At 41.9% G+C, this 106,355-nt stretch overlaps 2 protein-coding genes across 4 annotated transcripts; one reads left to right on the plus strand and one right to left on the minus strand.

Annotated features, from left to right (window-relative positions):
• Window positions 1-13,825: 13,825 nt before the first annotated feature.
• LOC107377423 (zeta-sarcoglycan) lies at window positions 13,826-91,703 on the minus strand. Its single transcript, XM_054747819.2, has 8 exons — window positions 91,384-91,703; window positions 69,806-70,000; window positions 64,280-64,381; window positions 50,593-50,680; window positions 50,015-50,137; window positions 46,323-46,395; window positions 17,616-17,739; window positions 13,826-17,006 (listed from the first exon to the last, which is right to left on the minus strand). Exons 1-8 carry the CDS (start codon window positions 91,420-91,422, stop codon window positions 16,815-16,817), a joined length of 936 nt encoding a protein of 311 aa, XP_054603794.2. The 5' UTR covers window positions 91,423-91,703; the 3' UTR covers window positions 13,826-16,814.
• A 1,248-nt stretch (window positions 91,704-92,951) lies between these two features.
• Window positions 92,952-97,086, plus strand: LOC107377422 (dynactin subunit 6). Of its 3 annotated transcripts, none has more exons than XM_070547615.1 (7): window positions 92,952-93,030; window positions 93,256-93,320; window positions 93,384-93,498; window positions 93,570-93,655; window positions 93,992-94,039; window positions 95,441-95,583; window positions 95,664-97,084. In XM_070547615.1, the coding sequence occupies exons 1-7, from the start codon at window positions 92,996-92,998 to the stop codon at window positions 95,760-95,762; spliced, it is 591 nt and encodes a 196-aa protein (XP_070403716.1). In that variant the 5' UTR covers window positions 92,952-92,995; the 3' UTR covers window positions 95,763-97,084. The 3 variants fall into 3 exon arrangements, with proteins under 3 accessions (XP_070403716.1, XP_015802470.3, XP_070403722.1); XM_015946984.3 differs by having other exon boundaries at window positions 93,393-93,498; window positions 95,664-97,081; XM_070547621.1 differs by lacking the exon at window positions 93,992-94,039 and having other exon boundaries at window positions 95,664-97,086.
• Window positions 97,087-106,355: the final 9,269 nt, after the last annotated feature.

Below are 106,355 nucleotides of genomic sequence, written 5' to 3' on the forward strand. Positions count from 1 at the left end.
TATTTCAGTAATTCCATTCAAAACGTGAAACTTGTACATTATATTCATGCAATGCACACAGACCAATGTATTTCCGATGTTTATTACGTTTAATTTTGATATTTATAGGTGAGAACCAATGAAAACATCAAATCTGGTATCTCATAAAATTAGAATATTCTAAAGGCCAATGAAAAAATGTTTGTTTCTCTAATGTTGGCCAACTGAAAAGAATGAACATGAAAAGAATGTGCATGTATAGCACTCAATACTTAGTCGGGGCTCCTTTTGCCTCAATAACTGCAGTAATGCGGCGTGGCATGGACTCGATCAGTCTGTGGCACTGCTCAGGTGTTATGAGAGCCCAGGTTGCTCTGATAGTCGTCTTCAGCTCCTCTGCATTGTTGGGTCTAGCGTATTGCATCCTCCGCTTCACAATACCCCATAGATTTTCTATGGGGTTAAGGTCAGGCGAGTTTGCTGGCCAATCAAGGACAGGGATACCATGGTCCTTGAACCAGGTGCTGGTGGTTTTGGCACTGTGTGCAGGTGCCAAGTCCTGTTGAAAGGTGAAGTCTGCATCCCCATAAAGTTGGTCAGCAGCAGGAAGCATGAAGTGCTCTAAAACTTCCTGGTAGACGGCTGCATTGACCCTGGACCTCAGGAAACAGAGTGGGCCAACACCGGCAGATGACATGGCACCCCACACCATCACTGACGGTGGAAACTTTACACTGGACCTCATGCAACGTGGATTCTGTGCTTCTCCGCTCTTCCTCCAGACTCTGGGTCCTTGATTTCCAAAGGAAATGCAGAACTTGCTTTCATCAGAAAACATAACTTTGGACCACTCAGCATCAGTCCAGTCCTTTTTGTCCTTGGCCCAGGCGAGACGCTTCTTGCGCTGTTTCTTGTTCAAGAGTGGCTTGACACACGGAATGCGACACCTGAATCCCATGTCTTTCATGAGTCTCCTCGTGGTGGTTCTTGAAGCGCTGACTCCAGCTGCAGTCCACTCTTTGTGGATCTCCCCCACATTTTTGAATGGGTTTGTCGTCACAATTCTCTGCAGGGTGCGGTTATCCCTAGAGCTTGTACACTTTTTTCTACCACATTTTTTCCGTCCCTTCGCCTGTCTGTTAATGTGCTTGGACACAGAGCTCTGCGAACAGCCAGCTTCTTTAGCAATCACCTTTTGTGTCTTGCCCTCCTTGTGCAAGGTGTCAATGATTGTCTTTTGGACATCTGTTAAGTCAGAAGTCTTCCCCATGATTGTGGTGCCTTCAAAACAAGACTGAGGGACCTTTTAAAGGCCTTTGCAGGTGTTTTGAGTAAATCAGCTGATTAGAGTGGCAGCAGGTGTCTTCTATATTCAGCCTTTTCAGAATATTCAAATTTTTTGAGATACCAAATTTGGAGTTTTCATTAGTTGTCACTTATGAATATCAAATTTAAATGTAATGAACATTGGAAATACATTGGTCTGTGTGCATTGCATGAATATAATGTACAAGTTTCACGTTTTGAATGGAATTACTGAAATATTTTCAACCTTTTGATGATATTCTAATTTACTGGCCAGCACCTGTAGTTTTGACAGGATTTTTAAAACAGTTGGCCAGTGGGTGGTGGTATATGTTAACGAATGACGGGTTAGTTGGAATCCAGAAGGTATGAAATTCTAGACAAAACGGTGTTAAATAAATTAAGGTTTAAACAAATCCTCAATTGGTTCTATTCATTATATTCCTGTAATCACTTTTGGGTAATTCTCTGAATTTGGTACAATTTGCATCCTATAGATTTACCACAAGGCTTTTCATATAAAGTAAATCAATACAATACATTTAAAATGAGAAATGAAAAGGGTGTGTTCCTCTGCATTATGAAAAAACATTAAAAAAATTCATTTTGGAACTTCTGACATGTCAGGTCAGCCAGATGAGCTTGTCTCCATACAATGACGAAAAATAGCTTTTTGAGTGAACACAACACAAATGTAATTAGACAGTGATTGTAAGTATTTTGCCAATATAATTATTTTTTACTTTCATTTAATCCAACAAAACTCATTGTTATGGGTTGAAGATTGACTGTTGTTATCTAGCTTTTTTTATATATTTTTTACTTTTTTGCATTGTATTTATTTCCATCAACAAAAAAGCCTTCTTGCATATCTTTGTACTCTTATCAGTCGCCGTGAATAAATTGACTCATTTTCATACTTTTTCCGCGATGCGATCTTCAATCTGTTCCATGACTGCCGCTCATCACGTCAGATCGGTACAACGCCCGCATTACTGCAGACGCAGCACCAATCTGCCTATCGATCTCGCGCTCCATTTTTCCCTCACTGGTGAACAAGACCCCGAGATACTTAAACTCCGCCACTTGAGGCAGGACCTCATCCCCTGGAGAAGGCATTCTACCCTTTCCTGAATCAAGATCATAGTCCTAGAGAAGCTGATTCTCATTCCAGCTGCTTCACACTCGGCTGCGAACCGCTCCAGTGAAGCTGAAGATCACGGTTCTGATGAAGCCAACAGGACCACATCATCTGCAAAAAGCAGAGACCTGATCCTCAGGGGACCAAAACAGATGCCCTCAACACCTTGGCTGTGCCTCGAAATCCTGTCCATGAAGGCTATGAACAGAATTGGTGACAAAGGGCAGCCTTTGCAGAGTCCAACTCTCACTGGGAACGAGCCCGACTTACTGCCGGTGTCGGTACAGGATCGGCTCGGGGTCCTTCGACTGCCGATGACGTCAAAGTAGTTGATTGGCTGAACATGAAGCTTACGGAAGTTACGTTATCACGTTATGATTTTAATTGGTCAGAACAAATTTGCGTTCGTAGTCTTAGCGGTTGTAGTCCAGTAGTCCAAAAATCAACACTTTTTGGAGAACTCCAGGCAGATCTCATCCACCCCTGGGGCCTTGCCACCGAGGAATTTTTTGACCACCTCAGTGACCTCGGCCCCTGCTAATCATCTGAAATATTAAATACATCTATAGTAGATTTCTAGAGAAAATGTCCAGTCTGCCTAATACATGTTTAAATAGCCACCTATTAGGTCTTTAAGTGTCAATCAAATGTAATTCCTACTAATGCAGCAGTTCTTATTATGCCGTTAAAAAATATTAGTAACAAAACAGCTGTTGATATCTTTCATTTCATTCATGTCTAGTAAGAATAATATTTAGACTAGGATCAAATGTATGGAGCTCCGGGAGTTGACGTCACTTCTCCCGGCATGCAACAGTTCAAATCGAAACGGCGCCATATTGGCATGCAGAAGCCCGCTGCTGGACTATCTGTTATTTTCAGAAAACTCCATCAAACGGGAAATATGGTAGATTCCTGTTGTGCCCCAGGATGCAGAACAGACGGAATAAGGAATGAGCCATCTACAGGATTCCCCAAGATCCGGAGCGCCGCAAACGTTGGATCATTGTAATAAAACGCACTAGTGACCAGGCTGAAATGAAACTGTGGGATCCCGAGAGTAAAGGTTTTCACTTATGCAGCGACCGCTTCATATCAGTTACTTAAACCAACGTTTCCTCAACTGTGTATCGTATTTATTTTTAAATGCCTTTATTACGATTCTTAGTGGGCTTCCTAAACTTATTTAGGCGTGGCTTTTTCTGTCTTATTACTCATAGCAACAAGTAAACATCACGTAAATCGTTGCCTCGTGATTTCTGCAAGCTGCCGTTTACGTGTTTTATGATCACAGCAATTAACTGGCTAAGCTGTATTTAATTTTTAAGCAATGGTTGATCAATTGTCAGATCACACATGAAAAGCACTTTGGATTGCTATTATCTGTCTAACCGAGACAGATCTCAGACAGATCCTGAGACGCTCCTGCCTGACATATTTATTTTATTCACGCGGAAAAAAAATCTGAATAGTGATTTCTCTTGGCGTTCAGTTTATACATTCAAACAGCACAGCACTCTATTTAAACTACTTACATGTAAATCTGTTATTTGTCCATCCATCCATTTTCATCCGCTTATCCGGAGTCTGGTTGCGGGAGCAGTAGCGTCGAGAGGCCCAGACTTCCCTCTCCCCAGCCACTTGGGCCAGCTCCTCCGGGGAAATCCCAAGGCGTTCCCTGGCCAGGTCCGGTAAGAGGTCCGCTCCGACAGCTTCTGGCGTTTTTAATAAGTATCCCAGAGGCACGGTAATGGTCGGAGATGTTTAGTCAATTTAATTTCTGACTATATAAAACGATTTCTTCGGTTTTAAAGTGTGAAGTAAACTCCGACGAAGTAAAATCCAAGCCGATCCCGTTCATGTTTACGATCCGTGTTTGTTTACCTTTTTTTCCTGCCAATATGGCGTCTACTAACTGAGAGTCACGTGGGGTCCGGAGCTCTATTGTTGCTATACGAAACAGAAATTAGGCTACAAAAATGTGTGATCATTGATTACACGTTAAAGTGGCCTGTCACAGAGGTAGGCAAAGACGGGTCATGTTTTGGCTCACATGCCATAATCAACAACTTGCTTTATTAATTTGCTGGTAATTTCACATTTTGTGTCACAACTTAGCTCTGTTTCCTTTTACTTTAACAAAATGCAGCAACAGCTTTTATTTTTTTAAATTTCTCTCTGCATTTTCTTAGTCTGCCAATTTGGAGAAGCTTTTAACAAACTGTGAGACTCCAGTAGGATGACGAGCTGCAGCGACAGTACCAGCTAAGGTGGGGGGTTTATATCACAGTTTCAAAGGTGTTTTTGATCAGCTTCCACCTGTGTGTTGCTCAAACTACCCGCTGCTACAGCAGCAAAAGGCAGCAGCAGCTCCTTATTCTCTAATCTGACGACTATGGCTTAATTAGAGACAGAAGATGTGTTAATGTGCATCCAGCCATCCATGTGTGGATAAAACCTGACCTCAGTAATTTAACGCTCTCCTCAGGTAATTTCTGTTATTTTTCTATTAGGTTTATAACATCAAACAAGTTAGAAAACGAAACCAACAAACGCACAAATCAGCATTTCAAAGGAACCCTAAATGAACTTGAATTCATCTGGGGTACCATTTCTTCTTCCATTCAATACTCTTAAATGTTTTAACTAAAATTGTTGCTTTTTTGGTTTCACTTTAGGAAATGAGAGTGCTGTTTGGTGTGTGATGTAAACGGTATTGATCCACATTACTTACACTGAGTAATGAAAACTCATGCCACCTGGCTTCTACAATCGCTTTCAGTCACTTCATTGGAACAATTTTTCAGTTTTCCAATAAAAGCGAGCTCTTCTTCTACTGGTCCCGTGTGATTCGGGCCAACAGTGCTTCAGTTTAAATGTTTCTTAGTCAGCTGACCGGAGGTTAACAGGAAGCAGTGCTGGTAATTACTTTAACAATGGCTGAATCTCTGATATACCTTTGTAGGTCTTCCAGTGATGAAATCAATGTAGATGCTCCAATATTAAACACCAGCTGGATGGAGTTTGGCAATTATTTCAATTTAACATTTGTACACTGTACACGAGTGAACGAGACTCCATATTAAACTGTGAAATGACCAATAACAGTAATAGAAAGAATAAAACTTCTTAGACAACAGGGAGTCCACAGAGTCTGAGGCAACATTGAAGTTCTGGAGTAAGGAGAAAAACGTTTGAAGCTGATAAAAATTGGAAAACTGTCAAGAGTTTTATGATCTACAATCTTTCTTGGCAGATTTTTTAAGTTCTGTGAAGCCAAATATTGCACTGCGTCCCAGAAGCACCACGCCGCGCCTAGGCGCTGAAGATAGGCGCCGGTTTTATCTCAAACTGAATGACATTGTGTAGTACTTTACAACAGACATTACGGCACGGAACGGCTTTAAAGCACAAACCCAGCTGCAGTTTTGATAACTTTAACCGTTACAATGCAACTTGGTTAATTTTGAAGTATAAAGGTTCCATGTTGAGTGTGTTCAGAAGGAACTGCCATTATAATTTAAAAGGTTTGTGAAATCTACACTCAGAAATATTTACCTCCGGCTAACAGAAATGTATGAAGCTATTCTACTATAAGACACGTTTTTTCAGTATTATCAGTGAAGAAAATTTTATCCAGAATTAAACTTTATCCAAATACAGAGTTGATGTAAAATTATCGGCTGCTGAAACAGGTGTATTCTTTCTTTTCTTTAATTTTTTTTTATACCTTCACTGTGTAGCGTGGTTAACTACATACTAGGATTTAACACTGTTTGCTATCAGTTTGGTTAGATCCTGAGAAAAGATCAAACAAGTTAACAAATGGAGCTTCTATCATATATATTTATAATTTATAATATCTAGGATATTATAAATTCGATAGAAGTTCATATGCCAACGAGCTTGGTCTATTTTTAATCAAAAGATTAATTTTAATTTTAAGATAATTAAATGTAATAGCAAAAGTCTATTTATTGAATCAGAAGTTTAAAGGAATCTTTGCTTATTCAATAACCAAAAATATATACACCATTTCTGTTTCATTTCAAAGAAGAGTCAGAGTTTTTAAAAAGTTAAGAATTTATTACTAACACTTTTAAAAATGACTATTTGAAATGACAATTTTTAACAGCTTTGATATTAAAACTTGTAATTAAAAAGCAAACCTGTGACTGAATGGAAACTAAAATGAAATGCGAGGTTTTGCATGCGTGAATGAATCTCAGAAGGTTTCTTTCAGCGAGAGAAGCGTTCTGGGTGGAAAGTTGTTTTGCAGCTAACTGATGTTACTTAGAGAAAACAGCATCAGAAACCATCTGCGTGCTACCTCACCCAGCAAGACGACTCTCTGTGTGGATCCGGAGGTCAAGGAGGACGTTGTCAGCCTCAGAGGTACTCGGTCCGGTAGAGAAGACCCGAGTAGAACCGACTCTCTGGTCCAGAGATGTCGGAGCGTACATGGTGTCGAGCGTCTAGCTTAACTCTGAAGGAGTTTTGCGTCAGCTGGTTACAGTTGTGTTTATTCGAAGCATGGACGTCACTAGGATTGAGATATAGGGGGGGGCTTAGCCCCAGGAGCTTGACCTTGAACGTTTTTTGTCACACCCTGCAAAAACTTTGTCAATTAATTCATTATATGAAGAACATTTAACAAAACCTATTATTTTATCACTTTCTTTTCCTTTCCTACCTTCGTGCATTTTCTTTCTTCTTTTTATCCAAAAATAACACTTAATCAGTTCATTAGTGGGGTCTATGTTGAAGAAAGATTTTATGTAAGTCCATTAAAAATTAGATATGTTATATTTCCAAATAAAGCTATTCATTTCAGTCTACTGCACTTAACAGGGGGAAATGTTGCAGTCATTTATTTAATTTGTTTTATTACAACTTGCTTAGTTGTAAATGCTACTGAAATATAACAATAAAGAACAAATTAATAAATGTCAAACTATTATTCTGCCAAATGAGTGTGCAGTTGACAGTTTTAATATATGAATAACACTGCTATGATATGGAATAAAGGAGTATGTAATTAACAATTACAAGACAAAATAACAGTTGATATAAAAATATCCAGCAAGTAGTAGAACTTATAATACAGAAAGTCAACTATACAGATACAACTTGACATAAGGTTGCAGGTCACATGATAATTATAGTTATTTTTTTTCTCAAGGTCTCTTACCTGTTCACTCCGAAATAGAAAACTGCTCAATTTTGCTTGGGAACTTTGTGCTCAGGTAAATGCTCATAACTGTGCACTCGACCCTGTTTTCTCTGTAGATCACTGACCTTGACCATGCAGATCTCCTCAGCATCAACCACCTGGTCTCTCTCCTGTTCCTCACTCACTCTCTTAAAAACATCTTCATATATCCATCTAGCCAACACATTGAAAATCATTTTCAATTTCTAATGCCAAAACAAAAGCTACTATCCCATTTAGTTTTCACTCACAATAACTGAAACAGCCATTGGTGGATAAATGGGACAGAATATAGACAACTGTTAGCCTAATATAGCCTATGTTTGGTTGCTCATGATGTTGGCATTTTCCATAACGTCACATTAAGCTGCCAAAATGTATGTTAAAGTTAGATGAGTACAATATCTCCTTTCTTTACCATAGGTAAACATAGGAAATATTAAACAACTGACAACCCACATGGAAAGAATTCATATAAACATAAAGGTTTTAATATATGTTTTGATGTAGCTTTTGAATATATGTGACATATATAAAACTGGCTGTTTACTATATTACAGATACATATATGCACCTATAATATAATATGTGTATATATATATATATATATATATATATATATATATATATATATATATATATATATATATATATATATATGTATGTATATATATATATTATAGAAAAAAAAATATATATGTATATATATATATATATATATATATATATATATATATATATATATATATATTATAGAAAAAATATATACTATAGAAAAACTGTCAATAATATAGTCATTTGGCCATGTTCTGATTCAGGTTTTTAGTGTGGAGTGATTTTTGTGCCACCAACTGGAGCGTGCAGTGATCAATCTGCAAGAGCAACACCTGCTCTGCAGTCGTATGCAGCCCTCTCTCTGCATGCTCAACTCCGTCTCTGCCTGCACAGATCTCTCCCTGTTGTTGCTCAATTTGCAATTTAAAAAGCAATGTAGTCTCTCCGTCAGCCAATCAGACAGCTCTCCATTATGCAGTCAAAGCATGTCCAGGAAATACTGCCAGGAAAATTGCACTTTGTTCAGATAAAGAGGACTTTATATAATTATATTTAATTAGGTTGATTAACCCTCCTCTTTTCCTGGGACATTTCCACTGTTCACTTCCTTTTACACATCAAGGGATCATTTATGTCTAACCAAACAGAGAAGAAACACTTTATATGTTGAAATTAAAAGTCCTCTTTAACTGAAAAGTGTGCAATTTAACAGTTTCAGGAATGGGCAATGTGTCTTTTCTGGAAGTCAAATATGGTCACCCTAATCATGACACATGAATTACAACAAAGTATTTTGCAGGCAGTGGATGCTGACTGGTAGCTAACCAGCTGCAGAAAGCAGTTCAATAAGCTGTTAAATGGGTGTTTTTCTGTAAAGCAGTATTTCCTGGACATGCTTTGACTGGATAAAACAGAGCTGTCTGTGACTGACTGTTGGAGAGGCTACTTGTTGAAAGAAGGGAGAGGTTTGCATGCGCAGAGACAGAGTTGAGCCCACAGAACGGGCTGCAGCTGCTGCACACAAGCGCAGAGCAGGTTCTGTTTGTGCAGACTCATTACTGTACGCTCAAGTTGGTGGCACTAAGTCACTCAATGAACTGGCTGGCTCGTTAATCATGTCACTTCAGGGGAGTTTTCCGACCATTTTACTTGACATCAAAGCTTTTCATTATGGTTTGCGGCATGTAAACATGCTAGCGGAGTTAGCATTAGCATGTCGGTGCGGTAGCATTTTCCTCTCGCTGAAGTCTGAACTATACCCTTGAAATGTTAACGGTGTCCTGCTGTTGCTGTCTTACCCTAATGCGATGTTGAGTGACTTACATGAGCGCTGAGCAGGGTTTGCTCATCGGCATATAGGTTTTGCTGTATCGCCCCTGCCCCTGAATTGTCAACAAAGCTGTCGGGGGTTAAGGAAGGGGAGGAAGTCCTTTCTTGATACTTCCTGTGTGCGACGGTGTAGTTCTATATTCATTAATTATTATTTCTGTTTCAGACTAAAAAAACTCCTGTACCAACTACATGTGTCGTGATTGTGTTGAGCATGTAGATGTGAACAAATAAAAAAAAGTTAACTGAAAACAATGAAATAAAAAAACCAAAATGATAGGGGGGCTTGTGATTATTTTAGGGGGGCTGAAGCCCCCCTAAAACAGACCTAACGACGTCAGCGATTCGAAGCAAGACTATCGACATGACAGAATGCTTAGTAGAGACTTGGGCGGCCGTCCCTCGTCTCCTGGTATGGTTCAAGAACTGAACTTACAGCTGCGGAGATTTGGTTTTAACAAAACCTCAGAACACGCCCTCTCAGCGTCAGAAGGCTTGATGTTATGAGTAAAGACATGTGAGGTGTTTTAACTTTACCCTGGATACCCTCTGCGTGAGGTGGTTAAATGTGCAAGATGACCTTCTGGTTAACTGAACACACATTACTTGATTATTATTATTACCCAAAGCATAATAAGTCATTTCAGTAATTAAAATACATTTATACTGAACCAAGATTTATGATGATTGTAATAAACAGTAATAAAGTCAAAGAGTTTATTAAAATAATTATTTAAAATTATTATTGTAAAATCTTGAAGTGTCCTTCATCTTGGGACGGAACAGCAGCAGATAAAGATGTTGTTTCAGCAGACATCACGGCTCCTGTCGGGTTAATCTGTGGGGCAAAGTTACAGTTCGACCCAGCTTAACCCAGCTGGGAAAACGTGACCTTTGTCACAAATTAGAGGCCATTCATGACGCTACAACTGGTTTTAAGTGTTTATCCTCTCATTTTTAACCGTACACCTTGTATTAGTGTATTACACAATGTTCTTCTTAACCCGACAAATAAAGACGGTTTTAGACTTAAGTTTCTGGTTTTGTCGGTTTAAACTTTCCTTGTGCCGGACCACTTACAAAACTGATTTAGCTTTTTGTTTAAATCTATTTAAATTAATCTTAAAATACTCTGAAAAGTGCCTGACGATTTGCCTCTGAAGTAGCTCTTTTCATAATAATAATAATAAAAAAAAGGAATTAAATTAAAACAAAGGAAGGACATTGGAAGGCCCTTGACTCCTCAGAGATTGTTAATCTCTGGTTTGAGAATGCTTCAGGATCTCCAAAGAAAGCAGAAGTGTGTTGCAAGGGAGAAAAGGGGATGTCTGATCCTGGAGGTGACGTGATGAAGAGCTCTCAGAATGCCTGAAGCTTGGTTTTTGGATTTTTTTTTTCTCTAGTTTTGGCAGGATTTTTAAAACAGTTGGCCAGTGGGTGGCGGTATATGTTAATGAATGGCTGGTGAGTTGGAATCCAGAAGGTATGAAATTCTAGACGAAACTGTCTTTAGTAAATTAAGGTTTAAACAAATCCTCAAATGTTTCTATTCATTAAATTCCTGTAATCACTTTTGGGTAATTCTCTGAATTTGGTACACTTTGCATCCCATACATTTACCACAAGTATTTTCATATAAAGTAAATCATACAATAGATTTAAAACAAGCAATGAAAAGGGTGTGTTCCTCTGCATTATGAAAAAAACATAATTAAAAAATTATATTTTGGAACTTTTGGAAAGTACTATTGATCTTAAAATATTCAAATAAATAACGTACTCACCCATTTTTTATGAATTTGAGTCTCACAAAAAATGACGGAAAGTCTGACCACGTATACACAATAGAGTCACTTCCCGCTTTCTGTTCTCAAGTCCCGCGAGACTATCGTGTGACTTTCCAAGAAGCGCTCAGCAGTGCAGCGCGTCCTGTGTGACCAATGGTGAAAATGGTAAATGGCCTGTATTTGATATAGCGCCTTCTAGAGTCTTGGAACCCCCTAAGGTGCTTTACAACACAATCAGTCATTCACCCATTCACACACACATTCACACCCTGGTGGGAATGAGCTACACTGTAGCCACAGCTGCCCTGGAGCGCAATGACAGAGGCAAGGCTGCCGAGCACAAGCGTCACCGGTCCCTCCTACCCAAACGTCCATAATTCGGGTCTGAAATTGAAGCCAATACGGAAGTAACAAAAATTGCAGTTCCACCCTCATCCGCAGGGGGCTGGTGTCAGAAGCGAGCAAATCCTCATTGACTCCCATGTTAAAAATAACAATTTCACAGCAGAAAGAAACATGTTTACAGCCTGGTTCCAAAACATGTTTTTGGTTTAAATTATCTAGTTTACACTCATGACAACTCTGAGGGGGGGATTTTTTTCTTCTGTTTAAGTGTATTAAATGCCTAAAATTCTGAATAATTAATGAGCATCAGACCCATGTGGCCACAGAGCTTGCTCCGTGGAAAGGCCTCAGCCTGAGCCTCCGCCTCGCCTGAAAACTGTTCCGCGATTTTCAGTCTCTCAACTTAGACCATTAGTTGTGCCATTTTTGCATTCTTTTTGGATATTATTTGTGCAATTGTTGGACAAAATGACTTGTTGTGGATTAATTGCACTAATAGAGCGTCCAAGGAGTCTCCACTTCATTTTTTTCGGTAAGTAAAGTTATATTTATGTATTTTAGGTGTAACGTCCAGCAATGGTCAGTTTTTAGGTACTGTGTGACCATTCAACATCTGGTCAAAAGGGAGACACGAGACTGCATGTGTCCCCTTTAAATCAGCCTGCCTTCATCCCATTAGCTGGAGCTCAGAGCCTGCAGCTCTGAACACAGATAACGAAATGTCAACAATAATTTTCGCTCCTCAAGGTCCAATCTTTCAGGATTCTTCATGCTCCCATATAAGGAACACTCGCAGCCCGGAATAGTTGCTAAATCAAAGAATGATTTCCTAAATCAGATATGAACTTCTACAATTTATAAGCTGGATAATCATTAAACATTTGTTTATTGCTACCTATAATAATTATAATATAATGAAATGTTTCATTAATCTGTGCTCAATGATTGAAGTTTGAAATGAATGTTATGTTTGAATTACAGTGATTGAAATATGTTTCAGCATGTTCATATGACTAGGTCATCACCACTTGCACTCACACAAAAACAAAGTAAGGTTAAGTTAAACTCATGACACATAAATAGTCCTCTACCCCAAATCAGAGCATCCAGTATCAAGGAAGGCGAGTTTCTGAGATTCTTGGTAATATTCCTCAAACTTGTCAACCTCTGGTTGGCTACACAATCATAACATGAGAGCATTAAAACCAGATTACTCTGGTTTTTTCCTCAGTTCTAGAGAAAGCTTCAGACGGGCCATCTGAAGCAAAACCCTCTTTAACCATCAAAGCTTTTGACACGTCGTCAAAACCTTTTTTCGCCTGCAAAGCTGACACATCAAACAGTTCCCGCAGAACAAGCTGATCTTGTTCTGACTCCTTAAAGAGTCCCAGACGCGCGGTTCCATCCACCTGTTGTGACCCGAGACATCTCTGGACTGAAGAGTCGGTGCCACGGTATTCTACAGCCCTTCGGTGCCAGAGGTCAGCCGACCTCTCTGACCTTTGGATCCACCAAGAGGGTCTCCGAAAATGGGTGAAGTAGACACACAGATAGCGTCTGATGTGCTTTTGATAACAACCAACTTCATAGCTTAATGCAAACCAAATTCTTTTGCATACAGAACTCAGCTCTCCTAGATAAGGAAGTTCGTACTAACATCGCATTCACACAAAGGTTCATTCATCACATTTAGTTCCATCCATCACAGTAAATGCTTAGTTAACTTGTCACATTTTAATTGTTGGTAAAATAAATTCTTACTTTTATAAACCTGACTCTTCTGAATCAAAACGAAGTATGTACAATCCCTTAATAAATAAAGAATCCTAGAATCTTCTGATAAACACACAAAGACCAAGCAGGGTTGATATTCTATGTTTAGATAGAGTATCACAGTTTATTGGTAATGAGTAGCGGTACAAAAGCTCTTAAAGCACTCAATTTACCAAACCCTGCAAGGTCACTGCCGCTCTTGCACTAGCTGAGCTGAGATTTTAACATGTACTGTTTAACCATGTAATTTAAATGTAATAGGGTAAAACCCAGTGCATTTAACATAACGCAGCATTTTTGAAAATGGGTTGAAATATGACATGTTGGTGGAGCTGGGTTCCGACTATCGGTATGGACTTATTGCGGCAGTTCAACACATCTCTGATCGCAGCGGCACCTGTCTGCTGCCGGCTTGTGGAGCTCTTGGATGGAAACCGATGTTTTCCACCCAGTTCTCCCCAGCGACAGTTCAACGCATCTCGGATCGGAGCGGCGCTCGTCTGCTGCGCGGCTGCCAGCTTGTGGAGGTCTCGGGAGACCCCTGTGTTCTACCCGGTTTTACCCAGCGGTCAGCCCGACGTATCTGTGACTCAGAAGGTCCGGTGTTGTGCACAGTTAACTCCGGTTGTAGCTAGGTAGTTACCTCCGTTAGCTTAGCTCCCACCTCCGCTTTAGCTTTGGGTTAGCTTGTAGCTACGTCGCTTCAGTTCGATGGGTGTTGTCATTTGATCCCAGCCTTACAGCCCCACCCTCAGCTCCACCTCTTTTCCCTTTTGTGGAATTGTCTGGGCTTGACAGAACCTATGACACAGTCAAAATGGCGGTGGTGGCCACCTCCCATTTTGGCTTAAAACCTATTATTGGAGCCTATGGAAACGCATTATCCAGTATATATGTCGATGGTCACACACCATAACGCTGAGTTTGTCGAACATGGTGTTGAGGGTCTGCCCTCATGAAAAAATTACTATGCAGTAATTTCTCCAAAAAACTGTCATCTGCACTCATTGAAAGGCAGATAAAAAGAGAATAAAAGAAAGCGCCAAAAGAGACTCCATGTCCCATGATTCTTTGCACCCGTAAGCAGCGTGATGACATCACAAAGCAAAACCGGACCCTCGGAACTCCCAGGGTCCACCCGCATGAGTGTGCTTAAGGGCTGAAGCGCAAAGAGAAATGATCTCTTTGTGTCCAGCTTCAGCTGGTGTTTGAAGAGACGCTCGTTCTGTTACAGCTCCGGACACGACAAGTGGCCGAGCCGCGGAAAAGCAGCGGAAAACTATCACATCTGCTCAGCGCGATTGCCGAGGGACGCCTTGAATTCGCTCAGAGAAGAGTTTTTTTTCTCCTTTATCTATCTTCCTCTCCCATTTCTCATAGCCAAACAAGCGGTCAACCGCGTGATCTGCTTCAAAATAGGAGAGGGTTTTTTCTCTTTCGTACCAAAAACCGCCATCAGAACTCAGGTCTGTTTGTTTTATTATTGTGATATCTGTGTTTGTTTAAGCTGGGCCCGGCTGGACAGGCTTTTTAGATATTCAATTTGATTGATTTGTTGTTTTCCTTGAACTGAGAAACAATTCAAAGTGTTTTGGTTAAGTTTCACTGTGATTTTAAAGTGTTTGGTAAAATGTTACTGTGAAAGCTGCACACACACCCTGGTTTTCAGGGTGGTGGTGAAAAGTTACCTCCCACACACATACACACACACACACACACACACACACACACACACACACACACACACACTTGTTTTTAGTGTTGTTGGGGACAAGACTAAAACACACACTTATTGGGTCAGATTGTTTTACATTATCATTTCATTGTTTCATTGTTTTTGTTTGTTTGATAAAATCAGTTGGTTAATATTGATTGGCTAAACGCTTCAGAAATGAAGTGATTATATTAGTTAATAAATGTATTGCCAATCCAGTTTTGTCAAGTGAATTTGCTTGTGTGATATGAATTCATGACTGCTGCTCGTAAACGAATTTTACTAACCTTAAGACAGAATGATGAGAGGTTTCGGATTCATTTTCCCTTGTTAAAAAGGGTGGTGCCCAAAGGATATCTCCGGATATCCTAATTACGTAATAAAATCGGTAAATATTTCCATATTTACAAATTTTATTGAAGAATCCAAAAAGTAAGTAAAAGCTTACAAATTATTCGTTGACTAATATTCACAACAATGGCAACTGAAGCGGAGTTCGCTGTGGCTCTTTCCTTTGTTCTAAATGATTGGACATGTCTTTAAAACCACAAGAAGAAGTGCTAAAAGCCTTTCTTCTAAAGAAAGATGTTTGCGCTGTCGCCAAGTGTTAATTTTGACTACAGTTCCAAAACTACTGCGTCGCGGACACCACACACAGCAACGCTCAATTCTCATAAACAACAAAGACAGCGGCGGAGTTCGCTGTGGCTCTTTCCTCTGTTCTAAATGACTTGAGTGTCTTTAAAACCACAACAAGTAGAAGCGCTAAAAGCCTTTCTTCTAAAAAAAAAAGATGTTTGCACCGTTGCCAGACGCCACATTTTTACTACAGCTAAAAAAACAACAGTGTCTGGTGGTACAGTCGGCATTTCCGTCTTTTTTCTGATTGGTTATGTTTGAGCTGCCTAGTCCCGCCCCTCATGTGCCTCTCTGCCTGTGAGTTACCAGACTCTTTCTCTGTGCAGAATTAAACAGAGGACGAGTCTGGCAGGCCAGGTTAGACTTTTGAAGGACCCAAAGTATTTCACCGAGTCTGCAGTTGATGGCAAACTGTATCATAGCTGCGACTAACGTGGGACAGTCTGACCACCAACATAGGCAAAATTAGTGACATGTCTTGCTCAAGAACACAATGGGATTCAACCAGGAACCTCTCATTTACTGTACAGCCCGCTCTACCACCCAAGCCACAGCTGCCTTCCATTTATTTTATAATAAATAAATAAATTCATGACCTTGATGTTTTGGCTCACCTTAGGAAAACTTGAAACAAATAAAAGTCCAGAAGATATTTAATTTCAAATTAAAAGCCTCTAATATTGCTGGAACATTACCACTGAGATTTGATACAAAATATAATTTTTTTTTGTTTTGTGCTTCCTTATTTATTTATTTTTACAACAGTAGCTTTTTAATAATCACAACAAAATCCACAATTTAAAGCTGAAGGCACACATTTTATCCACATGTTCATTCTTGATGTTGTAAAAAGTTTGCAAAGCTGTTTGGAATAAAACCTCAAAGTAGAAAAATAAAAGTTGTGTCCTCTGACTTTTAATAATCTAGTGGTCCTGGTCCTGGCTGCAGGCAGACAGACACCTGACCACTGACAGCTCAGACCTATCTCAGATTCCAGAGCAGATTAATCCTACGAGTCCTTGCTCTGCTCCCAGGTCAGCTCCACAGGCAAATGCTGCTCATGGCCTGGCAGGAGGAGATGCTCTCAGCAGGAGACAGGTACATCTTGCCGCTGGGGCAGACACACACCTCATATACAACCCGCTGCTGGAAGTCCTGACTGGTAGACGAAGCATAGACGCCAAGCGGGAGGCTTCCCAGCTGAATGCTGTTTGCATCCAGAAGTATCTGGAAGGGGAAAACATCAGAGAAACACTGAAACTGTCCTGAGGGGGAGATGTCCTCAGGAAATACAGATGGGCAGCATGGAGAGAGGGGGAAATCTTAGGATGGCCGCTGAAACATCAAAACTAGTAAATGATTAAAATCCCACTTAGATGTTTGTCTGCTCCTGCAACACAGACACCTACAGAGAAACATACACACTCACACAAAACATTAGACACAAATAAACCAATGAAATTTGTTCTCTTTGGGTTATTATACTCATTTGGGGCAGTGAGGGTTATAATGTAAGTTAAAAATAACATTAAACTAGAAGTTCCTGAACAAACCTCTGTGGAGCCTACCACTTGGAGTGAGCGTCAGTGTGTTATGGTCCAATGTTCATACAGTTAAGAGACTTTTATTTTGTGGAATCAAAAGCTGTAAAGTTTGAGAACCACTGAGGTGCTCCAGGAAGCACAAGTTGAAATCTCCTCAGATTAACTTTCAGTATTAACAGAGTCGATTTAAATGTTGAAAACAACTCAAATGCATGGAAAATTATATATATATATATATATATATATATATATATATATAAACATGGCAGTTTCGGTGAACAAGAAAGCTCACCTCGCCCTCTGTGGACCTCAGCTGCAGGTCCTTCCTGCTGCTGATTTTCAGCGGTCCCTCTGCAGCGCTCACTTCCACACCTCTAGGGGCCTCCATGGTCAACGTACGGGTTGGAGACTCCAACCTGACAGGTGAATAACATCCAGACAGTCAGACAGTGAACTCTGAATAGACTACAGCCATCTCAGGTTATAATGATGTCATCATTTTCATATTTCATATTGTTCTAAGAATTCAGTCATAGAGCTGTTGCCTTGCAGCAAGAAGGTCCTGGGTTCGCTTCCCAGCCTGGGATGTTTCTGCATGGAGTTTGCATGTTCTCCCTGTGCATGCATGGGTTTTCTCCGGGTACTCCGGCTTCCTCCCACAGTCCAAAAACATGACTGTTAGGTTGATTGGTCTGTCTAAATTGTCCTTAGGTGAGAGAGAGAGAGAGCGAGAGAGAGAGAGAGAGAGAGAGAGAGAGAGAGAGAGAGAGAGAGAGAGAGAGAGTATGGTGTGTGTGTGTGTGTGTGTGTGTGTGTGTGTGTGTGTGTGAGTGTGAGTGTGTGTGTGTGTGTGTGTGTGTGATTGTTAGTCCTGTGTGTCTCTGTGTTGCCATGTGATGGACTGGCTCTCTGTCCAGGGTGTACCCTGCCTGATTGCCCATTGACCGCTGGAGATAGGCACCAACACCCCCCCCCCCCCCCCCCCCCCCCCCCCGTCGGCATACCCAAGATCAAATAACTCGGATCAGGTGACGTTCCTTGTGATCTGAACATTCCTGCTATTGTTGTTACGTTGTTAAAAAAATTGCATAATAATTTTACATTTTTTATCTTTCATTAACACCTGACAATAAATAGTTCAGTTTATAAAAAACAAGTTTTTAACATTATTGTTTAATATTAAAGATAATTAAAAAACCTAATAATTGATAAAATTTTGATGATTTTCTAATTAATTTGAGATAAAAAGTAAATCGTTACTGATGTTTCCTGAATATGTATATTTGTGTTCTTTGCCATCAACACTTGTGGAAAATTGCATGAGAATTATTTTTTTAAACAAGCTAATTTTATCATTCCAAGCCGCAGTGAGGCCGTTTCAAGTACACAGTTAAAATAATTAGCATTTTTCCCTGTAAATGATTTATTGACACACAGACAGATGAGTCGATCCGGGATCTCATTCTATAACTCAAAACTGTTTCAATTTGACTTTTTCTTTGCATCTTCTTCATATCTGTTTTCAATATACTTTAAATGGAAGACTTTAATGAGCTCTCTTGAAATAGATAATATCTCCACAGCCTCTGAAAGTGACACATTTCAGATTGTGTGTAAATGGAATAAAGATGAGAAGGAAAAAACAAGCAAATGAGATCCATCTGTGTTTGAAATCCATCAGCGAAGTGCATGTTTGACTTTTTTGTGCTGCAAACGTGGAAGAATGAAGACCGATTTCAGCTGCAGTGTCTTCTTTTGTTATCCATCACTTATTTTAAACAGCTGAACATGTAAACTTCATCCTAAACAAATTTGGTCTTCTACAGGTTTTAAAATGTATTACGAGCTACAACACAACACATCATCCATCTCCCGTAGCAACACTACATCCTTCCCGCCTCTCTTTCTCCATCTGGATCTACTGAATTTCATTAGGTCACAAGACTGTCGAAGTGAGTCACGTTTTTATAATTTCTCAAGATTCCACTGATGATCCCCGGCCTGGACAGACGAGTCATTAAAAGAGTCATTTGCAATGCTCCGCTCTGCAAGAAAAGAAGTATGTGATGTAAATGTGTGTGATATTTTCACTCCATTCAAAGCAGTTCAATCATCTGCTTACGCACACACACACTCACACACACACACACGCACGCACACGCACGCACACACACACACACACACCAAGCAACTATGCCAGAAGACAAACTGCTCAATTTCCAAGAGTGCTTGTTTCAGACACAGTCCAGCAAAAAAACATTAAATGAATTAAAAGAAAAAGCCTCTGGTTTTATAACCACCTTGTGCTCCTTTTATTATCCCATGTGCCTTTTAGTGTTTGCAGGACTTTAACAGCAGACCGAAGTCACATTTTACTTTAACACTGACTGATAAAACCAGTTTCTATTAATAAGAAATCATTTGAAATACACCAATAACCTATCAGCCATTAATGTCAGCACTATTGGTAATAATATGCTTTACATGTTACACATTTCAGATGCTTTGGTGGCTTTTTATATATTCATAAGATTTAAAAGCACAAAATGTAAGAATTTTATAGAATTTTACTTCTCAGCTGGCTGGGGGGGTTGGGGGTTATCAGTTTTTCTTCTTTCAATAGGGAGCCTAAGGGTTGTTCCTCAATGTCAAGGCGCCTGGCCTTGCGAGGACACTGTCCTTCATTGGTCAAAGAAAACGGTTAAATGGAACAGACTTGCATTACATGACCGTGGCTTCCACGGTGGTCACGTATCGTCATGTGACACGAGAGACAACGTTATATTTTATACGCATTAGTTTCAGTATAAATATATACTTTTAAGCCTTTTACTTTTTCAATTGTGTATATGTTTATTAAATTAAAAATATAAGTGAGCTACTACCCGCTAGCCACCGAAGCTGCAACAACTAAGCAACTAACCAACCATAGATAACTTCTTTGGATCTAAAAAAAGCCATTTTAAATTAGTTGTCTTACTTTTAAACTTAAAGTTTGCCCACGGAGTAGCTGCCGGCTTCTGATCCGCCGTCCTTTTGAAAATACCGCGGTGTATTCTGGGTAATTTTTGACCAAGGCGAGGCTACAAGACACCTCCCATGTATTCTTGCTCAGCTAGCTAAACGGCTAACAAACGGAGAACACACGCCTCAGTAGAACATGAACATTGGAACACATCTTGGCGGCTCCCGATGACTTATCTCCTAGGTAACCGGGGCGGGGCCAAGACATCAAGGCAAGGTTCCTTGGCATTGAGAAACACCCTGTTTTATCGACTTCAGGTCATGGGTCAAGGGAAGAAAGAAAAAAGCAATGTAAGTGACCGAGACTATGAATGCTATTTCCTGGTCTGCTTTACCGAATCACAAATACGTTGTACTGTGTTTTATATGTATGTGGGACAGCAGTAGCTCAGGAGGTAGAGTAGGTTTCCAGTAATCGAAAGGTTGCAGGTTCGATCCTGGCTCCAACCAGAGAATGCTGCTGTTGTGTCCTTGGGCAAGACACTTAACCCACCTCGCCTGCTGGTGTTGGTCAGAGGGACCGGTAGCGCCTGCGTTCGGCAGCTTCACCTCTGCCAGTGCGCCCCTGGGCAGCTGTGGCTACATCGTAGCTCATATCCACCAGCATGTGAATGGGTGGATGGCTGATTGTATTGTGAGATACCTTGGGGGTTGTAGAACCCTAAGAAGGTGCTATAGAAATACAGGCCATTTGCCATTCAATTCAAATGAAAAATAATTATGAGTGTCAACTATGTCTTTCACATACTTTTTTTTAGCTTGTAAAAATTCTTCATTAAAAGGACTACAAATCAGATGTAACATACTGTATATGAAGTCACCACAGAATCCCTTCTCCATCGTAGCTGCTCCTTACCACATGGCCAGAGTTATAGTGGTTTTCTCCATGTTTAATGCTCCTTCTGTCATCCTGGAAGAAGGACTCTAAGCTCGCTAACCTCAGACATTGTTCTTCTCCTCTTCTCCGTGTCTGGTTCAGTGACATCAATTTGGTGGGACGAACATTTGTAGTCCGTTACATCTTTTAAAATAAAACCTAAAATAACTTTTGCCGCCTGTAGAATCTAAGTGCTTTCTTGGCATCAAAATGTGTCTTTAAAACTCACGGACATCATATGTGAAATCCGTGGCTCATATCAAACGGGATCAGAAAATAAGTTTTATCCACTCATGGGCTGCCATAAATTTTGTCAATAGCGGACCAGAAGCAGATGCCGATGCTGTGAGTTAGGCTCCCTATATGGTCAAAGTGGGATGTAGTCATAGTTTACAATCTGTGAGCCCACAAAGTTGCATCAACTGATAGGATTATTAATATTACAAGTAACAAGTATTACACGGTTTCTCAGCGAACAAGACTTTTAATGGATCTAATGTCATCTGTGGTCACAGATACATTCTACATTAAATGTGAAGAAAATTTTTTTTATTTTCATCTCTTATTCACAATTTTAACTCAAAATCAGCTAAATTCATCAAAACAAACCAGAAGATTAAACATATTTTGGCAAAAATATCCCTTTAAGGACTTGGGCAAGTTCTACACACAACTACAGTGTTTTACTTCATTATGTGTTAATTGAGTGAAATTCCACATCAGTATTTGTACATAATACTCAGTTTAAATGTGTATCTTTTGAGAAATCTTCGTTTCAAAGACCTGTTAATCCTTTTACCCACACCCAGAATGAAAATAGACACACATTACTCCTGGAGGGATGTTGCTAAGTGGTTGGGCCAAGAGGTGAAAAGAGATTAGGTCAATCTTTTATAGAAAACCCTATGAATATGAATCTGTATTAAGCTGTGTACTGCCAAGAAGTAGCTTCCAACCCACGGTGAGGTTTTTACATGATAAGATAATAAATAAAAGCAGTGCTTAATGCTGTAACATTTATAAGGGAGGGGGCTTGGTAGCCCTATTTTGGACCTTGTGCTCCACTGGGTATATGAATGAGGAGATTTTATTTATCAGTTTACATGACTGAATGATCAAAACCTGCCATTATTATTTCTCTCTAAAACATATAAAACAAATCCTGATTTGTATCATTGGTTGAAATACTCACTTAAAATATTCTTCTTATTTATTACTTCACAAACAATGTTAGGAAAACATGAATCTTATATGACTGTGTTCATCAGGAAAGATAATTAATTGGAAATGGATGTTATGGTGACGCAGCTGCAATGATAACTGAGCCTTTAGTTTTTTTGTATTTATGGTTCTTCTTTTTCTAATGATGGTTTTATATTTAATTATATCTATTCACTTAACTTTTATAGTTTTAAATGTGGTAAATAAATAAAATTTGAGTTGAGAAGACCAGTAATAAGAAAAACCAAACAAGGACAAAAGTCTAAATATTATGTTTAAAGTATAATTTTAAAAAAGAGCTACTTCCTCCTTAATCCTTTAGAACCCAAATTCTTTTGAAATAGAAAACAGATTAGAATAAATACATCAAAATGTAGAAAACATTTAAATTAAATAAAGAAAATAGAATAATTTTCAATATACTGTATTTATAAATGGAATGTTATTTGGGGTTTTCAAACTTGAATATCTAACTCAAGAAGCAATTTTTGGCAGATGTTTGAAATAGAAACTGTTATGTGCATGTTTTAGACTCTTATTGTGAAAACCTTTAAGAAGTGCTTTGAGTTCCAGTATGTACGCTGCTACAGCAGCTGCCTAAAGCCCGCACATTGTTATTCATCTTTTGTTTATTTCTGCAATAAAGGTTCACCAATAACCTTTGATCAAAATAATATTAAACACTGGACAAACAGACGCAAGTTGCTTTTGCATCTCAGTGGCCCTACAACACCATTGCAGATTTTTATTTTAGGAAATATTACATTATGAATACATCTTTTGTGCGTTCCTTCTATGTGTTTCCTCTAACTGCATTTTTAACACAGAGAAGGGTTGTTTTACCTTTTTTTTGCTGATGTTTCAACCACTCCTGTGGTCTTCTTCAGAGCCTGCCACTGTTGGCAGTGTTCCTTCCTCCTTTTTAGGCTATAATGGTTTGTGATGCAATGCATTATGGGATAGTTTGCTGCATCCTCAGTACAATGGGCGAATCCAGAACACATCCGGGAACTTTCAGTGTACTTGCCAAGATACATACTTTGGAACAATATGGGCCATCGTTGATTTACAGCTAAGTACGCAAGTTCAGACCAGTATGCATTTTGAGGAAAGGCCATTGTAAAATATCTGGCAACTTTCAAAACGACATGAACATTTCCAGTTTTTTATCTAGTAAAAATAAAGTTACGCCTCTGTGGCTGAGGTAAAAAAAACAACAACAGAAAACCTTTTAGACACATGCTACCATCTTTCACCGTGTGATCAACAAAATCTCTGGTGATTTCATGACCTCAGCTGAGCAGCTGCATGGACTATATTTGCTGCTGATTTGGGTCTAAAACATTCCTGGTGAGATGGAACGTGCCACTGAGCTCTTTGGGAAAATGTGACTTTGACTTTACACACCACTTATGTACTCGGTGGAAAACCCAGCTAAACTACAGTGGGGCAAAAAAGTATTTAGTCAGCCACCGATCGTGCAAGTTCTCCCACTTAAAATGATGACAGAGGTCAGTAATTTTCATCATAGGTACACTTCAACTGTGAGAGACAGAATGTGAAAAAAAATCCATGAATTCACATGGCAGGATTTTTAAAGAATTTATTTGTAAATCAGGGTGGAAAATAAGTATTTGGTCAATAACAAAAATTCAACTCAATACTTTGTAACATAACCTTTGTTGGCAATAACAGAGGTCAAACGATTACTATAGGTCTTTACCAGGTTTGCACACACAGTAGCTGGTACTTTGGCCCATTCCTCCATGCAGATCTTCTCGAGAGCAGTGATGTTTTGGGGCTGTCGCCGAGCAACACGGACTTTCAACTCCCTCCACAGATTTTCTATGGGGTTGAGGTCTGGAGACTGGCTAGGCCACTCCAGGACTTTTAAATGCTTCATACGGAGCCACTCCTTTGTTGCCCGGGCGGTGTGTTTGGGATCATTGTCGTGTTGGAAGACCCAGCCACGTTTCATCTTCAAAGCTCTCACTGATGGAAGGAGGTTTTGGCTCAGAATCTCACGATACATGGCCCCATTCATTCTGTCCTTAACACGGATCAGTCGTCCTGTCCCCTTAGCAGAAAAACAGCCCCAAAGCATGATGTTCCCACCCCCATGCTTCACAGTAAGTATGGTGTTCTTGGGATGTAACTCAGTATTCTTCTTCCTCCAAACACGACGAGTTGAGTTTATACCAAAAAGTTCTACTTTGGTTTTATCTGACCACATGACATTCTCCCAATCCTCTGCTGTATCATCCATGTGCTCTCTGGCAAACTTCAGACGGGCCTGGACATGCACTGGCTTCAGCAGCGGAACACGTCTGGCACTGCAGGATTTGATTTCCTGCCGTTGTAGTGTGTTACTGATGGTGACCTTTGTTACTGTGGTCCCAGCTCTCTGCAGGTCATTCACCAGGTCCCCCCGTGTGGTTGTGGGATTCTTGCTCACCGTTCTCATGATCATTTTGACCCCACGGGATGAGATCTTGCGTGGAGCCCCAGATCGAGGGAGATTATCAGTGGTCTTGTATGTCTTCCATTTTCTGATAATTGCTCCCACAGTTGATTTTGTCACACCAAGCTGCTTGCCTATTGTAGATTCACTCTTCCCAGTCTGGTGCAGGTCTACAATTCTTTTCCTGGTGTCCTTCGAAAGCTCTTTGTTCTTGGCCATAGTGGAGTTTGGAGTCTGACTGTTAGAGGCTGTGGACAGGTGTCTTTTATACAGATAATGAGTTCAAACAGGTGCCATTAATACAGGTAACGTGTGGAGGACAGAAAAGCTTCTTAAAGAAGACGTTACAGGTCTGTGAGAGCCAGAGATTTTCCTTGTTTGAAGTGACCAAATACATATTTTCCACCCTGATTTACAAATAAATTCTTTAAAAATCCTGCCCTGTGAATTCATGGATTTTTTTTCACATTCTGTCTCTCACAGTTGAAGTGTACCTATGATGTAAATTACTGACCTCTGTCATCATTTTAAGTGGGAGAACTTGCACAATTGGTGGCTGACTAAATACTTTTTTGCCCCACTGTATAAGCAATCTTACAAGCTGCAAACATCAACTGGAGCATACAAATATGCATGTCAAACTTAATATGCATTCATCAGTTTATTTATTCAGCACACATTCACAACAGTCAAGCTGCATCCAACTCAACAGAATCAGATTTGGTGTAAATGTTAATTTTTAGCTAAACAAGCAATACAGTTTCATTAAATATTTCAGTTTAATCCCTCTGAACATGAACCAAATTAATCATCTGCACAAGAAGGAATCAAGGTTCCCCAGAAAAGCACATATATCAATAAATATAAATCAGGCAAAAAGTTTATAAAGTTATACATTTAAATAATATAATATAATACAAATCCTAAACTTTTACCTTATGAGAACTGGCTGAAAGGTGCGGAACACTGAAAACCATTTTTATAAATATTATTTCTGATTATAATCTGTTTTTCATGCAGGCTGAACATGAAAATAGTCTCCTACACCTATCTCCTGCATTCGCTTCTGATAGTAAATAGACGGTGAAACTCTAGGATTTGTAAAGAGTACGACTTACACGGCATGCATTTCTCCTAGAGACCACTGCAAATGTATTGATTAAAGGAGTGTTCTACACCTAAGTTCAGTTTCCCTAATTTTGCATTTCTTCTTGTTTGATAATTAACAAAAAACACCATTTAAGTTATAGCATGTTATTTTAAAGATGTTTTACAATTTACCATGAATTTGTTCATCAAATGCAAGATTTATATTTTTGACCTCTACAGGCAGTCTCTTGTATTATTGATGGATCCTTACTTCGCTCCATCAAAATGGCTCTAGCATAGATCAGTTCCAGTACACAAGTCACCCTTAAGGACACATCTCTATTTTACAACAGATACAGAAAAACCTCCTCGTCTCTTTTTCAGAAAAGGAGACACACATATTGTTGTATTCATGAAAGAAGCATCTGGAAAGGAGCACCATTCATCGACACTGAGAACAGATCATTGGATCGACTTTCTTCTCTGACTGTTTGAACTGTCTTTGGAGATTTAAATAAAAAGCCAGAGTTTGTTTAATAGGTTTTGTTCTGATTTTGGCCCCTTGAGCAACAGAATAAAATGATAAAAAAAAAAAAAACTGCCCTAAAGGAACTCCAGTGATTAGAAATACATATTTTGTTGTTAAATATGCATCTGTGGCTAATGATACTCTGAAAAATAAGCAAATCAGTAATGTTTAATATAAAAAAATAACTCACAACTATGTTGCAGAAACATTTAAACCCACGTAAAAAAATAAAATGTGTATTCTCTATCTCTATTGAATTGCCTTCCTACTTTTAATGTTTACATGTCCAGTTTTGCGTCTTCATTTGGCCTGTTGTTTACTGATTACACCGTCTGCCAATTACTGAGAAAACAGGCAGAATAATGAGGATTGCTCTGGGTTATTTCCAGCTGCTGCTGCTCTGTAAATATTAGCTTCTCGAGCTAAACAGCTGGTGACCTTAATCTTCCATTAGGGGAATTTGCAGAAGAATGTGACAGCTACTTTTTTCTTCTTTTGAAATGTTACAAAGCCTTCTACCTTTCAGATCATTAGGCTGACTGATGAGGCTTAATACTCCTTCATACCAAAGAGCTTGTTAAATCCAGAATGTTCTGGTGCTTCTGGCTCTATCCTCGGATTCATAAGGGATGTGACTTATGGAGCATTTAAAGTCAGAGAGGCTGTTTATGACAGGTTGTCTCATTATCCGAGAAACCCGACCAACCTGCATTCATGCCGACCTTTAGATCAACAAAAAGGTCAGCGCACCATGATGCTGTGGGGCAAAAATCTGCTGATGACCATGGCTGATAACAAAGTAGAGGGAGCTGGTTTACAGCGTACAAATCATTAAAAAAATGAAACTTGAGTTTTTGTTTATTTAAAGGTTTCCATTACGCCCTTGTTCACCAGATGTAGATGAATGGTATAGTAGATTATCTATTTCAAGGTTTTAGCTGTCAAACCTTTTGACAGCTTTCCAAACAACTGTCAAACGTTTTGAAAAGCAGTTGAAGATGGTTTAATTTTGACCAACTTTAATATATATGCAAACATTATTCCCAAAATAAAATGAAAAGCCAATGCTAACTTATCCATATGGTCCCTCTCAGTTAAATGTTTATGACAGTGTCAACATAATTGTCAGCATCACCAGTCCAAAATATTAGTATTTGGAAGGCGAGAGTTTCAAGCAGCTACTTTTATAACTTCATGTAGGAATTTTGCTGCATTGCAATGCTAATGCTCCTCTAAAACAACTATTGACCCTTTGCACTTACTTCACCTAATCACGTGGTCCCAAAAGCATGTAAACAGTGAGCAACATAACTACTAAAGAAAGGGAAAAATAGTGCCTGAGATAGTTTTTCTTTTTTGTTGTTGTCTTTGTAATTTGTTTAGCATGGCTCCAACTAGTTCAAGCACAGTTCAGTTATTGGAAGAAAAAGCCCACCTAGGTGGGGTGACGGTGATTTATTGGAGTATTGAACGTAAAAGAAAACTGGTGACTGAGGTCTTTTTTTTTTTGCCAGTTTAGCCTGGTTTCTACTAAAGCTGGGCGGACACTGTGCATCTTTTTCACTCGTAGCACTCAGCTTCAGCTCAAACTGTACGACTTCCTCACAGAGCAGATCTCACGAGTCATGTGCTCACACTCGGATGCGACCTGACTGCTCACACTGTATGTCTGGTAGCAACACGTCAGACTTAAAAATATGCAAAAAATAGCAGTTTTTACACAACACGTCAGCATTTCAATGAGTGAGACGGGGTCATGGGGTTGGGAGCGGACAATTTGCCGACCGTTTAGAGTGGGTGGGGGTGGGGGGGTATTACTATTGAGACTTTTTGTGCTCTACATTTTATTTGTATGGAAGAGGATTAGAGCCAACGACAAGAAAAAATGAAAAGAAAGAGAATTCTTACTTTTTCCTCAGAATTCTTACAGGGAATTCTGAGAAAAAAGTCAGAATTCTCTTTCTTTTTTTCTTTCTTTTCAGTGGCCCTAATCCTCTTCTGTACCTCTGACTTTACAGGGGGAACTGACCTTGGTTTACTACAAATTTTCTTTTCTTGAGGAAAAATTAACGTCCAACTCTCCTGAACTTCTTCACATTATCTATCTATCTATCTATCTATCTATCTATCTATCTATCTATCTATCTATCTATCTGTCTATCTATCTATCTATCATCTATCTATCATCTATCTATCTATCTATCTATCTATCTATCTATCTATCTATCTATCTATCTATCTATCTATCTATCTATCTATCTATCTATCTATCTATCTATCTATCTATCTATCTATCTATCTATCTATCTATCTATCTATCTATCCATCCATCTATCTATCTATCTATCTATCTATCTATCTATCTATCTATCTATCTATCTATCTATCTATGTATCTATCTATCTATCTATCTATCTATCTATCTATCTATCAGCAGTAAAGAGTTACAGCTACATGTCACAAATGTCACACAGGAACTTTTAATTATAATTAATGTAAATGTTTTAAATTCCATCATGTTAAGCTAACTTCATAATGTAGTTGCATCCACTAAACAGAGGATTATGTTCATGTGGGTCATCAGCATGAAGTTATTGAAGCTATCAAAGCAAACATGGCTGGAATCAGTTTTACTATAATCTGTGTATCTAATAATTGTGTGTGCTGCTGTAATGAGTGGATGTCCCCACTGTGGGACTAATAACATCTATTCTATTCTATTCTATTCTATTCTATTCTATTCTATTCTATTCTATTCTATTCTATTCTATTCTGTTATGTAATTCATATCAGCAAGTAGGAAAAAAAAGTTTGAGGAATTCTGGCCTTTCCAGGCTTCCGTACCAGTAACCTGGTTATGGAGGAGGGGTTGTGGTGAAGTGGTGAATGAAAACATTAGGAATCCTAATGTTTTCATTCACCGCGCCACCAACTGATGTAGGAGAGGGAACATGTGAGTGAGTCACCACGGTAGGAAGCCCAGCTTGCTGTGAGCGAGAGCAGCGATCTGTGGCTGATGAGTGAAAACAAAAGAAAATCATTCAGGAATGAAGCTCTGTCAACACTGACTGGCGGCGCAGCTGCATTTCCAAATAAAGCATGTTGTTATGGCGGCACGCGCAGCCACAGCTCAACAGAGGTGTGACGTGAGAGCGTGTGAAGAGGGTAGATACGTGAGTCTCACGCTCAGTGAGTTAGAGTTGGCAGCCCTGCGTCAGACATTTTTTGTGTTGTTTTCCCTGTTGTCCTTCAGGAGTGCTGCAGGAGGACAGACAGGGATTTATGGGGGTTGGATGAGGAAAACGAAATAAAGAAAGTAAATCTGTGTTTTGTGATCAGTTAAATTTGACATGAACACAACGAACACGCTTTCTTGACAATCCTTGTCGTTGTGTGTAAAATACGTGTAGAAATAAAAATGAATGTTATTAGGGAAATAGTGGGTGAGCGGTGCTGACGCATGATTGCACATGCTCTGTGAGCAGTTTTGGTACTTTTTGGGTCGCAGCCGCTCGCTGCGCCACTTCAACCCTCACGAGGAACGAGCAAAATATCAAACATTCCAGTAGTCCGTGCGAGCTCACGATTGCTGATCGGTAGCTGGTCACGTGCGGTTAATTGCATCTCGTAACCCCCTGTACACTACACGATGCTCAGCGCAAAACTCGCCCTGATCTTGTGGATTCTCGCACGAGTGAAAAATTGGCTCAAAAAAGTGAAAAAAGTCACACAGTGTACGCCCGGCTTAATTCAACACTTGTGGGTAGATTTAGCTCACCTAGGAGGGACTCAGGTATTTACAGAAGTTTAGCGTTAGCCAGCTAATGAACATTAGCTTATGAACGTTAGCTTACATTCTCCCTGCTGCTGTTCAACGATGTATACAAGTTGCTGCTTGCCAGAATTCACTGGGACAAAACCCCATTGTATTTACTAATAGGGCTGGGTAAAATAATCTATTTAATTGATTTTGAATCGATTTCATATAAGTTTAGTAAAATCGATTCATTAGGCCTAAGATCGATTTTTTCCCCTTTGAACCAGAGTGGCCCGCAGGCTTATTTTCCTACGAAGACACAAATCCCATTGTCTTTGCGGCGTCAACACATCAGCCGAAGCGCCCTTCCTTTCTGTTTACAATCATTAGCGTCCATGCTAGTATCGGCATCTGCAGCGTTACCCTCCTCAGTCTGGAACAAATGGAAAACACGTATTTTACTCAGAGCCAATTTTACTCAGTGCTTTGTCAACTTAGAAGCCCAGAAATAGAGATTCCAACAGCTCAGTAACCTGTTTGCGGGTCACGGCTGACATAGAAAGCGCTTCAACCGCCAGACGGATTGAACTCCAGTGAAGTAACACACTCAAGTCAGAGTTCATGGCTCCTGCTGTTAAAAACTGTCCTCCTCGACACACGGACCCAGCTCAAGCTGCTCAAATGTGCTTCCTGATCAGCGGCACAAACCTGTGAAAGCAACTGTTGTCTGATGAAGATGAACAAAAACACCACAGGAGTCTCACTGATGAACTCCTCCCTCAACTCAGAGATAGAGGGAGATGCAGGTCTCTGACTTGAACAGATGAGCATGAGAGTGGGGCAAACTGAGCTCGAGTTATTGTGTTTTTATGCACTTTTTCTGCTCCAAAGCATGAACGTTAATAGCCAAGATATTGCATTTTCATTTAGGAGAATGTACACCTGTGTAACAATCCAGCTGCTACACCAGAGCCAGCATCTGCAGAGGCATCAGCTTCTTTCAGCCAGCTGCTGGCAGCCTCTGCCACTTTACACCAGGTACTGAATAAATATAAATGTATTTACTCCTTCAGCATCTACACTGCACCTACAACCTACTACCTACCAGCACCTACCAGCAGACAGCACCCACTGCCACCCCAGAGCTGGTACAAACATCTCATTCCACAGAATTAGAATATAATGCATTATATGGCACTTGTGTGTTAATTCTATCTCCACCCTCAATGTTTTTTTCCAGGAAGGAAAAAAAGGGGTGACACACATCTGGCTGCTGTGAATTCTGGAAAGCCCAGGGGTTAAACCGTTAATCCCTCTGCCTCCTGTTCAGCCTCTGACCCGAGCATCTCCTGCACGGCAGCCAGACTGTATCTGTTCGAACGCTCGCAAAAACGAGCTGGTTCCAAAGGTTCTTACAGTCCGAAAGCGCCTAATGTGGTTGCGAGGAAACAAAGCCACCAACTGCACCACCATGCAGCCCAGGTTCATTGCCTTCAGCTTCAATTCAATTCTGTTTATTTATAAAACACCAAATCACGGCAAGAGTCATCTCATGGCACTTCACAAAGTAAACATTCCAAGGAACCCAGCAGATTGCATCAAGTCATGGTTGAATGATGACAGAGAACTGCAGGATGGACTAGAGGGTGATGAAATGTTTTGGCAAAATAGGGGGAACAGAAGAGGAGGAGGTGTTGCTATATTTGTTATATCGTGTTTTAAATGTAAACTTGTTAACAATATGACTGCTGTGGTGGATAACTTGATGGAATGTTTAACTCAAAATTCAAGTTGAAAGATCTAAAAACATATTAGTTAGCTGCATTTATTGTACACCTGCATCGTGCATGGATCAGTTTATCAGAGAAATTTCTGTAATACTGGAAAAACATAAAGAAAAGACGACTTTATTTTGTGGTGATTTTAATGTTGATTTATTGAAGGCAAATGATCACAATAAGACTTCTGAATTTACTGATACAATGTTTAGATTTTGGGTTCTATCCATTGATTCTAAAGCCCAGCAGAATAAAGATGGGTAGTGCCACTTTGATTGACAACGTTTTTTATAATGAGATAGATGGTCAGATGCACAGTGGACTGTTAGTCACGGATGTAAGTGATCACTTGCCTGTCTTTTCAGTGCTTGAAATGAATGATCAATTTAATATTCAAGAGGAAAAGATTGATTACATTGGTAGAATAAAAACACCAGAACACATTGCAGCTTTTAAAAGAGAATTAGAAAATTATGACTGGAAAAAGGTTTATGTGGAAGACACTAATGATGCATATAATTCATTTCTCGACATATTTTTGTCAGTCTATGACAGCCATTGTCCACTAAAAAAGTTTTCTGAAAAACTCAAAAAGAAAAAAACCCTGGTTGAAAAAGGTCTGCCTGTAAAAGGAAAAATAAGTTATATAAGATTTTTTTGACAAATAAAACTAAGGAAAATGAAGACAAATATAAGAAATATAGAAACAGATATGAAAAGAAAAGTTATTATGAACAGCTGCTTCAAAAATCTAAAAATAATATAAATTCTACCTGGAGTGTACTTAATAAGATAATAAAAAATCAGAATAATATAAGTTTTCCAACATGTATTGTAAAAGAAGGTAATGTAGTGATTGAGAATATTGAGAGTATAGTCAACAAATTTAATGATTACTTTGTTAATGTAGGTCCCAATTTGGCGAAAGAGATTTCTGTACCAGGAAGACATGATGACAAATTTTTAAACTTTGCTTCTTATAAATGTAACTCAATGTTTCTTGGAGGAGTCTGTGAGAGTGATATTATAGATGTGGTGAGTAAATTTAAGTGTAAAAAATCCATGGATTGTGACGGCCTTGATATGTTATTAATTAAAGAAGTTCTTCATAGTATCCTTCAGCCAGTAGCTCAGGTGGTAGAGCGGGTTGCCTCATGATCGGAGGGTCATGGGTTCGATTCCAGCTCCCGCCAGGGGTATCCTGCTGTTGTGTCCTTGGGCAAGACACTTCACCCAACTTGCCTGTGGTAGTGGTGGTCAGAGGGGCCGACGGCGCCTAATGGCAGCCTCGCCTCTGTCAGACCTCCCCAGGGCGGCTGTGGCTACAAGTAGCTTACCATCACTAGCAGTGTGTGAATGTGAGAGTGTGTGAAAGCGTCTTTGGGTGTCTAGAAAAGCGCTATATAAGTTCAATGCATTATTATTATTATTAACTTAAATTTGTAACAAATCATTTCAAACCGGAATTTTTCCAGATAAAATGAAAATTGCCAAAGTGATCCCATTATATAAAAATGGAGATAAACAGGTTGTGTCAAATTATAGACCAGTATCTTTACTGCCTACATTTTTAAGGATTCTTGAAAAACTATTTGAAAACAGACTAAATTATTTTCTTGAAAAATATGATTTATTGAATGACCAACAGTATGGGTTCAGAAGAAATCACTCAACATCTCTAGCAGTGATGGAATTTATTGAAAATATTGAACAATTGTTGATAAAAAACAGAATGGAATAGGTGTGTTCATTGATTTACGCAAAGCCTTCGATATGATAGATCATTCTTTACTGTTACAGAAATGTGAAAGATTTGGTTTAAGAGGTGTTGTACAACTTTGGTTAAATAGTTTCTTGGAAAGCAGGTTCCAATATGTGAGTATTAATAATATGAAATCTAAACTTAGAAAAGTAACTTGTGGAGTTCCGCAAGGATCGGTGTTGGGACCTAAGCTATTTTTACTTTATACAGTATAAATGATATTTGTACAGCTACTGATATTTTAAAATATGTGATGTTGGCTGATGATACAAACTTATTTCGTTCTGGGGATAACATAAAGGAATTACTGAAAACAGTGGAGACAGAATTGATTAAGTTAAATAGATGGTTTTTATTTAATAATCTATCACTGAATGAAAGTAAAACAAAATGTATGTTGTTTGGAGTTATTAAGAGTAATATTGAAGTACAATTGAATTTACATAATGTTGAAATTGAAAGAGTATATGAGACTAAATTTTTAAAAGTAATAATTGATGATACACTGTGTTGGAATTCTCACATAGGTCATGTGAAACAGAAATTATCTAAGTCTATTTCTGTTCTTTATAAAACAAGAGATTTATTGCACAAGAGCTGCCTTTATTTACTGTACACTTCCCTTTGTTTGCCTTATATGAGTTATTGTATGGAAATTTGGGGGAAAACATACAAAACATATTTAGATTCGATTTTTTTTATTGCAAAAAAGAGCTATGAGAATAATAAATAAAGCTGGAGATAGGGAGTCCACAAACCATTTTTTTGTAGAATCCTCTATGTTAAAATTTAAGGACATTATATATCTTAAAACTTTAGAAACGATGTATAGAGTGGTGAAGTAGAATGTTCCAATTTGTATTTTAAGTATGTTTAAACTAAGAGATGGAAAATATGATTTGAGGGGGTCTTATATGTTTGAAATACCTAAAGTGAGAACTAATGCTAAGTATGGATGTGTGTCGGTTTTGGGAGTGAAGTTATGGAATTGACTTAATGATGAACTGAAGATGTGTTATTTGTCATTTTTCAAGAAAAATTTAAAAATTTGCATCTTCCAAAGTTATAGAAACTTAGTTTGATGTCTAACCTTGTGTTGATTTCATTTCTTGATTTATCGCTGATTTTTCTTTAAAATGTTATATTTTACATCTTATCTATCAGCCCTACTTTTGTTTTGTTCTTTTCTCTCCTGGCTCAGTATAAGCAGCCATCCTCCACGACTCACTGGGGATGGAGAAGACAGGGCAGACACACACACACACGCACACACGCACGCACACACACACACACACACACACACACACACACACACACACACACACACACACACACACACACACACACACACACACACACACACACACACACAAAACATATTTACCAAGTAGTGTTTCTATAGCTACATTGTGATTTCTCAGTACATATTCTATTTAGTAAGAGACAAACTTTATTGTCTAAATATCATCTCTGCTTTAAAGAAAGCTACTGATTTCCACTTTGAATACATTTATTCAGACCAGGCATGTCCTCCTAAAAATGACACATTTCCACAAGTCATCACCAGAAAAACAAAAATTCACCTTCAACCCACTCAAGTCTTCTTTCAGCCAGGTGAAACATTGGGACCCACACAGATTTAAGCACTCGTAAAGCACATAAAGTCTCGTAAAACACCCTAAACGGTTATAAAAGTAAGATTGGAATTTCTATCATCAGTCAGTCATCGGTGGCCAGCTTCACTCACAAGCTCACAAATTTTATTTCACAGAGACATTAGCTGACTCCTCATATGCACTTGATAGTATTACAGCTCAGCAGATGATAGCTTTTTTTAATCATTCACTTTCTATCAGATATAAACATTAACTCTCCAAAGATGGAACAGATACTATAAAGTGACTTCAACCATTCAGGGTTCGTACAGAGGCAACATCGCACGGATCGGACAGTTTAGCACCAGAAATCTCACTTGACTGATTACTCCTACACGAGGAAGGAGGCAGTGTTTTCAGAACTGAAACCAATTAATGCCACTACTTTATGTTGCATAAAATCCAAAAACACACTGTAAAGAAAAATAACTTCTCTTCTGCAGTACTACAACTCAGTCCATTCAAATTGTGGTAGCAACGCCAGAAAAATACTATGTACTACTTTGATAACTACTTTACTTTTGGCTACTTCCAGCAGGAACATGTCACAAAGCTCAGATCACCTGAAACTGGTTCCATAAATGTGATGATGGGTTACAGCCTCCACAGTCACCAGACCTCAATCCAGTGCAGGATCTATAGGATGTGGTGGAACGAGACATTAACATCATGGATGGAGCTGTGATGATGTCGACATCTTGTTTGATCCATGAAATGAAAAATTAAAGCAGAGGAAAAAAGGGGGGCCAGAACTGGTATTTGTCAGGTGTATCTGTGGTCCATAGCGTGATGTTATCAAGGAGAGGAGGAGCAATTAAAATGACTACAAATTACAAGTTGCAGAATCTCTTCTCCCCCAGTGTAGCTGCCAATGACCAAATGGCCAGATTCATAGTGGTTTTCTCCAAGTTAAATGCTCCTTCTGTTGTCCTGGAAGAAGGATTTGAAGCTTGCTAAACTCACAGCCATTTTTCTTCTCCGTGTCTGGTTTGACGACATCAATTTGGTGAGACGAGCATTTGTAGCTCGTAACATCTTTTCCCACAAAACCTAGAAAACCTTTGCCACCTGTCAAAAATAGGCACTTTCTTGGCATCAAAATGTGTCTTTTAAACTCACGGACATCACATGTGAACTCCATGGCACATATCAAATGGGATCCAAAAATAATTTTTTTCTGCTCATAGACTCCCATTTATGTTTTTGGGCGGTTGGGGACCCATGGTCTGGAAGTACATGCACATAATTCAGGCTCCCTATCCACGTTATTTTTCAGTAGCCTCATAGAGACACGCTGACGCAAGCAACATCTGGTGAGATACCAGAAGTGCCGCATACCCATTGGTTTGTGTTGCGAGGCTTCGTTGCTAGAGTGCTAGGATCTAAAAAAAATATTTACCCGCAAAAAATTTACTCAAACAGCTCGGGAATATGTTGTGTTTTTGCGTGTGTACTAACAACCAGAGAAAATAAAATTTGTAGCTACAAGAGCGATACTTAGAACATGCACCTCCAGAGTGAGAGAGCATGCGGCTGTGAGCGTCGGTATGGTTTTCACCACCTCCCCACAGATGAGGAACCAGAAGGATGTGGCTGAAAAATCTTAACTTGAAAACCACCACAAACTTTATTTGTGCATTCCTTTCATTTTACTGTGAAAACACAGAGAGGAACACCTGCATCCTACGTTATTGTTGGATATGACAAACCTCCGGAGAAGTGACACAGAGTAGTAAAGAGATCTGACAGCAGTCTCACAAGAACAACAACAGTTATTATTTCATGTATACAGTTTTCTGAATAGTTATAATTTAAAGTGCCATTATTAACCTAAAAGTGCCATCTTGCTGTTTGTATTTCACCTGATGTAGAAACTAAAACATAAAACTTAGTGATGAAGGATTTAAGGTTCTGACTCGGCTCTATGTCTGCTTTTAAGATTGTTTATTGCCTCGCTGTTGGATGCGACTGAGTTCAGAAGGTAGCTAAAATGTTACTGTGCGTTAGCTTTGGCCTGACTTTAAGATCGTGCCCCACCTCTCTGCTTCAGTAGCAGTGTTGGGCAAGTTACTTCAAAACTGTAATGCATTATTTATTACTTGTTACCCTCATTTTAAAGTAATTCGTCACATTACAATATTACAGATTTTAAAATGTAAGGCATTACACTACTTTTGCATTACTTTAAGCTACTTTCACCAAAACAACTTCAATATGAATCTGATAATGTGACGCTCAGTGAGCTCATGACATATATGGAAAGTGATGTGGTGTCTGAGCTAGGATTGCTGTTAAAAACAGTCAGATATAATAACAGTGATTTAAAATGATTGTTTATTAAATAAATGCAACAACAATTTGTACTCTCAGCACGCTGCCATCTAATATTAACTGAGCAGGGAGTGAGGTGGTGGGGGCTCCAAGCCTATATTTGCCTTGGTCCCCAAATGCCTTGATACGGCCCTGGATGTGGGACTGACTTCTGGGGTGATCTGATTATATCACATGTATAAATATAAAATGCTTATATATTATTGCTTTTCACTGGTAAAAATGTGTATTGAGGATAAATCTACCTACTTTTTTCTTTTTTTTTCTTGATTTTATTTGAATAATGTCCTGCCCTTTCTCTCTCTAACCTGCATGCTGCATGTTCTCTCCGTCTTCCAGAAAAACTGTAAACTAGATGTCCTACTTTCTAACTAATCGCCCACGGGATCTACCGAACGCAATAAATAAATAAATAAATAAAAGCTTAATATGCGCTGCGCTCCAGTAGCAATGAGTTGAAATCACCGGGACACAGATTATGAACTCAGCTGAAAAATACATGAAGTACCAGAGAATATGGGCTGATATGAACGATCACAAACGAATGACTTTGTTTTGGTGGAGCGATTTTGTGAATATAACAGCGGACTCAGGACTCAGCTGGAGTATTTGAGCCATTACCGCTGCGTCCTCTCTGCTTATAGAACGCCCGCAAAGCTGAGTCCATAAATGACGTAATAAATGTGGATACTGGATATTTTTTCAGGCTTCCCGCAATTTGAATTTTTAGGAAACCCACATCTTGATTCTGGGTTTAAAAATACGTTGTAATTACCGCGTTACTGACAATTGTACCGAGTAAATATTACCATTTTCTTTCCCTGTAATGCTTTACATTACCACATTACAGCAAAAAACAATGCATTACAGTAATTAATTACTTTTGTACCACGTTACTCTCAACACTGTTCAGTAGGCAGAAGGAGTGTAACGGTGTCCCGGTTGAGCAGTGACAGCTGGTGTTCATGCAAGTTTTCAGTCTCTAAAAGCCCATGGCCATGGGTTCACATTGTCTCAATGTAAACAAACGCGGGACCGGAAGTCACTTGCATCTTTCGCGCAATGCATGATGGGATGCAGGAATAAGGTGGATAGCCTTTGCCCTGCTTTCTGGAAGGAGCTGAAAGCCACGCCTAAAGTAGTCAACAGAGAGATCTAAAACAATAGTTCAATGTGGCGTAAAGATGAATGCTTGGTATTCACTTAGCTCCAATTCACAAAAGATAAATGTTTCTTTATTCCCCCCCCCCCCCCCCCTTCCACATTTCCCTTGAAATTTACAAACTGATGAGTCATCTCTTTGCTGTAGGGGCTGGGGGTGGGGTGGGACTTAGGGGAAATATAAATTATGAAAGATTACCTACTTTATACCATAGAACAGGAACACATAGTCATATTTAAGCATAGTTTAACTTACTTTAAAGAGCAAGTCACCCCCAAATACACTTTTTTGTTGATAATCTATATAAATGAGCGTCTAATCGTTCAGTGGCTTACTACATTGTGACATCATAATTTACCAGCTAACATCATAGTGTACCCTAACCAATTAGCCAATAACGATGGCAGATTTGAATTCAAACACAGTGCAGAGTTTTTACCTGAAGATGGTGCAACACTGACAGTTTTAGGCTGAATATTTCAAATTTTACAAAGATGCATTAAAGTGCCAAATTATTGACAACGTGTGTCCACAGCATGATTAGTCACTCATTTATATAATTTATCAGCAAAAAAAGTTGATTTGGGGTGACTTGCTCATTAAAGATGTGGTTCATGAGTTAAATGATACATTTGTAGCCGTCTCTGGTAGGAATCAGGTAAGTCATTCTCAGGGAACAGAAAGAGCTCAGATGCAGAAAGTACAAGTCAGCAGGAGAAAGTGGCTGAAGACGACAAGCTTTGACTTCTTATTTACTGATATTTGGACATCTCACCTCTGATTAGCTAACAACTCTGACTCTACTACAGATAAGATCATTCTTTATTAGTCCCACAAGTGGCAAATTTGCATCATCACTGCAGACACAAGACAGTACAGGTGCAGAACAGCAGCAAACCTTTAAAACAATAGAGTTCAAAAACTTTACCAACAGCAGTAAACTGTGGTACAATGATTCCAGCAATCTAGAAATATAAATATAAACATGTAACAGCGTGTTGGGAAATTTTAAGGTCTGTTTATGTATAAGTAAACTCGAACATCCTCCACCATACCATTATGTGACAGTGTGATGTAGTTCCACCATCTGTTTTGTATCAGAAGCTAATGCAGCAGATAGGTGTAGAAGACTATTTTCATGTTCAGCCTGCATGAAAAACTCTGACTCATGGATTATAATCACGAATAAGATTTAGATAATATGTTTTTCAGTGTTCCACACCTTTAACCTCTTGGTGGCTCTATGCACAAGTGTTGGTGTGAGTGTTTGTGTGAGAGACTGTTGGACACAACTGATGCTGAACAACCACAAGTTCAGTCAACCTTTATGTTGTTCTTTCACATCGTAGTTTTAGTGCACAAGTATTCTCACGAATCCAATAACCCAAAACGCAATCAGCTCTTTATTGATTTCTAGTTTCATCTGTGCAGCTCTGATTTCCCTTAACTATCATCAATGTGTTCACGTGCAGCTACTGCGCTCACATCTGAAGAGGCTGCAGCTTCAAGACGTGGCTGAAGGTAAAATTAATAAAAAAGCTAAAATGCCATAGTATGTAATGAAATGCCAGCTGAATCATTACAGTCCTTATCTTCACTTATTTAAAGGCTGCGTGATGATGACAAGCAGAGCTGAATGCCAGTGTATACAGACTCGGCACTCAGGGAGACGAACAAGTGCTTCAAACAGGAGGAAGATCTCAGGTGGCTTTCTTTTGATTCTGTCTTTGCTCTGTTCATCTCCCAGATTACCACGGGCTGGCAGAGAAAGAAAACGCATCTCAAAGAGATTGATCCATCTTTAAAGATGAGGGGGAGGGTGACATGGATGCGAGCCAAGACGTGTCTTTAACGTGCAGAGGAAGTTTACCGGGAGTTGGCATTTGGAAAGAGTGCTTTCAGGAAGTCGGAGAAAGTGGAGAAAGTCCCAGAGCTTAATGCATAAATAATGTTGAGAATTCACACACACACACACACACACACACACACACACACACACACACACACACACACACACGCACGCACGCACGCACGCACGCACACACACACACACACACACACACACACACACACACACACACACACACACACATGCACACACACACGTGCACACAGATGCACGCACACCTGCAAACACACACACCCGCATGCACACACACACAAACCCCCACACACACCAGCAAACACACACACACACACACACACCTACACCCCTACACACACCCGTAAACACACACACACACACACACACACACACACCCCTACACCCCCCCCCCCCCCCACACACTCACTCACACACACACACACCCACTCACACTCACACACACACACACACACACACACACACACACACACACACACACACACACACACACACACACACACACACACACACACACACACACAATATAATTTAAAACATTCACAGATTCTTAAGAAAAATGACTGGCTAATAACACTTGGATTAGTTTGTGGAACCAAAGTAATCTCAGAAATAAAGAGCGGATATATATTTGTAGGCGTTGTTGAGCTTCAACATTTTCCAGGTAATAATTTGAGTTTTTCAATATAAAAAAATTTCCAAAAACACTGAGCCAGCCAACAGTGAAAGATACATTAATACACACAGAAATTGACAATGGACAGCTAAATGTCATAGTTACTCATTCTTCAGCACCTGAGCTGACCGCGCTGGTAGCTACAGATGTGCAGATAAAAGTTAGCCTGCTGGTCACGGCGCCGCGTGCCTCTCCGGTAATGGGAACGCGCATCACCCAATACAGCCGCATAATGAAGATGTAAACCATTTGAAATATGAGCAACTCTGCTACTTTTAAATATATTCATTAGGGACGAACCGAAAGAAAAATGAGGAAACCAAGGCCGAAAACAAAAACACCGACAGAAATTATGTCAATAATTCACAATATTGCGTTAAACGAGCCAAATATAATTCCTCACGAAGTTATTAATTTACGCCAGAAGATAGTGGAGATGTGTAACTGCAGTCTGAGCAACACTTTTAGGTGTTTCCATTGAAAATTTTTGGACTTTGAAAACTGCCTCCTGAGACTCCCGGCGGATAGCCTGGCCTGCCAGACTCCTCCTCTGTTTAATTCTGAGTCTGGTAACTCACAGGCAGAGAGGCACTTGAGGGGCGGGACTAGGCAGCTCAAAAATGACCAATCAGAAAAAAGACGGAAATCCTGACTGTACCGCACGACGCGGTAGATTTCTAGTTGTAGTAAAAAAAAAAAAAGGTCTGGCAACGGCGCAAACATCTTTTATTTTTTTTAGAAGAAATACTTTTAGCGTTTCTACTTGTTGTGGTTTTAAAGACATGTTCTAATCTTTTAGAACAAAGGAAAGAGCTGCAGCGAACTCCACTTCAGTCATCATGTTTATGACAAACTCGGCGTTGTGGCGTGTGATGTACGATACTCGGCGCTGATTGGCTCGGTTAGAATTCTCACGGGGTGGGGTTATTTGAACAGGAGAGTTCCCAGACTCTTTCTCTGTGCAGAATTAAGCAGAGGAGGAGTCTGGCAGGCCAGGCTACCCGGCTGAGGAAATAAGGAGAGGAGACAAGCAGAGCACACAGAGTGCGAATATTATTTTATATTAGAGAGGAGAAACTTACAACGCTGACAGGTCTGTTCATTATTGACAAAGCTCTTTGGTAATGGCTGACTCTGATTCTGAAGAGTATTATTCACCCTCTGATGAAGATATTCACTTGTCCAGTGCTTCGTGAAAGTAAACACGCGTCACACACATGATCCAAAGGTTATTTCACCGTGTTCAGGACATGGTGGGTGTAGAGAAGATGGTAAAAACACCTCTAGTAGTGACAGACATAGCTGGAATGTAAAAGAAGAAAAAATAAAAAACAACCGCTGTGTAGATGTGAAATAAAAACGCGCCTCACATAATTTACATGATATTCCAGCATTTGAAATAAAGCAGCATTACTAAAAGGGGAAAAACTTTACTTTTGAAATCAGTACGAATGTATTGTTTTCATTAAGCAATGAGCAAATTGCCACATGAGGGGTGAAATGAAACGGGGTTCACCTGTTGGCCTGTTTCGGACGTTTTATTTTTCCAAGTCATTTTGATGTTTCCGCCAAAAACTGAAAATGCATTTTTGGGTAAATTTCAGCCAACATTTTTCGGTGCATCCCTAATTTTCATAATTTTAGGACATTTATTATCAAAGTAGTATCAAAGGAAATGAAACAAATACAGAAATAAATAAATACCTAAATGATTATAAAAAAATTAAAGGCAAACTTAGACGTGTTTTCCCTTTTTCCTTCTTATTTGAATTCTTTGTATCGGGACTTCGTCCCTGCAGATACTCAAAATCAAATGACTCTGACTCAGATCAGGAGCAAAAAAATGTGATCGGATCTTCCCTAATTTTTAGCTTTTATACATATTGAATGAAGGGCAGATCTGTTTTACTGTCTTATTGTTTTATTATTGTACATAATGGTTTTTAGGAGCTTTGACTGTTCTTAATTTGATTGTGTGCACCATTGTGAATCCTTTCGGGTGGTGGCAATAAGTGTTAAAAAAATAATATAAAAGATGATAAGATGAAAAGTAGAGAGTACCGTATTTTCCGGAGTATAAATCGCTCCGGATTATAAGTCGCACCAGCCATAAAATGTATAATGAAGAAGAAATAAACATATATAAGTCGCACTGGACTATAAGTCGCATTTTGGCGGGAAATGTTATTATTTTTCTTAAAAATTCAGAGACCAAGTCTTCCACATTGCAAGACAAGAACCGGTAACAATAACAGAATAAACAACATGGCGCAGCAGCACACCACGGTCTCCAGCAGAGGATGAAGGTGTTTGAAAGCCTCCTAGCGAGACAGGGGAGCTCATTCCTGGGTCGGAGCCGGCCCGCAGCAGCGCGCAACAGGTTCCAGCAGGTGATGGCTGTGTGTTTTTTATTCCCAGCGGGACAGGGGAGCTCATTCCTGGTCCGGAGCCGGCCCGCAGCAGCGCGGTATAGCCTACATAATTTGGTATATAAGTCGCTCCGGAGTATAAGTCGCAGGACCGGCCAGACTATGAAAAAATAAGTGCGACTTATAGTCCGGAAAATACGGTAGGAATGAATCTTCTGAAGCAACTTCAAAGTTAAAGGGCAGCTATACTGATTGTTTATAAGTATGTTTTGAACTGTTGTATCCTAAAAAGCCTGAGAATATGTTTAAAAACATTGAGGGAGCCATTTTTAGACAATTATAAGAAGAAAAATAAAATAAGTTAAAAACCATAATAAAAAGGGACAAGATATTGTTCATTCATATCTAAAAACTGACCAACCAATCATATATTAGTATAACATTTTAGTACATCAGCCAGAAAGATAAAAAATACCCAATGAAAAAACAAGCGTATTCTCTGGACCTCTGGACATAGCGTGTGTGTGCTCATTGGACTGGATCCATTCTCCAGTACTGGATGGAGAAATACCCCCATGAGCCTAACAAGATGGTAGCTTGTGACCAGTTGGTTTCAAACCCTCAGATGTGAACTTCGAGCTCAAAACTCACATTGAAAGACTGTGACAGACATTGACCAGACTAGAGCAGTAAACGACAAAGGGAATATTTTTGGGTGTTTATTTTGTTTCTCATGTTAAAGCGCGCTCTATTGTTGTTGTTCTATTGCAAGTAAATGCACGTTTATGCATACAGTTTGAGTATGTCTCATGTTGCTTCACACCCTAGTCTCCTACGATCTTATTGACTATTAGCATTTAAAGGAGAACCAGACAAATTGAGCTTGCTTTTAGCACCCCCTAGTGTCCGTTTGTAGAACTGAAAGCAAAACATATCTCCTCGCTGTGCGTTCGTCTTTTTAACACCTTAATCTAACAGCTGAAATGTCTTCCTAGCCTTCATTAGTGTCTACAGGAGTGATTCATCACTAAATTCAACAAAGTAGCTGTGTTTATGATCAAAAACATGCAGGAAACGTGCTGGAAGCAGACTGCAGCGCCAGATATGTCAGCTTCATTTTTTTCTAAATCCCAACAGAGCTGAAGTTGCAAGTAGAATATTCTGGCAACAGGGGGCGATAGGGTCTGAGTGGCCTTTCATGAACCCTGTAAAGGGTCACTTTAGCACATTCTGGCTCAAGTAAAACATTTAAATATATGAAAAAGTTGCAAAGTATCCCTTAAAAGTGCTACATCCTACAACACATTCTGCTCAGAAACTCAAACAACACAGCCACGTTTGCTGCTTTTAATTAGATTTATAACATTTAGATGTATTCAAGCTCAGCTGGCGAGTAAATCTGCACAGTGTTGGAGGCAAGTCGTCCCTTAATAATGTTCCTTTGATTGTTTTTTAATTCACAGCCCAATTAGCCTTCAAACAGACAGTGACAACAGAAAACCCTGAAAAAATGTTAATAGACTTGTCTTCATGATTCAATAAGCTCCAATCTGCTCGTCTAATGCTTCTGTGTTTAAAACCAAAGAACATCAGAGAAGAAAATTAGGTTCAGATGGACGGCTGCTTGTTTAGAATATTTATTATTAAAACGTCAGTCGTCCTGAAACTTTACGAAAATGTAAAATAAAATAAAAATCAAACTATGACTCAGTGTTTAATGACATAAGAAGCATAAAACAAATTCCTGCACCAGTGAACGTCATGCTGCTTCTGAGCTGTCTCCTCCTTTTATAGGCTCTCGTTGAGATTTTGGCCACATTGCAGATGGTCACCCCTGAGCCGACCCGATGTGTGTGTGTGTGTGTCCTGATTGTTGGCTTGAAAATGAAAATCATCTGTATTCCTCTCACTCTAGAAGGAATTAGCTGCCAGAACAGTGCTTTTTCTGTCAACTTTGATCCCCGCTCTCCTCTCAGGAGCAGTAAGCTGGACAACAAACCACGCTCCTTATAGCTCGTTAATGGAGCGACGAGGGGCTCGCAGCCTCGGGCAGAGTTCAGCGGTGATCCCGTGCACGGGGGAGGAAAACCGCGCACGGCTCTCACTTTCTAACTTCATCCATGATTTTGCAGCACTTTAATCAATTCCTGTCTTCTATAGAGAAGAATTAATAAATAAGCTCACCCCTCGGCTGTGAAATTAATATAGTGGTCAGATCTAGTGGTGGTAACCAGTCGACAATACCAAGCTGGAGATAATGATGGCGGTGAGTAATGGTGCCTGATGTGTGTGTTTTTTAAAGCATTGCCATTCAGTTTGAAATGTCACAGAGCATATTTAAAGATCTTAATTTTAATTTAACAGGATGTGAACAGATGGCATTAAGCTTTAATGGCTTTCTGTAAAGTCACTAAATATGAACTTACTTCAAGTCCTCAGAAGGCCTCGCTTGGATCAGTGGAGTCTCGACGGAGTGTCCGAACACAGCGCCTTCTGAGCCTGTGGACAGAAACCTGTTACTAAAGCCTTGGATTAGATTACGTGTCTGTTGTTGATTGTGACAAAAACAAACCTGAAGAAACAAATAAATAAACATAGGATATGAAAATTAATATAATAGTCTTAATTTACTTAAAGGTGTGGTTTATTTATTTGTTCAATATGTGGCACGGTGGAGAAACGAGGGCCCGGGCGGGATTTGATCCCCAGACTCCTGGGTGAGAGTCACGCGTGCTAACCAGTCAGGCAAAGGGACATCCCCTTGGCCAAGTAGACAGGGCGCATGATCAATCGGGACACTGTGACGGGACGCTCACACTGCCACAAATACATTTGCAGTGCTCTCTAGTGAACATTAGTGTCTCATGAGTCATTTCAAATATAAACTATGATGCTCCTGTTCTGAGATGCAGAGGTGGGCTGAAAACAGCTGGATTGCTCATTAGTAATTGTATCGATATGCCCACACGTTGCTTCTGATTGGCCTACAGAACCTGTTCAACCATGTTGCAAAGTCACCAACACACTCAATCTCCTATTTTAAAAACAGCCTTCATGTGGGCAGGTGCACACCAAGATGGGTGAGGTCATGAATGCAAATTCACAGTATGACATAGATATGTGAGGATTTTCAAATCCTTGAGTTTTACCATCAGTTTTCTATCAGAAGCTAATGCAGAAGGTAAGAGTAGGAGACTTTTTTCATGCTCAGCCTGCATGAAAACCTTTGAGTAACCGATTATGGTCAGAAATATTAATGTAATCATTTTTTAGCTGCTTTTAAATAGTTCTCAGTGGTCTTTAAACTAAGATTATGCTGTTTTTAGCCTAAATCACAAACCCCGTGCCATTTTCTAGTACTTAGTTTCTACATTGTGGCAGAGGACCGGGGTTCGAATCCAGGCTGGGCCAGATTTCTTCAGTTTAGTTCAGAAAGTTGGACCAAGCTCGCTCACACACAAGCCGGTCAGAGCACCGTGCAGCAGGTGGAGGACAGAATCGGACCGGTGGAGTGAAGGAAAGGCTCAGCAACAATCTGGACCACTGAGATCATCATCAGGAAATGTGTTTGTTCATTCTGGGTAAAAAAAAAAAAAGACTGTTAGCTTGTGTTGCTTAAAAGTCATCTGTCTGCTGCTCTGACCTCCTCCTTCACTCCACCTGCTGGGAGACGCACAGAAGTGAAACCGAGCGCACCCCCTCCCATCTGCTCTAACGGGAGATGCACAGAAGAGTAATGCGCGTACACACACACACACACACACACACACACACACACACACACACACACACACACACACACACACACACACACGTCTGGAAGCATTTATAGGGAAAACGTCCACCTGCTGCACAGCGCCACCGTCCTATCTGACTGGCTTGTGTACGAGCGAGCTCGGTCCAACTTTCTAAACTAATGTGAAGAAATCTGTCAGCTTTGTGTTCTGGAGCTGTGTGCTGGCTGTCTGCTCTGCTGCAGCAGCAGAATCTTCCTGGAGCTGCGTGAAGATTGCGTAAAACAGGTTTGCGATCTACTCTGAGCCCGGCTTCGCCCTCTCCCCAGGACCGAGTCCCGAACCACACATGGTGTAGTTCTGTTCAGGGGGAGGAGACGTGCTGGGTGCCGTAGCACCCTGTTGGGACCTCTGCTTTACATTGTCCTGTTCAGAACATATATTTATAATCTAAAATAATATTTATAACACATACGCCCTGTCATGGTTGAAAAATTATTTCCAAAATGAAAGTTGAACCGGGAATCGCACGGAGGTGAAGAGGCATACACGTTTTTCTGTCTCATTTGGATGTTTAATGACCTTCAGTGGACTTCTTATTACTGTATTAATATTACAGTACACACAGTAATACTTACTGTTTTACTGTAAAATTAAAGTGATGTTTCAGCCAATATCTCATACAGTTCAACCTGGAATTGGACCCAGTTCCCCTGGTGCCTTACCAGTTGATCTATCCATCCAGCTATCGGAGCTGCGGCTTTGCCCTCCGCCCATGACCGAGTGGTTTGGGACACGTGTGGCTCGAGACTCGGTTACAAAACAGCAGATTCAGCATGAAGCACTGGCGTTACTGCCCGGTAGATAACTGATGTGATGGGAAAACAGGTGGAATGTGCACCACTTTGGGCGCAGCGCAAGGTGAAACGTGCAACGGGCTTCAAAAGTGTTTTAGAAGAAAAGTCCATTTCTTTCTCCTGCCGGTTGCTAATGCAGTCTTCACTGGAATGCTGACTGCAAACCGGTGCATGTTTTTAAATGTCCCTGAGACCAAGGAAATGCATCCATTTTTGTCTAACACATCCTCCATCTTCTCTATTTCTCAGAGCCTGAGGGGCAGAGTGGAGTGGAGTTTGAGCCTCTGCCCACTGGGTTTTCTACCTCACAACCCCAGTCAGTTTTAGGCTGGATTTTATTTTTCATCTGCCACTCATTCACAGCGATTTGAATGCAGAAATACTCAGAAATGCAATTGTGAGCATAAATTTCTGTAGATGTGTCCTGAAGCGTAAGAAAAATGCCTCAAGAACATATTAAAACAGAAAAAAACACAATTTCCATTGGAATGGTCTTTAAAAAATGTTTTTTCAGTCAACCACACTCTTAAGTGTCATTAAAAAAGGGGCAATTTTTTTTTCAAATAAAACCCACAAGTGTTAACCATTGGGATGGAACGGTCAGAATATGTTGCATCCTAATTGTTGTATGATAATATATTTGTCTGCCTCAACTATCTTAATGTTGTGCTTTGGAAAGTGTTGTACTATGTAGAAATGTTGACACCAATTTGTGTTCTGTTATTGAATCAATTAAAAAATGATTTAATTACTGTTTTTCTTTCGTGTGGTGCAATTCAACCTCCGACTGCTAGGTGGCAGCAGTTTTACCGCCTTCGTTCTGACAAAACAACGACATCTTGTGATAACACTGAATGTTGAGGGTTTTCAACAAATGCGACTGAACCACTCCATCAAATTTCTTTTGTTTTCCTTTTCTCCACAAAAAATATATAGCTGTACTGTGATGGACAGAAGACGGAAGCTGCCAGGCTCTGAGGGTGTGGTGATTGGACACCAGCTGGTCCTCGTTATGGATAACGAGGCCAGGGAGGATAAAAGGGTGACAGGTCTACGGAGAGGTGTGCGTGGTCGACCTGTCATTGTGGCATCGGACTTTGGGGGGTGGGGTAGTTCGCAGTTCGTTAGGGCTGCCGGACAACTGGTTTTATGAGAGAGGGCTTGGGGCCATAGTGTTTTATTATTGTGTCTTATTGTTGATCGTGTAATAAAGTGTATCGTTTTATGAGTTGTTGCCTACTGGTGGTGTTTTCAGGTTCTGTCTGGAGGGCAAGATATTCTGCCCGTGCGCCCACTGCAACTTACATTACAGTACTATGTTAGAATGTTGTTGAGAGGCATGAAAAAATGTTTAAAGCTAGCTTGTTTTGCAGAATTGCTATTGTAGCTTTAAGGTCACAACACATTGTCCCCCTGTACACATATCGTGTCTGAAAGACCTCTGATGCTCCATCATCTGCAGAAATCGTTAAAACGTGTGTTAGTTCTCACTATCGCCTCAGAAACCAACCAGTTGTGACAGTTTACCTGTTACTGTGAACTTTTCTGCCGTCATTGTGACTTCCTCCTCCTCTGCGGAGAACAGAAGATTCCTGCTGTCCCTGCTTCGCACCTCCAGCCTTTGACACTGAGCCTCCACAGATTCAGGCCCTGCAAAAACAAAATGAGAACTAAGCACAACGAAGCAGATAAATAAAGCACAAGACAACAACTTTACTGTAACTGAATGCTTTAACTTTCTACTCATGCTGTCTACAATCAATAGCTCATGATGTTAATAAGCAGGCCATTTGGTTGCCGGTGATCGTCAGTCATCACAATGACTTCAGTCATTTGGGCTGACTGATGGTTCAACTTGACAAAAAGAATCTACTGACCTTTCATCAAGAAAAGGAGAAGAGCAAAGTTGAACTCTTTCAGGGAACTTGGAATCCTTGTCTTAAGATATTAAGAAATTATATGAACACAGTTACTAATCTGACCTAATTAAATATCTATTATTTATCTATGTAGGATGTCCCTCCATCAGCAGCCCGGAACACTACATTTTACCGTGTAAAGGTACCGGATGATGACGAGCAACAAAGAAAACACTGGAAATTTACCCACTGAGAGCTGACCAGTCAGTTGGCCTTGGTTGTTTCTAGCATTCAGAGTTACGTTCTTATCCGACCGTAACAGCAACGAGCTGCCCTGCGGGAACAACGGAAGCAAGAAGGAAACAAAATTCAGTGGGAAACAGAACAAAACAAACCTAGATTAAATTTACTTAATACAAGTCAAATCTTAAGCATCAAGCAGGCTTGTGGGAGTTATTTTTAACAGTCAAATTTTAAATAAATATCTTTTAAATCCCACAGAAAGCCCATTTGATATAACAACCATTTTAAAGCAAGATGTAGCCTACAGAGGAAAGTTATTGTAGAGGTTGAAACATTGAAACATTTGTTGGGTGGATGAAGATGTGGCTTTTGCATCAGTACCACATGTAGGCGTTTACCTCTCTCATCTGAAGGCATCTCAGCTCCAGAAATGCTTTGCTTTTTTGAACTTTTGCATTTCGTAGGTTTACGACTTTTTGACATTAGAAAGATGGCACATTTGTGTGTGACGCTGCGTACATGCTGATCAGGACTTTTTGGTTTAAAGTCAGACAACTCTGCAACACAAGCTCACTGTGAAGGAACTACAGAGTCTTCTTACAGACATTAAAGCCATTCACATATCTATATACTTATGTTTATCTAAAACACCAGGAGCCTTGAAGCCACACTTGTGTATCTAAAAAAAATTGTATAACCTCTTTTTATTCATCCATAAAGTGACAATTTGTAGTTTTTATCATTAATCTCTGGAAGAATCCATAAAAATGTTGAAAATGAATGAAATGATGCCTAGTTGTTGAAATATTTGGTGGCTTCGTAACATATAACCATAAAAATCAGGTCTAAAATACATGGATGTGGGTCTTATCTCTGGGCGAAGCCATATTAGACGCCATATTTCCCTCTATGGGAGCTTGTGAGAATAAAACGCATTTACTGATTTGTAACAAACGGTTACAAAACTTTCGCCATTCATAAACCTTGTTATTTTACACATTTACCTCTTCATTTGTTGCAAGTGATGAAAGCGAGTCTGGTGCGCTTGTCATTTTGCCGGATGTTGTGCTCCCAGGGATTTTTTACCCTAATTTGTAAAGATTTAGGTAATTACTGTCCCCTATCACCTGGGAAAATGCACATTGTAACTTAAAGCAAAAAATATGTATCAGCAAAACAAATAATTTTGTTACTGTGTTATATGAATGTGGTTTTACATATTACTAAAGTGAACTTGAAGGCAGCCGAGATCTGACATTATTTAAAATTCTCAATAAATACAAAATAATTTCTATGGGGAGCTGAAAGCTCAGTTACTAAATGGTTATTCTGGTTTCCAGACAATGTGTCAAGGCTGCTTTGTGGATTTTTTTATTGGCATCTGCACCTAGCAGAACAAGTTGTAACACACATACTAAAAACACCTAAAACCTGTCAGTGTTCTAGTGAAGGGCTAGCTGAAAACAGATGCTATTTTATTTTAACCTCCAGAGAAAGCCTGCTACTACACTCAACAAAAATATAAACGCAACACCTTTGTTTCTGCTCCGATTTTTCATGAGATGGACTTAAAGATCTAAAATTCATTCCAGATACACAATATTACCATTTCTCTCGAACATTGTTCACAAATCAGTCTAAATGTGTGATAGTGAGCACTTCTGCTTTGCTGAGATAATCCATCCCACCTCACAGGTGTGCCACATCAAGATGCTGATCCGACATCATGAGTAGTGCAGAGGTGTACCTTATACTGCCCACAATAAAAGGCCACCTTGGAATGTGCAGTTTTTTTGCTTTATTGGGGGTCTGGGGACTCAGAACCGGTCAGTATCTGGTGAGACCACCATTGTGAGTTTGGGGAGAATTTCACAAAGACAAAAAAGAAACACGTAGAATGCAAAATGTGCAAAGTGAAACTCTCCTTTCACGGGAGCACATCAGCGATGAACAAGCACCTTAAAAGGAAGCAGTCCTGGCGGAGAGCAAAGAGTCGCCTCTGTAAGCTAATTACCTCTCGTTAGCTGCTAACATCAACAGAGAATTGCTTGTATTCCTAGGTGTAGCAACAACAGTAGTGATGGCGATTTTATTACCTTTAGAAAACGTATGTATGTCACATATTTGCTCTATTGTACAAATGCTAATGATTATTTAATCCTGCTACGTTACATTGTTAAAAAATTGTGCTCCTCCTCTTCAATGAACGAGTATCTCACAACGCCATAAATGACTATTTTAGCTTGATACATTTGCAAGCATGAGTCATTTTTGTGTACAATTTATTTTTGGTTTTAGGTGCCTACCTCCATTTGATTACTCCTCCTTGAACCGTCACCTTATCGTGGTGGAGGAGTTTGAGTGCCCTAATGATCCTAGGAGCTATGTTGTCTGGGGCACTTAGTGCCCCTGGTAGGGTCTCCCATGACAAATTGGTCTTAGGTGAAGGGTGAGACAAAGAACGGTTCGAAGGATCTTTCATGGCGGTTAAAATGAAGAGTCGGAGTACCCGGCCCGGAGGGTTACCGGGGTCCCACCCTGGAGCCAGGCCTGGGGTTGGGGCCCGTGAGCGAGCGCCTGGTGGCCGGGCTTTCGCCCATGGGGCCCGGCCGGGCCCAGCCCGAACCGGATACATGGGCTCGTCCAACTGTGGACCCACCACCCGCAGGAGGAACATGAAGGGTCCGGTGCAATGCGAATCGGGTGGCAGACCAAGGCGGGAGCCTTGGCGGTCCAATCCCCGGACAAGAAAACTAGTTTTTGGGACATGGAACGTCACCTCGCTGGCGGGGAAGGAGCCGGAGCTTGTGGCAGAGGTTGAGCGGTACCGGCTAGATATAGTCGGACTCACCTCGACACATTGCATTGGCTCTGGAACCCGAGACCTGGAGAGGGGTTGGACACTCTACTTTGCTGGAGTTGCTCCGGGTGAGAGGCGGAGGGCTGGGGTTGGCTTTTTGTTAGCTCCGAGACTCTCTGCCTGTGTGTTGGGGTTTACCCCGGGGGACAAGAGGGTAGCTTCCTTGCGCCTTCGGGTCGGGGAACGGGTCCTGACTGTTGTTTGTGCTTATGGGCCAAATATCAGTTCAGAGTACCCACCCTTTTTGGAGTCCCTGGGACGAGTGCTAGATAGTGCTCCATCAGGGGACTCCATTGTCCTGCTGGGGGACTTCAATGCTCACGTGGGCAATGACAGCTTGACCTGGAGGGGTGTGATTGGGAGGAACGGCCCACCTAATCTGAACTCGAGCGGTGTTTTGTTATTGGACTTCTGTGCAAGCCGCAGTTTGGCCATAACGAACACCATGTTCGAACATAAGGATGCCCACCGGTACACTTGGTACCAGGGCAGCCTAGGTCACAGGTCGATGATAGATTTTGTAGTCGTATCATCTGACCTGCGGCCGTATGTTTTGGACACCCGAGTGAAGAGAGGGGCGGAGCTGTCAACTGATCACCACCTGGTGGTGAGTTGGATCAGATGGCAAGGGAACATGCCGCGTAGACCTGGCAGACCCAAACGCATAGTGAGGGTCTGCTGGGAACGCCTGGCAGAAGAACCTGTCAAGACGGTCTTCAACTCCCACCTCCGGCAGAGCTTTGACCACGTCCCGAGAGCAGTGGGGGACATTGAGTCCGAGTGGGCCTTGTTCCACTCTGCGATTGTCGAGGCGGCTGTTGCTAGCTGTGGCCGTAAGGTGGCCGGTGCCAGTCGTGGTGGCAACCCCCGTACCCGCTGGTGGACACCAGAGGTTCGGGGAGCCGTCAGGCTGAAGAAGGAGGCCTACAGGGCGTGGCTGGTCTGTGGGTCTCCGGAGGCAGCAGACAGGTACCGGATAGCCAAGCGGGGTGCAGCAGTGGCAGTTGCCGAGGCAAAATCTCGGGCGTGGGAGGAGTTTGGTGAGGCCATGGAGAAAGACTATCGATCGGCTCCAAAGAGGTTCTGGCAAACTGTCCGGCGCCTCAGGAGAGGAAGGCAGCAACTCGCTCACACTGTTTACAGTGGGGATGGGGAGCTGCTGACGTCAACTGAGGCTATAGTCGGACGGTGGAAGGAATACTTTGAGGAGCTCCTCAATCCCACCAATGCGCATTCCGAGGAGGAACCAGAGCTGGGAGGCCTGGGGATGGACTGTCCGATCTCGGGGGCAGAAGTTGCTGAGGTAGTCAAACAACTACACAGCGGCGGAGCCCCGGGGGCGGATGAGGTTCGTCCTGGGTATCTCAAGGCTATGGATGTTGTAGGGCTGTCATGGTTGACACGTCTCTACAACATTGCGTGGTCATCGGGGGCAGTTCCTAGGGAGTGGCAGACCGGGGTGGTGGTCCCCATCTTTAAGAAGGGTGACCTGAGGGTGTGTTCCAACTATAGGGGGATCACACTCCTCAGCCTCCCTGGAAAGGTCTACGCCAAGGTACTGGAGAGGAGGGTCCGATCGATAGTTGAATCTCAGATAGAGGAGGAGCAATGTGGTTTTCGTCCTGGCCGTGGAACTGTGGACCAGCTCTATACCCTTGCAAGGGTGATGGAGGGGGCATGGGAGTTTGCCCAACCAATCCACATGTGTTTTGTGGATTTGGAGAAGGCTTATGACCGTGTCCCCAGGGGCACCCTGTGGGGGACGCTCCAGGAGTATGGGGTGGGTGGCTTTCTGTTAAGGGCCATTCAGTCCCTTTACCAGAGGAGCGTGAGTTTGGTCCGCATAGCCGGTAGTAAGTCGGACCTGTTCCCAGTGAGGGTTGGACTCCGCCAGGGCTGCCCTTTGTCACCGGTTCTGTTCATCACTTTTATGGACAGAATTTCTAGACGCAGCCGTGGTGTGGAGTGTGTCGAGTTTGGTGGCAGGAGAATCTCGTCTCTGCTTTTTGCGGATGATGTGGTCCTCCTAGCTTCATCCAGCTCTGACCTTCAGCTCTTGCTGGGTAGGTTCGCGGCCGAATGTGAAGCGGCTGGGATGAGGATCAGCACCTCCAAATCTGAGACCATGGTTCTCGACCGGAAAAGGGTGGCTTGCCACCTCCGGGTCGGGGGAGAGGTCCTACCTCAAGTGGAGGAGTTTAAGTATCTCGGGGTCTTGTTCACGAGTGAGGGTAGGAGGGATCGGGAGATCGACAGGCGGATTGGTTCGGCGTCTGCAGTGATGCGGACGCTGAGCCGATCTGTCGTGGGGAAGAGGGAGCTGAGCCAGAAAGCCAGGCTCTCGATTTACCGGTCGATCTACGTCCCAATCCTCACCTATGGTCATGAGCTTTGGGTAATGACCGAAAGAACGAGATCGCGGATACAAGCGGCCGAAATGAGTTTCCTCCGTAGGGTGGCCGGGCTCAGCCTTAGAGATAGGGTGAGGAGCTCGGACATTCGGGAGGGACTCGGAGTAGAACCGCTGCTCCTCCGGATCGAAAGGAGCCAGTTGAGGTGGTTTGGGCATCTGGTCAGGATGCCTCCTGGACGCCTCCCCGGGGAGGTGTTTCGGGCATGTCCTGCCGGCAGAAGGCCCCCGGGTCGACCCAGGACACGTTGGAGAGGTTACATCTCCAATCTGGTCCGGGAACGCCTTGGGGTCCTGCCGGAGGAGCTGGTGGACAAGGCCGGGGAGAGGACGGCCTGGAGCTCCCTAGTTGGGATGCTGCCCCCGCGACCCGGACCCGGATAAGCGGAGGAAGACGAGACGAGACGAGACATAACTGATCACTCTTCAAATTAATGATGGGTCTATTAGATCATCCTGGTGCAATAAGCTAAACTTGACAAGATTAGTCGACTAATCGTCAAAATAACTGGCGATTAGTCGACTATTAAAGTGGTCGTTTGTGGCAGCCTTAAACATTACTGGCCTCACTGAGAAGCATTCATTATCATTAATGGATCGTTAATTCTGATGGTAATTATCTTATTAGGGAGGCTGTCTTATACGCCATGATCAGAGAAGATAGGAGGAGAAACAGGAACTGATCCAAGTCTTAAACCTGGTTCACAAAGCAGGATGATTGTTGCAAATTTTGACCCGATCGTCCCCTGCTGACAATCATACATGCCCGATTACAATAAAGGCTGTAAAGATAATCTTATTAGATATTCCTGCCGTATGTGGTGGTAAGAGGGCTCTGGTCTGCTTGGAAGAATGTCGGGACAGCTCTGGTTATAGGCTTTCGAGCATGTTGGAGTGCCTTGGTCTGATTTTTGGGGACAAACAAGCGCACTGCCTGTTGAACAAAATCACAAATCGTTTACTTTCCCGTCCGAATGGGGAATGTTCCTGTGTGGAATCAGTTTACATGTTGTGTGTACTTTTGCTGTGTGGCCCTACACCACTCACTGACTTGATTTTACAACACTCATTTTGTGTCCACAGATTTCAGTTTGTATTAGCTCTTAAAGTAGATTTCTGGAGTTTTCTACTTTCAGAAATTACATATGGTTTTTCAGAAATCCGTAAACGTGATCATCTTATCATGTACTGTAATATAATGTAAGCAATACGTCTTCTTTGTTTTTTTTATAAGCACGCCCCCTGCCCCACAGAGCTCCGAGCAATAGGAACTGAGTTCTTCAAATTTACGGATTACCTCGTCTGATAAAGAGTTGATGAACTTTTCACAGACAAGAAAGTCTCTAAAATATAAATATATGAGAACACAACATGACATGAGAATAATACTTGTAAATCAACATGTTTTAGCTCTGTTTGTCGGCTACAGAAGCACATCTTAAAAAAACAGAGTAACAGACTTTTTGTGTGATATGCTTGTCAGCCACTAGATGGTGCCATCGGAAAACTCGGAAAGAGACTTTAATACTCATGACATTTACAGACACCATGTGCTCGTTTTATGCAAATATTGCATTGTATTGCAGTCTTTGAATTTCATCTAACTGCCCCTTTGCAACTTGGTAGTGCAAAACTTCGCAGAGGTCATGTGGTTCATTTTCATTCCCTCCGTGCTCCTTTCAAAGATCAAGGCACATCATGAACACAAGTTCACCAGAAAGTACGGGATCGTGAAGAAATTAGCGTTCTTGATTTATGGCATCGCTTTAAAGAGTTTGTTGGTCTTAAACTGTTTTCTTTAGGGACTACAACTGAGAAGTTCTTTCTCTCCCAAACACTTCCCTGAGATCACATGAAAGGATTTTTAGACACTGTGCTCGTAACGGAAGGTCAAGTGTGGATCAAAGTGAAAGCGCATAAATGGAAGGAGCAGGGGAGCGCCGAGCCCCCATCAGACTGAAAAATTACCGCGGCGGCAGGAAGGCAAAGGCTGCCTCACTGCATACAATGAATAACATCTCAGACAAAAAGCTGAACCTGACTCGCTGCTTTTACAAGAGTTTCGAAGGAAGCAGTTCTTCATGTTAACGCTGCTTTTTCTCTCCGGTAGCAAGTTGGTCTAAAATTCAAAAAAAGATTAAAAGCAGTGTTCAGGAATTTTACAGGAATCCAAACTAAGAATTAGCATAAACCTATTTAGACTGTGATTATTTGTTCTCCTATATAATTATCTGCATACTTCCATAATAAACAGAAGAACTTATTTTTATTTAAATTCTTCACTTAAAAATACAGTCTTGAAGGTTTTTGCATGTTCGTTTCAGGATGTGTACAAGCATAATTCCACATCTGCTTTTTCTAATTAAAACACCCCTTTGACTAGAGAGTAATACTCAGAGTAATTATCCAAATCAAAGTGGTTTTAGCACACTGGGAAATGTTCTTCTGATGTAACGCTGCTGTTTGCTGCATCAGCTGATTGAGTTTAACAAGCAGAAGGTTTCAGCTGGCTGGTGCAGGTGTAAAATCCCGGAATAATGCTCCCAATCATCTCTGACACTCATCAGATGCAAGCAGGTGAGACTGAGAGAGGAAGAAGTTTCCCTCCAAATAAAGCTATAACTGCATCTGCCGCTATTTATAGATCAGTCAGACTCCCCGGAGACAACAACGAGAGCTAGCAGTTTGATCAACCATTTATGGACTCGCACAGTTTATCCAACAAATGTGTTTATTTTTAAATTCAGAACAAAAATGTTCTTTTCTGCTTAGTTTTAAACGATTAACTTTTCATGCAGAGAGTCATAAATATCCAAACATCAGTGCTCTCACACAGAAAAAGCTTTACTGCATTGCATTGTTAGTGAAGAGGACATTTTAATAAAGCATCAGACGTTCGCCCGAGAATCCAGATCCTCATTTGCCGATGCAAAGTTGATGCTGAGATACGAGCTAAGGTGGAAGAAGAAGAACGCCACACCAAAATGGCCGGCATGTCCAAACAAAGAGCGTGCACCAGGTGGGAACAAGCTGAGTCCCGCAGAATCTCCTGGACAGAGCTTTGGAAAGCCGAGCCTGTTCGGATCAAATTCCTTGTCCAGTCCATCTATGATGTCCTCCCAAGCCCAGCCAACCTACACATCTGGGGACTGGCAGACACTCCCGAGTGCAAGCTGTGCCAGAAGAGAGGCACCCTGGAGCACATCTTAAGCAGTTGCTCAAAAGCGATAGGGGAGGGACGCTACCGCTGGCACCATGACCAGGTGCTTAAAGCGTTGGCGGACTCAATCTGCACAGCAATCCAGCACAGCAAGACCCAGGCAGCTCCCCAACAAGCTATCACCTTTGTTAAAGCAGGGCAGAAGGCACAATACCACCGGCCTAGAGCCCTGCACGGGCCTAAAATCTCAGCCTGTGTCCGGCCTGGCCCGAGGGGGTGGAGCCCCAGCCTGACCCAGTCCGAAAAGGTTTTCAGCATTCTCTGGCCCGCCAAGAGCCCGACTTTTTTTTAACCTTTCGTAATGTTTTAGCGTGATGGAATGCTCAGTATTCTATTTATCTGTGGGAAGCGTTCTGCAGTGAAAAAAAAAAGAAAGAAAAGAAAGAAAAACAGCATCGATGCAGCTTTTTTTCTAACAGAGCGTATTTTTCAAGCGGCAGATGAAATTTACGAACACTATTAATTGGATGCGTTTGTAAATTTAATCTGCTCTGAAAATGCGCTCTTGTGCAATCAGAAAAAAAAGCAGCATTCAAATTTTCTAACTGCAGAGCGCATTTTCAGAGCGGCAGATCAAATAAACGCTCTGAAAATGCCCTCTGCAGTCTGAAAAAAACTCTGCAAGGAATGCTGTAGTTTTTTTTAACTGCAGAGCAAATTTATTCACAGAAAAATAGAATGCTGCCGTTTTCATGAGAATAAATGAATGGTTTCTGACATATCAAAGTGGACATAAAATGGCACGTTAGAATAGGGGCACATGTTTCAATCAGCAGTTTGAGAATTCGTTTATATAGGCGCATTTATAAACCACACAGACCTTAGCTGAGCTAACGGGTGCCGGTGCGTGAGAAGCAGGCAGGTGCTGCTGCGTTCAAGAGTTTCAGTTTTTTTTAATGAATTCGGTTAAAAATAAAGGCACCCGGCCCGGCCTGTGTCCGAGGTAATTACACAGTCGTTGGCCCGAAGCCCGGCCCTCGGGCTGTCGGGCCGGGCCGACCCGAGGGCCTAGGGCTTCAGTGCAGGGCTCTACACTGGCCCAGCTCCCAAGGGGGGCTTCTCTCTACCGCTCGCGATTGGCAGTTTCAAGTTGATGTTGGTAGACAGCTCAATTTTCCAGAAAACATCACAGATATGTCTCTCTGCCCAGATATGGTGATAACATCTGAGTCCACCAAGCAAGTGGTCATCCTAGAACTGAGCTCCTTGGGAAGACCGTATCAAAGAGGCCCACGAGCGAAAGAGGGCCAAGTATGCAGTGCTGAGCTCGGAGTGCCGGAACAACGGCTGAAAGTTCGCTGTGAGCCTGTCAAGGTGCCGAGGCTTTGCTGGCCACTCACTGCAGCGAACCCTCAAACTCCTTGGAGAAAGCCACCAAAACCATCCTCGAGGCCGCAGAGAGGGCCTCGCGGTGGCTGTGGATCCGCAGGGGCGATCCGTGGAACAATAGGCCACTTGGACCAACACATTCTCACACCCTAAGCGTCGGAAACAAACGCTTGGTCAGCCGCCCTCCACGTCAGACCCCAGATGTCAAAAGTGCCCATTTTCGTTACTTATGTGCAAAAAGGGGTTTTTCCCTTTTGTAACTGCAGATCCCAATGCAGCGTAAAACTGACGTGATTAGATACCCGCTGATGCGGCACTGAACCAGCTCGTTTACCCGCACCTAAACCTGAAATGCGGCACCTAACCAGCTCGTTTAACCGCACCTAAACCTTAACGTTTCACTATTTATAACCTTCCCCTCACCCTCATCCAAACCTTAACCCTCATTTAACCGATGCGGCACCGAACCAGCTCGTTTAACCGCACCTAAACCTGAAATGCGGCACCTAACCAGCTCATTTAACCGCACCTAAACCTTAACGTTTCACTATTTATAACCTTCCCCTCTCCCTCATCCTAACCTTAACCCTCTTGCTACCTAAAACGTTACTCTCACTGTGATCAAGCGTTTGTTTCCCATGCATTCTGACTCTGACAGTCACGAGTCTGACCATGAATTTTCGTATTTGCCGCCCAAGGGGAACGTTAGAACATACCATCTGGTGAGGGGGAGGTTACAAATACCCTCTACTTTTGACCTCCACCGTGGTAGTTGAAACCTCCCCCTCGCGTTGGCTCGGTCCAAACTCGACCACTGACGAGGCGGCTCCCACCGTTCACTTCATAGAGCCGGCTTTTAGAGCGACCGACACATCACTAACATGTTCGCTAGCAAGATGGTTAAGGTTAGGATGAGGGTGAGGGGAAGGTTAAATAAGAGGATAAGGTTAAGGTGAGGTACAATGAGCTTGTTTGGTGCCCTGGCTGCGGACATTCCATCGCGTCAGTTTTACGCTGCATTGGGATCTGCAGTCAAATAAGGGAAAAACCCCTTTTCGCACATAAGTAACGAAAAAGGGCACTTTTGGCGTCAGGGGTCTGACGTGGAGGGTGGCTGACCAAGCGTTTGTTTTTGACGCGCTGGGAGTGAGAATGTGTTGCTTGGACACAAGCTGGAGACTGATCACCCCCAGCTGGGTCCCCCGGGTGAGGGTGTATGAAGATTAAAGACCCGAAACACCCTATGACCCCGGGTTCATCACTGATAACGTGTCCAAGTAGCACTGGAAGGTGTATTCAAATTCATGCACTAGCAATGCTCCATTGGAACCCTGCTACCCCGCCCGGTATAGTGGCTGGCCAATCACAGCCCATTTATTTAAAAAAATGATTTAATAATTTATGGGTTTCTTCATGTATTATGTAGTTCTTCCACAATGTAATGATGGACTGCCCTGTTGACTGACATCCGTAGCGGTGAGTATGTCTTTGCCCAAAAGCATGCACAGACAGTTTGAAAGACAACGTGGATCCCGCCCATGGACATTATTTTCACTTTAGAAGTGTGTGTGTGTGTGTGTGTGTGTGTGTGGGGGGGGGGGATCTTTACAGTATGTTCTACTGGGAAACAGGCTTCAACACAAATGGTTGTTTTCTGCTTGGTTCTATAGCTCAACCAGTGTCAATTTAATATAAAGTAATATTGTTCTTGGATGGTAAAAAGTGCAGGGGTCAAAACTTGACTTTGAAAAAGTGGGGGGACATGCCCCCCCCCCCCCCCCCCCCAAATTACGTCCATGATCCCGCCCCACCACTGTCTATGGGTGGTGGCAACTGTTTCTTTGTCCAGAAACTGCAAAGTTATGTGGCCTCTGCAGGAAGTTTTTTTAATAGGCATACAAGGTAGAGAAAGGGTGGATGAAATGCACTCAGAATTACTTTATCACAGTAGCTTTATAAAGTCTTCATGGCTTTTCAGTTCAGTTCCTCTTTGCAGCTTGTGTTAAGGCACTTTTATAAGGTGTAATCAAGCAAAGGGTCAGATACTTTCTTTATATGCTTAATGACTGATTTTACTTACATGAGTCAATCTACAAAATAAGAGCCAAAAAACTGGCTGCTTATTCGATCCCAGCTGTTCTTTGTTCAACTATAATGTGTGCAAACAAGTATTAATTAATAATCGGTAGTGCTTGTTGAGCCGTTTCAAACCTTTCGAATGCATCTTTTAGGAATCCAAAACAATTACTATCAGTTAAAATTCTATCAGTTGTAGTAATTTATAGTAAATAAAAAAGGTTTAATAAAGAGGGCATCCCATATTTTTTTTAAAAAAGTAATGAAATAGTTATTTTTCTTGGTAATGAAATAATTTTAGAATCTTGTAACTCAGTAACTGAGTTACTTTTTTGATGAGGTAATTAGTAACACTAACATTCCCAACACTGATGACAGCAATTTAAAAAGTTCAAAGACAACTTGTTGCACCTGAACAGAGCAGACATTGAGTTTTATGACATTGGGAATAGCTGGCGTTGTACATTTATTAGTACTTGTGTTATTCCATGAGTAAAATTAAGAATCCCCACCAATAACTTTTTTATTTTAAATTTGTAACTGTAATTGTTGCCAATTACAGTTACGTTGAGCTAAAACGAGGGTATTTTCTCAGGGCATCCATTAATTATCACATGAAATAAGCTCAAAGATTGTAACTGCAGCGTGAAAACAATATTCTTATGGCTTATCACTATGTCCACAGCTGTTTTTGATATATTCTTATTGAATTATGTGGTTTAAGTAATACAAGACATAAAACAGACTGATGTACTGCATTTAATCCCTGATCTCTGTACTCGTCGTACGTCCTCAGGTGATGGATGCAGAGACTCTTGTAACACAATATCTGTGGTGATGATAGATACGAGTCAGACAAGCGCCTGTGAAACGAGACAGTAAAACTGTCGGCTGATTGTATTGTAGCAGGAGTAAAATACTGGCATCGCACTTCATTAACCTTGAACAACTACTATGGTCTTCACATACTTTGTTGTTAAATACCGGTTGGCTTAACTAGTGAACAAAAGGGGCAGTTGAGTTGTTTCTTCCCCTGCCATTCAAAATTGGACTCACTATTGAGCTTTGTCCCTCAAAATTCAAATTCAAGACGAACCCCTCATTGTCAGCACTGAAGTTTGCCATGTCTAATAATTTTAATGAAATGGCACCACCTAAATAAAATTGCAGCGATACGTCAGCGTGGAGTCGTTTGGGTGATGCTTGCAGGGATCCTACAGAGAGGTTGATTTGTGCGGGAGCAGGACATTTGGATCAACTTTTTTTGTTAGAGCTGATAATCTACTAAACCTCAAAGAGGAGTATGTTTGAGGGAAGGAAGAAGTTTAAGGAGGAGGATTTATTGCTGATTGGAAACCAAGCAGTGAGGCTTTGGTCTCCGTGTAATTGTTTGTAATCTCCTAAAGGTTGTATATGGCCAGAGAGGAGCAGTGAAGCACCCATTATCCATCTCCCAAATATAGGAGGTCCTGATGGAGCGCAGTTGGAAGACAGCAGGAAACGGGGAAGTGGATGAAGAGGAGAGAAGGAACAGACAGAGGGAAGACTAATCTCTCTAATCGAGGCACAAACATACTTCAAAGTGCTGTCGAGTTTGATCCGGAGAGGAAAGTTGGCCTTTGTTGTTAATGAATTGATCAAAAATTCCTCGACACTCAAAGATCAATATGCAAAAGCCTTCTCCCAAACATCTCTGAGTGTATGGTTCAGTCAGATGGTGCGTATTCGACGTTTGTCAGTGTGGGGGTATTGATTTGGAGGAGGAAAGACGAGTAAAGTAAGGAGAGGGACTTACTCTTCTGGACTTGATCTCAGTGACGTACAGAGGCATCTGAAACTCACTGAGTCCCTCTAGGTGAAGCCCATCCTGGTTCAGCTGGAGTTTTCCCATCCCATCCTGAAACAGAATCAGTGATGTTGTGATGAGCCGTTCCGGTTTAGATTAATCGTAAAAGCAACTGAAAACTGGATCTTTCTAGTTTTAACTTCCAATTAGATAAAACAGGCACCGCTGCCTGTCCACCTGCCTGCCTGCTGAGCGACAGGGGAGAAGTAGGACATGACATAGAGGCGACAAGGTTTTAGACACAGTGTGTCTCTGACAAGCCTCCTCCATAGAGGGAAGTGAGGAGGATGAGCAGCTGTGGATGTGATGAGGTGACTTAAGGAAAGGACAGATTTAACTGGGCATCCAGTTTGTTTCTAACAGCATATTTCATTGCTAATTAGAAGCATTTTCAAAACAAGCACAAAAAGTAGCGAAAATAGATCAGGGCTGCATAGTACATATAAATGTGGACGTAATTTTGGGGGGAGACAGAGGGACATCCCCCCCCCCCCCTTTTCCAAAGTCAAGTTTTGACCCCTGCACATTTTACCATCCAAAACAATATTACGCTATATTAAATTGACATTGGTTGACCCCCCCCGCCCACCCCCCCACCCACTTCTAAAGTGAAAATTACATCCATTATATAAAATATTATCAACAGGTTGGTTTTACAAACATTTACCCTTTAAAAAAAAAAAGTAAGAATCATTCTAATACATGCTTCACCATTCACCTGCTACTTGTAGAAGACATTGCCAGGTATAACACACCACTGCAGTGATTTATCATTAGCTTCCTGTTGGTGTTCTCGTAACGCACCAAGATCAGTGATAAACATGACTTCAAAGTATCACAAAATATATTTACTGGATATTTTATCCACAGCTGGCAAGTTAGCAAAACCACAGTAAGAATTTATTTATTTTTTATTTATTTTTATTTTATTTTTTATTGATTTACCAGGGGTGTCAGAATTCTGAGGAGATGATAGATCGCAATACTAGAAGCTAGACAACATTAGCAATTTATAAGACTGAGACACTTCCAAGACACATCCAGTGTTGTGCGAGATCTCGCCGTTCCATCATAAAGAAGGTTAAATCTGCTGCCAACAAACATGCTTCCTTGACAACCCCTGTCATTATGTGTGGAGAAAAGTATAAAAATAAAAACAAACGCTGTGTTGACGCATGCGCTGTGTGGGCAGTTCTGGTTCTTTTGGGGCAGTCTCACTTCAACAGTGCGAGACGAGCAAAATGTCAAACATGTTTGATATTCGTGCAACCTCATAATTGCTGGACAGGAGCTGGTCGTGAGGAGTTAATCAGTTCTCATTACCCTTTGTACAAGACACAACGCAAAACCGACCTCAAAGATTCTCACACAAGAGGAAAATCGGCTCAAAACGGTCAAAAGTCACACAACATGACTCTTCCTCTGTCTCCATTTGCCCGTATTTGTTGGGTAAAAATTATAACTTTGATGTTTTCTCTCCACACAAAACACAAGCCTGAATGTGTTCCACCATGTTTTGGAGTCGCTAATGCTAATGGTTAGCTTCTACTAGCTGAGGCGTGCTCTGCTCTCTCCTGGCCACAAAAACAACACAGCCTACCGCGGTCGCAAGCAAAGGTGGGTGAATCCATGAATGCTAATTTTCCATGTGGCATGAAAGAGACGGGCCTTTTCTGACCCTACTGTTTCCTGTCTATGTTCTCTTGGCGGCTAATGCAGAAGATATGAACGTTCAGCACAGGGGCAGATTTAGGACTGAAGAAGATCCGGGGCTTAACACACACACACACACGCGCACACACACACACACGTGACACACACTAGTCAACATCATATATATATGTCTTGTACCACATAATTTTTAATCTGAAGCTACATATTAAGCATATTCAGGGCAGAGTATTGTTCCTGTTAGTGTTTAGTGTGAGATGATAGTAAATATTCCCTTTCTTTCTCCAACAACTTTGCCTGATAGTAAGCTAACTTTAGGCAAACCAGCAGCACAACGAATATTTTCAAATAAGACTCACAAACCTGAGTCAACACCAGTCTCATCAAAGCTAGGGTTCTGTCGCCGTACTTTTGGTCTAAAAAACGTCCTTATGTCCATCTTCACACATGCGTTTCAGGCAGAGTGTGGAAGAAGCTGGCTGCTGAAGGGATTCTTCTTCAGTGGTGGAGGCTCAGGCAGGCTGTATACAAACTACTGCCAGCTGCTCCCTCTCTGTTGGACTTTGGTACTGCATGTTACTTCCGCGATTTAGATCCGGGGCTTTTCATAAAACATCCGGGGCTTCAGCCCAAGTAGCCTGGCCTAACGCCGCCCCTGGTTCGGCATGCACGTGCAGACCATGCATGTGTGCAGAAACAGACTCAGAAATGTTTTTTTTAAGTTCGTTAGAAACGTTTGTGGTGAATTTGGCCCTGAAGCATTTAAGCTTTTTTCAGTGGTGATAGTGGTGCTCCTCTGTAAAACCATTTATGATTTACTCAGGAGAAGCTAGTTTTTGGTGGTAACTTCAGACGAGCCTTGTGTGTTCATCCAGTCACTGAGGTTTTTGTGTGACTTCTCATCAGCTTTTCTCTGTTCTCTGACAGAATATAAAACCATTAAAAGTACACTATTGCAAACTCTGAATGAGATGATTCAGTTACTTAATGGCTCGGTTTTACCTTGCGTCAATTGCCGAACATTCAGAACTGAAATTGGACTGGATTAAGTCTAAGCATGGCACGACAAAAATAAAAAATAAACGAGTGGTGTGAGGACATCTTTTGTGTGGACGTGTCTGTGTAGAGATCGGCCCTGAGGGACGTGTTGGCAGAGCGCATTGAGCCAGCAGCACAACGGATGGAGATAGTGGAATGCAGAGGCAGCGGGGAGAGCTCCGTCATACATGAGAGCAGGGGAATGGGGACAGACAGGAGAACAAAATCAAAGGAGCTGCAGGAGGAGGGTGTGGGCAGAGTGGAGGTCTTTGTATGTCAGCAGACAGATGCTACAGTCACTAGTGAGCTTACGGGGAGGTGAAGAAGTGATTCTGAAGTGTCCAGTGGGAGCAAAAGTAGGGCGTGAAACAGAAAGACAATGTTTGGGAGTAGAAAAGTATCAGCTAGCAGTTTTCATAAAGTCAGTTTTAAAAGAAACGTTGCTGCAGATACATATGATAGTAAAGTGTCGATAAGGGGCAAAGGACAATTTTACAGTATGTAATAGAAGTGTGGTATGGTTTCTTTTTGTCGTTACAGTTTTCAGAGACTATTTTATAACCTGACAAGGGGCTTAGACTTTACCCTGACAAAAACAAGGGGTTGTTAGAAAATTCCTTATTATTTTTAGGAGCTTGCCATTTCCTAGGAGATCTGGAACAGTGAAGTGCAATTTCTGAAACCCTGATAAGGTCTTTTACTCGTGGCACAGATTGATGGAAGGAGTCAGCAATAGTCAGGGGACCCCTTCGCCACAGAAAAGGAGACTGTTGCCATTGGGAAAATGGTGACAAAATGGTAAACTGTGTGCATTGTTACTGAAAATGTCACCAGCGCTTGCAGCACTTGCTGGTTCTGATTTATTTTAGAATAACACATTCTGTGTTTGTGAGTACCAAGTCTCTTTCAAACTCCTAAGGAAACAAAGAGTCAAAACATGGAGCATCGTTTACGTCTGGAGCATGATTCAAACTGGATTCCAGTCACACAGGCTTTGCATTCGAGAATCGAGACTTGCTGAAGTACAAACTGAGCATCAAAATAAGGGAGCAATGAGATTGAAGTGACTTTAAATATGATATGATTGTTGGTATTGCTAAAGTTAAAGTCCCATGAGTTGTCACACTGGTGTGTGAAAGTTGTTCTCTGCATTTGACCCATCCCCTGGGGGAGCGGTGACCTGCAGACACGGCCGCGCTCGGGAATTATTTGGTGGTTTAACCCCTCAATCAAACCCTTTAAAGCTGAGTGTCAATCGGGGAGGCATTGAGTCCGATACCGATACCAGTATCGATATCGGTAAAAGTTAACCGATACCAGGAACCGATACAAATGCAGTTGCCTGAAAGTGGATTCACTGTAACTTGTCATTTCTGTTCACCTAATATTTTAGTTTTGTGATAATATTTATATATTTTTATCTACCTCACAGTCTTTTCTGTTGAAAGCAGAGAAGAAAAAATAACCTGTAATCCAATTCATAGCATTTTTTTGTGTGGTAGAAAAATCGGTATCGGTAATTGGTATCGGTGAGTACTCAGATCCAAGTATTGGTATCGTACCGGTTTGGAAAAAAAGTGGTGCCGGTGCATCCCTATTCTTTGGTATGACCAAAGTTAGTTATTGTATATTACTTGGACTTGGTAGTCTTTGACTTGGACTTGACTTGAGACTTGACTGGAAAGACTTGTGACTTATTTGTGACTTGCAAAGGAGTGACTTGGTCACACCTCTGGTTAATCCTGCAGGTAACTAATCAGCTAACACTGCCTTTCATGTTAGAGTCATTTACCTTACATTCACACCTCCACACTAGCAGACTTCAGCGACTACAGTCCGACCTGTGTTGAGATTTTGCCCATTTTGCAAAAGCTACAGCAAGAAGATGACTCTGCCTTCACATGGAGCATAAAGGAGAACATTTGGAAAGATCTTTCCAACCGATGCCAGGTACGATTGACTATTTACCGTTATTAAACTGACAGTAATGGGCCATTCCCATCTGTACCGGGCCGGCCCGGGCCGGGTAGCCCCAGTCGGCCCCAGCCTGGCCCGGTTGATTCCACACATCCTTGCCTTAAGCCCATGTGGACTGATTCTACCCACCAGTCAGAGGCTTGCTCTAATGGAAGGTGTGAATTTGCTGTCAGCAGTGGGTGTGTTGGCCCTGGTCGGCCTGAAGCAGACCCCCTCGAGAAGAGGGCTGAGAATGAGCCTTGGTTGGCCCGGAAAAATTCCAGGCCACCCAGATATGTAAACAACCTACGCTACCCGGCCCGGTACAGATGGGAATGGCCCATTATATTGCAGGGGATCGTAATTAAATTTTTGCCACCCATTGAACTACTTGGAAATTGATAAAAGGAGTTATAAGGACTTGGATTGATAGACAGAATCGACAATGGCATTGATGTTGATAAAAAATAATTTCCCACCCCTAGTTGTACTGCAGTTATCAACGTTTCTGCCGTCAGAGTGGGTTCAAACATGCAAATATAAGGGTGTGTGTCTAAGCTTAAGACGTGCTGAACCAGGTTTTCTCAGAAAAAAACATTTTCTGGTACCATAGATTAGACCCCCAGAGCTACCTATATTCAACACCAACAAAGTAAACGTGGTTTTAAATTCCAGGACACCAAACTTTCCTTCATCTAACTGGCAGCCAGATGTCACCATTACGTTGCTCTAATGCCTTTAATTTCTTTCATTACACATCTTTCTTTTTGAGTTAACTCTGGTTGACTTTAAAGAAGGAGCTGAACTCACCACGGAAAAGTTCATGACCTTCATGATCCAGACGGTGAGGGCCAGGTTCACGATCATGGTGACAAAGAGCAGCAGTAGGAAGAAATAGATGCACCTCTTCCTCCAGCCACACAGACCCACTGGGTACACGGCATCGCAGCCGGGTCGCTGCAGGTGCAGGGAGTGAGACGCGAGGATAAACTGCTCCTGGGTAATCTGGAGAACACACACGTGCACACACAGAAACCTTTATGTTGGCTGGCTGTCAGAGATACAGTCACTCATCAGAGGCAATCACATGTTGTAAGTGTTATTACCCTGCAAGCATCACCAAAATGACTCCACGCTGACGTATCGCTGCAATTTTATGTAGGCAGTGCCATTTCATGAAAATTATTAGAAAGTGCAGTGCTGCAATAGCCTGAAATATCCATTGTTGGTAATTAATAGGAGGGAGAAGGGAACCATTCCTCAGCTGCTGTCTTGGCTTTGAACTGACGTGACAGAAATTCTAACATACATCATTAAAGCAAGTTAAAAGTAATATTGAGTATTTTTGTTTCAAATCTGGTGCCTTGGGTGGAATAGGTACAGTGATTACACGCTAGTCGTGGGACTATTTGGCCTTGAAGTTGAATATGAAGCTTTTACAAATCAATAATCAGTAATCTACAACCAAAACCGGTCACTTAAGTGCTAATTAAAGTGATTAATTAAAGTTACAGTCTAGTAAACAAGGTCTTTGACCTTTCTGATTGTATTTCTGTTCCATCCAAATAGAAGCCATTAGTATGGCTTTAATAACCTGCCACAGCTTTGTTTTCAGTGCTAATTACGTGTTGACATTTTGTCATCTCAGAGCTTTGAAAAACAAAGTTACCACGAGCGGCAGCTTCCTTCGGCTGACTTGTTTACCTTTCTTCTCAGGCTGAATTATAATTGTAATGTTCCTGCCAATCACAGAAAAGAGTCTTTAAAGATGCTTTTATAAGTAAAACTTGACAAAAATGGGCGGCATAGAAAAAGAGCCAGGTGGCAGAGAACAGAAAAGTTCAACAAATGAACAAAGCTTCTCCTGAATTTCGTGATTTCAAAGTTCATTTGAAGGCCGTAAAATAAAAAAATGAAACCGAATTTGATATTACAGATGCTGTAAGTGAGGTTGTCCAAGCGAGGACGAGCATTTGCTGTTCTCCGGCAGATCGTGACGTAGGCTGGGGGTGTGAAAATCCCAATCACAGGGTAAGGTTGGTTGAACTCTAAACTTGTCCAGATAGCTGCTGTTAGGGTGAATTTATACCAGCTCAGCCAGTTTACTCACACAGATGTTTGAATCATAAATGTCTGGCAGCAGCAGCAGAAGCATGTTTTATTAAGCTAAGAGATTTATTTAAAAACATGCACATGGGCTGCTATTAATTTATCAGCCTGTGAACAATCCTTTTATCGCTGACACAAACATCCGTAATTGACATACCTGTGCACAGCTTCCTGCCCTCAAGGGAATCCTGGATGTCTAACTCATGCATAATTTCAGAGTCATGCCCTGGCTGCTTTATTCACACTCAGCATGTCGTTAGCATTAGATACCGATGGCAGGCATCATTAGAATATGGGGTTTTCTGACAGGGCCTCATTAGTTAGGAATTAGGAAAGACTTTCAAGCTCTATAACTTAAGAAATTTACAAAGAAAAGACAAGCTAACTGGTGCAAGGTGTGTGATGTAAGAGTAAAGTAAGAATGACATCGTGTGGTCAAATGTGGGTACTGCAGCCCTTGTTTCTAAACAAACAAGTGACTCTCCCCACCCCAGTTGGTGAGTTTCATGGTCGTTGTCAGTTACAGATCAGCAGCAGAAGATTCTAGATGAAGAAGAGTCACACAGTAAGTTGATAATTAAATAAATACATTTCACTGTAATATAGAGATGGATATTGAAAAAGTAGTTTGAGATACTTTTAGAGCCGAGTTTTTTTCTGATTCACTGTTAGCGTGGTTCTCAAAGCGTACCAACCCGATCTGATGACTGTCTCAGCAGAAACGAGGCATTGCATCTTCATCCACTTTTATCATTCTTCTGCTTAACTAGAGTCAGGTCCTGGGGGAGGCAGCCTAAGCAGAGAGACTTCCCTCTCCCTAGCCACTTAAGCCAGCTCCTCCAGGGAAGTCCTAAGGCATTCCCAGACCAGCCGAGAAACATTGACCCTCCTGTCTGAATAGAATATAAAGGTACTATGACTTTAAATGTTCCAACAGGACTGATTTCACGTAGCGTTAAAAGACATGACACATTATTTCCACTGATCCAATCAGAATCTCACAGATCTAACGGAGGTGTGATTTTGATGGTGTTTGGTCAAATCTGTCAACTTTTCATTCGACCATAAATCATAACATCCGAAGTATAAAACTATGTCCACGTCATCCCTAACGCCAGTTCAAAGCGTTCCAGAGAAAGTGACGGGAGTGGCCAATCCGTAACTCTCCTCTTCAACCAAAAGAACCAGCGACAAGCTGGAAAATTCATTTTTGTTCCAACTGCTGCAACAGTTCCTTTCAGAATAAAAGCTGAACCATCAAGACCCAGGCTCAGGTCTCACCAGACGCCAACAAATTGTCGTGACCCGGAAGTATCTCAAGACGGGTGGTCGGTTGCCGTGGCTTCTTCTACATGCTCCGGCTCCATAAGGTCAAGCTGGACCTTTACACCTCCTGATCTAGACGGGGACTTCCGCTCAGGGTATGTAGACCGACAAAATGTCGTTGAATGTGTTTCTCTAATCCCTGCATTAAAAAGTTCCAATCTTCTGGTTTAAATAACCTCACAGATCCGTAAGGTGGATTTCATATTTCCTATGGAATCCTACGCCTAATGGCTTATTAAATAACAAGTAATTTAAATCATTACACATTGTTATGTACACACACCACAAACATTTATGCTTCTGAGATGATTACAATCACTGTCACATGACTAAAGAAATACACATCACCACCCTCACCCTCTGAAACAGATAAACAAATGGAAACAAGATGGAAAAAATATTGTTTATATCGGCCCAGTTTTATTTATCAGATCAATACCGATATGTTAAGAAATGACCAACATCAGCCGATACCGATATTGATGCCGATATATTGTGCATCCCTTAAAATAATCATAATGACCTTTAATAACAACAATTATTTGCGATGTCTTGAATTGTTTTTAACGTTTTGAACGTTAAAGGTTCTTTAAATGTGATTCTATACTTTGTAGCTGTATTTGTTCCGCTGCAATCCATCTGGTATGTGAGAATGTTCAAAAACAGTCATATTTACATAGATCAACAAAAGAAAAGAATATATCACGATATGCATTGTTACCACAGGTGCTTCAAAAGATATCGTGATATAGATTTTAGACCATATCTCCCATTCCTAGTGAAGACTCTAGAGGTGAGGGGTGGGATTGGGGGGGCTCTATGCTAGTCTCAAAAGTCCCCATTTGTGACATCACAATGTCAGTGTTCCTAAACCAAACAAAACACTGACAGAAAACAGTCGGTCAAGTACTTTTCACATTTGGAGTCATAGGCAGTTGAGATTCACATGGCAGCACAAAAGGATGAAAACAGTCAGATTTGCATGCCCCCTTAAAAACAAAGTCACATTATTGTCTATATCCTGTTTATGTTGATTTACACAGGTATTAAAGCACAGATATGTCTGCTGTAAGAGTCAGGATGGAGAATAACAGTCTGTGAGAGTATTGTGCTGTTGCAACAAATCAATAACTCTTGCAAGGGTGAGCAGTTGATGAATTCTAGTCATTATGAAACCACCGACACACAGGCTGATTTTGGAAAAATGTTGCAGAAAGCGTGGTGTAGTGATTTAATGTGGGTGCCAGAAATAGGAAGAAAAAAAACCTCTGGGCTGTCCACGGTTTTATGAAAACTGATGTGTTTTTCCAGGTGTTTCTGAACTGTACAATCCTTACATTTTAAGGAATTTTAAGATATTTTCATAATGAATCAATGCAATAGCAACTGTCACTGTAAAATTTTTACAAGCAAAAATAATTAAAAACAGGTTAGAGGTGTAGGTCTAGATTTTTCTGCAAAGAAAATACAAATATGGTCATGATATATGAGTATCTTACTACATAATGTATGTATGCACCTTGGTGCTGCTAACTTATTAAATGTTATTTTAAATTATTTAGGTCTCTTAGCCTCTAAAAGCTTCAGTTAACTTAATTTGTGATCTGACAGCAACTTAGGCTCAGCTGTCCATCATGCAAAATAATTGAGTATCACTCGCACGATAAAAAACACCAGACTGTTCGAAGTTTGTCAGCCATGTGTGGACGAATCATTCACATAGTGAATCTGCAGACAAAGGAAATCTAAGTGCAAAATTGCCAGCAACATTTATTTTGTTAATCAATTGTACAGCATGCTAGTCTGAGCACAGTTTGCTGTGTGAGCTTTTGTTTAATGCCAGGACATAAACTGCAAGTTCTCATGTTGTGTTTTAATACTCTGGTATTATTTCTGTTTGGACTTTAAAAGCTAAAAATAAAACCTGAGTTACTTATTTAGCTGAGAAGCACCAGTCAGCTGCTCTCTATTGGATCCGTGTCTGAAGAATAAATGGGTGTAATCCAATTTGACCAATTTGAACAACCAAAACAAGACCTGAAGAAAGAAGGGGAATTGAGTTGATTTTCTCTCGACTCACATGAAAGCAGTTGTAAAGGAAATAACTGGCAGCAGAGAGCGCTGTAATCCTTATGCTACTGAAAACTAGTTGACATAAGCAAAATTAGGTTTGTTATGGTACTTCTTAAAATTACTAATAAAAGGAGACATTTGTGTATGGAAGAAATACAGCCTCACTAGAGATAGCAAGCTTACACTGAAACAGTGTAGACTCCACACTACACATTAAACATTCATTCAATATCAGGCTGGGCAATAAATCGAAAATTTATCGCGATCGAAATTCTTCACTTTTATCGTGATAATTTTTCCCAAGTCAATAAATTTGACAATAAAAAAATGAAAAGATGTGTGTAGGTTGGCAGCGTTCATGTCCTTTTAAGAAGCTGTACCACCTTGACTCACATAAAAATGGCCGTGTTTGAGATGAGCCAGTTCTGCGCAGATTAGATCACTGGTGATTGGTGCGCAGTGCTTGCCGGTTAGATTTGTGTCCGACTTGACGCCGACTTGCTCTGACGTCATGCATACGTAGGCAACGATAAACTCGTGAGATCAAGGCGGCCGCAGATTTTGGAACAAGGCGCTGCAGTTGCTCTCCACTGGCTGCTAAACCTAGGGGATGATGGGAAATGCCTGGCTCTCACCTGATCTAAGTTCTGATTGGTTCACATTTTTATCCAAACATCCGGTGGTAGAATGAGAAATGTTAGTTGGTCACATGTATTCTAAAAAACATGTAACGTTGATGATGACAACTATATAGGCCATAAAGAGGAATGTGGTTTGTGTTCTTTTGTCACATTTCCTATGAGCACACTAAACCTACAGCTGATAACCTTTACTTATTATTACAGTCAGGTCTCCAAATACAATATATGATATCCACAAGCATGTGAGGATGTGTTTCAGTTGCTAGCAGGCACCAGAATTAAAATAAAACATTAAACAAGTATGAACGCTAACGCGATATCTTCATCCATCATCACCTGCGAACTACATTTAGGGAAATCTGTCCGACTTAAACGCCGACTTTCAGCCACTCCCCTGTTGCGTCCGTCTGCTCTCGTCTGTTTCCAGGCGAGGCGCTGCTCAGCTCGAACTTGGCCAATGTGACTCAACCAAAACATGTGAAAGCCCCATCTAGTGGACACTTTTGTTTCTGCGCATACCTGTAGTTATCATCCATTTATCGTTATCGAGGTGAAATCCTCAGTATATCGTGATATTGATTTTAGGCCATATCGCCCAGCCCTAAATCAATATAATTTTGAACCTAAATTTAATATTGAAACAATGTTGATTTATTAACTATGGGCCAATGACATTATAGTTACATTTCAATTAAACTGAATATTGAAACAACATTGAAATTTCAGCAAAACTACAGATCATTGCATCTTCCCTTATATTTCAATTGAGAGAAATTATCACAATATGTTTTGCTAGTATGCATTAAGATTTCTATGTCAAATTTCAATTTAGTGACAAAGTGCATTATTTGTGTCTTAATTGGTTTGCACCTTTGTTTAAAAATGTCTGCACCACTTTTGCATCAGATGATTACACTGAAATCATCTGTGTTGCAACAGTCAGCTGATCTCTGCAAAATCATATTGCAAAGCAAGCCTCATAAAGAGACCCAGAGTCCATCTCAACAGCAGGGATAATAACACAGACGATTCCTACCTCTCCTAAACTTCATCCACTCTTTAAGTGGCCGTTTCCATGGCTGAACACTTTAGGTCACATGTGGAAGTGATGGCAGATGTCTCACAAATAGATGCTGTGACTTGGCAGCAATGATCCATATCACCGGTGTAGAAATGTCAGTGATTCCAATTTAACCAGCGCTACAGCCAAGGGACAGAAGTGTTACAATAGGCACCGGCACAAAGACGGTCAGTGTGGTGTCACAAAAGTTAGTTTCCCACTCACAACTTTCCACATTGTTGGGAAAATGTCTGGACGATAGAGCCGAACCACTGGACAAATGAGAGACTCCGAATCCATTGTAGACAAGGAGAGAATTAAAAAAAAATTGTTTTAGGCCATGACACTGCAGGGTAAGCTCCGATAATTTTTAAATGTAAAATTGTTGGGAGAAACTTAATCACCTAATTTCTATGGTGGTCCACCTCTCCTAATTTTCTTACCTTTACATTTAATTCATCTCCTTCACCACGTGTACTGATCTGATTGAGATACTCATACTTTACAAAAAGTATTGATTATAAATTAAAACAAGTACACAACACTTTATGCCAGTGCTTCAAAGATTGGTCGATTTTAACAATTGCATCAACTACGAAAATTGTAGAAGACAAATGTAAGCATCAATGCAGTCAATTTTTAGAAGTCTTGTTTTTCTCTCAAACCTGCCGCTGTACCAGCCTCTGCTTCGTCTGCCTTTCTGCCCATGACAAGTAATTCCAGCAGTGGCATTCAGGGGCATCCTTGGTATTCTCCGTCTAAACCAATTGACTCACCTCCACCAGTCAGTGTAACTGGTCAAGTTCACAAAATGTAACTACCCTCATCGACCTCATCTCAGACGGGAATGACTCTGTCTATATTAGGGAGGTGGAATGTCTGGTGCTCCGTCCATCCACACTTCCGCTATCACTGTGTGGTACGCGGAGGTCACTGCGAGGGACAAACACAATGTGTTGTTCACTCAGTGGAATAGGTAAATGGTAAATGTCCTGTATTTGTATTAAGCTCATTTGCAAGGCATTGCTAGCTGTGTCATTAACTGTAGTGACGTTGATTTAACTCATTCACTGCCACTGACAACTTAAGTCGTCATACAACCGCTCACTGCAGTCGTCAATCGCGTTTTTTAACAGGGCGGGCTAGAGAAAACATCACGCTTCTAAAGTTGAACTACACTTGTGTGTATCACATGTCACGTGATCATGTAGCAGACAATCCATGAATTAAGAGATCATTTTGGGATGCCACTATGCCTAAAGCGAGGCGCCAACCTGAAAAGTTTCTGCCGCTCACACTTTGGCAACCGACTGTCGACGAACGGAAAAAGCTAGAAGCACACTGATTCATCCTGATTTAAGAAGTGAGTGTACTCTTTTGGTAGTTTTGGTGTTTGCATGGTCATAGAGCTCAGTGGTCTAAGACTTCAAAAAACAGTAAAAATGACCAAAAACACTGGTAGTCGGGGGTTTTCTGTTCAGATAACGACTGGCAGTGAAAGATTTAATTGCCCTTAGCAAACATATTTCATGTATTTGCTCTAACACTACAAATGCTAATGTTTTATAATAAGACTTCAGTACTGTATTTAAAAAAGCATTGCTCTAAAATGTACAACTTTCTTACCAAGTAAGCGTGCTGACTGGTTATATTAGAGTGCTTGCAGGTGCAGTAGTCTACATTCTATGCATGGCCCAGTTAGTTGACTAATCCCCCAAATATTTTGTTACTAGATGATTAATAACTCTAATGTAAATAACTTTTTGTGGCAGGCCTACTTTAGTCCATCTAGGAATACTACATCTGGAAACCTACATTTGCCAGCCATGGTACACATAAGTTTCTGCAATAATTCTCTTACAGAATGCTCCCAGACTTACAAACTGTCTTTCTAAGCAAACAAATATCACTTCCTCAACAGTGACAGCGCCAGGGGGGCGCTATAGCTACCCCTGGATTAGTCATTGCACCCCCATAGCACCCCCAAGTAAATATTAGACATATATTTATTTTTTTTTACAATTTAATTTTAATTTAACGTGTGTATGTGATAATATTTAACATACAAAACTAAAATAATCAGTAAATTATCATACAGATAGTAAAAACTTAAACCAAAACAGGAAATTGAGGTTAACCTTTGACCTCATTTTCCACCTGCGAACGAGTAAAAGGTAGAGCTAGTGGTAAAATGGATCGGTTTTTGTTGCCCAAATTTCCACGGGTTCAGTCAGAAATGAATGAATCTTTGGAAGTGATCTCAGACCCACAAAAACCTACGGATCTGGATGAAGAGAGTCAACCCTCAACCGCCGCAGCAGTCGAGGGTTTTGCCGCTGGAAATGCTAACACTAACGTTAGCTAACCTTGCAACACTATTAATGGTTTTCTGTGTGGCTGTATGCGTTTATGATTTCATGGAAAAGTCAGCGATAGTTCATATGTTTATGATGTATGTTAGTGATTGTTTCAGGTGTTGTTGAGGTTTGGTGCACGCATGTGTATCTGCTAGTGTTGAAGGTGTTTTAGAGAACAATAGGTATGCATGACCACTTCCTTCATAGCACCCTGAATAAAAAGACTAGCTCCTTCATAGCACCTGCAGAAAAAAAAATTCTGGAGCCGCCACTGATCCTCAACATTATAAGAAAAACATGTCAGAAACCAAGATATCAACCAAAACATCATCACAACAATCACAAAACCGTGTACTTAAGCATGTCTGCCAGTATCAGTTGGAATATAGCAGCATCATTAATACCCTCAGTAATCTATTCACCCAACTAATCAAACTCTAACTTCTATGATTAGTGATGATTTTCTTTGTGCAAACTCAACAGTGAGCAACAACCTAGACATCTCTAAACTAACTCATCATCTTGGTGGGTGTCAGGTTCGTTGGCAGATCTGAAGCGTGACTGAGAGTTCTGTTGCCCAGACGCGGAGAGACGGAGATAACCGGCGTGGTTATTTCCTGTAGGTGTAGCTTGAGGGTTTAGAGGGCTGGTAAGCCTGGAGACTCGATGCAAAGTCTGGTGAGAACGATGACTGAGCAATGAATGAAATGCCGGCGCTTCCTTAAGTAGTGTCGGCGTGATGACGTCAGTCGCCACGTTAGTGGCAGGAATGAATGGAATGCAGTCAGCTGGAGGAGTTCGTGACAGGACCCCCCCTTCTAGGGACGGCACCCGAAGTCCCAGGACGGCGGGCCCAGAAGTCTGTTAGCAGGGCAGGACCGACAAACGAGCTTGTGGGCTCCCAAGAGCGTTCCTCAGGCCCGTACCCCTCCCAATCCACGAGGTACTGCCAACCCCGTCCCCGGCGGCGGGCGTCCAGTATCCTGCGGACCGTGTAGGTGCGATCCGCCTCAACACCGCGGGGCGGAGGCACCCGGACCGGTGGAGGGTGGAGAGTAGAGGAGATCACCGGCTTAAGCTGGGAGACGTGAAAGACCGGGTGGATCCGGAGAGTAGCCGGGAGGCGTAGACGGCAGGTGACTGGATTGATGACCTTGAGGACAGGGAACGGACCCAGGAAGCGAGGAGTGAGCTTCCGGGAGCCAGCCGGCATCCTCAGGTTAGCGGAGGAGAGCCACACCTGGTCGCCAGACCGGAAGACGGGGCCAGGCCGGTGGCGGCGGCGATGCTGACGGGCATACTCCGTGTTGGCCCGGGTGATGGCCGCACGGGCCCGAATCCAGGCGAGCCGACAGCGGCGGACCAGCGTCTGGGCAGCAGGGACCTCCACCTCGGGCACCTGATGATCAAACAGAGGAGGCTGATAACCGTAACAGGTCTCGAAGGGAGACAGACTCGTGGCAGAGGAGGTCTGGAGGTTGTGTGACAGCTCCGCCCACAGGAGGAAGCGGGGCCAGGTGGTCGGCTGGGACGAAGCGAAGCAGCGCAGGTAGCGTCCAAGCTGCTGGTTAGCTCTCTCTGTCTGACCGTTCGTCTGCGGGTGGTATCCAGAGGACAGACTGGTGGAAGCACCGACCAGGCGACAGAACGCCTTCCAGAAGCGTGAGACGAACTGTGGTCCTCGGTCGGAAACCACGTCCTGAGGTAAACCATGGAGCCGCACCACCTGTTCCAGGAGCAGATCGGCCGTTCTCTTGGCAGTGGGGAGGCCGGCCAGGGCCACTAAGTGCACGGGCTTGGAGAAACAGTCCGTGATAGTCATTATAGTGTCCAGGTGGTCGACCGCCGGCAGTCCCGTGACAAAGTCCAGCCCGATGTGTGACCACGGCCGTTTGGGCACAGGGAGAGGCTGCAACTCTCCAGCGCCGGGTCGGTTGGAGGACTTGGAGCGAGCACACACATCACATGCAGCTGTAAACTCGCGGACGTCCTTCCTCATGGACGGCCACCAGAGAGCCCGACGGAGGAACTGGAGGGTACGGGCTTGTCCTTGATGTCCCGCGAGCCGCGAACAATGCCCCCACGTGAGCGCCTCTTGCCAGCAGGAGGCGGGAACGTAGAGACGGTTCGGTGGGGTCTCCGGCGGCGCTGGATCGCCAGGAAGTGCCGCCTGTATGGACTGCTCCAACGGCCATTGGAGGGAGGCCAGGAAGCGTTGAGTCGGCAGAATGGTCCGAGGCTCCGGGGGGGCGGCATCTGGTGCGAAACGCCGAGAGAGAGCGTCCGCCTTGAGGTTCTTGGAGCCGGGCCGGTAGGCGATATGGAAGTGGTACGGCTCGAAAAAGAGGGCCCACCGAGCCTGACGTGGGTTGAGCTGGCGGGCAGTCTGTAGATGAATGAGATTCTGGTGGTCGGTCCAGGTCAGTCAAGGGATCGGTGGTCCCCAGGAGCCACTGCCTCCATTCCTCCAGCGCCCATTTTATTGCCAGCAGCTCTCTGTCGCCGACCCCGTAGTTCTGCTGTGTGGGGGAAAACTTCCGGGAGAAGTAGGCACATGGGTGGAGCTTAGAGTCTGGACCCCGTTGCGAGAGAACGGCCCCCGCTCCCACATCTGAGGCGTCCACCTCCACGACGAAGGGCCGGGTCTGGTCCGGGTGGAGGAGGATGGGTTCCTTAGTGAAACGTCCGACCAGCTCATGGAAAGCACGGACAGCCTCTGGAGTAAGGCGAAAAGGGCGAGGCTGATTGGTGGTTTTGGTGAGTGAGGTCAGTGGTGCTGCGAGGGAGCTGAAGTTGCGTATAAACCTCCGGTAAAAGTTTCAGAAACCCAGGAAGCTTTGCAGCTGCTTCAGGGTCGTGGGTAGAGGCCACTGAGCTACGGCCTGAACCTTCTTGGGGTCCATCTTCAGGCCCTGGGAGGAGATGGTAAAACCCAGGAAGGAGGTGGACTCCTGGTGAAACGCACACTTCTCCAGTTTGCAGTAAAGTCCATGGTCCAGGAGGCGGGAAAGAACAGCTCGAACATGACGGATGTGCTCTTCGGCCGTGCGGGAGTAGATGAGGATGTCATCTAGATAGACAAAGACCCAGCGGCCCAACATGTCTCTCAGCACATCTGTAATGAACCGCTGGAAGACGGCGGGGCTGTTGCAGAGTCCAAAAGGCATCACCAAATATTCATAGTGGCCAGTGGGCGTGATAGAAGCGGTCTTCCACTCCTCACCTTCCTTAATACGGATGAGGTTATAGGCGCTGCTCAGATCCAGTTTAGTGAACACTGCGGCTTGTGTGATGGCGTCCAGAGCGGTGCCCATGAGAGGGAGAGGGTGACGGTCCCTGATCATTATTTTATTTAACCCTCGATAGTCTATGCAGGGCCGGAGATCCCCCTCCTTCTTCTTAACAAAGAAAAACCCCGCGGCCCTGGGGGATGTTGAGGGTCGGATGAATCCCTTCTGCAGGGCATCAGTTATATAATTGTCCATAGCCCGGGTTTCCGCCGGACAGAGGGAGAACAGGCGACCCCGAGGGGGGGTGGTGCCGGGCTGGAGCCTGATCTCCAGGTCGTAGGGTCGGTGAGGAGGTAACCTGGTAGTGGGTTCTTTAGCGAAGACCTGAGCGAGGTCGTGGTATTGAGGAGGGATGAGCGTCAGGTCTACGTCTGTGGGAGTGGCTGCTCTGGTCCGAGGTGCAGGGGAGTCCCGGTGGTTATGGCAACCCGTGCCCCAGGCCAGGACTTTACTGGTGGACCAGGAGATGTGAGGCTCATGGCGGCAGAACCAGGAATGACCCAGGATGAGTGGTGTGGCCGGAGCCTGGATGACCAGGAAGTGGAGGGTCTCCCGGTGTTGATCAATAGTCATGTGGAGACCCTGAGTTCGGTGGGTGAGAGGGTACGGCATGATGGGCCGGCCGTCCACAGAGGTCACGGGAATGGGTCGGTCGAGGGCGGTGAGGGGTATCTTGAGCCGAGTAACCAGTCCGTGATCGATAAAACACTCCGCAGCCCCAGTGTCTAAAAGTGCCTCCAGTCTGGTCGGGCCTTGGTCCAGGTGGAGGGAGACCGGGAGAGTGGTTCGGTGTGGAGCCGGAAAGGTGGAGACTCCGGGTGGGACGGCTCCTACTCCGACCCGGAGGGACCTTTTCCCGGTCGTTTTGGGCACGTGCCACGGTGGTGACCCAAATCCCCACAGTAAGCGCATCTTCCCTCCTGGTAGCGCCGTGCCCGTTCCTCAGGGGGAAGATGTCCCAGCTGCATCGGCTCCTCCGTCAGTTGGTGAGCCGGCCGGCGGGGTGACGTCCTGGTGTGTACGGGGGCTGACATGGTGCTCGGCCGGTTCAGGATGCAGCGGTCCAGTTGGAGAGCCAGATCCACTGCCAGGTCCAGGGAGGTTGGGACCTCGTGCCCGATCATGCCCTCCCGGATTCTCGGTGACAGTCCCTCCAGGTAAACGGCCTTTAGGGCGGCGTCATCCCACCTCAACCGAGCTGCTGTCGTCCGGAAGCGAGAGGTGTACTGAGCCGCCGTCTGGGAGCCCTGGCGAAGCTGAAGCAGCCGCGTCTCGTCCGAGACCTCGCTGCTGGGGTGCACAAAAGTCTTTTTCATCTCCTTTACAAAAGTCTCATAGTCATTGCAGGCAGGAGATTTCTGATTGTAAAGAGCCGCCGCCCATTCACCGGCTCGACCTGTCAGCAGTGAGGTCAGCAGGGCGACACGAGAGCAGGATGTGGGGTAACGTGCCGGTTGGCACTCGAAAGTCATGGCCAGGGTCGCCAACATGCCCTCCGCGGATCCCCTGGTTCCGTCCCACTTCTCTGGAAGGCTGAGGCGTGGTTCCATCCTGTCAGGAACAGCTGCGGTCTGACGTTGCAGAGCGGTGGTCAGTTGGAGTACTAGCTCGGTGAGTGACTCGATCTTAGTTGCTTGGCGATCAGCTATGGCACGGAGCTGGTTCATTTCTGCCGTATGCTGATCCAAGGTTGCGCGCTGTTGAGTCACTTCGGCACGCAGACGCGCGAACTCCGCTGGGTCAACTTTGGGCTCAGTCATCCTGTCAGGTTCGTTGGCAGATCTGAAGCGTGACTGAGAGTTCTGTTGCCCAGACGCGGAGAGACGGAGATAACCGGCGTGGTTATTTCCTGTAGGTGTAGCTTGAGGGTTTAGAGGGCTGGTAAGCCTGGAGACTCGATGCAAAGTCTGGTGAGAACGATGACTGAGCAATGAATGAAACGCCGGCACTTCCTTAAGTAGTGTCGGCGTGATGACGTCAGTCGCCACGTTAGTGGCAGGGATGAATGGAATGCAGTCAGCTGGAGGAGTTCGTGACAGTGGGTTGCTGAAATCTGACTTTCAAGGTCAAAATGTGCTGCATATCATTTAAATTGTGATTCAGTCACTGATATTTTCAAATTGCAAAAACATATTTTGTTGGATTTCAGAAAGTAGAACCAATTACTGACTTATTAGACAAGAAAATGATTAAAACCTTAGCTGTGATGCAAAAACCGTACACTAAGATGCCCAGTATGCAAATTTGTAAACCAAAGAAAATTAATTAGAAGGAACAATGAAATAAAAAATCCAAACATCACTAAAACCAACAGTGGTCTTCGGTAAAGCTGCATATTGATGTTATATGATGCTTGAAGTTTCCAAATTGTGCGTTTATTTCAGAAAACTCAAAGTAAAATATGTACCCAAATTATTTTTTCCTCTATAAAAAGGAATAGATTATTTACTCCCTTTTTCTTTTGAAAAAGTCCAGATTTCTCACTTATAGCCTAATGGTGTAAGAATTGACATGACCATTGTTTGTATTTTCACGTTTTTGTAGGGATGTTCCGATCACATTCTTTGCTCCTGATCCGAGTCAGAGTCATTTGCTTTTGAGTATCTGCTGATTACAAGTCCTGATCTGATACTTCAGCAAAGCATTAAAATAAAGACACATGCAAGTTTTTATCTTATTTAGATATTTATTTTTTTCTGTATTTATGTAATTTCCTTAGTTTTATCTGTCAAAACATCACTTGTTAAGGAAGTACTTTGATATGAAACGTGTTAATATCATGTATTTAAAAGTAGCAGAGTTACTCATATTTCTAATTGTTTACTTCCTCATTATTGGGCCTAACTGAGTGATGCGCACTCCTGTGACGGGGAAGGCCTCAGCGCAACAACTTGGGCTACCTATTGGAGCTTGCGTAGTAGCGTGCCGCCATCTTAGATATGTCCACAATCGCCCCCAGTGCATTTATTTCTACTGAAGAAGATGTTTATCCAATTAAAACAAACATCTTATTAGGATTTTTAACAAATTAGATTTATGGTATGGCATGATGATTAAAATGTTGACTACAGTTGGACTAGAGAGTGCGGAACCCACCCAATATGGCAGCAACAGTTACATTCTCCAGCGCCAAATGGGGCGTCTATGTATTCATTCAGTATTTGATTGACGCAGTCAACCCCAGCGCTGGAGAATGAAAAACCACAACACTTTTGTTATCAATTTAATATATGTTTCAATGTTGGCTGGCTCAGTGTTTTGTTAGAGATATTGCTGTGAACTGGGACTTAATGCAGACCAATGATTCGCTGAGGCGTCATCTGAAGGGAAAAAAAGCCAAAGAAGAAAGTAGTTGGTTTTGACGCCAGCTTATCATGCAGCTGTGTTTTCCAGCATGTTAAATGCCTGTATGCACACATTACAAGTGTCTGTTACACTGCCTCCTCTGTCCGGTTTAAAATTACAACATAATACAGATATTTTAGCTCTGCTGTGGAGACGTATTAGCCCTGCGTTAGCCTACTAGCTAACAGCTGCATGTTAGGGTATCTAAATCCCTGCCTGCCCCAAATTGTGTGATGTATATACAGTCTATGGATGTAATGGTGTTGTTTTCTTTCAAGAAACAGATATTACTGATGTAGAGGAACTTGTTGAGATTAACTCAACTCAGACTTTTTTTGAATAGCACCCTACAGACATGAAACATGGCGCCAAGGCGCTTCACATAAGATAAAATTCAGTAAAAACATAAAAAATAAGCTGTTTGAAAATATTTATCTCAGGATGAATTTTAAAAAGTCACATGTATTGTTTTATAGGGTTGAGTCCAGTCTTTCTTACCTGATCCCAATCACATGATCGGATCTGAGGATCCCTAGTTTTTATCCAATTGGGAATTATATTCGTGGTTGAAATCTACTACCGTTTTGGTGGTCTGAGGATCAGGTCTCTGCTTTTTGCAGATGATGTGGTCCTGATGGCTTCATCAGAACGTGATCTTCAGCTTTCGCTGGAGCGGTTTGCAGCCGAGTGTGAAGCAGCTGGAATGAGAATCAGCTCCTCTAAATCTGAGACCATGGTCTTGATTCGGAAAAAGGTAGAATGCCTTCTCCTGGTCAGGGATGAGGTCCTGCCCCAAGTGGAGGAGTTTAAGTATCTCGGGGTCTTGTTCACGAGTGAGGGAAAACTGGAGCGTGAGATCGATAGGCGGATTGGTGCTGCATCTGCAGTGATGCGGGCGTTGTACCGGTCTGTCTTGGTGAAGAGAGAGCTGAGTCAGAAGGCGAAGCTCTCGATTTACCGGTCGATCTACGTTCCTACCCTCACCTATGGTCATGAGCTTTGGGTAGTGACCGAAAGAACGAGATCGCAGATACAAGAGACCGAAATGATTTTTCTCCGAAGAGCGGCTGGGCTCTACCGTAGAGATAGGGTGAGAAGCTTGGTCATTCGGGAGGGGCTTGGAGTAGAGCCGCTGCTCCTCCACATTGAGAGGAGCCAGTTGAGGTGGCTCGGGCATCTGGTCAGGATGCCTCCTGGACGCCTCGCTGGTGAGGTTTTCCGGGCACGTCCAACCAGGAGAAGACCTAAAGGTAGACCCAGGACACGGTGGAACGCCTTGGGATTCCCCCGTAGGAGCTAGCCCAAGTGGCTGGGGAGAGGGAAGTCTGGGCCTCTCGCCTTAGGCTACTTCCCCCTCGACCCGACTCTGGATAAGCGGATGAAAATGGATGGATGGCTGAAAACTACAATTTTTTGCTTGAATAAAATGGATCATTTATGTAATAACAACATTAACACACAAATAAAGTAAAACATCTGTCTAATATGTGACTTAGGGTAGAAAAAAACTTTGTTCACGCTTGAGGCATTTTCTAATAGCATGTCCAAAATGAAAATGTCTAAATATTACAAAACTGGAATTTTTATCAATTAAATATCAAGAAATATGTATAAAATGTTCTGCTCTGTGCTTATTGCAATGCACTGTCTATTAATAGAAACTAAACTCCTACACAGTTGCGTCTCTGAGGCATAACAACATGCACTGAAAACACCGTTGATTTTGCTGCACAGTCATGTTTATCTTTGGAGACCTCATCAATCCCCTTTAAGTTTGTGCTGAGATCTGACTTTGTTTTTTGCTCCAGAGGTCTTTTAGAGCGTTGACTATAGACTTTGCAGCTGGATTGGTCTAAAAGACGCCAGCAGCTACCCAGCAGTCCCCTCACACTGCTCATCTTCATCAGTCATCACAGAGGGTGATATTATTCTTGCTGCTTTGATCAAACAATGACAGCAAAACACAACTGAGGCAACATCTAATGAAAGAAAATTAGACTGTATTAATGTTTGATAATATTAATCAGAGGATCAGCGGATTCTTTGGAGTCCCACGAGAACGCCTCAGCTGGAGGAAAAACACACTAATGACTATGAATCTTAGACCCATCCATCATAAATGTGAACGCTGAAAACAGATGGACAGAATCACGACGTGAAGTATGAAAACACCCATTTATTTACGTCCTGTGGGAGTTTTGACAGAACTTCCAATCAAAAACCAGATTGCACAACGGTAACTAGGAAAGACAACTAAGAGCTTGGCGAAATGGTTTTTCACATTGTGCTGATGTGAAAAGTACGAGAAAGAGAGTGCCGCTGTCAATACTCGTTCGTCTTATGGGAAATCCAATTTTTGTGACTCCATCGCCGACGGTGCAACAATAGTGCTGGAGTTTGTCACAATGGCTTCATCTTTAGTGTCCTTTCTGGGTGGATGAGTGATGGATGGACAGACAGATGGCTGTGCATTTCTTTTAACTTAAAGCAACTCAACTATGAGCAGCATCAGACACGCAGAGACCTCAAAAGATGACCTCCAACAAAAGGTTGCAGATGTTCAACCAAAGCCAAAAATAGAGACAAAAATAAAACGTATAACAAAACATCACAGGATTTACAAAGGCTTTTTCCTGCTATGAATACCTCTGCTCTTGTTTGCATCTTCATCAAATGCTAACAACAATTATGTATTTTTTTCCACACAAAAAATGTCCTGATCAATATCTAGATTTTGCTCAAAGGTAGCATTGGAGATGCTAAAATAGCTAGTCAAGCAAGCTACTTTTAAAAAAATCCCTTTTTTCAAAGATCCAACCCCTTTTCTGCAGGTTTTCCCCCCAACCCCTGCACGACACCCCCAGAATATTGTGCAATACTTGTTCCTGAGGGTTCCGTTTTACGTTTCTGACCTGTTGTTAGAGCTGTTTCCTGCCATAATTCCTAATGTAAGACACTTCTGTAACCATATAACAACAGTAAAAAACCACAAAGTAAAAAGATCCACACTGTTGGACAAAATGTATTATTACTTACAATTCCAGAGACAACAAAGGTAGGTCACCATCTGTCTGTGATTTTGTAGCCTCCTTTAGCTCCCTCAAACTAGTGGAGGCTGCACCGATGTTCTAGCCTGGCCTGCCAGACTAGTCCTCAGTTTAACTCTGCAGAGAATGAGTCTGGTAACTCTCCCATGTAAATAACCCAACCCCTGAGAATTCTAACCGAGCCAATCAGCACTGAGCAGAGTACGTCTGGTTACTCTAAGGCAGAGAGGCACATGAGAGGCGGGACTAACCAGCTCAAAAATAACCAATCAGAAAAAATTTGGAAATGTCGACTGTGCCACACGACTCTGTAGTCTTGTAGATGTAGTCAAAAATGGCGCCTGGCGAAGGCGCAAACATCTTTCTACAGAAGAAAGACTTTTAGCTGTTTTTATTTTGTTGTTGTTGTGGTTTTAAAGACATGTCCAAGAGGAAAGAGCCGCTGCAAACGTCACTTCAAACGCCGTCAATGTTGTTTATGAGAAACTGAGTGTTGCGGTGTGTGACATACGCTGCTCAGTGCTGATTGGCTCGGTTATGATTCTCAGGGGGTGGGGTTATTTGCATGGGAGTGCTACCAGACTCATTCTCTGAGCAGAATTAAACAGAGGATGAGTCTGGCAAGCCTGGCTACTGATGTTCATTCTGGTTTTAGCGATTTGCAATTTTTTTAAATTTTTGCCAAACGAAGTCACGACAGCTGATGGAGTCCTGTTAGCTTAATCCAGAGAAAAATGTGTATTTTAATGCCTGCTCTGACACAGAGGAAACTTTAAATGTTTATAATTATACTTATGATGGACCAAAACCATAAAGTTACGAGTTGCTGCGCGCCCCAGAGAGCAGAGACAAACCAGAGGGAGAAACGATCGGCCAAAGCAGAGAGATTGTGGAGAAGCAGCAGGCGAGCAGCAGGTGTCTTGTGAGTTTACCATGTTAGCTTAAACTCGTGTGCTAACATCACAATATAGTACAGATTACTATCATGTAGCCGAACAATTAAAATAGTATTGGTCAGTTAATATAATACTAATACTAATTAGCGTCTGTCAGCTGTCTCATACTCGTTAATATCCGTTCACGTAACGTAGTTTAGCACTTAGAGAAAGGGAGAGATGCTTGTTATCTGGTTCTGGAGCTCATGCGGGTTTCTGTGAGCTGGATCCAACCCAGACACCAGCTCGGCTGGCTCAATAGTATTTTTAAAAGCCGCGCATCCTCTCCTGGAGGTCTGCGGCTGTTCTGATCTGGTTTCGACCCAGAAACCAGCTCCACTGGCCCGCTGAGCAGCGCGTATCTTCTGGTGGTCGGTTCTGACCTGGTTCTGACGGTGATCTGAGCTTCGGAAATCTGCATTTAATTTTTCAAACCCCACCACGAGTCTCCGGAGCCTAGCGCGGACCTCCCTGTCCCGTTACCGACCGATGTGGCCTAAAGAAGTCTATCTTTTCAGCTGCACAAAACACCCACAGGCACAGAGATAGAAGCATTGTTCCTCTTATTTGGAAACCTGTGGAGTCGATGTCCAGACAGGCTGGAGTTGTTACAGCCTTCACAAACAATAGTTTATCACAATGAACACAATCCAACACTAGTAAACACACACACTGACTGGATCACATGACCTCTCTACCCTAAAACTAGCCACTCTCCACACTGAGCTGAGGCAGTGCCTAGCTTCTAACTCCCTTTGGTTACGTCAGAGGTTCAGATTTAGAAAAAAGAGCCTTTTTAGAAGCTTTGCTGAGAAAGGCCACTGTTTACTAGAAAAACTCTGCTGTTATGTATTTTAAAACCAAATTTCCACAACAAGTTTTTCAAATAGTATTTGGACAGCATTTTATATGAATTAGGGAAAAAAACTGCTATTTGCTCTTTAAAGTTAAAAAAAAAACTATTCAGTGTTACTTTAAGAACGAAATATTCACAATAATTGGATGAGGTTTTTCCAGGACTGTGCATTTCAGAGGCGATTACTAGTAGTCATTCTTTTGAAAAAACATTGAATTTATTAGTTGCCATTGTTGTGTGAATGTAGCAAAAAAAAAACTCCATTAAAAACACTGTCCACTCAGCCTTCAGATGAAGTAAATGTGTATATATAATTATTTATGCAACATCATGCTTTCATAGCATCACACAACCCCAGACGAAGACTTCTTGTGTAATAAAACCACAAGCTGGAAAATCTCGGATGCTTGCCGCTCTGACAGTTCCCTCCACTGTGATGATGACAAGGGGAGGACAGGACGATATACAGCTGATGTAAACAGACACACACTTCCTCTCAATAAACTCACTCTCCAAATTAATACCTTACTCATTCCAGAGGGTCTGGTTTTTTTGGGGGGGGCTGGCTTTCTTAGGGGTAATTTGCATTCATCAGTGGAGTTCACAACAGAAGACTGACCACAAAAGTCAAGTCACAGAGTTGATCACATTTAGATTAGCTTTGACACTTTCAAGGATGTAGCAAAAAACACACATGGCCCACAAAACTAGGCTAATTAGCCACAGGGACAAAGTGGCAGACTTGCCAGCAAGAAGTAAAGTGTGAGATATGCTCAGAGGCAGGGTGGTGAGCAGACTCAGCCAGGAGGTGTGTGTGTGTGTGTGTGTGTGTGTGTGTGTGTGTGTGTGTGTGTGTGTGTGTGTGTGTGTGTGTGTGTGTGTGTGTGTGTGTGTGTGTGTGTGTTGAGAATGGACCTGAGAGCAGTCAGACTCTGCTTTCTTTACCTTTTTCTTTGAGCTGCAGCGAGATGCACATACTGTACCCAGAGGTTACTGATCCCTCACTAGACTGGAATGATAATGAGAAAGAGTGAAGGGAGAATATTCATAGGCTGTCACATTTATTTGGGTTCTTCAACAGACTGAGGTGTTGCTCTGGGTAGGCTTCTGGAAGTGTTTGATGGCTGCTCAGGTGATTTAAATCGGATTTATTCCTTTAGAGATGAACGGAAAAGAACATTTATGCGTCATTAGGTCACATTTACATTATCGCCAAGAGTGCACCTGTTGAGGTAGACTGATGAATAACTACGGAATTAATACTTTAAACGAGTTTCTGCAACGAAACATGAAAGCTTACATAAAAAATGTCATTTTTTATTTTAAAATTTTACTTTTTAAATTCTTACCTTGAGTGTTTCAATGCCGAGAGTTGCAGACTGCTCCATTTTACGTCCTCATGCGTCCTTCACATATTTCCACTAAATTGGCACGAGATAAAATTTACGCACGAGCGCTCAATTCCGTCTCCAAACAGCCCATTTCCTCTGATTGTCTAATAAAAAGGCTCAAATATTTAATGAAACTTAGTATTTTCATGTACCTATTTATTACAAACATATCTGAGGTGTGACATGAGCGGACACTGGTGTAGCGACCTGCAGGTACGCGAGCTCAGGTGAGAGCCGTGCTCACTTTCTAACGGTCCGCTCCTCTTCAAAAACTCGGGGCGATTAAAGTAGACGTAATGACGCACAGCGCTTCCGGTATAAATTTTCAAAACAAAAACAATTGTTTTGTTGCTGAAATTCGAAAACGTCTGTTTATAGAATATATAACAATGCAATTCGTCTCTTAGATTACATTTAAATTAAATGATAATTTCATTCTTAACCTTTTCTTGGCAACATTTTATTTGGTGTCTGCCTGATGGAATATTTGTAAATAGCAATTGTTATGAAACAGTTGAATGTGCCTTTTTGTGCAAATGACAAAAAACAAAGACATTTTTTGTAGATTACATTTATTCGTGTTTGTTTTGAATGACTGCTGTACGGTCACATGGTTTAGATTTATTTAAAAATTGATGATTTTAACATTTTTCCTCCTTGTCATGCAATATCAGATCTATATCAGTTATGTGCAAACCAAAAGGCTTTTTGCAAAGAGAATATGACCAGTTTACTTGTAGTTACAGGTTCCATTTCTGTACTGACGAGAACAAATGACGAGAATTGACATGTCAATTATTTTTATTTTGACAAAACTTCCTATCTTTTTCCGGTTTGATCCAGAATTTTTCACGTAACCAAAGAGGGATTCTTCTTTGCATTTAGAGTTCTAGCATTCAAAAGAAGAACCCATCCGAATCAAAATCAACTAAAAATAATGCAATAAACACAATCACGTTCATGGTGGATTTTTAAGGTTTTGTGTTCATTTGACGTTCATTTTATACATTTTAATCTATGGATGTACTCATGATGATAAACTGGGTATTGGTGCACTCTGCAGGAGGCTCAGGCACAATGCAGCAAACGATTCAACCCACGATAACAGTATGCTATGCACAGGTTAAAAATATATGTCTGTAAATATTCATTTTAATTACTTTAATCTTCATTTGTGTACAATAGTTAGAAAATATGGTGGTAAACTTGATTTAAAAATGTTAGAAAAACAAAATGAATGTAATTTTTTATCTGCTAAAATGTATACAAGCTTTTATTTAAGTAAGACAAGAAGAAGAAGAAGAAGAAGAAGAAGAAGAAGAAGACGCTTTATACATTTTAGATCTGTACAAAATTGCACACAATTTTAAAAATGACCCAAGCGCAACCAATTTTATTAGTTCTAGAAATGAAGTATATATAATTGATCATCCTGACTTCTTTACTTAATGTGTTTTTGCTATATCACTAAAATGACGGTAGAGGGCGCCATCGTAGCGTCTTGTTATCCTAGAGCTCAAACTGCAGGATTAATAATCAACTGGCGAGCAATCAATTTGCTGTCGACAGGATGTCCGACCCCAAGCCAGCGGTTGCACAGAAAAGGTAAAAGTTAAGTACTTTTCTTAGTCTTTTATGCTTATTTCTGAACATAAGTAGTTTTCAAAAAGTTTAAATGTAATTAAAAAACAAGTAAAATCACCAATAATGCAATTTATGAAAGAGAAGTCTACGTGAAAATTACATCATTATGACTGATGAGGTTATCAGTACATTCCTGTTGCAAAACGATGCCTTTTATTTGAAATTTTCTGTAAAACTATTTTGCAGTGGTAAAATCGCAGCTGGAGCAGTTGTGTGTGTTGGGAGTGAAATAAGAGGAGATGTTACTATTGGTGAGGCTTTTACTATCACATTTATTAATATTTCTCTGTACATAAATGAGTGATAATCTCCAGTCGTCATAGGTGCTAGAACAGTGGTCCACCCCAAAGCTCGGATCATAGCAGAAGCAGGGCCCATCATTATTGGGGAGAGGAATCTGATAGAGGAGCAGACCCTGGTTATTAACAGGTAGGTGTGGAGTTGTAGCAAGCTGTATTCTCAAGCGTCAGGATCTTCCTGATCATGTTTGTTGTTTACAGCTTTCCTGAGAATGTGCCAGCCGCAGAGAGAGCTGAGCCTGTAACAATGATCATTGGGACCAACAATGTGTTTGAAGTTGGATGTGGTAATTTTACTGTATTATTTAATTATTTGCCATTACAGTGGTAATCCACTAGGGGGCGACACACCCTGTATTTGGTGTGAAATTTCACATGGAAATTTTGGATTTGTAAAGACTTCATATTAAAAAGCCAACTGTAAAAAAAAAACAGTAATATACACATTTTTTTGTTTAAATATAACATAAGTATTATTAATTTTTAATAAATATAAAAAACAGGTCAGAGTTGAACAGAATTACATACTATAGTGCAAGAATCCAACGTCCTGCTAGTTTTCTGTGCGTTTTGACAGTTTTAGTTAGCTAATTTATTAATTACAATCTTTTATTCTGTCACAGTGTCTCGGGCATTGAAAATGGGAGACAATAATGTGATTGAGTCCAAGGGTGGGTGTCTGTGTGTTTTTATTTTAATTTTGTTCATTTCTTTAAAATGTTTAGTCTGCAATGAGCTCTGGAACTTTTGAAGTGTGTTCTTCTGCGAAAAGAGCATGAGGAATGATCATCTTACCTGTTGTATATAGCTCATGGAATGACCTCAGGTTGGAGAAGCAGAGATTTGACAGATGAGCTCATGGCTAAGCTAGATGAGGTCATCTACAAAGTGTTTCTGCTGCTAGAAAACAACTCCAATTTCAAATATGTCGCAGCAGTTAATGCAACGTTATTTTATACATTTTAAAGCACGGTAAATTTCAAATCATGTGGTTAATTACATAGATTTTTGTTATTTGCAGCAGAAATTAGCTGTGGAGCTAGCTACTTTAGCACAACAGGCTGGAAGTTCATAGCAAATATGTTGGAATAACCACAAAATGTAAAGGTTAAAACAGTAAGTACAAACTGAGTAGAAATGTTTGAAACAGAATTTTTTGGGCCACTTTGTAACCGGCCCTATTATCATTAGCTGTTAGGTCGTGTGTTTAGTCAGAGTACACTCTTAAATTATTGTGTACTTGACAAGTACATTCTTGGAAAGTACAGTAGAACATCCATTCTAGTACGATAGGAAGAGGGCAGCATTTGGAGCAGAATCATGTTCTTTGACGTCATGGCAACAGGTGCTGTGTTGTGCTACGCTTAGAAATAAATAGAACATAATATGTAACAGAAATAAAAGGCAACACTTGTTTTGTTTTGATACTTTTAGCACTTAGCAGGACTGTGAAGAGTTAAAAAAACACACACACACACACACAGCAAACTTTACAGGTTATACCCCAATGTTCTACAACAACAAACAACTTTATATTTATTCATTCGTTTAGACAATTATTAGTGTTCTTGATATAAAACAATACAGTTATGAGCTTTCTCCTCTGCCATTCTTCTTCGGGGTAAAACAGTTTGTGACGCCATGCATTATGGGATACCATGTTGGCCCAAATCTTCAGAAGGATGAGTTCATGTGACCTTGATACAATGGGCGGAGCTTTGAGCGTACTTGCCATGATGCATACTTAGGATTGTAACAGTACTCGGGCCAGCGTCGATGCAGTTTCACAAGTACACAAGTACAAATGTTCAGACAAGTACACATATTGAGAACCTACCTCTATTTCTACAAACTGAGGTTGTCCAAAGATTTCTTCACAACATGTAAGATATTAATTGATTGTGACCTGACTACAGAAACCCACTTCAGTTTTACGAGTGTAGCAAATGCAATATTTCACATGTAAATGGTCACATTTACGCGGCACGCTTTAATATACGATTGATTTAATCTTTACTTATAGACTCTTATAATGCATTTTCCATAATCTCGTTTCATATATTGCATCACAGCTGATGTTGGGAGGAACATGATCCTGACCAGTGGCTGCATCATCAGCACATTCTGCCAGGTGAACACGTGTGAAGCCGTACCGGAGAACACGGTTGTGTACGGCCCAGACTGCAGCAGGCGTGTGCAGAGCGAAAAGCCACAGGTTCCCTTTTAAGCCTCAAACGCCTGTTAGCTGCTGGATAAAATTCAGAGATGGGTCACCATTATGTTTTTGTTTTACAGTCGCAGACGCTACAGCTCGATTTCCTCATGAAGATTCTTCCCAACTACCACCGCCTGAAGAAGACTGAGAAAGGAAGCAGCATGCCTTTAAAAAACTAACAGAGCACATGCAAATGGAACAAAATCTCCTTCAGCCTGACAGATCTGCACTCTGGATACTCGAACACACTTATGCACCAGCTTTCTACTTAAATGTCATAATCATCGTTTTGCACAAAAATGACAATCCTCCTCTTCTGCACTTTTACTTTCAAACCAATTTTATGATTTTCTGTATTAAAAAGTTCTGCATGCAAATTTTACATTTACAATAATCACAATATGCTTTAAAATAAATGCTTTTTAAAAATCAAAGATTTTTTCATAATTTAATTAACAAATTCTTCTTTTGATGATCTTTCATTTCTAACCACAAGAGAGCAGTGTTGAGCAGCTGTCTGTAACTTCCTTGCTTTCTGCTCCAAAGCCTGTTTTATCCAGCTCAAGCAGTGCTTATTTTTAATTCCACTAAAGATGGACTTCAAATGTGTTTTTGTGCTAAAGATACTCCACTTTTTAAGTTCAGATGTAAAAATAGTCTCGAGATGGCACGGATTAGTAACAAAGTTTAGTTCATCTTTTATCAAGAGCAATTACTGAGCAAATGTGAGACACCCCCTCCCCTTGCTAAGAGTTGGTGGCGGTCCCTAACCCTCCCACGACGGCTTTCCAAATTGGTACTGTGGGTGCTCTGGGAATTCCACAGCTTTTGTAATTGACACGGGTGTGGTTGTGACTTGTGTTTCTGAATAATGCCTGGCGCCCTTCCTTCTCATGTCTAAGCCCCCCCAGGGGCGGTGCTCCCATCTGCGCTGCACACTCACAAGGTTTCTGTTGTGGATGGATGCTTGGGAGTAGCGCATCACCGTCTGCAACACCTGACATGAAAGGTTCAGATCTACAGTTGTCTCCTCCAAGACCCCGTTGGTTGCAAAACACGGGAGGTTTAAAGGCTCTGAGCCGTGCTCAGTGGGGCCAGCAGCCGTGCACTGCTGCAGCTCCCTGCAGGAGGCCCACACAGCTGCTGTTGCACACTGCCAATACTCATTTGAACATGTCACGGTGGAGTCCCACGAGGAGTCCACTTCAACCAGGGGCTAATTATTTTGGCAGCGGAGTGCAGCAGGGGCCACGCCTCGGCCCCTCTCTCTTCTCACTTTTGTTCTTTTTCCACTGGCGTCATTTTCATCTGGTTGGGTGCTGCTGAGGCATCACTCTTCGTTAATCTGACAGGAAGAACAGATGCTGCACACAGTTGTGCAAAAGTGCAAAGTGACAAGAAGCTTGTGTGGCTGATAAATCAGCAGCGGGCAAAATGGCTGTGATGATAAAACACAAGGCAGGAATTTGAGAGGAAGTTCAAATGTTGCTTTATATTTAGAAGCAGCTATTTATACCTTTGAGTGTTTCAGCATCGTTGTGAATAAATTATCCCGTTTCTAATAGTTTTTTGTGTGCATCACATGGGCATTGGCTTTTTATAAGATTTTAAGTCCCTCATGGGTTAGTTTCTCTTCCGAACAAAGAGAAACTAGTATAAAAATGTATCATTTTGAAACAGGTCTAAATAAGTAAATTAGTTCCCTCCACTCCTTAGCAGACTATCATGGTGCTCCGAGTAGCACTCGGTCCCCTTCACTGGCCACCAGTTGCTTAGGGAGGATAAAGGCTTTCTGACAGGTGACCTTTACATCCAGGTCTGCTCCACCATTTAATACTGAAATGTGACCTATAGGCAGCAGCGATTTCCACTGCAGTCCCACAGAAATAATTAATCACATGACAACAGGGACCCAGAAACACTGGGTGCTCTTCTTCCTTATGACCTCACCGGGGTTGTTAAACAATGTCAAGATTAAAGCAGCAATCCGGAGTTTTCCCCTTTTCAGGAATTGTGTAGGATTTTTTTTAGAAAATACCCTTACCCTGTTCTTGATATAATGTAGGCAAAAATGTTGATTGATTTATTAGCCACACACACACACACACACACACACACACACACACACACACACACACATGAACAAACCTTTGTCCCCGCTCTATAAATAATACAAACACTTTTTTGTCTACTTTCTTTAACATAATTCCGACGCACAACCAAAGTCCCACACTCATTACAACATTCATAAACAAAAAGTAATGTTAGTGGGAGGAGAGCTGCTTATCCACACATTCTGAGGGCCACGCCTTATTATAAACACTTTTGTTTCCTTACAGTGAACTGAATAAGTACACTGACATTTCTTTATTTTACTAAATTACTCTTAGAGGCAGACACAAAGCAGCATGGCAGACTGACCGGTTGCTGGTCTCGGTACAGTTTGCTGCACGGCTTCATTTCCACATTCTGCCAGCCTCATCGCTTTGATGAGAGGCTCCTTGTGTTTACTACACCAAGAATAAAATGCTTCTACGCTGTGCTCTTTCTTAACCGCTTAATCTTTGAGTACCTTAATTTGATCATGTGACGAGTTCACCTCTTCTTCGGTGGTTTTTGAGTAAACATATTTTGATAGCAGAGCTTGATGAGTTCACTGGACTCCATAAATCTCCTTAGTCACCAGGGGTCTCATTTATCAAACGTTACGTAGAATCCTCACTAAAACCGTACCTAAGCTCAGCAAAAAAAAAAAAAAAAGTACTTACGCCAAGTAGTTTGGTTTGCAATTTCACAGAAGCAGAAATTGAGGTACCTGTGGTTGAGGTGGAGAAATGACAGGAAGTGCTTTTGCAAAACAAATAAGAGAAAATCCACGGAGTGGCATAGCGTTGCTGAAGCCGTCAATGTTGTGAATTCTTCAGAGAGATCTGTGGCGGTTATATGAAAATGGCCCAATCAGGATTCGATCCCCAGACTCCCGAGAGAAAGTCACTCACACTGACCAGTCAGCCAAACAGAGATCTCCCTTGTCCATGTAGCCTGTGCACATGACCAATCGGGTCACAGTGACAGGACTCACACACTGTCACAGACGCATGACATTCTGTCTCAATCTGTCCCCCGTCCGTATTCTGAGCTTCAGGCTGTGTGTGTGTGTGTGTGTGTGTGTGTGTGTGTGTGTGTGTGTGTGTGTGTGTGTGTGTGTGTGTGAGTGCGTGCATGTGTGTACGCGAGCGTGTGGGGGGTCTTGTTCTGTGTGAAAACGAAGCAGTACAAGTGACAATGCTGCAGGATTTCATAATTGTACCCTTCTCAGCAGCAGCACTGCAGGTGCTCTCCATGTCCAACATGTGCGTAAGCAAGGTCCTTAGTCAAAGTAAAGTTGCTCACATTTTTCCGCTAAGTTTTCTTTCATAAATCCCAAAGTTTGCATCGAAAGTTGCTTATGCCGTTTTCCGACCAATAAGTAACACAAAGAAATCGTATGTGCCATTTTAGACCTGGGACTATTTTATGACAAAGCACAGATATAAGCTTCCGCTGAAGGGTGCAAGGACATGACGCGACCTGAGTGAAGTTGGCCCCCCCACCATCGTCAAATCCAACAAAAGTGGTATCAAACCATTGTGCTACGTTTGTGCTGGTTTGTGCTGCAAAAATTTTCGTTTGTGCTACTATCGTTTTCAAGATATTAATAAAAATTTCTGGAGGTCATCAGAGTTCAACCAGCCCCCCCACATTAATGGAATCAAACAAAACTGGTGTCAATCAACTGTTCTACGTTTGTGCTGGTTTGTGCTGCTAAAATTGTCATTTGTGCTGCTTCTGTCTTGAAGATATTAATGAAAATGTAAAGGTCAAAAGGTCAACCAGCCCCCCCACCTTCTTCAAATCCAACAAAAGTGGTATCAAACCATTGTGCTACGTTTGTGCTGGTTTGTGCTGCAAAAATTTTCGTTTGTGCTGCTTTCATTTGGAAACCAAAAGTTTCTAAAGCTCAACCAGCCCCTTTCTTTAATGTTTAATTTTAAAGATATTAATAAAATTCCATCCATCCATCTATTCGCTTCCACTTATCCTTCTAAGGGTCGCGTGTGGGCGCTGGAACCTATCCGAGCTGTCATAGGGCAAGAGGCAGGGTACATCCTGGACAGGTTGCCAGTCTGTCACAGGGCCAACACAAGGGACAGACATCCATTTACACTCGCAGCTATGGGCAATTTGGATTAACCAATTAACCTATCCCCACAAGCTGCATGTCTTTGGAGAGAACCCACGCAAACACGGGGAGAACATGAAAACTCCACACAGAAAGACCCTGTAACAGTGCTAACCACCGTGCTGCCGTAATAATAACATTAATTAACATTGATGAAGAAATGTAAAGGGGCATGCCAGTAGGTGCGTATCAGTTTATAACTAGATAAGGTATTTTGAGCCAATAAGCTGGTTGTGGATCACTGACTACCATGTTTCGTAACATTACCTTACTCCATCTAGTGTGCTACCAGCAGGGTATATGGTAAAATGCTAACGGTTGTTAAAACATTAACCTAATAATATGTGAACTGTAGCTTTTAAGTAAAATGCTAATATTAACAAAAGTGCTGTCATTTGGATGTGGGCTGTCATGAGCAAGTTGTATAAAATTAACATACACAGGAGTGCACTTCAGTGACTACGTTTACATGCAGCCAATATCCGGGTTATGATCACGTTAAGGTCGGTATTCGGGTTTCTGAGTTGATCAGAATAATCCGTTTACAAGCCCGTTTACAATAAATAGAAAGAGTTCAATTCAATTCAAGTTTATTTATAAAGCGCCAAATCACGACAAGAGTCGTCTCAAGGCACTTCACATAATAAACATTCCAATTCACAGTTCATTAAGCCAATCAGAAATAATGTTTCCTATATAAGGAACCCAGCAAATTGCATCAAGTCACTGACTAGTGTCAGTGACTATACAGCAATCCTCATACCAAGCAAGCATAAAGCGACAGTGGAGAGGAAAACTCCCTTTTAACAGGAAGAAACCTCCAGAGAATCCCGGCTCAGTATAAGCAGCCATCCTCCACGACTCACTGGGGATCGAGAAGACAGAGCACACACACACACACACACACACACACACACACACACACACACACACACACACACACACACACACACACACACACACACACACACACACACACACACACACACACGCACGCACGCACGCACGCACGCACGCACGCACGCACTCACACACACACACACACACACACACACACACACACACGGACAAGTAATGTGTCTACAGTTATATTATGATGTCTTAGTAAATATTCTATTTGGTGAAATATAAACTTTATTGTATTTATCCTAGTGGATCTATAATTAAACGGATAAACTAGTATTAGCACATCAAAAGTCAAGGAAACCAAAAAGTTATTATCAGGAGAGAGAGAATGTTTAAGTAGTTAGCAGCAGTGTGCTAGTCGATGGCCCCCTCCATGAGGCCACCACAGCTCAGCAGAACGTCATTGTAGCTTCTTCTGGGGAGAAAAACACTTACAGAGAAAATAAAGTTAACAGCTGAAATTGCACAAAATAATACAGTTAAAGAGCAGACTGTAGAAGAAAGCAGTAGAGTGTGAGAAGTGGCCAGTGTATCCTCCAGCAGTCTAAGCCTATAGCAGCATAACTACAGAGATAACTCTGGATAATCTATCCTATTTAGATGTAGGCATGTTGGAGGCAGGGCAAGGGAGAGCCGTATTTACCGACTGTACACTCCACCTCCCTGTACTCCCCCACTTGTCCAGATTTAGACTAACATCAGATTTTAACTATAAGCCCTATCAAATAAAAATGTTTTAAGTCTATTCTTAAATGTAGACAAAGTGTCTGGCTCACGGACTAAGGCTGGGAGCTGGTTCCACAGGAGAGGAGCCTGATAACTAAAAGATCTGCCTCCCATCCTAATTTTAGATATTCTTGGAATCACCAGTAGACCTGCAGTCTGAGAGCGAAGCGCTCGGTTAGGAACGTAAGGATCAATCAGATCACTGATGTATGATGGAGCTTGATTATTAAGAGCTTTATATGTCAGAAGAAGGATCTTAAAATCTATTCTGAATTGAACAGGTAGCCAATGTAGGGAAGCTAAGACAGGAGAGATATGATCTCTCTTTTTAATTCTCATCAGAACTCTAGCTGCAGCATTTTGGACAAGCTGAAGACTTTTAACTACATTCTGTGGACTTCCTGAGAGTAATGAATTACAGTAATCCAGTCTTGATGTAATAAATGCATGAACTAGTTTTTCGGCATCACTTCTGGAAAGTATGCTTCTAATCTTAGCAATATTCCGAAGGTGGAAAAAGGAAATCCTACAAACTTGTGTAACCTGGGATTTGAATGACATGTCCTGGTCAAAGATAACACCAAGGTTCCTTGCGTTGTTCGCGGAGATTAATGTAATGCCATTAAGGTCAGGCGATTGGCTAAGCAATTTCCTTTTCTGGATTTCTCGTCCAAAGATGAGAACTTCCGTCTTGTCTTGATTTAAAAGCAAAAAGTTTAGAGTCATCCAATTTTTTATGTCCTCAAGACAAGCCTGTAATCTACCCAACCGATTAGGTTCATCAGGGTTAATGGATAAATATAGCTGAGTATCGTCAGCATAACAGTGGAAGTTTATCCCATGCTATCTAATGATTTTACCAATTGGGAGCATATATATAGTAAAAAGAATTGGTCCAAGCACTGAACCCTGTGGTACTCCGCAAGTAACCCTGGAGTATGAAGACGATTTGTCATGTACGTTTACAAAATGAAATCTGTCAGACAGGTAGGATTTAAACCAGCCTAACGCTGTTCCTTTGATCCCTACAACATGTTCAAGTCTTTCTAAAAGAACATTGTGATCAACTGTGTCAAAGGCACAATAGAAAGAGTTACACCTAACTTGCATATAGGGCTGCAACAAACGATTATTTGGATTATCGATTAATCGGATGGGGTCTCGACACGATTAATCGATTAATCGGATTACATGGGGAAATTTTTAAAAACTGCTAGGGAAACGTTATTTCTCTCCTTCCTTCACTTTATTTAACACAACATTATTAGAAAACAGTTCAATAGCAGAAAAACAACATACCATCACCTAAATTGTCTTATAAGGTGTATAGACAGAGACCCTATAAGCTACATCTATCTGTGACCTAAAATGCTTGGTCCAAGTTAAACAGCTTAAGGGCAATTGTCATCTGTTTTGTTTGATCTCATCTGTTGATATTTATTATAACTGGGGATGTCAAACAACTAATTTTTAAATGTAATTAAACATAGGCTGTGAATTAATCAAAATTGATCACTATTTCCAAAAATGACTGAAAAAATACCAAATAAAACAAAAGTAAATGAATGCCATCCTCCTTGTGATGATGCCCTGGGCAACTGCCATAAAGTCACATCAAGAAATGCTGCTGATCATTCCAATGATCCCAAATAGACTCACATTAGGCCACATGAAAGCAACTGAACCCAAAAATATATTAACCAGTATATAACTGCACTCTCACACAACACGCCTGCAGCAACAGTTAGGACTCCTCCCTCCCTTTTAAAAGCGTTTTTGCTTCCGAGGACATTGTGGTTGTAAAGCCACATGCTAGTAGTCTGGCCCCGGTGTGATCAACCAGTTTCTGCGGGAATGTGACGGCGGAACCAGGGCCAGATTAACACTTTGTCGTACCCTGGGCAACAATATTCAAGGGCTCCATCATCACGACCCGAGGATCACCATAATGTGGTCACATACAGAATATTTTACTGTAATATGCAGTAAATATACTCAATACTTGAATGCCTGACAACACGTAACCCGCCCAGAGTAACCTTTGACCCACCTCGTGTGGACTGACCAATGAGGAGAGGGTCTTAACTTGAGGCCCTCTCTTCATTGGTCAGTCTGCATGAGACTGATTCTCAACTGACGTTCAGTCATTGGCAGCGAAGCGTCTCTGTGCAGCGCAAAAGCCCGGGTGGACAGTTTGTTTAATAGGGTGATCATATTTCCATTTCCAAACAAGAGGACAGGGGATCTGTGCCTATGACGTCACACCATGGCAACGCCACACAAACCATGTTGGGACCCATTTTTTGTAAGAACTAAATTAATATCAGATTCTGCCAATAAAAGGGCTCTAAAACAATTCATATGTAAATATTTTGCATATTTAATGCAAAATCTCATTTTTATGCTTTAGTGCTGCAACAAGGTTTTATTAATAATAAATTATTATACCTTTTGTTTTACTACAGCATTGGTACGCTTCCTGTGCACAGATTATTAAGGATGCTTGTTTCAGCTGTGAGATTAGACGATAGGGTCAATGAAAAAATAAGTTGTCACACACTCCATGGAAACTTTCAGAGAATCCACAAATAGTGGCTTTCAAACGGTTTTGTTACTTTTTGCAAGTTTAGAAAAGCAGCAGATGAGACAGCGTGTCTGATAATTTAGTTTTTCATCTATTAATATTAGAACATGTCAGTAATGTCTGAGGGGCATTTTGCCTTGGCCCCCAAAATGTCTTGAAACGGCCCTGGGTGTGTGACTGAGTTTTGAAGGTGATCTGAATTGTATCAGATGTATAAATATGTTTTTTACTGGTAAAAACGTGTAATGGAGATAAATCTACCTACATTTTACTTTTCGACACTTTGTTTTGTTTTCTTGTTTTTATTTAACTATTTTCCTGTCCTGTCTGTCTCTCATCTTCCTGCATCTCCTCTTAATTCTCCAGAAAAACTGCTGCCTGGATTCTTACTTTTTCACCTCATCAGTTACTTCTGAGCAGATCAAAGAGATCTCCTGACCACAAAGCTCAGAGCGCGTTTTCGATGCTGCGTGAGGTGACATCACCACAGCACAGGTGTTGAGCTCCGCAGTAGCACGCTTCAGGCACAAATAAGACAGAAAATAGAGAACATGTGCATACACGAACGATCGTGTGCTAATTATAGTTTTTTGGTTGCGCCACTTTGCGAATGGACGGTGCGCTGGAAGCAGCTGCCTGGATCGCTGCGCAACAACACGCTGTGCCGCTCTCTGCTCACAAGAGTCCAAAAATGATATAATATAGAAAACCTTTTTCCGGCTCCCCTGATGTGTAGGATATACAGCTCCCCCATAATTCGATCCCTGCTCCTGGATGAAAAGCCGGACATTTTCATCAATACAAGAACCCGCATTCCGGACGGCAGGACAGAGAGTGAAAAGTGGACATGTCCGGGGAAAACGGAACGTACGGTCACCATAGTCCTCATAAAGCGGGAAATTATAGATACAGTATTCAGCTCGTGCCCTGGGCCCTTTAGAATTCGTGGGCCCTGGGCAATTGCCCAATTAATCCGGCCTTGGGCGGAACCGGTTCGCAGCAGCGCAAGTCTGCCGGCTCTCCCTTGCGCTGATCTGCCAGTACCGGCTCTCCCTCGCGCTGATCTACCGGCTCTCCCTCGCGCTGATCTGCGGCTCTTCCTCGCGCTGATCTGCCGGTACCGGCTCCGCCTCACGCTGATCTACCGGCTCTCCCTCGCGCTGATCTGCGGCTCTCCCTCGCGCTGATCTGCCGGCTCTCCCTCGAGCTGATCTGACTTGCGCTGGTCTGGAAGAGTTGTGCGACACAACGAATCGATGACGCAATTCGTTGCCAACGCTTTTAGTAATTGATTTTCATCGAATTTATCGATTCGTTGTTGCAGCCCTACTTGCATAACCCGATTTAAATGCGGACGTTGGGGTAGCGTCAGGACGTATGGACTACGTCCAGATGCAATATGCATCATTTCCGGTTCTTCTTGTTCCGGTATCCGTGAAAACAACAACATGTTTCCCAGTTCGGAAGAGACAGCGACCGCGTTCGTTTGTGCTTTAGTTTCTTCGTCACTCCAAAAGTGTGGTGCTGTGCCGCGACTCGCCATTTTGCTCCCAACTTGTTGTTTACTTCCGGTGTTCTGGCGCATACAAGACGTCTCGCTATGCAAAAGACCAAGATTCCTTGCGAACAGAGCATGTGCAGAACACATGCTTTGATGGGGATATCCCGGTATGCGTTTACACGACCAAACATTCGGGTTAGAAAAGGGTTACCCCCGGTTATGAGCATATCTGGGTTTTTGGCGGTGTTTTCAAGGACCTGCGGAACCAGGTTATTGTGAATATTCGGGTTTTAAAAGGGTTACTGGCTGCATGTAAACGCACTCAGTGATTCAGCAAATCTGAACTCACAGGCTCCAAACAGCCTGCAGAACTGTGAATCTTATGTAACTGTCAATGTTACCTGAAAGGGCCAAACTATATTTTTTTGCAAGAGTCAAACTTCTGTAGCCATGGTCACAAAGGGCTATTAAATGAGTGGACTATTAAACACGTGTGGGATTGACACAGACACAGATTTATCTCAACAGAGCCTGGATTTATCTACAAGTATTTTGATGATGAGCAAGGAACATTGACTAAATTCATTTTTGTACTGATCAAATGAATTTTGAACTAGATCTTGTTAAGGATAAACTGGTACAACTCTGCCAAAAAAACAAACGTAGCGACCTGTGTTTGGTTTGTGATCACAAGGGGGTGCTATCATACACATTCTACTTCTGAGAGAAAAAAACAAGAGTTGAAGAAAACATGTGCTAGCTATCTTATCTGCATTTTTAAGCTAGATTCCATGAGCAACTAGCCTGGCAAGCCAGATTAAATAAATGTATTA

This window comes from Nothobranchius furzeri, chromosome 2 (genome assembly GCF_043380555.1).
Source record: "Nothobranchius furzeri strain GRZ-AD chromosome 2, NfurGRZ-RIMD1, whole genome shotgun sequence".
In the NCBI taxonomy this organism is placed as follows: domain Eukaryota; kingdom Metazoa; phylum Chordata; class Actinopteri; order Cyprinodontiformes; family Nothobranchiidae; genus Nothobranchius; species Nothobranchius furzeri.

Excerpts from the sequence above, each read along its gene's own strand:
- LOC107377423 (XM_054747819.2), bottom strand. The coding sequence starts at position 91,422 with ATGGAGCAGTCTGCAACTCTCGGCATTGAAACACTCAAG. Across the intron at positions 50,138-50,592 it reads GACTGGTCAGCTCTCAGTGG|GGCCTGAATCTGTGGAGGCT; the intron begins GTAAATTTCCAG and ends TTGTTTTTGCAG. Across the intron at positions 17,007-17,615 it reads TGAGGTCCACAGAGGGCGAG|ATACTTCTGGATGCAAACAG; the intron begins GTGAGCTTTCTT and ends TTCCCCTTCCAG.
- LOC107377422 (XM_070547615.1), top strand. The coding sequence starts at position 92,996 with ATGTCCGACCCCAAGCCAGCGGTTGCACAGAAAAG. Across the intron at positions 93,031-93,255 it reads CCAGCGGTTGCACAGAAAAG|TGGTAAAATCGCAGCTGGAG; the intron begins GTAAAAGTTAAG and ends ACTATTTTGCAG. Across the intron at positions 95,584-95,663 it reads TGCAGAGCGAAAAGCCACAG|TCGCAGACGCTACAGCTCGA; the intron begins GTTCCCTTTTAA and ends TTTGTTTTACAG.